The sequence below is a fragment of the Cibotium barometz genome, chromosome 11 (genome assembly GCF_041138505.1).
Source record: "Cibotium barometz isolate CiBa-2024 chromosome 11, ASM4113850v1, whole genome shotgun sequence".
Taxonomy (NCBI): domain Eukaryota; kingdom Viridiplantae; phylum Streptophyta; class Polypodiopsida; order Cyatheales; family Cibotiaceae; genus Cibotium; species Cibotium barometz.
Genome location: NC_141056.1, coordinates 49,109,129 through 49,253,307, shown reverse-complemented (window position 1 = coordinate 49,253,307; position 144,179 = coordinate 49,109,129). Strand labels below are relative to the sequence as shown.

General features: G+C 45.6%; 2 protein-coding genes across 2 annotated transcripts; one reads left to right on the top strand and one right to left on the bottom strand.

Moving 5' to 3' along the window:
* The first annotated feature begins 32,652 nt into the window (after positions 1-32,652).
* Positions 32,653-140,935, top strand: LOC147634278 (uncharacterized). The gene is made up of 14 exons (XM_086805656.1): positions 32,653-32,692; positions 32,836-32,909; positions 33,004-33,216; positions 33,310-33,587; positions 33,693-34,035; positions 63,314-63,441; positions 63,683-63,823; positions 105,516-105,602; positions 105,915-106,068; positions 106,478-106,537; positions 119,512-119,940; positions 130,564-130,859; positions 131,104-131,233; positions 140,119-140,935. The coding sequence occupies exons 1-14, from the start codon at positions 32,653-32,655 to the stop codon at positions 140,545-140,547; spliced, it is 2,802 nt and encodes a 933-aa protein (XP_086661782.1). The 3' UTR covers positions 140,548-140,935.
* Positions 94,757-96,118, bottom strand: LOC147634279 (uncharacterized). The gene is made up of 3 exons (XM_086804602.1): positions 95,445-96,118; positions 95,001-95,316; positions 94,757-94,915 (listed from the first exon to the last, which is right to left on the bottom strand). The coding sequence occupies exons 1-3, from the start codon at positions 96,116-96,118 to the stop codon at positions 94,757-94,759; spliced, it is 1,149 nt and encodes a 382-aa protein (XP_086660728.1).
* Positions 140,936-144,179: the final 3,244 nt, after the last annotated feature.

Here is a 144,179-nt window from a genome sequence, read left to right as displayed (position 1 = left end):
TCGAGGTACACAGGAGTAAGAACCTCCCTTTCTGATTTTATAATTATTCCCTCTCTAAAATAAAAGAAAGATTCTGTTTAAAAAAGGAAGACCCTTTTCCCAGAATACTTCTCAGGAGCCCACCTGTTTTAAGGATTCTGAACGATGAGTTCAGAAGTGAGAACCGGTGTTTTGGATGCCAAGGTTTTGGTCATCAGTTAAAAGACTGCCCGAATCTTGCCATGTCAAGGGCACAGGGAAGTCAAGAACCCCAAATTCAGAGACCAATTCCTTCATATCAGTCTAATCAGGGTCCATCTCGCCCAAGCCAGGGTAACCCCAGAAGAACTCCAGCTCATCCATCTGCCTCTGTCCAAAATAACCTCAGAACTCCTTTCCAGAACTGAGGCAACCAAAGAGAAAGAATTCCGCCTCAGAACAGACTGCAGCAGCCAGAGCAGTCGCAATTTCAGATGTAGTAGAAGAGGAAAAAGGACGGATCTATGCTACAATTGAAAACCAAGGATATAACCGACAATTCTCAGTCATCCATACTCCAGTAGAGTATTAGGGTAAACCAAGTAATCGAAGATATACTTTGGTCATACTGTGGCCGAGAATCCAAGAATTGGCTAAGCTATCTGCACCTAGTCAAGTTCGCCTACAATGCTTCTTATCATAGAAGTATTGGGATGAGCCCTTTTAAAGCTCTGTATGGACAAGATTGCTTAACTCCATTAACTAGGTCCGACCCATTGATTAGGGTCGAGATGTCCAAAAAAATGCTTGACGTCATGGAGCAACAGATGCAGACAATTCATAAAGTTATAAAAGCTGCCCAGGATCGACAGAAGCAGTATGCAGATAAGAAGAGGACAGTCAGAGAATTCAAAGAAGCAAATATGGTCTTCATTTAAGTACAGCCCAAAAGAAGTTCTTTATCTCTTAGAAAGTATAAGAAGTTATCCCCCAGATATTGTGGGCCATATCGGATTTCAAAGAAAGTAGGTGACTTAGCCTACGAGCTTCTTCTACCTCCTCATCTCAAAGTTCATAATGTATTTCATGTAAGCCTTCTAAAGAATTATGTGCCAAGCCCAAATCATGGAAAGACGGTAAAACTTCAGTGGCAAGATACACCGTTGGCTTCTAGGTTTAGTTCCTTCTTTTATATAAGTCGTAACTCTTACTTGTCGCTCGCAGTAATCTTACTTCCATCGATCTCCTTTCTTTCTTAAATCTCTTTTATGGCTTGGCAGCAGGACTTGGTTTTATCCATGATGATTTCTCACCTTCAAGATGCAAGCGAGTCTATGAAGAAGGATTTTATAGAACTGTATGAGCGCTCACTTTTCCCTCACTTGTTGGGAACTTCTGTAGCTCAGACCAAATGGCGGACCTATCGAGATATAACTAGGGTAACACCGTGGGGTCGGCATCACTTTCGTAACAATGTCCGCTTGGCTATGGTTATTGAAGCCTTGGGTTTGGGTCCCCGATACTATTGCGTGATGAGATCAAGGCATGGTGGGTTTTCTGAGCGGGTCTTCTTACTTGCGTGTTTTCTTCCTCACCAGAAGATATGCCTTTATCCCATTTTTGGCTTGCCTCTTAGAGGTCCTTTTATTAGGTCACCTCATACCACTGAGGTAGGTGCTGCAATAACCAGCCGAATTATTCCCATAGATGAGTTACCTTATACGTGTGCTGCTTGTGAATGCTGCTTTTGTGACCATATGATGGACATGCTTATGGAATTGTAAAAAGTTCTTCTATCTTTGTTGTATATGTTCCAAGAGTGAATAAAGTTGAAATCTTTGTTCTTGTCTTGAGTCTTGCTCTCTTTGAGACTTTTCTTGGTGGTTACTTTTAATTAAATTTTCTCTTAGTCTCATATTTGTGCATCTTGCGGAATTACCCCCAAATTGTGCATCTTGCGAAATTTTCTCTTAGTCTCATATTTGTGCATCTTGCGGAATTACTCCCAAATTGTGAGATGAGGGCATCTCGCGTTTTTCAAATGGGAGAGAATGTAAGATTCCTCCCCAGCCTCTCAAGATGTCCAGCATCTTCCCCCTGTAATCAATTCCCTCTTCAGAAATATAAAAGATCTTGTCTCTGCCTGTTTTGACAGAGAGAGAAAATATTCTAGAGAGAGAATATTTAGATTTTGAATATTTTTAGATAGAAAAATATCTCATAATATTAAAATGAATTCCCCTGAAATAAAAATTCAAAAAGAACTTTCCAATGTGCAATTGGAATTAATTGGAAATGGGTATAAAGGACCTTAGCCTAAGGGTCTAGATTTTCAGAAATTTTTGGATTATGGTCCAATTAAGGTTCCTGTGGGCCAATAGGATCAATCCATGTGTGGGGAGGAGATAAATCCAATTTGTAAAAGAAGATATCCAAAAATGAGTAAATGCTCACATAAGATGAAGAGTTGACTATGTACAAGGTTTATTAGTAAGAAACTATGAGTAATATCAAAAATATGAGATATTTTGGGTATCCAAAAATGAGTAAATGCTCACATAAGATGAAGAGTTGAATAAGGACAAGGCTAATAGTTAAAAAGGAGAGATATTTAGAAGTAAATACTCACATAAGATGAAGAGTTGAATAAGGACAAGGCTAATAGTTAAAAAGGGGAGATATTTAGAAGTAATGATGCATTTTTGACACCTCTGCATGGGGATTTCTCCCTCATGAATGAGGCGCCTACTTCACATGTGCAATTGAGTTTTAAATCTTCAAAAATTGAGATATTTCATCTCTCCTCTCTCCTACTTCAAGTCTAGTTGCAAAAAGTTAGCTCAACCTAAAAATGGTCAAAAATTGACCAAACTGCATTGGAAAATTCTAGAATCGGTTTGTTTGTTTAGGAGCTCACTTTTTCCTATAAATAGAGGCATTTCCCTTTGTTGAAACTCAATAGTGTTTTATGCACTGTTACTCTACTCCTCCCAAGCCAAGAACTGTGAATTTATTAATAATTGACTAGTTTTTGGCATTTCCCTCTTCCAAAGATTGGTGGCCACTCTTGTCCAAACAAGAGTTAAACCCTCAAACCATCAAGTCAGAGGAAAGCTATCAAAGTCATTAGTAAGTTGGTGATTCTTCTATTTTTTTAAACTTATTTTTATGGTTTTAAATGGTTTTTATGCTTTAAGTCTTCTCTAAAAATGTTATGCCTCATTACAAAAAGGCATTCCCCTCTCTTCTCTAGCAAAACCAACCATTCTCTATCCTAGGTGAATGGTTAATGATTAAAGTCAAGTTTTTATAATGTTTGTCTTAATTAAATGAAAAAATATTTACTTTAGGATAATTTTATCTTGGTGCATTTTTAATTAGTCTTAAAGACTTAAAAATTTGAAAAATGGTCAGCCATACAAAGGAGGTTATTGCAAAATTTTTAGAAATTAGTGAGATAAAATTCATCTTTCCTAAAAGAGTAATCCTTATGGTTTCTATATTCTAAAGTATCATTTTCATGCATAAAAGATGCATTTTGATTATATGCATAAAAGATAAATTATTATTTTAATATAAAAGTGTTACTTTTATCATATTTGGATTTCATGCAGAGGTATGCATAAAAGATTATTATTTTAATGTAAAAGTGTTATTTTTATCATAATTGAATTTCATGCATAGAGGTATGCATAAAAGATTATTATTTTAATATAAAAGTGTTACTTTTATCATATTTGGATTTCATGCATAGAGGTATGCAAAAAAGATTATTTTTTAATGTAAAAGTGTTATTTTTATCATAATTGAATTTCATGCATAGAGGTATGCATAAAAGATTATTATTTTAATGTAAAAGTGTTATTTTTATCATAATTGAATTTCATGCATAGAGGTATGCATAAAAGATGATTATTTTAATATAAAAGTGTTACTTTTATCATATTTGAATTTCATGCATAGAGATATACATAAAAGATTATTATTTTAATATCAAAGTGTTACTTTTATCATATTTGGATTTCATGCATAGAGGTATGCATAAAAGATTATTATTTTAATATAAAAGTGTTACTTTTATCAATTTGATTTTTATGCATAAATGGGTGCATAAAAGATATTTTTTTATACTAAAAGTGTGATTTTCATCATAATTGAATTTTATGCATAAATTAGATGCATAAGAGAAATTCTTTTATTCTAAAAGTGTAATTCTTACTAAATTGGATTTATGCATAGAAAGATGCATAAAGAAATCTATTTTTAGTTCAAAAGAGTTATTCTCATCTATTTTGATTTTATGCATAGGAAGATGCATTAAAGAATGGATTTTTAATTCAAAAGTGTCATTCTCATTTAAAATGAATTTATGCATAGGAAGATGCATAAAAGATTGATTTTAATTCAAAAGTGTCATTCTCATTTAAAATGAATTTATGCATAGGAAGATGCATAAAAGATTGATTTTAATTCAAAAGTGTCATTCTCATTTAAAATGAATTTATGCATAGGAAGATGCATAAAAGATTGATTTTTATTTCGAAAGTGTTATTCTCCTTAAAATGAAATTTATGCATAAATAGATGCGTAAAGAAATCTTATATCAAATATAAGAATTCTCTTGTATCCTATAAATAGATATAGGATGGGATAAGATGCATATGGGGAGTGATAAGATGTGATAAGATGTGTATGAGATGTGATAATATGTGTATGAGATGTGATAGGATGTGATAAGAGGTGTATGAGATGTGATAGGATGTGGTAAGATGAGTTAGGATGTGATAAGATGTGTATGGGATGAGGTAAGAAGTGTATCTGATGGGATAAGATGTATATGAGTTGTGATAGGACGAGAATGGATGTGAATGTGGATGTGGATGTATGCATGTAGATGTGGATGTATGGATGTGAATGTGAATGTAGATGTGGATGTATGCATGTAGATGTAGATGTATGGATGTGAATGAGAATGTGGTTGTGGATGTATACATGGAGATGTGGATGTATGCATGTAGATGCAGATGTATGGATGTGAATGAGAATGTGGATGTGGATGTATGCATGGAGATGTGGATGTATGCATGGAGATGTAGATGTATGGATGTGAATGTGAATGTGGATGTGGATGTATGCATGGAGATGTGGATGTGGATGTGGATGTGGATGTATGGATGTGTATGTATGAATGCGGATATGGGATTGGATGTATGATGTGGATGTACAAACATGGATGTGTATGAAGAATAATGAATGTGAATGTGTATGTGAAATAATGTATCATCGATATGAGTGAATGGATGAGAATGAGTACACATATGAATGAAATATGGAATAAGTAATGTGGACTGAGGAGGGATAATGTGGAAAGAGGAGAGTTCGATATAGAAACCGTATTTTGTGACGTGTTTGTAAATGACTGTTTTATGTCAAGAATGTTGGGGAAGCATTTTGACCATCTTGTGGATTAAGGTCATTTGGAGACCTAACTGATAAAGTTGCGACTACTGACGGAGAGTCAATGGAGGACGTCTCGCCGCAAGGTCGACCGAGGTCTTGACCAGCCTCGGTTCGATTTAAATGGTGAGCTTCCGGTACGGTGGATCAGGGACCAAGGAAGCGGCCTATGAGTGAAGCGCTAGGTCACCTGCGAAGGATCCTAGAGGGTGCTGACCATACGGTGCTCGGGCTCTGGGTCGCCGAAGATACCCACACGTGCGTCGTGGAAGATATTGGAACAAGGAGTAAGGGTTGTTTTCTGAAACCGGGCATGGATCTGGTTGATTGACCTTGCTGTTCCTCAACGGATGAGTCCATGGTTCTATTATATGGATTTGTTGATTGATCTTGCTGATCTTCAACGAGGATTCCATCTTGATTTTTATATGTGTAAATATTATTGGGTACTATGAGCTAGGAACTATTGAAAAGGCCCCTGAGTGAACAGGTGGTGAGCGTTCTGGTTTGCCAATGATGCCATAAGTACACCGATGAATGAATGATTAGAAATATGGATTCAACTAGAGATTTCGAGGGTTGTCATCAGTGACTTAATGGTTTCATTAAAGAATTGTTTTAAAGTTAGTTGATGCTGAGAAAAAGGCAATTTCATATTGGGTGTGTAAGTGGTGTGACTAGTTTTATGTTTGCATGAACTTCCAGCTAGGGGACCTGGGAACTCTTTTCCTTGGTACCCGGGACAAAACCTAACCAAATTCCTAATTGGATCCCATCACTACAGTGGTTGGGCGGTTGGCTAACCCATGGGACTGGATGGGGTTAGGCTGGACTGATGGATCCGTAAATCGATACTTAATTTCTGTTATTACAATAGATAAAGTAAATCCCGAATAGTAATTGTTCTATGGATAGGAATCAACAGCTGTGCCTCTTGATGGGGAAAAAAGCATTGATCCCAATGATTCAAGTGCAAGTTTCTTCCTTGATCCGACCGAGTATCTTTATAGGTGCAGTCGGATCAGCGTGATCAGTAATGGTCTTGACTATGTTAGAGTAAAAAGTTATCCTGGTGGAATGGCCCGTGCTTTCCGGGCAAGAGAAGTTTTTCCAAGTTTGGTTTGAAAGAATCGAGGAATTAGTCACCTTCCGGATATCCGTGGACGAGGCCCCGAGTGTGGGACCCTGCCCCACGCAAGATGTGCTACTTCCGCTGCTAGCACCCTGAATCCATTGCGCGGTGGGGACAAGGATCTCACAAAATGGGTGTACATGCAAGTGTAAATGTGTGAAAGTATATGCACGTGTAAATACAATTGTGCATATAATACAAAGTGTGTAAATATGGGTGTACATACGTGAAGGTAGGTATGCACGTGGATGTGGTGCACAATATACAAATGGGTGTACATGCATGAAGGTAGGTGTGCACATGGGTGTGGGGTGCACAATATACAAATGGGTGTACATGCATGAAGGTAGGTGTGCACATGGGTGTGGGGTGCATAATATGTAAATGGGTGTACACACATGAAGGCAGTGTGCACGAGGGTGTGGTGCACAATACGAAAATGGGTGTGTTAACCCCATTTTAGGCTTAACAAAGGACTCCCTACTACTCTCTATGAGCTATAGAATCAATGTCTCAACTCCTTGGGTTTGTTATAACCCCGATACCCCCGCTTGGAAAACCATGATTTGTATCCCCTTATGTTCTCAATATTAGTTAAGGAATGATTCAAGGGGGTCCTCTATGTAAGGAAGATTTGTGTTATTGTTCAGTTTGTACCCCACATTACTCATCGACTCCTCAATCAGAACTTGATTAGTTTGAGGGGATTTGGATGCTGGAGGTTACATTGGTAATCTGGGTCAACGTAAGGATACATGTCCTGTACACTTTCCTTTGGGTGTCAATACACTAGTAGTTGGGTTTAAGTCAACATATTTACTCTTTTGGTTAGACTTGGAGCTAGTAAAGTAAGTGGAGGTCTTGGTTGATATAGTAGAGAATTGGTAACACAAGGATAATGAGACTGATTGGTATCGTGACTTACCCACACAATGTGCGCAATAAAGTGATGGTCTCAATTTAGGACACTTAATACTCATGTGGTTTTGGTGACATATCACATGTAGTACTCATGTGGTTTTGGTAACATAGAACACACATCACTAGATCCTCGTGAGGATGCACATGTGCATACCCACGATATCTTGAGCTTTGCCAATTTTAAGTTTGGGTCCCATTTATTCAAATAATACACACTAAGCTCATCAACAAACATCTAAGTGATCGATGTTTTTGACTCGAGCACTTTAGTTGCTTAATTGATATGTTCATGATGGAATCTAACTCGGGCACTTTATTTGCTTGAGTGATTCCTTGGGGAGCTTGACTCGGGCACTTTAGTTGCTTGAGTGATTCCTTGGGGAGCTTGACTCAGGCACTTTATTTGCTTGAGTGATTCCTTGGGGAGCTTGACTCAAGAACTTTAGTTGCTTAGAGAACTATCAAGGGGGTATTTATGGCCAAATCCTTCTCAATTTTCTCCATCATATTATCATTGGCAAAGTTCCCTCTTTGAGTTGCACATCTCCTCTTCCAACCACTAGATGAAAATAGTTGCTAGATCTTACGGGAACTAGGGCCAGTTCCTACTTACCCTTCTCACTGATTTTACTCATTTTTGGTGGCTATGGTTCAATTAGTTCCTTCTGGAATATCCCGGCCTCTCCATCAATGGGACAAGGTGGTACTTGTAGTTTTCTTTTCCACACCAATGCTTGTTTTCTTTCAATGGTCCCTCTTTTTTTATTGGGCTAGTGGACTTGTGTATTCTGTTGTTGTTGCTAGACCTTTGGTGTTTGGTGCCTTAATTTTTTGTACCCTTTTAGGTATCCAAATCCTTGTGGCACCTCGGTAGTATCTTTGGCAATCCCAAAAAACAGTAATTGATCTCATCACTAGTAGTTCTCTTTCCTCACATCTCAAGTTCAATGTTTCATAATACAAGCATATACACATATTTCCCTTCAGTCTATTCAAATGTGTAATTGCACTCCATTTTGTGCCACTTGGAGAAAAAACAACCATAAAATGTAGCTCTTAAGGTTTCAAAGTTTGATCTTTCCTCAAGCTTTAATAATCTAAACCACTAGCCTACTTTGCCATCGAGAACTAGACTAAAAGCTTTGATACGCGTCAAGCCATCTAGCTTTTGGGAATGATCACAAATCTACACAAAGATCTCTAAATATTATCAAGGATACATGTCATTCTGGAACTTATGCATTGATTTTGCCACATGAGCTAGCTCAATCTAGTTAACCCTTTCCCTTGCAACCCCCTAAACCTATTTCATGTGCCAATCTTAACACATCTTCTACAAACTTGGTATGTAGCGGTAAGCTCGTGGTATGTATCTACCATCAAGCAGTTCATAGTATGGGGCCTTTGGTGCTCAAGGTGTTATCATCGGTGCTATTATGGTTCATGGAATTCCTACTTTGGGGTGTCCTTTCACAATTATCATAACTAGCAATGGAACAACAATCCCTTATCTAACCCCTTATAGTATGAATGGTGTATGGAGATGTGGATTTGTGGTTCACACCCCTTGTTGTCATGGTTTTGGTCACTCGAAGTCTCTCTTACCCCCATGGTGGTCGTTCATTTCTTGTCCCAACTTAAGGCTTAGCAAGCTACCTTGCTAAATTAAGTTGTAGCATGAGTTACCATCATCAATTTATGTATGATGGATCTGCTAACAACCTTTTCACTTTTGGGAGAAAAGAAACTTTTGAATAGTGAGAGAGTAAATGTGACTCATGAAGAGTGACGTGAGATTTTTGCTTTTACTTATGAGGACATGCACAACAAGTCAATTAAGTAATCACAAACAAGTCCATGTGAGAAGTTGATTAGGGCACAACAACTTGTCCCTCTAATTGTGCTACACCCCTCACTTATGTAAAATGCTCCTAGGGGTTGGTTGAGATGATGACAAGGCTACTACGATATTAAAAGTTTATTATTTTTTCTTTTCAAGATCATATGATAGCCATAAAAAAGTCTTACGCATTTTACGTAGCTATCTTTAGGGAAACAAACTTTATTTTATTAACAATTTGATGAGTGTGAGTGACTCCTCACCTTGTGATGACTGATAACCACAAGGATGTATACTCTCTTGTTTGATTTGTGTTAGTTATATTCTAGAGCCTTGACATGCTATGTATATATCTATTTCTCTCCATCTCTGCATAGCTATGGATACACATTCCATTCGACTTCAGTGCTTTATTCACCCTATTCTATTCCATAATCTACTAATCAAGAATCAATAAAGCGTCATTAAAGCATAATTGCCCATTAACCATTGACAAGTGATTTGTGAGTACATGACACACATTTTTTATATCTTAGTAAACTAAGTCCAACATGTGCAACTTTTTGTTAGTAAACTTGGCCACTCTAAATTGTAATTGTACTGATTTTAGTAAAATCATGTTTTGATTGGTGGATTCAAGCTTGGGCATTGAAAGCGTACAAATGTCCCCAACAACCAAGCATCGTGAGCGAAAAATGGCTCACACTTTAGATACAAGCTCTACTGGCATGTATTGGATTTCCTTTCAGCCTCTCTAGTGGAGACATAACAAAAGAATCAGTTACATGCAAAGTGTCATGACAAAAGCTGACCCAACTACCAAGAAAGGTTGGAAGCCACTCTAGTTGGTTGGAAAGCATTACTTGAAAAGAGTTTTGAGTGTAGTGCATGAACGGTTACATGGATGGATGAGAATGAAGATGCTTACACTTTCAGCCACCCAAGTACTTAATAGGTGGGGGATGTTAGGTGCCAAGTGTCCTTTTCAGATTTCAACCTAAGCTTTCCATGCTAGCAATAGAGCTACTACCATGGAGCAAAAAGTTCCATAGGTAAGATCCCCATCCCCCGTATGTTGGTGGGGCTAGGGGGAAAAAAACATGATGCTCATAATTTATCACTATAGTCTCATGCACATGGTTTGAGGGGGAAGATGATAATTTCAATGTAGTGTGTGGTTCAAAAAAATTATGAGAGTTGAGAAAGATAAACTACTCGCTACTTAAAAATGGCTTAGTGTTGCTTCTCGCCTAGACTTGTGAGACTTAGCAGACTTAGATGTAGGAAGAGAGGTAGTGGTGTCCCATGTTGATGAAGAAGGTCAGCTTTACTCAAAAGGTTGACATAACTTTTGAGATCTTCTAATCGCTTTCGACCTTTCCAATCACATTTCATAGTCTTATAAGTCTATACCAAATATAAACGACTTGGGAAAACTTAAATGACTCCTAATTGTGTGAAAATTATAGCAAGTGTTCAAAAAAAACATGGGATATTACAACTAACAAGACTTCTTAGAGCCACGACCCACCCAGCACTTGTGGGGGGTAAGCCTGCAAAAATTGTGGAGGGGAGGGAAGACATCCCACCATGTCTAGTGGGGTGAAGGAATTCGGCGTGAACTTCGCAGTGAAATTTTTTTTCCTCTAGAAAAATATTTGATTGGCCATGTTGAATGAAACCCTCGCAACACTAAACTATTGAAATTTGTAGGTATTTGTAGGGGCTCTCTATTTTCCTGCTAAAAGGTGTGACTAACTAAATTTGCAACATTTTATTGTGCTGCAATCCCTCCAGCACCTGGGCTCTTAGCACTCTCCTTTTGTGCTAGTAGGCTCCTAAAAAGTGATAGTTGGAGCTCTTCCAACCCCTGGCAAAGCCATCTAAAATGGGCCTCCAAGGTGGCGGATAGAGTCAGATTCTTTAAAGCCTTCAGGAGGTGGTGAACTTCCTCACGAGGGACTTTCTGTGCTTCAGCTCGCCTGCAACAATGCCCACCCCTTACCTTCCCATCTCCATAGCTCGTTTCCCGGCATCATTGGACCCATCCCCTTGTATTCTCTCAAGTAGACTTGGCTGCCCTTCTGTCACTCTCGCCCCCGCAGATGGCCTGTCCAGTTCCTCTGTTGATGCTAGTAAAAACCCGCTCTCCTTCATCTCTAGCGATGCAAGTTTTGCAAAACTTTCCAAGGAGCAAGCTTCAATGGAGGACCAAGACCCTTCCGGCCCTTTGCGGCGCCCTGAACTGTTCGCAGACAGACCCCCTCTACGGCGAAGCGATGACGCCCCGACTTCACAGGTCAAAATTAGGGTTTCCGACTCTCCTGCAGTCCATGACCTCTCTGGCTTCGCTGAATCCGAGAGCTCACCATCAGAGCTTGATGATGACACTGAAATTAACCCTAGCTATGCAGGCGGAGCTGGCTGTGACGACTCGCAGTCGGAATCCGAAGAGGATATTGCTGCAGAGCCGGAACCCGGCAAGGTTTTCGTGGGGAACCTACCCCTTCGCGTGCAGAAGAGTGTTATTGCTGAGTACTTCAGGCAATTTGGTCCATTGAAGGATGTCATCTTGATAAAGAGCCATTCTGATCCTGAGAAAAACAAAGGGTACTGCTTCATAATCTATGGAGGACCAGATGCAGTGGGCTCTGCATTGAAAGCTGCAGAGCTACATGGTGTTGAGTTCCATGGTAGGACTTTGACTGTGAAGCTGGATGATGGGAGAAGGCTAAGACGGAAGCTGGCCGGTAGAAAGCAATGGCTGGCAGATGGGAAGGTGAACTACCTTTCTGAATGGCATGCTGATCGCGATGAAGCTTCGCAGAGCTTCAGAAAAATGCTTGACAATAACCCCAGCAATTGGAAAATGGTTGTGGCCTCCTTCAACAAAATCGAGAAGGTGAACAAAAGTCCTTTTTGTAGAGTGAATTTCATTTTTAAAGCCTTAAAAGAATGCTATATGTTGTCAACGGTTTAGCTCAACAGGACCCACCCTACCCAAGAGGTCGGGAGTTCAAACACACATATCATGAGAGAGAGAGAGAAAAGAATGTAATATGAGCCCGTCTAGAGGCTTCTAAAGTGCAATTGGCCAAATTGCTTGTGGCCATTCCAAACGACCAGCCCATGTTGTCCCTGGTTGCACATTTCAATCATGATGTTTGGCCCGATGGTGCTACCGCTAGTGCATTTTTCAACTCTGCTATGCTCCTACCCTCCCTCCTACTGCCTGGCCAACAGTTTGCCTCTATAAACTGGACCACAGCCACCTATAAACTTTATTGGCCACAGTTGTATTGTGAACACCAGAAGCATCTACTATTACCAGCACTCAATGGCAGCAGACCCAAGCATCTCTAATCCTCATACTACATAACCCGTGAGAGAGGGCCGAAACCATCTCGAAAAAAGACATGGGAATCTCTAGTAGGGTGAGCATCTGATGAACACATAGTGCTTCTGTGTCTCCACCTCATTGGTTGTGCATACCCTGCATACTGTGCCTCTTGAGGAATGCCCTCTGCTCTACCAGACTCAATCCGTAGATGATGTGATGATACTCTCAATTGGCCAATGTTGTTGTGACGTGCGTGGGAAGATATCTAGGGCTCACAATCAATTCATTCTTGAAAACTTGCAGGAAGTGCTTTCTGCAAAACTGGATTTTGTAGGGAGCTCTGGTAGGGACATCCATGTGCGGTTCGTTGTGAAGCCATGTCAGGTCCAACTAATAAGAATTATGTGTCGTTGGGTCTTGCCTTCGAGCCACAATGTAACACTCCTATGTTGGTGCACTAGCTTGTTTGTCGTGTCCTTACTCCGTTGTCACAGTGGAATGCTCCATGGCTCTGGGGGTGAAGGTAGAGCTCTCTATGCCTAGATGGATGTTACTTATGGAGAGAAATCCTCGATCCATGAGATAACCATGAGTTTCATAAGTCCAATGCATCCCAAATGAAGGGAGCCAAGACCTTAATCCATCCCAATAAAGTGAACCATGAAAAGAATTCATCCCATTAAAGTGAGCCATAAGTCCATAAAGCTATCAAACTAAAGAATGCAAAAGATGACGATATATATACATGTAAGTTGTAACCATGTCATATATTGTAGTCCTCGAGCATCATGCTCACAATAGAGATGACCTCTAAAACCTCCATGTAAACAAGTGCACTCATATTTTTTGGTAGTCGGTAAGAGGACTGATACACGAAAGCCTCTCAGTTGGTAGCGCGGATCTGAACTCCCCTCCCCCTCCTGCGTTTTTTCTAGCTGCCCCCCTTCTCTGCCTGCGCTTCCTTCCCCCTCCCCCTCCCCCTTTGCGCATGTGGCCCCCCTTCCCCTTTCTGCCTGCACCCGCCCTCTTGCTCATCCCCCCCCTTTTTTTTCTCTTCTCTCTCTCTCTCTCTTTTTTCCCGCCCCCCCCCCCCCTCCTGTGTCTCTCCCTTCCCTTCTCCGTAGCCTCTCCTTTGACTTTTTCACCCCCTCCGTCTTCTACAGGCAGCTCTCTCAGATCTTGGGGCTTTCTCCATTTGGCAAGTCTCGGCATTTTCTGGTCTTCACCCTCAGGAGGATTCCATGGCATCCTCTTCGTTAACCCCGACCGAGACTGTTGTTACTTGCTTATACTTCTCTGAAGCGGACTTTAGCTCCTCGGTATACGACTGTATGACTGTTGCATCATTAGAGGCCTCCACTCTGGTATGCAAGATTGTCGGTAGCCACATAGCGTGCGGATAACTCAGAGATATTTTGCAGGCGAGCCTCATTGGTGGGCGTGCAAAGATCATAGACATTCATCCTCTAGGGCGTGGCTACTATCAACGTGTCCGGCCCACTGGTTGGCGTGTCACCTCTTAACAATAGGGGGTTTTGAGTACATGCCACAACATTTGGTGTACTTATTAGTGTTACTAAGAGGTGTACTTAGTAGTGCTAGCATAGGATATGCCATCCTTGGTTAGGGATTTCTCTAGCTATAGCACTAAGGAGTAATATGATTGGAACCTAGGACTTAATTGAGAACATGTTGTGTTGGTATGGTTTTTGTGATGACTTCCTAGTCTATTAAGACATAATTGAATACGAGAACTAAAGATAATTAGAGAGCGGAAAGCTGTGTGTTGTTTTCATTGAGACACAAGGTCTTGTTAAATAGGGCCTGAAGAGGTACAAATGAAGAGGCACATCCCTAATGACGAAAGGGTGTGACTCTTGAATGAATAGTTGTCTTTTGGACGTAGAGGTGTGTCCTTTAATCAATAGATGTGTCCCTTTGAAGAGACGTGTCCTTTGATTGATGATGACCCATGTGATAAGGTGTGACCCTTCACTGGTGTCCTTTCAATGATTAAGAGTAATTAAGGGTAATTAAGTCACAATCGTGACATTCCCTCCCACTTAAAATAAGATCCATGGTTATATAAGTGACTGTTGTTGGCGAAAGAACTCTTGAAGTAATTATGGGTACTGTTGTAGATCTTCATCACTTTGCCAAGTTGAATCTGAATCATCCAAGTCTTTCCATATCTTCAATCTCTGGAACATAATCTGAAATATCTGGAATGGGAGAATCTCCTTGTACAAACTTCTTGATCCATGATATGTGAAAAGTTGGATGAATCTTTCCCCATGAAAGTGGTAACTCCAACTTATAACTCAAAGGAGAATTCTTCTTAATAACGTGAAAAGGACCATAGTAATGTGGTTGCAACTTTGGAAAAACTGATTTCACTGTTTTATATCGATGAGGAGCCACGAACAAAAGAACCATGTCACCTTCTTTGAATTCATCATGTTGGCGACGTCGGTTAGTTGCTTGTTGATATTGTTCTTGAACTCGAATCATCTGATCTCGAACTTGAAGAAGAATATCTTGCATTTCTTGAACTAACTGATCTGCTAATGCCACCTTGTGTTGAAGAACAAAGTTTGATGGCACATTTGGACCATAATCGGCTTGAAAAGGACTCATTTCTATTGCTGTGTGATGAGAATTATTGTAAGCAAATTCCATCAATGGTAGATAATCTTCCCAAGATGCTAAGCGAGACTAAATATAATGTCGAAGCATCTCTTCAAGAATTTGATTAACTCTTTCAGTTTGGCCATTTGTCTGTGGATGATAGGCTGAACTGAATAATAAATTTGTGCCAAGTGACTTAAAAAGTGAAGTCCAAAAATGTCTTGTTAACTTAGGACCTCGATTTGAAATAACGGACTTTGGCAACCCATGTATCTTGAAAACGTACTAAAGAAATAATGAAGCAATATCCGGAGCTTGAGCTGTCTTCTTGCATGGTATAAAATGTGCCATCTTGCACAATCTGTTGACCATCGCCATTATCAGTGTATTACCTTTCGAAGAATGAGGTAAAGATGTAATGAAATCCATACTGATACTTTCCCAACGTTCATTTGGTACTAGAAGTAGTTGTAGAGGACCAGCTGGAGCTTGTCTACTGGCTTTTATTTTTTGATAAGAAAAACATGCTGTAACAAACTTTATAACATCTTGCTTCATTTGAGGCCAATAATAAGAAGCTGTCAGCAACTGATATGTCTTGTTGATACCAGGATGAGCTGCATAAGGAACCTCATGATGTTCCTTTACCAAGAGTTTACACATACTTGTGTTATGAGGGACACAAATGCGATCCTGATACTATAATAAGCCATGGATAAGAGAATAAGCCGCATAAATCTTCAAATCAGAATGACTAGATTGTGGAGTCGTAATCACTCGAAAAGCATTTGCAAAATCTCAATCGTCTGCATAACGATCCACAAAAGTTGCTAAAATGTCGATTTGAACTGTAGAAATCGTCATTGCTAAGGCTTGAGGCATTTGGCTAAGAGTGTTGGAAATAAGTGCACACTAGGTGTACTATTTCTCTAGTCTACATTTGTCTAGTCTCAGTTTTTGTCTTAAGTCTTGAGTGTGTGCCATGTGGCACCTCTATAATTGTCCCATAAGTCAGTCTACTCTATCTTGTACTTCTCACCTATATATTGTGGGTGTCACATCAATGAAAGTATCAATCTTGTGTCTTGTCTACACTCATCTCAAGGTATGTCTACGCTTTATGTCTTCTTCTAGTCTTGCTTTCATTTCAGTTTCAGTTTCAGCTTTGTCTCCACCCCATTTTTCATAACATGGTATCAGAGCAGTAAACCTGGCTCCCCTCATCTTTGCCCCTGTTTCCTGTGAGCGACTGCCCCTCTTCTTTCTCTTGCTGCAGTCACTTGGTTCAGAACAGGCCGCCGCCTTTGCTGTTGGCCGCCGCTTAGCTGGGTGCTGCCCCTGCTCTTGGTAGTCGACCTGCTGCTGTAGCAGCCCAACAACTATCTGCCGCCACATTTTTGGGAGCTGCCTCACGTTTTTTTTTTGGGTATCTCACCATTTCTATATGTTCGCTCCTGTCCTCTAGTATTGCACATGCAGCTCGTCATATCAGTAAGCAACCCGCCGGCCTGAACTTTCTGTCCGCCCACTTTCTTGCTGTCCACCCTGTTCAGATGCTGCTCCCGAAGATTCCGACATTGAGCAAGTTATCACTTATGCTCCCACTGCCAAGAATGACAAAGCCTATGCTATCATCTTGCTCGGTCTTGGAGACGATTACATTCATCACATCTCCGACATACAGTCTGCTTCTCGAGCATGGATCACTTTGGATACCCTTTTTGGACCCCGCTCTAAAAACTCTAAGATTGCACTTATGATCTCATTCTTTGATCTATATATGCAGGAGGGAGCTACTATAGCCTCTCATGTCAATTATTTTCGCAGTCTTATGGTTCAGCTTGCATCAGTGAAGTCCCCCATCTCCGAAGATATTGCTATTGCTGTGCTTCTCAAAAGCTTACCTGACACCTATGCTACTCTTGTCACTACCTTCAAGTATCACAATAATCCTACTCTTGAAGGTATCATCAATGCTCTCTAAGAAGAGGAAAGAACAAAACAACAAAAGGTAACTGACACTGCATTTTTAGCAAAGAAAGGAAGTTCTAAGGTAAGAAAGCCTTGCACCCATTGTGGAAAAACTAATCATATGGAGAAGGACTGCTTCAAGGCTCATCCATGCACCATTTGTGGCCGTGATAATCACCGGGAGAAGGACTGCTACTCTAAAACCTCTACATCAGCCCCTGCATCTACCTCAGCCCATGTTGCTGCAGCATCTCCATCAGCAGATCTTGCTGTTCATTCCTCACATGATGAGGAGTGGGCTTTCTGATTACTTCACCTTTCTTGTCTACCACTTTGACCACCGATGATGTAGGTCAAGGGGTTCTAGTGTCTTACTCATTATGCTTTTTGACCTCTCTCTTGTCCCTACCCAAGAGGCAGAGATTGCCCTTGAGGAGGGGATGTCTTCAAGGTCCATCTGTTTGTCTACAGTCAGGTCTACAGTCAGTCTTCTGTCTATCTAGTCTTGTCTGTGTGACATGTGAGAGCTTAGACCGTAGTAATCACAACCTTAGTCTAACTAAACTGCACTTAATGATGTTCAAGAGATAGACAAATATGTGTCAATGCAATGCAGCTATATTAGATGATGAATGCGGTTACAATGAGATCCAAATGGATCTATACTGCTGAATATGCTGATATGCTATATGAACTGCTGTCCACTATCGTTCCCTTGTCTCCTGGGAAGGAAACGCTGAAGGGATGCTTTGGAAAAGATGCTATGCTGACTTGATGATGAAACGCAGATGTACTCTTGTTACCTGGGAAGGAAACGCTGAGGAGAATGGATGTGTTTGCTGAAGATGATGGACTGTATGCTGAATGCTGATGCGTTGGCTGGATGTGCTGTTCCCAAGGCTTCCTGGAGGAGATGCGTTGGAGAACACTGGGCTGAATGCTTCTGAACTGATATGCGCTGACCTATATGCTGAGATAAGGGCTGAAAACGCATGATGAGCCAGATGATGTTGTGCTTGATTGGCTGAATGGAGAGGCGCCTATATATATATGGGTGAGGGGGCTGGTCGGCCAGCTTGGCTGCAGTCGGCCAGTACTTGAAATGCTCATAAATACCATAAATACCATAAATGGTATATAATGCCAGTCGGCTGAAGTAATCATGCTGTCGGCTGCCTCCACCATGTCCCAATGCTTGCCTAGATGACTAATGTGATACTGAATCCAACTCATACCATGTGGTACATGCTGAAAACATTCATTTAAATGCCTGAATAATGCCCGATAAATCCTGATGATGCTAATGATGCTAAAATGATGCCATGTCACTGTACACCTGAATGGTGTGCAAGTGACATTCCCCGCTGCTAAACTGTTGCTGGGTGGTATACCTGGCAACCTTCGACTCCTCTGTGATCCTTCTCCTCCGAACCACTGCCCCCTTTTGTCTTCTGCTGCCGGGACTGAGGTCGTCTGCAGGAGTGAAATCCTTTGAGCCAAGACTCCATGTACTGCGGGAACTGAACGGCAAATGCTGCTAAAACTGCCCGGAAATACCTGAGTCACCCCTGACCTGCCTCTGGAAACCTTTCACCTACCATCTCCGTCGTTCCTGAAGCTCTGAACCTCTTGAGGCGATGTTGGAGCAAACTTCTGTCTTCTGTGGAAGAGAAACCCCCTGCTGCTGCCAGTTGAAGCCCGAAACTTATGTCCTCCTTTGATGATGGATGTCATTCTTCCTTGAGAGTTCATGGGCAACATGTATGCCTTGCAGATGCAAGTCTGACTGCTAAGATGACTACTATGCAAGCCATGTGCAACCCTATATGCTGTGCAAGAATGTAGATGGATGGGTTACTGATGCATACCTAAGGGAAAATCCCTAAGGGTGGCCTGCAAGATTTTGAGAACTGGGTTTAACTGTGGGGAAGCGATTAACATGATGTCTGACTGAATGACTGATGGAATGAACATGATCTAAGGTTGGTTACCCTGTAACGCTCTGATACCAATGTGACATGTGAGAGCTTAGACCGTAGTAATCACAACCTTAGTCTAACTAAATTGCACTTAATGATGTTCAAGAGATAGACAAATATGTGTCAATGCAATGCAGCTATATTAGATGATGAATGCGGTTACAATGAGATCCAAATGGATCTATACTGCTGAATATGCTGATATGCTATATGAACTGCTGTCCACTATCTTTCCCTTGTCTCCTGGGAAGGAAACGCTGAAGGGATGCTTTGGAAAAGATGCTATGCTGACTTGATGATGAAACGCAGATGTACTCCTATTACCTGGGAAGGAAACGCTGAGGAGAATGGATGCATTTGCTGAAGATGATGGACTGTATGCTGAATGCTGATGCGTTGGCTGGATATGCTTTTCCCAAGGCTTCCTGGAGGAGATGCGTTGGAGAACACTGGGCTGAATGCTTCTGAACTGATATGCGCTGACCTATATGCTGAGATAAGGGCTGAAAACGCATGATGAGCCAGATGATGTTGTGCTTGATTGGCTGAATGGAGAGGCGCCTATATATATATGGGTGAGGGGGCTGGTCGGCCAGCTTGGCTGCAGTCGGCCAGTACTTGAAATGCTCATAAATACCATAAATACCATAAATGGTATATAATGCCAGTCGGCTGAAGTAATCATGCTGTCGGCTGCCTCCACCATGTCCCAATGCTTGCCTAGATGACTAATGTGATACTGAATCCAACTCATACCATGTGGTACATGCTGAAAACATTCATTTAAATGCCTGAATAATGCCCGATAAATCCTGATGATGCTAATGATGCTAAAATGATGCCATGTCACTGTACACCTGAATGGTGTGCACGTGACAGTCTATCTGTCTATTTGTCTATCAATCTGACTGTGTCTTGTTTTAGATCCATCTTGTCCCTATCCTTGTGGACCCATATGAGGATATCACTTGAGGAGGGGTGTCTCAAGATCTTTGTCTGTCATGTCTTCTGTCTTGTCTCTCAGTCTATAGGTCGTTATGTCTGTCTTCTAGTCTTGTCTTTCTGTCTTCCTCCTAGTGTCCACTTAAGGAGGGTGTTGGAAATAAGTGCACACTAGGTGTACTATTTCTCTAGTCTACATTTGTCTAGTCTCAGTTTTTGTCTTAAGTCTTGAGTGTGTGCCATGTGGCACCTCTATAATTGTCCCATAAGTCAGTCTACTCTATCTTGTACTTCTCACCTATACATTGTGGGTGTCACATCAATGAAAGTATCAATCTTGTGTCTTGTCTACACTCATCTCAAGGTATGTCTACGCTTTATGTCTTCTTCTAGTCTTGCTTTCATTTCAGTTTCAGTTTCAGCTTTGTCTCTACCCCATTTTTCATAACAAAGAGCATCGGCAACCACATAAGAAAGGCGAGGAACATATTCAATAGCCATATGGAAGTTTGCCAGATACTCCACTCATCTGCCTTGTCGTGCATTCATAACTGGTTGGGTGAAAATATACTTTAAGGAATGATGCCTTGAAAAATTCACTCTTTTCTGGGTTGACAAAAAGTGCACTATCGCGTAAAACCTGGAAAACTGCATGTAGATGCTTTTTGTGCTCATCGATTGAAGCACTAAATATCAGAATATCACCTGGATAAATAATCATGAACTTGTCCATAAATGGTCGAAAGATGTCATTCATGAGACTCATAAAAGTTGCAGGGGCATTGTTTAACCCGAGAGGCATGACCAAATACTCATAATGTCCATACTTCGTGCGGAAGGTAGTCTTGTGCTCATCACCTTCACACGAATACAGATCTGATGATGTCTGGACTTGAGATCAATCTTGGAAAATACTTTGGCATGAAGCAACTGATCAAATAATTCATCAATCCGAGAAAGAGGATATTTATTTTTGATGGTCAGTTTGTTGAGGGCACGATAATCAATGCAAAGTCGCATTGACTTATCTTTCTTTTTCATGAGCAAAACTGGTGCACCAAAAGGACTCTGACTAGGACGAATATGACCCTTGTCCAAGAGTTCCGTTAACTGGCATTGAATTTATTGGGATTCAGCAAAAGATACCTGATACGGAGCATGAGTTGGTGGCGAATTGCTAGGAAGTAAATCATTTGGATGATCCACAAGAGGTCGAGGAGGCAAAACTGGAGGTAGTTCCGTAGGAAACAAATCCAAATGTGGGGCAAAGAAGGGTTGAGCTAAACATGCCACTTTGGAATTTTGGTCAGGCACCGTCTCCGTTGCAGAGAAAACCATTAAGAGTGTTGAAGAGCAATCGGCCTTACGAACCCACCGCTTTGCCTGTAATGCAGACAAGGTTGGTGTGGAGGGTTGATCGCGAACACCTTGGAGATGGATGTCCATACCATCTTTGGCAAACTGTAAAGTGTGGCTACGGAAACTGATGAGAGGATCATACTGATATAGCCATTGTTGACCCAAGATCATATCGTATCGGGACAAAGGCATAACCTCAAAATCCGTCTTATCACGGTATTGTTGAATGCGAAAGGAAAGTCGAGGAGCCGTCATATTGCAATTAAAACCCGATCCATCTGCCAACTCAAACTCATAAGTGTGGGTACTGCGAGTGGTGCGTATCTTCAAGCGTTGCACCATAGCTGTGGCCACAAAATTGTGAGAACATCGGCTGTCAATTAGGATGGTAATGGGATAGCCAGAAATAGAGCCAATTAGTGTCAATACGTGAGTAGACACGGGGGTTGGAATTGGAGAGGCAGGATGTGTTTGAGCCACTGATGTAATAATGCAAGTTTGCGCATGTTGGGATATAACCATAACACGCTTGCTTTTGGAAGTTTCTGCAGACTGGACTTGAGACTTATCTTCGGAGGTGGAAGGTTCTACATTGGAGTTCTGCCGATTACTGGATCGCTTAGGGCATCGAACCATCGGTGGTTTCCGGAACAAATGGTGCAGAGATCTGTCTGTCAGAATATGGAGTGGAGATGAAGACAAAATCTGAGAACACGAGCAAGTGCACTGCAGAAAAATACAGCAATAGAGAAGGAGAGAGAGAGGCGCGTAACTCTGCTATATACACAAGAAAATCCCGAAATCTGAATACAAGCTGTGTGGGGGCAAGGGGCCATTTTATTGGCCCCTATGAACCAGTCGGCCAACATAAAGAGCAGCCGACAGCACCTGAAGGACACTCGACTTGCTACATCTCTAGAAGTCGGCCAGCAGCAGAGAAGTAGGGAGCAGTCGGCCAGTGTCAGAGCACACAGTCGTGCAGTTGGCCAGCATACAGAGGTAGCCGACATGCACAGGATAACCTCACACAGAAGAAAAAATAGGGAAACTCCTTTGACAAGACAGCCTTCGTCACTCCAATGTGCTCTACATGACCGCCGGTGAGAATGACATCATCCACATAAAGGATGATTAATGTAACCATGCCGCGTTCCCAAAAGAGATACAAGTTGGAATCTGCAACCGATCTTTGAAATCCAGTCCGGATAAAGAAGGAATCAATCTTCTGATTCCAAGCCCTGGGATAAGACCATACAAGGCCTTCCTTAACTTGTAAACCATCCCTTCTGATCCTGGAACCACAAAGCCTGGAGGCTGCTCAACGTACACCTCCTCCTGCAGGTCACCATTAAGGAACACAGATTTTACATCCATCTGATACACATGCCACCTCTGAGAAGAAGAAAGGGCAAGAACGGTCCGAATCGTGGTCATCCTCGCTGCTGTCGGTGCAAAGGTATCCTCATAGTCGATGCCTGGCCATTGAGCATAACAGAGTCTGGCTTTGTGTTTGTCCACCGACCCATCTGACGCATATTTGGTCTTAAAGACCCATTTGACACCAATGACTGACCGTTTTGACGGCCTCGGTACCAACTCCCAAGTGTTGTTCTTCTCAATGGCATCCATTTCCACTTGCATGGCTTTCCTCCAAGTATCCTATGCAAGGGCTTCCTTGACGGAAGTGGGCTCTTTGTCCCGCATGATATGAGACATCAAAGCATAGTTTACCTGTAAAGCTCCGCTGAATGACTTTTGTCACGGACTCTGTGCGATCTTCGAGGTCCGTCCTCTGTGGTCCATTCGGAGGGAAGCTCCGTGACACCTGACTTCTGAAGGGTGTGTCACCATTTGGCCACCCAAATGGTTCACTCTTGCTTTCACACTATGTACATATTGGATTGGTGTCCATGGCTTATGGAATATGCCTATGCACGTGATTGACACGTGTCATGCTGAATAGTTGGATATGATATTCCGCTGGGACTTGATGTTATCATGCCCGGAATATCTGGAGGACTTGGCTTTCCGCTGGGACTTGTGCCTTTGTGTACATGCCCGGAAACGCCTGGAGGACTTGGCTTTCCGCTGGGACTTGTGACTTTGTGTACATGCCCGGAAACGCCTGGAGGATTGGCTTTCCACTAGGTCTGGTATCGCATATACTTGCCTTGAAACGCCTGGTATTATATGGTTTCATGAACGGAAATCGCTCATGCCAATGCTGCATTGCATAGCATCTTTATGTGCTTGCCTGCAAATGAAATTGCATGCTGTTTTCATGCCTGCATGACCTATGTGTAGTTCCGGGTAAGGGGACGCCCGCCCGTGAACCGTGCGTGTGAAATTGTTTGCTGACATGGTTGTGTGGTATGTGAACAGGTGGTAAGTATTACCCAATCTAGGCTCAAATAGCCCTTAGGACTTAGCCAATATTTATAAGTGAGTGCGTTCCCACTTCATTAAAGTTTGGGCGCCCAAAAGTCACTTATAAATTATGACCGCTTCCAAGTTCACACTCACTGAAGTCCCGAGGTGGACAAGACTCAATGTCCAGGACCTGATCCTCCCCTTTTACTCATAAATGGGCATCTCCCCATGTCCTCTCACCTGATTGGACCCCAATTCACTTACTTATTAAGAGAAATTCGTGTTTTCTCTTCATGAGGATTTTTGGAGGCTGAAAACTCTGTTTTTCCACCATTTCTCTCCATTTCCAAGCTCTCCATAGCCATACCCAACTTGCTAGGGTGTTTTCCAAGCTTCCAACAGTGTTTCCAAGTGCTAATCACTCTCCTACTCACTCCCAATGACTGAAATTCAGCAAAACAGCTCTCATTTTTGCTGTAATTTCTGGTCTTTTTGCTGAAAACCCTAATTTCAACCTTCCTTTCTCAAGTTGAACCATAGGGGAAGCTTTCCCAAGGTTCCCTTCATCCTCTTGAAGACTTTTGTCGCGAAGGATTGCGGCAAATCGAAGATATCAACACTTCTAAAGCTTCCAACGCGAAGGCTTCCGCTTGCAACAACTTCTATGAAGACTGGTAAGCTAATTGGACAATGTGTTGTCATTACTTACTCAGTAGAAGGGCAGGACTCCTTGTTTAGCCGCCCTGTGTAGTATTTCTCTTGTCCTATGTGCTCTTGAAGATGTTGCTACCTTGCTTGGTAGAACATAGAGCCAATGGTAGAGAATATGGGCACTGAAGTCGGGCCGGGCATCAAGGCAGCTCCTTGGTGATCTACATCGACATACCATTGTTTTCTAAATGCTGAATTTATGCATTGGCATGGAGGATTTGGCAATGGATGCCCGTGAAGCTATGTATTGAATTTCTCCAATAGTAATACAATTTACTCAAGGGAGGGGTCGGCCGTTCCGGCTCATTGTGTGCCTCTTGTCAATTCAGCAATTTACTTCTTGTATTTGAGCAAGTGTCCTTCAAATCTTAGTGTATTTAAGTGTATTGATTAGCATTGTGTTCAACCAAGTTACATTGGTATCAGAGCATACGGTTCTCTTTCACTTCTATCGTGAGAGACGATCACCGTGAACACTAGCTATCTCTACACTTAGAACATTATGGACAGCCATACAATGAATGTTGGAGATGCTAATACAAGTGGCAGGGACAATGAAATGCATGCCTCCAATGCTTTACAGGATGAGCAAACTCATGTGGTGCACAATAGGGAACATGAATATGTGGGACAGCCGTCTCGTGGCAAAGAGAAGATGCAAGAAGAAGAGTCCATAGTCTTGAGAGCTGAACTTACTCGTATGCAGGCTCTTCTCCATGCACAACAAGAAGAATTGAATCTCTATCGCCACGAGGACCCATTGGTACATGATCGTTTGAAGGCCAAGAAAGCTGAATCTTATATGGATCATGCAATGGCAATGATTGCTCAAGAGTTGCACATGCAACCAAGGGATGCAGCACGTGCATACTTGGCTCGTACCGAGGATGCCTATGTAGAAAAGGCAACCATCCCACATGTCTTGGAATCCCCACAAGTGCCCGAACAAGAAGTTATGTCTAAGAGGATGAATCTCCATGCTATGGGAGAGGAACAATCAGTGACTTCACGCCATGCAGGAATATCTCATGTAGCCCGTGAAGGATACAATGTTTATGGCAGTGGCCAAAATGTATGTCAAATGCCATTGCCGGCTGAAAATGTACATGCACAACACATGCAACATGGGCTGCAATTTTCTGTTGGTGCAGGTATTCCGCGTATCTCTCATGCCACTCATGCCTTCGAGTGTGCTCGTGAGGGAGATGCTATGGCTGAAAATGTATCAATGCATGTTGAGGGGCCAGCCATGCCTCATGCTTACAGGGCACATGTATCTATGCCTTCTGCATCACCTTTTGGTCCAAAAATGATGCCAATTACAGGGACTGTCCCAATGGACAAACATGGGGGAAAACATGTTGAGATGCACACACATGCATCAAAGTCTCGTGACTTCAAAGACGGAGACAAATCTGTGAAGTTTGACACATATCATGGAGAATATGATGCATCAAAGGCACTTGCTTTTATTGCCCAGTTTGATATTGCTTTCAGTGATGAGGATTTCACTCAGAAATCCATGATCCGGCATGTAAGCATGTTCATGAAAGGCACTGCTGCCCATTGGTGGCTCACGGAGAAGCTCTCACCGAATCCTGTTAGATCATGGAAAGAGTTCAAGGAGAGGTTCTATGCTCAATTCTTACCTCCCAATGCATTGAATGAGATAACAATGAAGTGGGATTGGGTAAAGCAAAATGAGGGGGAATCGGTAAATGCATATGTACAAAAGTTTTGGAAAGTGCTTTTGGAGGTGTCTCCATTTATGCATGTCACCGAGGCGGAAAGGAAGAGAAGGTTTCAATCGGGATTGCAACCCGTGTACAAAGCGGGATTACAAATGTATCCTGGTCATACCTTACACCAATTAATCGCAGCCGCCACCGCCACCGAGCAATTGGAACTCAAATTGAGTCGATCCAATAAGGCTAAACCCTCATTTCAAGGCAAAGAGAGGGCTGTCCAAAACCTGCAAAATGATGGACAGCCACCTAAAAGGGACCAAAACCAAGCCAAATCAGGTCCAAAAGCTGAAAATAAGTTTGCTAACAAGCGCCCTTATAAGCCGGCAAACTTTGGTCTTAGTGCTGAGAAGAAGGAGCAATATATGCGTGAAGGCAAATGCTTTACTTGTGGCAGCATTGAGCACATGGCAAGAGCATGCCCAAATAAGAAGAACAAAGCTGAAAATGCTAATGTACCGAAGCCTAATGTGCATATGGTTCCGGATGTGCAGGGCAACACTTCACATGATAGCAAAGATAGAGTTGTATGTAAAGCTTGGGGACAGCTCAAAGATCAACCCGCTTTGTTCATGTTTGATGATTGTGCATCGGAGAATTTCATATCCACTCAGATGGCAGCTGCTTTGGGTATTGAAGTGGAGGACATGGGTCCTCAAATTGAAGCAGGGGCTGCCTTTGTTGGTAGAGAAGTGCAGGTCATGCCTATTTTTGGCAAGTTGCGCATACACATTCAAGGCTATGTGGATCATGAGGATTTTCTTGTGGCGCCTTTGAATGGCTGTGATGTATTGCTTGGAAAGCCTTGGCATACACGTATTGATCCGTGCAAGGCTTACAAGACTAACAGGATCACCTTCATGCATAAAGGCCGAGAACATGTAATTGATGCTGGTGAAGAGGGTGATACCATTCCCCTTGTATCTCATGTACAAATTAACAAAGTAATGAAAAAGAGTGTTTTTGCGTACTTGATTTTTGTACGAGATCATGTTGAGAAAAATAATGTAGATGTAAACACTCTTAGTAATGATAGGCTGAAATTTTTGCAAGAGCACAATGATTGTTTTGCTGATGAGTTACCAAATGAGTTACCACCTGTACGACCGAGATGATCATCGCATTGATCTTGTGCCGGGTAGCTCACCACCTAATAGGCCAGCCTATCGTGTAAGTGCATCCCAAAAAGAGGAGATCATGAAGCAAGTGAATGAGCTTCTTGAGAAGGGTTTGGTTCAGCCAAGCTCTTCTCCATATTGTTCACCCGTCCTCTTGGTTCAAAAGAAGGATGGATCCTTTCGTATGTGTGTGGATTATAGAGCTTTGAATAAGCTTACCATCAAGAATCGGTTTCCAATTCCACGCATAGACGACATCCTTGACAAGTTGGATGGATCGGCATGCTTTAGCCGAATTGATCTCAAGAGTGGATATCATCAAGTGCGTGTAGTGCCTGAGGATGTACACAAAACTGCTTTCAGGACAGCATTTGGGCTTTATGAGTATCTTGTTATGCCTTTTGGTCTTACAAATGCCCCGGCTACATTCAATAGAATGATGGATCGCATATTCCGTGGGTACAGGAAATTTACAGGTGTCTTCTTTGATGACATACTAGTCTTCTCGAAGACCGAAGAAGAGCATAAAGCTCATTTGGCTATTGTTTTTGAAGAGCTCCATAAGCATAAACTCTTCATAAATGCAAAGAAGAGTGAGTTCTTCTTGTCAGAGATACATTATCTTGGGCATATTGTGTCCAAAGATGGAGTGCGGATGGATCCTGCAAAGATTGATGCAATTCGGAATTGGCCCGAATTGAGTTCAGTGCATGAGATCCGTAGTTTTCTTGGATTATGCTCTTACTACCGCAGGTTCATTCGGCACTTTGCATGGATTGCTTCTCCTTTGCATGATTTGACAAAGAAGAAGGCCGTGTTCAAATGGACTAATGTAGAGAGAGATGCATTCCTCGCATTGAAAGATGCAACTACTCATGGTCCAGTGTTGATCGTTCCGGATTTGCAAAAGCCTTTTTGTGTGGAATGTGATGCATCTGGAAATTGCATAGGGGCTGTCCTTAATCAAGAGGGACATGCCGTGGCTTATGAGAGTCGTAGATTGCATGATGCAGAGCTATCTCTTGGCATTTATGAGAAAGAGCTCTTGGCTGTAATTCATGCACTTACTATATGGAAACATTACCTTCTCTGATTTCACTGTGAAGACAGATCACCAGAGTTTGAGGTATTTTCTTACTCAAACTAAGTTGTCAGAGAAGCATATGAGGATGGCCAATTTCCTCTCTATGTTTCATTTTCAGATCTTGCACACCCCAGGAAAGAAGAATGTAGTGGCCGATGCATTGTCACGAAAGCCGTATGTAGCAGCTATCTCGGTTGCCTCTCATGGGGACTTGTCTACCATGCGTAATTTGTATCATACGGATGCTGATTTTGCCACTATTTGGGCTGATTTGATGGCTGGTCATGCACATGCCTCATATGTGATCAAAGAGGGTTATCTCATGAAAGATAATTGCCTATGTGTGGTGTCTGACATGAGGCAAAAGGTTTTGGATGAGTGCCATGCTCCTCCATATGCTGGTCATAGAGGCATAATGCCTACTACGCACATGATTGAGCGGTATTTCTTTTGGCCAGGTATGCGGAAGGACATAGAGGCACATGTACGTGCATGTATCACCTGTCAAAAGGTCAAATTTGATAGGCAAAAGGCACCAGGTTTGCTTCAGCCATTGCCTATTCCCACGCAGCCATGGGAAAGTATTACAATGGATTTCATTATGGACTTGCCACGTACCCAACAGGGTAATGATGCAATTTGGACAATTGTGGACAGGTTTAGCAAGCAAGCTCATTTCTTGCCGGTCAAAAAGACCATCAAAGCTGAGCATATGGTTAAAATATATCTTGCACAAGTGTTCAAACATCATGGAATGCCGAAGTCCATTGTGGGGGATAGAGATCCCAGGACTACAAGTCTCTTTTGGCGGGCCTTATTTGATAATATGGGTACCAAATTGGACTTCTCATCAGCTTATCACCCTCAAACGGATGGGCAAAGTGAGGCTGCAAATTCAGCCGTGTTGGATCTCTTGAAATGTTATGTGGCGGATCAGAAGTCTTCTTGGGAGAAGTACTTACCGCTTGTGGAATTTGCATACAACAACACGGTGCATGCATCTACGGGAAAGGCCCCGTTTGAGATTGTTTATGGTAAGGTGGTTTTGCCACCCATCCTTCGCACAAAGGATGAGATATTTGCAGCTGATGACTATGTAAGAGACTTGGATATTGCTTTTGCTCAGGTGCGGACAGCCATTGCAAGGTCACAAGACAAGCATAAAAAGGCTGCCGACAAGCATAGAAGGCAATTGGATGTTAAAGAGAATGATTGGGTATTGCTGAAATTTGAGAAAGCAAGACTTGCAAAGAGGCCTGGCAAAGAGGGTGCATATCCTAAGCTTGCAACTAGGTACTATGGACCTTTTCAAGTGATCGAGAAGATCAATGAAGTGGCTTTCAGATTGGCATTACCTAGTCATTGGCACATACACAATGCTTTTCATGTGAGTCTCCTTCGCAAGTATGTAGGGCCGGAGCCCAGTGAAATGGTCATTGAGGATCCACCAGAAGTGGATGAGCTTGAGGAGATCTTGCAGCCAGAGCAGATTGTGTATCACAAGGAACGCAAGCTTGCTGCAGGCAAAGTTGTGAGGCGTTACCTTGTGAAGTTTAAGAACTATCTTCCCATTGATGCTAAATGGGTAGATGAAGAGTTCTTCAAAGATTGCCCGCATGTGCTTCAGACATATTTGGATGCATTTCAGTTGCGGACAACTGTTTAGAAGCGGGAGGGAATGTCACCATTTGGCCACCCAAATGGTTCACTCTTGCTTTCACACTATGTACATATTGGATTGGTGTCCATGGCTTATGGAATATGCCTATGCACGTGATTGACACGTGTCATGCTGTATAGTTGTATATGATATTCCGCTGGGACTTGATGTTATCATGCCCGGAATATCTGGAGGACTTGGCTTTCCGCTGGGACTTGTGCCTTTGTGTACATGCCCGGAAACGCCTGGAGGACTTGGCTTTCCACTGGGACTTGTGACTTTGTGTACATGCCCGGAAACGCCTGGAGGATTGGCTTTCCACTGGGTCTGGTATCGCATATACTTGCCTTGAAACGCCTGGTATTATATGGTTTCATGAACGGAAATCGCTCATGCCAATGCTGCATTGCATAGCATCTTTATGTGCTTGCCTACAAATGAAATTGCATGCTGTTTTCATGCCTGCATGACCTATGTGTAGTTCCGGGTAAGGGGACGCCCGCCCGTGAACCGTGCGTGTGAAATTGTCTGCTGACATGGTTGTGTGGCATGTGAACAGGTGGTAAGTATTACCCGATCTAGGCTCAAATAGCCCTTAGGACTTAGCCAATATTTATAAGTGAGTGCGTTCCCACTTCATTAAAGTTTGGGCGCCCAAAAGTCACTTATAAATTATGACCGCTTCCAAGTTCACACTCACTGAAGTCCCGAGGTGGACAAGACTCAATGTCCAGGACCTGATCCTCCCGTTTTACTCATAAATGGGCATCTCCCCATGTCCTCTCACCTGATTGGACCCCAATTCACTTACTTATTAAGAGAAATTCGTGTTTTCTCTTCATGAGGATTTTTGGAGGCTGAAAACTCTGTTTTTCCACCATTTCTCTCCATTTCCAAGCTCTCCATAGCCATACCCAACTTGCTAGGGTGTTTTCCAAGCTTCCAACAGTGTTTCCAAGTGCTAATCACTCTCCTACTCACTCCCAATGACTGAAATTCAGCAAAACAGCTCTCATTTTTGCTGTAATTTCTGGTCTTTTTGCTGAAAACCCTAATTTCAACCTTCCTTTCTCAAGTTGAACCATAGGGGAAGCTTTCCCAAGGTTCCCTTCATCCTCTTGAAGACTTTTGTCGCGAAGGATTGCGGCAAATTGAAGATATCAACACTTCTAAAGCTTCCAACGCGAAGGCTTCCGCTTGCAACAACTTCTATGAAGATTGGTAAGCTAATTGGACAATGTGTTGTCATTACTTACTCAGTAGAAGGGCAGGACTCCTTGTTTAGCCGCCCTGTGTAGTATTTCTCTTGTCCTATGTGCTCTTGAAGATGTTGCTACCTTGCTTGGTAGAACATAGAGCCAATGGTAGAGAATATGGGCACTGAAGTCGGGCCGGGCATCAAGGCAGCTCCTTGGTGATCTACATCGACATACCATTGTTTTCTAAATGCTGAATTTATGCATTGGCATGGAGGATTTGGCAATGGATGCCCGTGAAGCTATGTATTGAATTTCTCCAATAGTAATACAATTTACTCAAGGGAGGGGTCGGCCGTTCCGGCTCATTGTGTGCCTCTTGTCAATTCAGCAATTTACTTCTTGTATTTGAGCAAGTGTCCTTCAAATCTTAGTGTATTTAAGTGTATTGATTAGCATTGTGTTCAACCAAGTTACAGGGTGTCCACTAGCCACCTGGGTACTCGAACAGAATGCAGAGCCTCGAGCTGCTGCGGGTGCTCAACTCCAGTTGCGGGCTCAATTTCCTGAACTGAATGTGGTTGTCGAGTTGGAACAATAGATTGGGAATCATCATCAGAATCCTCTGGGTCTCCAAGAAGTGGCGGCTCATCAACAGTGGAAACCAGAACATGCTCATCAAAGACCACATCCCTGCTGACAATAATCTCATTCCTCTCTGGATCAAACAACCTGTATCCCTTGGAAAGAGAGTTATATCCCACAAATAGAAGCTTTTGGGACTTGGAGTCGAGCTTCCCCCTCTGCTTCTTCGGAATGTGTACATACGCATTGCTCCCAAACACACGGAAGTGGGAGACATCAGGTTTCCTGCCAAAGTATGCCTCAAAGGGAGTCATGCTAGGTACTGAAGTCGTCGGAGACCGGTTGAGGATATGGACAGCCGTAGCCACAGCCTCTCCCCAAAGTGGGCGAGGAAGATCACGATGCTCCAGCATCGTCCTCGCATCTCCACCACAGTCCTGTTCTTGCATTATACAACTCCATTCTCTGATGGCGAACCTGTATTGGCCAGTTCCCTCTTGATGCCATGATCTGCACAAAATCTCACGAAAGCATTTGAAGAGAATTCACCGCCTTTGTCAGTCCAGAGAGTCTTCACTTGCAATCCAGACTCTTTTGTCAAGGCCATTGCTGCCGCCGGTCCATGCGATGGATGGACGGGAGTGAGCTACGCCGACATGAGGACGAAGAAGCTCACTGAGGAGAAGAAGAGGATTGGTAGATCACTTGAGCCTATTCGTTTGGGATGGACCAAGCATGGATGTAGCATCCTCTCCGATGGATGGAGTGATCGGAAGAGGAGAAGCATCATCAGCATCCTCGTGGCTTGCCCTCTTGGCACGTATTTCCTACGGGGGCAGTGGATGCCGGGAAAGCCAGTAGAAAGACAAGTGGGAGTTTCATGTTCCAACACATCCGCCAAGCAATCATCGAGGTAAGTTATTCATTGTACATACTATAAGTCTACATGTTCATGTAACATAGTACATGTCACATAGTACTAATTACATGAGCACTTTGGGTTGTAGGTTGGCCATGCAAATGTGGTGCAAGTCATCACCGACAATGCATCCAATTGCCGTGCAATGGGTCGCATGGTGGAGGAGGAGTTCTCGACAATTGTTTGGACTCCATGCGCATCCCATTGCATTGACTTGCTCATGGAAGATATCGGCAAGTTGGCTTGGATCAAGGACATTTTGGCCCAAGCAACCACCATTGTGACCTTCTTCACTAAGAAGGTGAAACCCTTGGCCATCTTTTGTGTTCATTCGCGATTGGAGCTTGTGAAGCCCTCCAAAACAAGGTTTGCCTACATGTGGATTGTTTTGTAGAGACTACATGCCGTTCGTAGCGAGCTTCAACGCACGGTGGTGTCCCAAGAGTGGGAAGAATGGGATGATCATCTAAGCCCCGAGACTTATGCGGTGCAACGCAAGTGCTTGGATCCTTCCTTTTGGGATGAGGCACGGGCCGTCGTAGTTGCGATGACTCCATTGTACCGAGTACTTCACATGTTGGACATGGAGGGATCCCCTTTGGGCCTTCTCACACACTTCATGAGAAATGCAATTGAGGAGCTCCAAGCTTGCACGACACTTGATGCAAGAAGGTTAGTAAGTTATTTTAATTCATGTACTCTTGTGTACATAGTACTTGTAACTTGTAAGCTTGATTTTAATTTTTTCTATGTACAATGTGGCATGTGCTTTAATAGGCTTGATGAGATCAAGACCATTGTGGAGAGGAGGTGGCAATGGATGCGTAGGCCTATTCATGGTATGGCCGCATTTCTCCATCCTCTCTACAAAACAAGGGAACTCTTCTCGGATCAAGAGATCCGGTCCAATGCAGACGTCTACATGCATCGTGTGCTTGATGATAAAGCACAAATCAAGATGGACGAGGAGCTCGTTGCCTACAACAACTTGACCCGGCAATCGTACACTCGTCCTACTTCTAGAAGAAGAGAGGTGATGGTGAAGCCACTCTCATGGTGGGAGACGTATGGCTATTCCACCCCATCTCTACAAGCTTTTGCCATGAGGATCCTTGCCCAGGTGACGGTCATTTGCCATTGCCTCTTCTAATTCTTTATTCTATTTAGTTATATTATTAAAATTACATTTTTTTGTTTTCTGCTCTTAGGATTGCTCTGCGGGTGCATGCGAGAGGAATTGGAGTACATACTCCCTCGTGCACACGAAGATTAGGAACAAGCTTAGCACATCCGAGTTAGAGCGCCTCGTATATTGCCGCGCTAACTTGCGGATGGTGCGAAACCTTTAAGAGCTTCACATCCCGAAGCAAGTTGACATCTCGATTTTGTAATAATCAAAATTTGCAATTTTAATGCTTTCTATTTAGTCTCGACTCTCTTGTAACCTAGAAGTTACAACTTACAAGTTATTATTCTGTCAACTTGAATGTAGGTAAATCCCAATGACATCCAACTCACTGTAGAGAACCTTAGGAGCATTCAACCGAGGCAAGAGACACCGGAAGATGCCATCTATGCTGAGCTCCATAGAGAGCTAGAGGAGATAGATATGGGCGTCACCTGTACTCGAGGTCGTGAGCGCCTTGCTGCTAGTGGTTCTCATTCCACCACTACGAGCAGAGGAGGCATTGGTGTAGCGAGTCGAGGCTGCCAGATTAGACGGGGAGGAGCTCGACCACCCATCCAAACATATCGGCGATGGGGCTCTACTAGCTCTTCTACTTATGTTGCAGATGAGGACTTGGTCAGTATGGAGCCCTTGAGGATGTAGATGCTCGGAGCCCCGAGTATGATGATGGCAATCTCATCTCAGATGGGGATTTTCATTTAGAATCTAGTGAGGAGTCTTCTCCTAGTAGTGATGAGTCTAATGACTCGAGTGAGGCTGCTAGCGGTAGATCCGATAGTTCAGACTCTAGAGTCTGAGACTCTGAGTGAATCTTTATGATGATGATGTCATGTAATATGTATGAATCTTTTTGATGTATGATCATGAATCTTTTTGATGTATGAATCATGAATCTATTGTCTTTTGAGTGTTCAATCATTCTTAATTTTTGTAAAATTAAATGGTGATAACGTGACTCGTCTAGACTCTACCGTCTAAGGTCTTGAAAGTTGACTCTCTCTCTCTCTCTCTCTCTCTCTCTCTCTCTCAGCCCACGCTCTCTTCCTCCCTCTGCGTTTTCAGAGCCCCGCCATCCCTCCCCCGCCCCTGCATTTTCAGCCTCCCGCCATCTCTTTCTCTCTGCTCGTAGCCCCCTCCCGCCACTCTCTCTCTCTTCCGTCTCATCGCCTGTTGTGCCCAGCACACCCCGCCATCTCTCTCTTTCCGTCTCTTTGTTCGCTACTGCCGCCCACTAGCCCCTTTGCCTCGCTGCATGCTGGCGCTATGCTGGCCCGTCTGCCTGTCCGGTAGCCCCTGTGCCTCCCTTTTTCCACCCACCCTTCCTCAGGCCCCCAAGGCAGCAACATAACTCTCTCTCTCTCTCTCTCTCTCTCTCTCTCCTCCCTGCTTGTGGGAAGGGCTGCAGAGTAATCTTGAGGAATGGCCCCGAGTCTCCAAGAGAAACTCGAGGCCCTCGAGACGGCAATGAAGGCACTAATCAAGGAGAACAAGAAGACATCCGATTCCAACCTCAATGAGGTGGAGAACAAACTACACCGGCACATCATGGCCCTCGAAGCACGGGTCACGGACCTTGAACAAGAGAACACATCACTCAAGGAGGAGGTGAGTGCATTGAAAGTGGAAGTGGTAGCTGTCAAGAACATCGAGAAGGAAGAAGGGCAGATCAATGACAACACTCTCACGGCCATCAAAGAAGAGATCTCCAAGGAGATCACAAAGGACATGGAGGGAAAACTCGAAGCCAAGCAGTCAGGATGGGTTGAGGTGGTGATGAAGAACATCCGTAAAGAAGTGAGGGAGGAGACTCAAAGGGAAGAACATCAAATCATTCACACCACCATTGAGGAGGAGAAGATGAGGCATGCCCGCCGCCTCAACATTCGAGTCACAAGTATAGCCGAGACACCCAACTCCACTCCCGAGACAGATGGACAGCTTCTATGCATGAAGCTAGGCTACAGGGAAGAGGACTCTCTCCCCTTCACCAAAGCATGGAGAGCCGGGAAAGACTGAACACGCAAGCGAGCCCTCATCCTACAGTTTGCAGGAGAGACGGAGAGGGTTACCTTCATGAGGACGAGGGTCATACTACGAGGCTTAGAGGGAGCTCTTATTTTCTTGGATGATGATCTCACGAGGATGCAGCTAGAGCATAGGAGAGCTTGCATGCCACGAGTCTTACACGCGAGGAGAGAAGGCAAGAAGGCCTTCTATCGAGATGGTCGGGTCATCATTGATGGCCGGCCCATGGATTAGCGGTTTGGGGCCTATGGGACACAGACCAGGCCACTGACAGAGATACACATGGCAGTATGGAACTGTAATGGTTCACTATGGGTGCAGCCTGGACGACTGGAGCATGTTATGGGGAGGAGAGACATATTCTGACAGAGACACATTAGAGCCCAGAGAGAGGGCTACCTCGAGTAGAGGGATTCCAGTGGGAGTCAGCACATACAGGAGAACCACACGCCAGGGTACCTCAAGAGGGTCGGGGAGAGTAGCAGTTCTATTCAGACGGGAGCTACAGGGGAGACTGAGAGTGGTAGCACAGGATCCAGAGGCCAGATACATGTGGATCAGCTTACAGCTCTCACAGGACAGGGTTATATACATAGCCCTATGTTACTTTCCTCCATCAGGATCCTCCTATGTCATTACAGAGGACATGCCACAGGAGGAGGAGACAGGAGCCTCGCCATACACTTGTCTGTTAGAGGAGATTATGCATTATTCTACACTAGGGGAAGTATTTCTTACGGGTGACTTCAATGCCCACACACAGAGGAGACAATGTGAGGTGTATGACTATGATGACATAGAGATCCTCCACCTTGTGGATCCAGAGGAGATACGGGCTAGTCGGGCATCAGAGGACACTGGACCAGACAGAGGACAATATGGGGACGGCAAGGTGGTAGACTACATTATGGGGTCTTTGGAGGCATCACAGCTTGTCACCTCATTCTGCATCCCACCTCGTCCTATTGGGGCAGATCATACATACTTGGCATTTTCACTAGCCGGATCACCAGTATCACCAGTCCCCCACATATCGACGCCACACGCTACCATCTACTTCACACATGACATGGCAGACATATACACTGGCAGCGTAGAGGATGGGCTCCTACTCATGGATCCCCTGGTACCTATGGATACCATTACAGCCCGGCTGGCATCACTCCTACACACGACTGCATTACAGAGCTTCCCACATCGTGTCCACTTAGGAGAGTCTGCGAGATCTGGGACTATGCCCCAGAACAGATGGTATGATGACGAGTGCAGAGCCCTATACTCACGGCTCCGCATACAGAGAGCATTGGGAGCTATCACAGAGCAGGAGTCGAGGAGAGAGATGAGGAGACTTACTCGCCGCAAAAGGCGGGCCTTCGTAGAGATACAGGAGCTAGAGATCTTCCATTTCTTCATGAGTAGAGATAGCCCCGGCCCCCATCTCATGGCGGCACTTCAGAGAGCCTCGGACATCGACACCCATTGCAGACCCATAGACATGGCACACATATGCCGAGGGCCTATACCACGCCCCACAGCGGCCACCTATACCTCAGCCACAGGAGCCTCGACCTACCACAGCTAGCTTCTTTACCCACTTGATGGTAAAGGAAGCTATCCGCCGCCTACAACATGGACGGGCCGCCGACCATATGGGCCTACAAGGTGAGCATCTCATATATGCAGAAGATTCTTTGGCTCCTTTTCTTGCACACCTGTTTAACAGGGCACTAGCAGAGGGTTTGCCTGCGGAGCGGACGATGCACACCATTGTGCTGATCCACAAAATTGGGGATATGCTCGATCCGAGCAACTACAGGACGATTATGGCTGGCCATGTGTTGGCCAAACTCTATGGTGCAGTGTTGGAGCAAGAGCTTAGCTTATATGCTGAGCGAGCAGGTTTACGCTCATCAGGGCAGGCAGGCTTCAGGAGAGCTTTCTCTACCACTGACCATGTATTCACTTTGAGATGCATGATTGACAGGCCAGAGTGAGGAAGAGAAAGCTCTATTGCTGCTTTGTGGATTTCCGCAAGGCATTTGACACAGTACCACGAGAGAGGCTCTTTCAGCGCCTGCAGTCTCTTGGCATACCAGCGGATATGACATGGGGCATCTATGCATTATATGAGCAGGTTTTTGGGTGAGTCAGATGCCCAAGAGGTATGTCCGAGACTATTGCTAGCACCATTGGTGTGAAGCAAGGATGCCCACTTTCCCCCACGCTATTTGGGTTATACATTGATGAGGTGGCTGACTTCATTACACGGGGAGGCGGAGATGGAGTTGATCTAGCAGGTATCTCAGTACATATTATGCTTTATGCTGATGATATTGTATTAGTGTCTGAGTCTCCAGGAGGTCTACAGCAGCATCTACATGCACTCGATGATTTTTGCACACAGAGGGGTCTTACTGTGAACCTTGGGAAAACCAAGGTTATGGGGTCTTTCATACATCGAGATAGGGCAGGAGTCAGCTGACATTCACTCTCGCAGGATGCCAGGTGGAGGTGGTGACATCATACGTGTACCTAGGGGTTACCTTCCCTGCAGTAGCCACGCGCTTCACCACGGGTTCAGTAGCCAGAGCTAGATTGACACGGGGACATGCAGCATTGGCTATGCTAGAGAGACAGTGCCACCAGGCGCATTTTCAAGAGCCCCGGACGAAGGGGTGGCTATTTGACACATTAGTCACACTGGCACTGATGTATGGAGCAACGGTATGGGCGCCAGGCCTTGCTACCCATCGGTGGACACAGATAGAGAGACCACAGGCCCTAATGATGGCACGCATGATACGTAGCAAACCGTCAGTACCTCATGACATTATCCGAGCACGGATTATCATACAGAGCTTTTGAGGCATCTAGACGGCTGGCTGAGGCAGGAGACAGAGGATCATGGTATGCATAGGTCACACATTGGTTCTCACAGCATGGCCTAGACATGGATCATCTACCACCATTCCAGTATGACAGGGATGCACCACATATCCGTCTCTCTCATAGTGAGAGGAGCAGAGTATTGAGATAGGACCTATGACAGCTCTATACACGAGAGATATGGATATCGCCTACACAGCCTCTTCCACTGAAGATGCTATACTATAGAGATCACTTCATGAGTATCACTGATGATGGATTTATAGAGAGGCCTAGATACATGGAGGGCTTTTTACCACACGACTTCTGAGTAGCTATTGGTCAGCTTAGAGTCTCATCACATCGATTGGAGATCGAGACTGGCAGAGCAACACGGATCCCCCGAGAGGAGAGGGTATGCAGATTGTGCAGAGAGGAGGTGGAGAGTGAGGAGCATTATGTATGCAGATGCAGAGCATATACATCCATCAGAGAGAGATATCCCATTTTATTCAGAGAGCCACATTCCCTATGTGAGATCTTTGAGGCAGTAGACCAGCGCATACTTGGGAGATTCATTCTAGACATACAGCGTCACAGAGAGACATCATTACAGGCTCAGACAGCTCCAGAGGGGGGACGACAGACACAGATTACTACATTTTTTTAGAGATCCACCCCACTCCCAGCCCCTACATAGCAGGGAATTACTCTCCAGAGAGCAGAGACACTCAGAGCCCGTAGGAGACAGAGGGCACCTGGCTTTCGGACACCACGCCTATACTAGAGAGAGATGACAGAGATCAGAGCTCAGTTTCACAGAGAGGGTGCGGACCGACTGGCTCGCTTCAGAGCAGACCCAGGCATGTTCTTAAGGGAGCTGTGGACACCCCCTTCATTGATGTATACCATTTTATACCCCCAGTATGGTACAGGATGGAGCTAGCTAGGTTGCATATCATGATTGTATACTCCATGCATATAGCTTTGCATTCTCCTAGTAGCAGAGCTCCATCCCCTCCCCCACTCATTGTACTTATTGCACACCCAGATTCAGCTTTTTAGTTCAGTACTTTTTCATTTTGTTGGGATGACAGAGGATACCCCACACAGGTACACTGATTTGTCTCATAGGCCGAGTTCGGTCTTTTGGAAGACGTTAATAAAATCTCTCTCTCTCTCTCTCTCTCTCTTTTGGATGGAGCTAGCTAGGTTGCATATCATGATTGTATACTCCATGCATATAGCTTTGCATTCTCCTAGTAATAGAGCTCCATCCCCTGTACACCTAGATTCAGCTTTTTTTATTCAGTACTTTTCCATTTTGTTGGGATGACAGAGGATACCCCATACAGGTACTCCGATTTGTCTCATAGGCCGAGTTCGGTCTTTTGGAAGACGTTAATAAAATCTTTCTTTCTTTCTTTCTCTCTTTCTTTCTCTCTCGGCGTGAAGGTGCGCAGGCCCCCCCCCTCCTCTGTTCGTGCTGTGCGCTGGTGGCCCTACTTCTGCCTCCCAGTTTCCAGCGCACAGGCGCTCTTGCCCTGCCTCCCTAGGCTGCGCTGCTCTGTGCTCGTCAGGCTGCCCCCCTCCTTTGTTCGCGCTGCGCGCTGTTGGCCCTGCTTCTGCCTCCCAGTTTCCAGCGCACAGGCGCCCTTGCCCCGCCTCCCTTGTCAGGCTGCGCTGCTCTCTGCTCGTTAGGCTCTCCCCCCTGCTCTGTTCGCGCTGTGCCCTGCTGGCCCTGCTTCCGCCTCCCAACACACAGGCGCCTTTGCCCCGCCTCCCTTGTCAGGCTGGGCCTGTCCATACACTGTGTGTTCGCTTCTCTTTTCCTGCTCGCCCTTGGTCAGGTCCCCAAGGTAGCAACTAGGGGAAATAATGAACCTACAGGAGCTGGAGGCATACATCAAGACAGTGGAGGACAACACCAAGAAATTACTGGGTGAACAAAAGAAGGTGTTGGACAGGGTTCTGAACCAACATGAAAAACAGTTGGAAGGCCTCCACAAGGAGATACAAGGAAAGAACAACAGGATCGAAGAACTGACAGCCCAAGTGAACCACCGGGAAGAGGTGATTCAGATGTTGAAAGAGACCCAGCTGCAACAAACAGGAATGCCAGAAGCTGCCCCAATGATAGGGGAACTCGGGGCAGAAATGGAAGCCCTAAAGGCTACGGTCAAGGACCACACAGTGGAGGAAGGGGAACTGAATATTCAGGAGGGTTTAAGGACTGACTTGGAGCAGTTGAAAGCTGTGAGTGATAAGCTGCGGGAAGAATTGCAGACCACGAAGAAAGATTGGGTGCAGGTGGTGAAGACGCACAAACCCCCGCAGAGCATCATACATGAGACTCTCGAGGAGGAGAAACGCAGGAAGGATAGGGCCCTCCATGTGCGAGTAGGGGGGCTACAGGCGGGGGCTTCCCCAAAGGAGGATGCCATGACACTTTGCCAGATGCTAGGAGTGGACGGGATCGCCCCTCCCCCCCCCCCTTTGCAGACACATGGAGGGCAGGAAAGGATATGACACGAGAGCGACCCCTCATCATTAGATTCCCTGATGCCACCAGCAGAGAGGCCTTCTTAGACAGGCGGGTTGCCCTCAAGGGCACAGAGGTGTACATGGGAGATGATCTCACTCCAGCACAGGTGGCACACCGGCGTGAGAGGCGATGGTGACTGTTCATGAGGCCCGCAGAGCAGGCAAGTGGGCTATCTACAGGGATGGTAGAGTCATTATCACTGAGTGCCGTCCCAAATAGGGACGCGGGGTCTATGAGACCAAACACCTGGGGTTGGCAGTATGGAACTGCAATGGCATGCTGTGGTCGAATCCGGAGGCTTGAGCGCGATTCTCGCAGGTAGGGATGTCATTTTTTTTACAGAGACTCATTAGAGCCCTGAGAGGGCTTACCATAAATAGCCGGGTATGAGTGGGAGTCAGCTTTTCGAGGCGAGACCCGCACATCAGGAGGAGTGCGTGGCTCTGGCTTTGTGTGCGGCTACAGCTTAGCAGTGATGACAGAGTCATCCACATTGCTGTGTGTTATTTTGCACCACGCCACTCCCCTTACGCCGCACAGCATGGCCAGTCACCGTACTCACCATTATATGAGGATATCATGGAGTTCTCACAGTTGGGGGAAGTCCTCCTGCTCGGGGATTTCAACGCCAGGATGGGAAGTCAGCAGGTCCAACTACTCGATCTAGACGACCCTATCAGACTACAGGAGCTGGACATCACTGACACAGGGCTGCATCGATCATCACAGGACCGTGAGGAGGTCACAGTGACCGGGAGATATTTCTTAGAGCTGGGAGCTGCACATGGTATCGTTATCTATAACGGGATGTCCCGATGGTCCTCCCTCTGGTTGTAACTCGCGGCGGTGCCCGGGGGACTAGGGCCTTTGACACACTTGTTGATACCATCAATGCATATTAAAACATTTAAACATGGCCACAGCCTTAACACATATCCATCATCACTTTGCATAAAACATAAAAGCTGGACAAAATATCCACAAATGCTGAAAATGGACCTTGCACGTGTGACACTGCATAGAGGCCGGAATGGGCCGACCCCCCTTGCAGTATTTTAGTACCCAAGGAGAATAATATCATGTACAAGCTTTGAGGGCCTTACTCTCCCACGGGAGATGCCGGATTATCCCTATACAAATGCCATAACACAGCCCAACACGAGGCTACCAAGCCGGAACACAGGGTGTAGAAATGCCGAGCCAACAATATAATCCATATACCTCCGTGTGGGTACTGATTCTTCCCCAAAAACCACGTGACTTCAGGCAATAGAGTTGGTATAGCAAGTACAACTCTCCATTCAGCCAGTACAGCAGGTACAATGGTTGGTACAGCAGGTACAGTGGTTGGTACAATCGGTACGGTGGTTGGTGCAGTCGGTACGGTGGTTGGTATAGCAGGTACAACAAGTACAAATGCTGGTACAGCAGGTACAAGGGCTGGTACAACAAGTACAATGGCTAGAAATCATAATAATGATTAAATACCCTTGCCTTCAGTATTTCTTCGCGATGGAAGCCTCCAAAACAGTCCCCAACAGCCGGTATTCTTCATGGGCAGCCTTCAAAAGAGAGAGAAAGAGAGTAGCCATCATTAGGGCAGCCTGTAACGGTGGTAGAGGCTAGTGTGCAGCAAGAGAGCCTCCATTATTGAAGAGAGGGCTCCAATTTATAGATTTGGGCCTCCCATGAGCTAAAATGGCAAGAGAAGGCTACAATGACAAGTGGAGAGCCACACAATAGTTGGAGTGACAAGTGTGAGGCCACTTGTCTCACTTTGATCCATTTTCTGACAAGTGTGAGGCTACTTGTCTCACTTTGATCCACTTTCTTGCCACATGTTCCAATCTAAGAGATGGGTCCTTCCATAAACTTTATCTCTAAAAATATCCCAACTGGTAGACATTCTGTCATAGGCACTTTGCCAACTCTTGGGATCTGCTCAATCCAGATGTAATGACGCGAACAGAATTTCCATCGGAGTCGGGCCAAAAATAGCAACTCTCCTAAATTTTAGGAGTGTGGTCCTTTGTATTCTAGGTTAATCCCCCATTCCCAAAGCTTGTACTTCCAAATATTTAGACATCCTGGAGTCCACCAGACCCCTTTCATAGTGGGGAAATGTCCAGGCTGGTGACACCGGCGCCCTCACCTCCTGCCCTCGTTCAGGAGGTACTAGCATTGTGGACTACCTTATGGGATCTCCGGCTTTGGCACACCTTATCCCTGACTTCTCCATTCCACCACTCCCTTATGAAGCTGACCATGCCTACCTCTCTTTCACTCTTACCTGCACACCCACCCATCCCTCCACCACCTCCCCCCATCTCACATTACACTCAGGTCCTCTTTGATCACGAGCTTGACCTTGTTTACTCCAACCACATCTACCGCCAACTCCAGGATGTGGAACCTACTGTCCCCCTATTCTTCCTCAATCCAACAAACTCACCACCATACTCCACACATCCGCCACAGCTTCTTTCATATGCACGCGGCGGTCTACCGCCAAGCACCTTGCGGTTCCATGCCCTAGAATTGTTGGTATGATGATGAATGTCGGGCCACACGCTCCCGTCTTAAGCATGAGGTACGGATTGGGCCAAATCACGAAAGCGCCAGCGCAACGGATTTCTCAACAGCTCACATGACGCAAGAAACGGGAGTTCTATGCTCGGAAGAGGATGAGTTATACCGACTTTTTTTTAGGGCCGAACTACAAAGAGGCATGGAGGAAACTCCTAGAACATCGCCCTCCCACACCTATTACCTGCCCAGACACATGGCACTCTTATGCACGCTCCCTCTATCATATCCCCCATCAGCCACCCCTACCCCCACCACCAGACCCCCGCCCCACCACCTCCACCTTCTTCACAAAGGGCATGGTCCTCAAGGCCATTCGTAGACTACGCAATGGGTGAGCCCAAGATCATGAGGGACTCACTGCCGAGTACATCTCTCATGCCCATGATACCCTAGCGCCCTACTAGCCTACATGTTTAATAGAGCACTTTGTGAAGGATTTCCACCCTCTTGGTCCACCAACACCATCACCCCCATCCTCAAAGCTGGAGATCCACTTGATCCTAATAACTACAGGACGATCATGATTGATCACACATTGGCCAAGCTCTATGTACCAGTGCTAGAGGCGGAGCTCAGTTCATTTCAAAAGAGCCAGGGATGCAGAGCCTCAGGATAGGCTGGCTTTCGGAGGAGCTACTCAACCCTTGACCACATCTTCACCCTCCGTGCCATCATCGAGGAGGGTAGAGCACGACACCAGAGGATTTACTGCTGCTTTGTGGATTTCCGCAAAGCTTTTGATACTGTACCCCGAGCTTGCCTCTTACACCGTCTACAGGAGATCGGAGTCCCATCTGACATGGTTTGGAGCATCATCGCCCTCTATGAGTTCGTCACCGACGAGTGAGAGCCCCAGGAGGTACATCATAGGAGATTTCCAGCACCATTGGGGTGAAACAGGGCTGCCTCTATCACCCACTCTTTTCGGCCTCTACATTGATGAGATCTCGAGCTTCATTGATGGATTAGGCGGGGCTGGTCCCACACTGGCAGGCATATTGATCCCCATACTACTTTATACAGATGACATCGTCGTCCTCTCAGACTCAACCGAAGGGCTTCAAAGACAGTTGGGTGCCTTACATGACTTTTGCACTCAGCGGGACCTCTCTGTTAACCTTGGTAAAACCAAGGTAATGGTCTTCAATACCTCTCGCCCCGTCACATCCAGATCGAGTTTTAGATATAGAGGGGATCCTATGTAGATTGTCTTATCCTATGTCTACCTTGGTGTCACTTTCAGTGGCCCACGCTTTACCATGTTTCCCGCAGCACATGCCAAAATGACGCGGGATATGTAGCCTTGAGCTTACTTGAGCGACTGTGCTTCGAGGCACATTTCCAAGAGCCCAGGACGAAGGGCTGGCTTTTTGACACCCTTGTCACACCAGCCTTGATGTATGGAGCAGCTTTCTGGGGGCTAGATTTATCCAATGAGGATTGGCAGCGAGTTGAGAGGCCCCAAGTCATGATGTTCTCCTGTATGATCCGCAGCAAACCATCAGTCCCACACTAGATTATCCAGGCAGAGTTTGCTGCAGCTTCGATGGTAGTGGAGGCACTCTTCCAGAGAGTCACGTACCTTCATCGCATCAGTCACATGGATCCCCACATGCTTGCCCACATGGAGTCCTCCAGACAGCTAGCACTTGAGGGGCACTCTGGAGTATGGTATGCACTATACATGGTTCTGAGTATACGGGCTTTGCATGGACCGCTTACCCCTCTTAAGTACAGTTTGGACTCCCCTTTTTTCCGCTGTCTCACGAGGATACCAATCGGGTTACCCAGTCAGATCTTCTTAGCCTCTACACACATTGCACATGGATCACACCCCCGGAGCTCCCCACGAAGATGCACTTTTACAGAGACCACTTCCTCACACTCACTGAGGATGGATTCATTCAGCAGCTGGGCTACTTGAGTGTTCACATGTCGATGCCAGGCAGATTGCGTTTGGCCAGATACGGGTTTCTTCCCACCCGCCTCAGAGTGGAGACAGGTAGAGCTGAGCGCATCTTCAGAGCCGGGAAGCTCGTACGGACACCCAGAGAGGAGAGGATCTGCCGACTATGCTACACAGAGGTTGAGATGGAGGAGCATTACGTATGCCGCTGCCCAGTATACTATGAGATCTGCGGGAGGTTTCACTATCTATTTCGTGAGGATTCGGTCCACTCTCCAGGATCAATGACTTCCAGGACCAGCGTTGCCTAGGCCTCTTCCTGCTTGAGCTCCGCAGACACAGGGACACCTTCTTGAGACACAGGCCCCAGCCACCCCGCCCCCTCCCTGGGCAGCCAACCATCACCAGTTTCTTCCGGACCCAAGAGGTGGAGGACACCAACATAGTGGATCTTGTGGCCCTCCACGAGCTGCTCTGGACCTACCTCGCTCGAGAGGAGTTACCTCGGACCGAGCCTCTGCACTCCAGTGTGCCCGACGCCCTCGACCCCCCCGTCGGCCACGATCACCTCATCAGCTCCAGATCCAGGACATGCTCCAGCGCCATCGAGCTACCTTTCCACGTGTACCATACCCACCTCGTACCAAATGCCTCTGATGCCTCTAACAACCTTGTTCCATGGTGAAGGAAACTGGTGATGATGCTTGTCTACACAAGACTTGTAAAAACAACATTTAAATTTAATATTATTTGAATTTAAAATACAGAAACAAGTACCCGATAAAGATTTTAAATTTAGATCTCAGGAGAGAAGACCATCCCCTTTTAATGTACTCCTAATTGGTGCAAACAACAGGTACAGGCGAGGCAGCCAGCAGGTAAGGTAGTCGGGTACAATGCAGCGGTCACAGGTACAGTAGGCGGGTACAAATGCAACCGGCAGGTACAAAACTGCAGCACATAGGCGGATACAATATTGCTGTAAGGTACAGATCAACAAGCGGGTACTAGGCAATAGGTGGGTACTGTACTGCAGGCGGGTATACCGTACTAGGCAGCAGGCGGGTACTGTTCTGCAGCAGTCAGGCGGGTTCTAGGAGGCGCCTACTTTCCATCAGCCAGTCCCCCACTTACCATCCATGTGTGGGGAGGAAAATGTTTCCCATGCAATTTCCTAATCTAAAATATTAAGCCTTAATTAAGTTGGGCACCCACATTAAAAAAAGTGTCCAGCCAATATTTTAAATATGTGTGAACACCCAACCTTATAAACATTAAGGTTCATTAAGGTTTACATTACTTTATGGATTTTACATTTGAAAAGGCCAAAAGGGCAATACTTACCACCTGTTCACACGCCACACCAACTCGTCAGCAGACAGCACACCCACGGTACATTGGGGGGGTCCCCGTCCAGTGTACTGGCACGTCATAGCAGGCAAACACACGAAAACAAATCATGCGAAAACAAGTTTATGCATGCAAACATGAATGCATGTGCACATGTAATGGATGAAATCTCCCTTTCATGAAACTATATAAGGATTTCTTGTCGAGCATAAAACTGGCGCGGCAGAAATGGGAAGTCTTGGTTTTCCTATGGAGTGACATAGGCAAAACACAAATGCTGGCACGGGTCTTCCTATGGAGTGACAATCCCATAGACAAAGCTCAGCACAAATATGAGTCCTACCATGGAGTGACAGTCCCATGGGTAAGACGCAATCCTGGTCATACACTGGTGGCAGCAGACAGGCTCCCGTCCATATGGCACAATACTGGTCACACGGGTGGCACAAAACTGGTTCTCGTCCATGTGACACAAGATGACTGACCCTTTCACATGGGGCATTGGCTTGGCCACATGTGAACATGGTACAAATCTGGCGGCACTATGGACTGACAGTCCCATAGAAGTGGCTCCAGAAATGGAGATGGACCAAATGGTGACCCGGGGGGGGGGGGGGGGGGGGGGGGGGGGGGGGGCTAAGGTAAGGGGGGCGTCGGCAGCGACACGGAGCAAGAGGGGGGGCGCAACTCGCTACTCAAACTTAGTTGCAATGTGCTGCTTTGCACCATCCACATCCAGATATGCCACCTGTGGGGAGTCGAAACACTTATGACTATTAATGCAATTAAACACTGTATAACAACATGGACATGAATATATTTGTCACATCCTCATATGGGCACATCTTGGCATTAACATCCTTATACATTAATGTAAACATTGTTAACATCCATCATGGCATCAACATCCATTTGTGACACCACCATCATAACCATCATCTACATAGGCATAGACATGGCCTATGTCTCGGCATAGGATTTCATGGAAACACACATTGGAGCATTACATACATTTCTTCATCATAACATAGGGAATCATCATCATTGAACTATATGAGTATTGCGTATTGCATAGCCTCTTCATCCATGGCTTCATTGAAAATCATCCATTGGACATAGCATAAAATTAAGGCATAACATCCATAAGGTAAGCATAACATAAGGATGGTCAGCATCATGTTAGAGTAGAACATTGGGTCTTCATCATCATCATCTTCATCTTCATTTTCATGTTGAGCTCCATCTTGGTCTTCATGCGGCTCCATCATCATAGCCCATAAAGATTCATGGCTTACATACATAGTGTATATCATGGAATAAAGAATTTCATGGCAAAATGCATGGCTGATTGGAAAAACATTGCATTGTTCATGGCATTGGGTGACATACGTTTTCTTGATATATCATACTAATACACTCGATGAAGGTTGTATTGTGTGAAGCATATGTGTAGACGAAGACGTGTGCTATGCTGGCCATGTGAACTACCTCTGAAGGAGAAACTCTTTGCACTAAAATCGGCCATAGCCTATGCCACTTAATCCACATAACTGGAAAAGAGAGAGGTGCACAATTGACACCGCATAGAGGCCGGAATGCGTCGGAACGCCCCCCCCCCCCCCCCCCCGCCCCCCCCTTGCCTTTCCCCTTGGATTATTTTATTACCCAAGGAGAAAATAATCATGTACAAGTTTTGATGGCCTTACTCTCCCCATGGGAGATACCCGTTATTATCCATATACAAATGCCATAAACACAGCCCAACACGAGGCAACCATAAAATTCAGCCAGTACACAGGCTATAGAAATGCCAAGCCAATAATATAATCCATATACCTCCGTGTGGGTACTAATTCTTCCCCAAAAACCATAGGTCTTCATACAATAGAGGTGGTTCAGCCGGTACAGCTCTCCATTCAGCCGGTATAGCAATAACTTGGGCTGGTACAAGTAGTACAATGGCTAGTATAGCAAGTATAGTGGCTGGTACAATAGGTACAAGGGCTGGTGCAACTGGTACAGTGGCTAGTACAACAAGTACAAGGGCTGGAACAACACGTATAGTGGCTGTAATGGCAGGTACAGTGGCTGGTACAGCAGGTACAGCCCTCAAATCAGCCGGTGCAACCTCCATTCAGCTGGTATAGTACATAAATCAGCCGGTACAGGGATGGTGCAACCATCAAGAGGCTATAGAAATAGAGATACCTTTTGTTGAGGGGAGTGAAGGAGTGTAGGAACTCTCCCCATAAAGTGTTGTAGACAAGAATGCGAGTAACCATCATAGTAGAGGCTAGTCTGCAACAAGGGAGCGTCTCTTGATGAAGAGAGGGGGCTCCAATTTATAGATTTGGGCCTCCCAGGAGCTAAATGGCAGAGAAGAAGTGGAGAGCCACACAATAGCTGTAGTAACAAGTGTGAGGCCACTTGTCTCACTTTGATCCACTTTCTTGCCACATGTCTCAATCTAAGAGATGGGTTCTTCCATAATCTTTACCTTTAAAAATATCCCAACTGGTAGACCTTCTGCCAAATGTGCTTTGGCATGTCCCCCCATGTGCTCAATTCCAGACGTAATGACGTAAATGGAATTTCCATCGGAGTTGGCCAAAAATAGTAACCCTCCTAGATTTTGGGAGTGTGATCCTTTGTATTCCAAGATAATCCTCCATTCCCAAAGCTTGTACTTTCCAAATATTTAGACTTTCTAGAGACCACCAGTGTTGCATGCACGGAAGCCTTGCTATATTGTTCCACAGTCCTAAGCTTGATTAAGAACAAGATGCTGAATAAACATGATTAAGATAGTGGAGAGAGAGATTGGTGTCAGGGTTTTTCTGTATTAATATGGTACAAAAAGGTGACATGACTATTTGGACATGGTTGAGTCTTAGATCGGCTCCATAGGGGTGAACACTTGGCCTTTACATGACTACTATTGACTACTACACTTGATGGATGGATGAATGAATGATGACTTGATTGCTGACTATTCAGGGATTAAGACTGTTCATGCATAGGATTAGCCATGGCATGGGCGTGCATGTGACATCCCCTTCTGCTAAACTTGATGCTGGGGTGGACACTTTGTCAGCCTTCCTCCTTGGTCACCTGTTGGATTGACCATACTTACTGCTAGGCCTTTGGAATAGATTTGAGAGCTTAATGATGTACTGGTTCTACGTACATACCCTCAGGGAATGCTTCCTCTGGCCTCATGTCACCATTTGGTCCCTTCATCAGACTTGATCAGTGTTTCACACACTGAGCGGAACCAAGGTGTGAACGGGGATTTTCCACAGTAGAAAACTGGAGCATTAATTGGCAAAGTTTGGCCTAAAAGATGGCTATGAAGCATGAGCACCATGGGATTTTTATCAATAAAGTGACTTATAATATTTATAAGTCGGTGTGTTCACACATCATTAATGAAGGGTTGGACTTATTATTATTTTGGGCATGTATATGTGGATAGAAGGAGGCGCCTAGAGAAAGCTTGGGCTACAAGCTTGGGAAAAGCACCAAAGTTGATATTTTGGGTTGAAAACTTGGGCTTCAAGCCAAGAAAAGCACAAAGTTGTTATTTTGGGCTGAAAACTTGGGCATCAAGCCAAGAAAAGCATAAAGTTGATATTTTGGGCTGTAAACTTGGGCATCAACCTAAGAAAAGCATAAAGTTGATTATTTTGGACAAGTTCACCTATTTTGGGCAAAAAGGGAAAAGTGCTGCAAATATAGCTACTTGACAGGTAGGAGGGCTGTTTTTAGCAAGTCGACTTCCTCCATATCTCCTACAGGGCTGGCCGACTTGCTCCATACATCCTACAGGGCTGATCGACTTCTTCCACACCTTCTACAGGGCTAGCCGACTTCTTCCAGAGTAGCCACATGGTTGGTTGCTTTCTCCCAGAGCTTGATAGGGCTGGTCGACTCTTTTCTGGGGTTGTTTTGGATAAAGTTGGGACAGTTTTGCGAGCTCTATTTGGGTTGATTTGAGGCTCTTTTTTGGGGATTTTTGGCACGGAGTTCGGGGCTGTTTTTGGCTCCGTACCTAGCTGATTTATGGACTGTTTATTGTTGGAATATATCATCTTGAGAGGGTCTACTTCACCTTTTTATGCTTGTACTAGTCATTTTAAGAGACCTTGCATGGCATATTTAGCAGATATTATTTAGGCATTTTTAACAATTTTTAGGCATTGTTATGCTATTGAACAGTTGTCGGTTTGCTACAGCTGGCTGACCAGCTCTCTGGAGGGATATATAAGGGTTCTCACCCTTCCCCTTACTTTTCATCGCATTCTTGCATATCTGATGGAGGTCATTGGCTGTAGCAACAATCTCTTATGCTTGTAAGCACCTATGGGCTTCCCTCGTGCTCATTTTCAGCAATAATCAACTGTTTCCAGCCTTCTACAGTTTGTGCTTTGGGCCTACAACCTGTGATGCTCTTTCTTTCATGGTATCAGAGCCAAACGCTGATCTACAGGTAAGAAACTGTTGCGTTTTTTTTGATTGGAGCAGAGGCTTCATCATTGTGCTGCGTTTTCTGCATCTGTACTGCTGAATTGCTTTGTTTTTGCTGTTGGAGGCTGAAGCTCTCTTCTAGGTGTTGAGGACAGGGTTCTTGATAGATTTGCTTTCTCTATTTCTCTTTTTCCACCCTCCCTCCCTTTCTTCTTTCTCTCCTCTTACTGTGCACAGCTTGAGAGGAGGCTATTTGCTGTTTTTTTACAGCCCTCTTTCTTCAGAGAAGGTTTCTTGTCAGAGGACATGGCTTCAGGAGATTTCTCTAGTGCTGCTCCTTCTCCCGTTGATACTCCAGCTCCTTCATTGCCTGGATCTCTGGATCTCTTGCTCCCGCTCCCTAGGTGGTTGCTCTTTCCAATCTTTCTTCTTTATGAGTTTCTCTCATCCAAATCTATCTCCTACCCTTACCCATATACCATCCTACACTCCTCCCCAAGTCAGTGACTCCATGATGCTTATAGCAACCAACCATCATACATGGTCTTTCTACACTCAGTTATTGCTGGAAGGAGCCGGTGTGTGGATGGCTATCTCCACACCTCACGTGGTGGACCGTGCTTTGAGAAGCATATTGGATGCTCGGGCTCGTCTTATCATCATTCATTGCATGACTCCATCTATACATGCATAGTTTGTCTCTACCTGGAGTAATGCTCATCAGATGTGGACAGAGATCCAGAGGAGGTATGTGAGTTTTGACAATGAAGATTGCCAAATTGGAGTTAGATCTTGAGGAGCTTACAATCAATGAGTTAGATAACTTGATTAAGAAGATTGGAGAGTTCACCCGTATCAAGTTGTAGCTTGAGGAGTATAGGAGCACCATCAACAATCCCATCCATGAACTTTGGTAAATTGCCTGCTTCCTTTGATTCTTTTAAGGATAATATTTATTTCCGTGATCCTCTCCCTCCTTTTGAGGAAGTCGTGAGTTATCTCCACGACAAGTGCATGCTTCGCGGAAAAGGCAAGTCAGAGACTGCTTTTGTTGCCTCTAACAAGGGCAAAGGCAAAGGTGGAAAAGGGACCTCCAACAACAACAAAAACAACAAAAACAAAGGCAAATGCAAGGGTAAACAGGATTCAAAGGAGTCCAAGGACAAAAGCAATGAATGTGATTACTGTGGCAGGACAGGTCATACTGAGGCTCGTTGCTTTGCTCGTCGTGATGACTCTCGAGCAGCCAAAGCCAAGTATAAAGCCCAGGATGCTTCCAAAGCACCTGACAAGGACAACACCAAAGACAAGGGCAAGGACAAAGTTTCAAAGGAGGGATTTGTCAAAGTTGCATACATGGCAGTCACAGATTCATCTACTTCTTCACTGGATTCACTCCTCATGATCACAGCGATGACTTCTCCAAAAGAGGTCAGTGACACACCTGAAGCGGTGGAATGGTTGGTGATAGTGGTGCTTCTGCCCACATGACTAATCAAGCCCATATCTTGGAGGACTACCAGACTCTCTCTTCTTCAGTTCGTATCGGCGACAACTCTTCGCTGACAAGATTTCTGAATATCTTGTCACTATTGGCTTTCATGTAGCCAATGCAGATTTCTCGTTGTATGTGAGACATGGTGATCGAGGGGTTGTGCTTGTTGTCATCTATGTGGATGACCTGATCATTACGGGGGACCATGATGCAGAGATCTTTGATGTAAAGATCTTGCTTAGACAGAAGTTCGAGATGAAGGATCTAGGGGAGCTCAGATATTTCTTGGGCATTGAGGTGATTAGGTCACCACATGGTATTGGATTACTGCAGAGACAGTATGGCTTGGACATGTTGTCCAAGTATGGTATGACAGGCTGTAAGCCTATCTCTGTGCCATTGGATCAGAATGGCAAGTTGAGTGCAGATTCATGAGAGATTTTGGAGGATCCTACTATGTATAGGCGCATAGGAGGAAGCTTGATCTACATGACAATCACCAGGCCAAATTTGAGCTATGCTGTTGGGTTGGTGAGTCAGTTTATGCAGGTTCCTCGGAAGCTGCATTTGGATGCATTGAGACGCATACTGAGGTATGTGAGGTCTACTTTGCATTGTGGACTATTTTATGAAACTGGGACAGAGATATGTGTACATGGGTACACAGATGCTGATTGGGCTAGTAGTATCTCAGATAGAAGATCTACTAGTGGCTTCATGTTTTCTTTGGGGAGTGCTGCTGTGACTTGGAGCAGCAAGAAGCACCCTATGGTTGCTCTATCCAGTACAGAGGCCGAGTACAAAGGTGCCGCTATGGCAACATGTGAGGTAGCTTGGTTGAGAAAGCTACTTGCAGATTTGGGTCTATCAGTGTCATTCTTTGTGACAACATTAGCAGTATACAGTTGGCCAGGAACCCAGTTTTTCATGCTCGCACGAAGCATATAGAGGTCCACTACCATTTTGTTAGAAAGAAAGAAAGAAAGAAAGATTTTATTAACGTCTTCCAAAAGACCGAACTCGGCCTATGAGACAAATCGGAGTACATGTATGGGGTATCCTCTGTCATCCCAACGAAATGAAAAAGTACTGAATAAAAAAGCTGAATTTGGGTGTGTAGGGGATGGAGCTCTATTACTAGGAGAATGCAAAGCTATATGCATGGAGTATACAATCATGATATGCAACCTAGCTAGCTCCATCCTGTACCATACTGGGGGTATAAAATGGTATACATCAGTGAAGGGGGTGTCCACAGCTCCCTGAAGAACATGCCTGGGTGTGCTCTGAAGCGAGCCAGTCGCTCCTCACCCTCTCTGTGAAACTGAGCTCTGATCTCTGTCATCTCTCTCTGGTATAGGCGTGGTGTCCGAAAGCCAGGTGTCCTCTGTCTCCTGCGGGCTCTAAGTGTCTCTGCTCTCTAGAGAGAAGGTTTTGGTAGGAGAAGTTGACCTTGTTTATGTCAGCACACAGGATCATGTCGCTGACATCTTCACCAAAGCATTGGGTACAGACAAGCTCCACAGATTCAGGGCTTCGCTTGGTGTACATGAGATGGAGTTGAGCTCGAGGGGGAGTGTTGAGATATCGAGCTCATCTAGTGAGGCGGTGGACATTGATGACCCGCCTGGGGGATGGGCCTCACACTTACACCACTGGCATGGTTGGTGAGATCATGGGTGATATGCGGCCAGTGGGATGACAGGCTGTGTGACAGCCATTCTAGAGACTAGCATAGTTATAGTGCCAGCTCATTTAGTTGGGTTCACACTATAGAGAACCCTAGTATGTATTTGGTTGAGTACTTTTTCATATTATGTGTACTCTTATCTTTGTATATGGTGTGTTAAGTGTTGTGTGAAGAAGAAGAAGATTTTCAGCCTCTCACCTTGTGTATTCTCTTTTAGGGTTTTGTGAGTGTGTGTGTGCTTGCAAGAGCTCAAGCTCTCTTCTCCCCTGCATCTTTTCATTGCAGCCTGGCACATTTGGCGGGTTCGATGTAGCAAGGCCATCGAGGGCACCCACACGCCGCCAGTCGAGACTATCAGGAGCATTTGGCTCGATATCATTCATACCCTCCGTGGCTAGTGGGGGAAGTTACAGGGAGGCTCTGACTGCATGTTAAAGCAGCGGGAGGCCTTCTTGAGGTTGTGGAGTTCCAGCCTCTTTTTCACAGATAGAGGTGGTGATTCCATTTGGCACTACAGACCACCTGTGTGGTTGTTCCCCCCCCCCTCCCCCCCCCCTTCTCCTTCTTGTATGAGATAGCTCTCTCCTCATAGAGCAGCCAGCCAAAGGAGAAGCATCTCTTCCCCATGATCATCGTGTTCACGCTGTCAGCAAGGTGAGGATGTATTAGCCTCCCGAGGTTGTATCTAGCCCTTCACGGCTGGTTTTTTTAACTAATAGAAGGATCTCTTTCCCGAAAAAAAAAAGAAAAAAAGAAATGCATCTTGCTCTTGTTGAGTCTAGCTAAAAGAGACTTTCTTCTTTGTAAGCTCATGTAATGGAGAGGCAATTTTGGCAAAGTGTCTAATAAACCTCCTGTAATACAAGCATAAGCCAAGAAAACAACGAACTTGATGCACATTTTGTAGCTTTGGCCAATTCCGAATAGTGTCAACCTTGGCAGGATCCATTCTCACACTCTCTTTGGAAACAATGTGTCCCAAGTAGTGTATCTCGGAGAGAAAGAACTCACTCTTCTTGACATTTATGAAGAGTTTGTGTTTTCTCAACTCTTCAAATACTATGGCCAAGTGAGCTTTATGCTCTTGCTCGTCCTTGGAGAAAACCAAGATATCATCAAAGAATACACCTGTAAATTTTCTACGAGATCGGAAAATCCTGTCCATCATACGATTGAATGTGGCCGGGGCATTAGTAAGGCCAAATGGCATCACCAAAAACTCATACAAACCAAATGCTGTCTTGAATGCAGTCTTGTGGACATCCTGAGGCACCACACGGATTTGATGGTATCCACTCTTCAAGTCAATGCGGCTAAAACAAGCCGAACCATCAAGCTTATCCAAGATATCATCTATGCGTGGTATGGGGAATTGGTTCTTGATGGCGAGCTTGCTTAAAGCTCGATAATCCACACACATGCGGAATGATCCATCCTTTTGCACAAGAAGCACGGGAGAACAGAAGGGTGAGGACCTTGGCTGAACCAAACCCTTCTTCAAAAGCTCATTAACCTGCTTCATAACCTCTTCTTGTTGTGCGGCACCTTAGATATGCGGGTTTGTTGGGAGGAGAACTACTTGGCACAAGATCTATGCGATGATCCTCGGGCCTCTCAGGAGGTAGCTCGCTTGGCAATGCATCGACAAAACAATCTTGATATGCATTAAGAAAATTCAGCTTGTCTTGTGTTAATACATCCACATGCACATTGCTTTGGTCTACCTTATCTCGTACAAAAACCAAGTACACGGAAATAATTTTCTTTATGGCTTTATTATCCCCTTCCTTGCGTGCATCAATAACATGCATATGACCTTTGTGCATAAAGGTGATTCTATTGGTTTTGTACTCCTTGCAAGGCTCAAGCCTGTGATGCCATGGCTTGCTGAGCAACACATCACATCCATTCAATGGGGCGACCAAAAAGTGCTCATGATCCAAGTATCTCTGTATGTGGATGCGCAATTTGCCAATAAGAGGAGTAATCTGCACCTCCTTTTGCCAACAAAGGCGGCCTCTGCTTCAATTTGAGGTCCCATATCCGTAACTTCTATGCCCAGGGCAGCTGCCATTTGTGTAGAGATAAAGCTATCGGTGGCACAATCATCAAACATAAACAATACTGGTTGATCTTTGATTTGCTCCCAAGCTTTGCACACCATTCTTTCTTTGCCATCATGCTCACTAGTACCCTGCACATCTCGGACTGCATGTACATATATTATATGTATACATATGTGTGTGTGTGTGTGTGTGTTGGTGTGTGTGTATACATACATACATACATACATATATATATATACATGTATATATATATGTATATATATACATGTATATATATATGTATATATATACATGTATATATATATGTATATATATACATGTATATATATACATGTATATATGTATGTATATATACATGTATGTATATTTGTATGTATATATACATGTATGTATATATATATATATACATGTATGTATATATATATATATATATATATATATATATATATATATATATATATACATACATACATACATACATATATATACACACATGCATGCACGTGCATGTGTGTGTGTGCGTACATGTGTGCGTGCACGTGCATGTGTGTGCATGCATGCATACATATGCACACATGTATCCATACAAACACACAAACACGCGTACATGCACACTCACACTCACACATCTAGTAGAGCATAAAGAACATATGTGTGGTATGGTGTTAACATATCTAGTCTCCAAAGAATCTTCTCAATCCGGTCATATATATATATATATGTATGTATGTATGTATGTATGTATGTATGTATATACATACATACATACATACATACATACATGTATATACATACATACATACATACATACATACAATGCAGGTTGATCTTTGATTTGCTCACCTTTCACTTGAATGAGGAGCTTATGAAGTATGGTTCTTTTTAGATCACGTTCAACTTGATCATTATATTTGCAGGCCTTGATAGACGATCATTGTAATTGTAGCACCTAAATGAGGAGCTCATGAAGTATTCTTTTTTGGATCATGTTCAACTTAATCTTCACATAATATTTAGCTTGCTAAGGACACAAGAGGAGCACCAAAAGGAAGGGGTGTTGTGGGCCTCGTAGGTAGATGCAAAGCAAGCTAAAGCAAAGTTAAGCACATGATAATTAGCACACACTATCACCGGTGTTGGTAATGTTTCTTTGGGTTCATCTGCCACCTTACATGATGTTTTATATATTCCATGGATTTTCAAAAATCTATTTTTTGTATACAAAGCTTCTGAGATGGGACTTGGTGTGTACTTTGATGATGAGGTCATTGAAGTGATCGGCAGGAAGACTCTCTCGGTTGTTGCCAATGGAGTCTATGACCCTGGTCTCTACAAGATCACCAACTTTTCTTCCCAGATCCCTCGCACTCTCATTGACTCACATATTCATCAGCTTTTCTCCCCCTTGATGGCTTTGGTTTCTGAGGCAGATACTTCTCTATGGCATTCTTGCTTCGGTCATGTACCCATTACTGCCTTACAAAAGTTCCATTCTCTGTAGGTTGTCAACAGACTATCTCAGTCGGTCGCTTTCACACGTCTGCTCATCTTGCATGATCGGCAAGCATCATCGAGATGCATTTCCAGAGGAGGCCACTCATCGAGCAACCCGAAGAGTGGAGCTTATACGTGTAGATCTTGCTAGACCTATGGAGGTTGAGTCTCTTGGAGGGGCTCGATATTTTTTTCTTCTTGTGGATGATTTCACTTGCAAAGTCTGGGTACGTTTTTTGGCTCGCAAGTCATTAGTCTAGGGATACAGTTTCATTTCTCCGAACTGATAATGGTGGCGAGTTTATACCGTTTGATAACTTCCTTGCATCAAAGGGCATTTACTGATAGACCTCTATTCCTTACACTCCTTAGTAGAAAGGAGTTGTGGAATGAAAGAACCAGACCGTAAAAGAGATGGCTTGTTCTTTGTTGCATCATGCAGGTCTCCCTCCTGCTTTCTGGGGTGAGGCTATGGCTACCTTGGTTTATCTCATTAACCGCTTCAAACAGGTTCAGTCCAAGCTTTCAGAGACATTTGAGATGACTGATCTTGGCCTTCTTTATTATTTTCTTGGGTTGGAGGTTTGGCAGAAAGATGACCGTATCTTCATTTCTCAGCAGAAGTATGTGAAGAAGCTGCTCTCACTTTATGGGTTGTCAAATTGTACACCTCTCTCTTGTCCCATGGATCCCAATGCCAAGTTATCCAAGGAGGATGATACACCCTTGGTGGATTCTACAGAGTACTAGCAGATTGTTAGCTCATTGCTTTACCTTGCCAACACCTGTATAGATATCTCCTATGCTATGAGCGTTCTCGGCTAGTTTTCATTAACCGCTCGAAGGTCTCATTGGCAGGCAGCCTTGAGAGTTCTTTGTTATCTTTGAGGTACTCTAGAGATGGCATCACCTATTCCAGTGGTCTTGATTGGTTGGTTTCACAGATTCTAATTGGGCAGGCTGCATTGATACTCGGAGGTCTACATTTGGATGTTGCTTCATGCTTGGTACAGGATTGATTACTTGGAAGTCTCAAAAGCAGAGGATTGTTTTGCTTCTTCCACCGAGGCTAAGTATAAATCCTACCTTCTCTCCTCCACTGAGGCACTTTGGATTCATGAGATTCTAAAGCATTTGTGTTGTGTCGACACTTCCCCAGCTATCATCTTCTCGGATTCTCAGAGTGCTATTGCTCTAGCTCAGAATCTTGTGATATGGGGACGATCCAAGCATATTGAGGTGCATTATCATTTTGTACGTGACTAGATCGAGTTGGGACTTCTTCGGCTAGTCTACTGTTCTACCAAGGACAATGTGATTGATCTCTTTACCAAACCACTTCCGAGAGCTACTTTGGAGGTGTTACTCTAGCGTGCTGGTATTGGATTGCCCCTCTGGCGGTGAAGAGGAGGTGTTGGAATATATCATCTCCAGAGGGTCTACATCACCTTTTTATGCTTGTACTGGTCATTTCATGAGATGCTGCATTGGCATATTTAGCAGATATTATTTAGGCATTTTTAACCAATTTTTAGCATTTTATGCTATTGGACAACTGTCGGCATGCTACAGCTAGCCGACCAGCTCTCTGGAGGGATATATAAGGGTTCTCACTCTTCCCCTCACTTTTCATCTCATTCTTGCATATCTGCTGGAGGTCATTCGCTGTAGCAACAGTCTCTTATGCTTGTAAGCACCTACGGGCTTCCCTTGTGATCATTTTCAGCAATAATCAACTGTTTCCAACCTTCTACAATTTGTGCTTTGGGCCCAACCTGTGATGCTCTTTCTTTCATTTATAAGCTGATTCATGGGGCTGTTTTGAGACAGTTTTTGGATGGCTTTTGGTCCTGTGTTTATATCTTGGCACTGGATAGATATCTCGGCAAGAGTTGTGTTGCTGCATTGTTGAAAATCCGTGCTGAATGCACCCGCACCCTGGTATCTTGTAAAAACTTCTGTGTCAATAAAGAAGTTCCTACGGGGGGACGGCCGTTTTGGCTTAGTGCAGTGTATTTATATTGTATATTGTTCTTCCGCTGTGTCTTCATGCTGTGTTTGGTATTTAAAGTGTTGGTCTATTATTGTGCCGGGTCCCCTATTTGTGACACTTCGCTTGTTTTGCAGACCACTCCATCTGCTACCTTGTTACATCCTTTTTGCTGGAACTGTGCGCCTTCCTTGGGAGAATGCTTAGTGGCCTGAGCCTGAATGCTCTGATACCAATGTTGCATGCGCGAAAGCCTTGCTATACTGATCCACATCCCAAAGCCTGATTAAGAACAAGATGCTGAATAAGATGATTAAGACAGAGGAGAGAGAAGAAGAGAGAGATTGGTGTCGGGGTTTTTTTGTATTAATACGGCACAAAAAGGTGACATGACTGTCTGTACATGGTTGAGCCTTAGGTCAGCCCCATAGGGGTGGCCCCTTGGCCTTTACATGACTACTACTGACTACAACACTTGATGGATGAATGAATGATGACTTGACCGCTAACTATTCAGGGATTAAGACTGTTCATGCATAGGATTAGCCATGGCACAGGCGTGCACGTGACAACTCGACCCCTTTCATACTGGGAAATGTCTAGGTTGGTGACAATGGAGGCAAGAAGAGAATGTCCTTTGCGATGGCCCTCTCTCACAAAAGAAGAAGGTAATGGAAGAGAGAAACCTACAATCAAATCTTGTCACGTGCACCTTGCACTGGGGTCTCCAGTGACACACTGGCACGATCATCAGTGCAACTTTTTGTAGAGAAGTATCTTTTTATAGGAATATTTGTCGTATGCCGTGACCCCATTGTGAGCCCTGAGTCTAGGGACAGTCATGCACGAGCTACGTAGGTCAGTCTCCGAGCCTTAGAGGTTAGTCGAGAGTCAGTGCTCTTAACCCACTTGGAGAATTCATCAGATGATGTAGAGTCAGGCTTAGCAGTAGGTCCTCATAGGCCAGCCCATGGCTGGTGGCTCTGTCAGGGGTTTGGTCAAAGGCTATTGACAGCCCTGACCCTCTAGATGAGGCAGCCGACAGGATGCAGGGATAGCAGATCCCTGTTGGCTAGTAGCAAGGCAGCCATAGGGCTTCATTTGCAGCCTGTCTTGGGCTGTGTGCAGACAGCCAGCAGATTGGGCAGCATTAAATCCGTAGCAAACCATCAGTCCCACACCAGATTATCCAGGCAGAGTTTGCTGCAGCCCCGATGGAAGTGGATGCACTCTTCCAGACAGTCACATACCTCCATCGCATCAATCACATGGATCCCCACGGTACCTGAGGCTTGCCGTGGAGTCCTCGAGACAGCTAGCACTTGAGGGCCACTCTGGAGTATGGTATGCATTAGTTTCCATTTGGTTCTTAGTATATGGGCTCTGCATGGACCGCCTACCGCCCCTTCAATACAGTTTGGACTCCCCTTTTCTTTGGCTCTCTCACGAGATACAGGTTTCATGCCATTGCATGAGAGTGGAGACAGGTAGAGCTGAGCGCGTCTTCAAAGCCGGGAAACTCATACGGAGACCGAGAGAGGAGAAGATCTACCAATTATGCCACATAGAGGTTGAGATGGAGGAGCATTACATATGCCGCTGCCGAGTATACTATGAGATTTGCGGGAGGTTTCATTGTTTGTTTCGTGAGGGGTTTGGTCCACTCTCCAGGATCATTGACTTCCCAGACTGGCGTTGCCTAGGCCTCTTCTTGCTTGAGCTTCGCAAACACAGGGACACTTTCTTGAGAGAGCTTCTGCCCTAGCCATCTTGCCCCTTCCCTCCCCAGCCAACCATCACTAGTTTCTTCTGGACCCAAGAGGTGGAGGACACCGATACAGTGGATCTTGTGGACCCACCTAGAGCTGCTCTGAACCCACCTCGCCCGAGAGGACTTACCTCGGACCGGGCCTCCGCACTCTAGCGTGCCCGGCCCCCCCCGGCCGTCGGCCACCCACGATCCCCTCAACAGCTCCAGATCCAGGACATGCTCCACCGCCATCGAGCTACCTTTCCACGTGACATAGTTGAGGGAGACCTCTCGGCCATACTCAGTAGCCCCATGCTTGATATTTTGGAGAGTGGTATACCATCTACGGAGGGCTGATGCTACTCTCATGTTTCTATGTTCCTAGTATTCCATGATGAGTTTCCATGGACAGTTTTGTATCACCCCAGTGAGATAGCTATGCTTATGTTTTGTTTTTGTTTTATTTTCCATTCCATGATGAGATGTGCAATGGACATTATTGTATCACTTTGGTCTCATAGGCCCATTGGGTCTTTAGTAGACGCTTAATCTCTCCCTCTCTGTCTCTCTCTGTCTCTCTGTCTCTCTCTCTCTCTCTCTCTCTCGGGATTGTTCCTACGACGTTAAAAGAGCTTCTTCTTCTTCTTCTCTCTCTCTCTCTCTCTGCTGTTTTGTCCTCCCAGTTCCTACACATTAGGGTTAGCCAGCACATTGACAAATTCTCGATCACAAGTCGATTTTCATTTTTTAGCTGGATCCTTTTTCTGTGTATTTGGCTGGCATTTCTTCTTGTATATGAAGGAGCTACTCTAACCTGCTTGTTTGCTGCAATCTGGTTCCTTGAATCTTTCACTTAGTCTGGAAGGGGTGAAATCTGTGGACTCTAAACTTAAAATGCAGTGAACAAACTAATGGGTTTGAGGGTCCTTTTGAGGTTGGTCCCAAAAGTGCTAATTCTTTTGGTGTTTCTTACCCAGCCCAAGAGAAGAGATTTTTGTTTGCTTGTTGGCTATTATGCCAAACGTGGAGACAAGCACAATGCTCGTGCAACATTTGAAAGCATGCGAGGTGCAGGAATTGAGCCTAGTTCTTATGCATTTACCAGGTATGGTTCGAGTCATTTTTCCTTCTTGATATGGCATTGCATTTATGACTAGGCTATCCGACTTAGAAGTTACTGCAGGGTTACAGCTTGCAAAAGTGAGCTCTTTTAAACAATAATGTAGCACCTTTGAATATCTCCCCCCACTCTCCTCTTTTCTCTTACTCTTGTTAAACACCCTTAGCTTTCGTATTTCCTAATACTATAAGCTTTTGGGGTTGTTTTCCAAACACATTTTCTGCAGTCTCATACATGCCTATGCGGTTGCGAGGGACATGAAAGGGGCAGTCACTTGTTTCAAGGAGATGGTAGAGGAGCATATCGAACCAACAATTGCTACATACTGCATACTTATTTCAGGATTTGCAAAAGATGGCAATGCAGAGTAATCTCACTATATCAATTTTGATGCTTTAAATAACATAGGACTCTACCAATGCTAAGTTTGTATCTGTTGTTACCTGAGTTATACAAGTACTGCTGCATAAGTAATGACCGTGTCGTGTTTATAAAGGTTATAGCTTGCACTGCAAGCTCATGAGTTAGTAGGATGGGAAGTGGCAATGATTAGTAGAGAGGAACACTTTTTAAGGTGCTTTTATGTGTTTTTCACTACGTTATACAAGCAAATGGTGTGGCTCTCTAGTACTTCCATGTTTGGCTTGCAGTGAACATTTTATACGAGCCTGCAATTATATTTACACATAATTTTATTTTGGAATTCTCACAAGAAAAAGGTTCTCTCATGATCAAACTGTTATAATTAGAAAACATATCACCACCGTTTTTCAGTAAAGTAGGATTAGAAATAAGTGAGCTCTCTAGGTTTTGCCTTTGAGGCTATTGCATTGGTTTCAAGCCTCATTTTAATGTAGCAAGAGTAGGTTTGTCTGTCATGTGCAAGCCCGTGCCATGGCTAATCTCCAACATGAACAGCATAATCCCTGATTAGGATAAGCAGTTAGGCACATCATCTTCATCAGAACCATCATCATCAGTAGCATCATTAGCATCAGCATAAGCATCAATATCAGATCAGCATCATTACCATCATCATCATCATCAACATCAGCATCGTCATCATCATCAGCAGAACCATCAGCATCATCAGCAGAACCATCAGTATCAGCAGCATCAACATCATCACCATCTAGACCATAGGAGGGCTTGGCACCCTATCGGCAGAGCCAGCAGGTTGCTGTGGGCAGCCAGCAGAGATGCCCAAGCAACTGGTGGCCAGGTGCCAAAGGCATGGCAAAAGGTGTGGGCAGCATTGAAGGCATAATACCATGAATATTTGTCCATACAGCAGGTTGACAGCTCTTGTAGCTGGCCGACCAGCATCCTCAGCATAGTATATACACATGTAGTCATAGTTCAATCATTCAGGCAGTCATTCATCATTTCAACATTGTAGCTTCAGTAGAAGTCATGTAACAAGCCACAGGTCAACCCCATTAGGGCTGACAAAGAAAAACCTCACAGCAATCTCTCTCTCTCTTCTTTTGTCTCCTCTGTCTTAATCATGTGTAAATCAGCATCTTGTTCTTAATCATGCTTACGGCTGTGGATCAGTACAACAAGGCTTCCGCGCATGCAGCATTGGTATCAGAGCATTTAGGCTCAGCCCACTAAGCATAGTCCCAAGGAAGGTGCACAGTTCCAGTAGAAGAATGCAGTAGGGTAGTAGCAGGAGTGGTCTGCAAACAGGCGAAGCTAGAGGAAGCATTCCCTGAGGGTATGTATGCATAACCAATACATCATTAAGCTCTTAGATCAGTTCCAAAGGCCTAGCAACAAGCATAATCATTTCTGGCAGCTGTGTGAAGGGAAGGGATAGCAGGCTTGGGGACAGCAGTGGAACAGATGCTCAGTTCTTCAGCAAGACTTGGAAGTGGAGGTTAGAAGTGGAAGGTGTTCAGACAAAAGTATCAGTCAAAGTCAAAGTCAGAAATAGAAGTTTAAGGTTAGTAGTCCAGGGAGGAAGGATGACAGTGTCCACCCTCTCATCAAGTTTAGCCGGAGGGGATGTCACGTGCATGCCCATGCCATGGCTAATCTCCAGCATGAACATCATAATCCTTGATTAGGATAAGCAGTTAGGTACATCATCCACATCAAAACCATCATCATCAGTAGCATCATTAGCATCAGCATAAGCATCAATATCAGATCAGCATCATTACCATCATCATCATCAACATCAGCAGAACCATCAGCATCAACAGAACCATCGACATCAGCAGCATCAACATCATCACCATCGACACCATAGGAGGGCTTGGCACCATGTCGGCAGAGCCAACAGGTTGCTGTGGGCAGCCAGTAGAGATGCCCAAGCAACTGGCGGCCATGTGCGGTAAGGATAGGCAGGGTCAATGTACTACATAGACCCTGTGTGTACAATAAAGTAGGTAGCAGAAGAACCTCATGTGTCTGGGTTCATATTGAGTCGTCCTTGTACCTGGCCTCAATAACCAACCCCACCACCTGTGGGGTTGCCTCTCTATATTGCTGAAGCAAGTCCGAGAACTGGAGTTGGTTACTGGAGGGTTTGGGTCACTGGGAGCGGGGGCTTCTCCCTCTTAGGATCTATTCTCTCTCTCGGAGGACTCCCCAGGTGTGTGATGCTAGTCTGCCGTGTGTCTGCAGGGTGCTCACTCATGGGGACGTCTAGTTCTGTCTTGGTCCATGTGTCCTAGTGAATCTCTTGTTGGTTGAGTGTTAGTTGGGGCTCTATGCTCAGGGTCAAATAAATTAGTGATGGCTGTATCCCACATCTCAGGCTGCTGCCTGAATAGTCTGTCGCATCCACTATCTCATAGTAAACTGGGCATCTAAGTATGCAATGCTCCTCAGACTTGATCTCCATATAGTACCTACTAGCGTGCATACCCGTGTCTCTCGTAGGATGCCCTCCACTCTCCCTATCTCAATCCGGAGGTGGTATGATGACACCCTCAGCCAACCAATGCCAATCCTCATGGCGTGGGACGTGTGTTTGTGGAGTCAACTGGGCCTCTCAACGAAACCATCCCCAGTGATCCTCAAGAAATGCTCTCTGGAGGATAGAAGCTTTGGGAAAGGTTGACTAGGGATATCCACGCCCAGTCTGTATGAAGTCTAGTCAGATCTAGACGAATGATGCAGTTGATCTCCTGCCATGAGAGATCAAGGAAGAGGAGTCCAAGCTGTACTCAAAGGGGGGAGGCTGTCCATCCCAAAGCCATGTAACTTAAACCAACAGGTGGTGTGTGCATACCAGCAATTGCTATGACCCTCGTGTGCCAATCATGGGACGCAATCTCTATGTAGTGTGTAGAGGTGCTGAATGTATGTGAAAGCCTAGAACATGGCATCTATGACGAGAGCAGCTGATCCAAACTTAATCAAGTAATGAAGGGGTGGGATGCGGTCCATGTGGTCTCATATCCTGAGAGACAAGTGTAAGATGGGCCTAAGGGCTAGCTGTCTTGAGGATTGCAGGCAAGCCACCGGTATCTTCGGGGATCCATCTCATTGATGTGATGGAGGTATAAGATTGTCAGAAAGAGTGCATCCACTTTTTTCAGGCTATGTGACTGTCTGGAAGAGAGCTTCCACTACCATGGAGGTATGTGATTGCTTGGAAAAGTGAATCCATTACCATCGGGACGGCAATAAACTGTGTGTGGATAATCTCATGTGGGACTGATGCGGGAGAACATCATGACCTAGGGCCTCTCAACTCCCTGCAGTCCTCATCAGATAAATCTGGACCCCAGAAAGCTGGTCCATACATCAAGGCTGGTGTGACGAGGGTGTCAAAAGGCAACCCTTTGTCCTAGGCTTTTGGAAATGTGCCTGGAAGCACTGCCACTCATCAGATAAATCTGGACCCCAGAAAGCTGGTCCATACATCAAGGCTGGTGTGACGAGGGTGTCAAAAGGCAACCCTTTGTCCTAGGCTTTTGGAAATGTGCCTGGAAGCACTGCCACTCAAGTAAGCTCAAGGTTGCATATCCCCGTGTCACCCTAGCATGTGCTGCGGGCAGGAACCATGGTGAAGTGTCGGCCACTGAAAGTGACACCAAGGTTGGCATAGGATGACAATCTCCACAAGATCCCCTCTATATGTGAAGCTCAATCTGGATGTGAAGGGGTGGGAGGTATTGAAGACCATTACCTTGGTTTTAACTGTGAGGTCCCGCTGAGTACAAAAATTCAGTAAGGCATCCAAATGTATCCAAAGCCCCTCGGTTGAATTTGAAAGGAGGACGATGCCATTTGCATAGAGTAGTAGGGGGATCAGTATGCTTGCCAGCGTGGAACCGGAAGCCTGCCTATCTTGAGGCTCAACAATCTTGTCTCTTTGCAAATGAACTAAGTCTAGCACCGATCCATAGAGTTTGACCAATGTGTACTCACCTTCGGAAGCCTGCCTATCTTGAGGCTCAGCATCCTTATCTCTTTGCAAATGCAAATGAACTGAGCTCCGCCTCTAGCACCGATCCATAGAGTTTGGCCAATGTGTGGCTAATCATAATTGTCCTCTAGTTATTAGGATCAAGGATCTTGGGCTTTGAGGATGGGGGTGATGGTGTTAGTGGACCAAGAGGGTGGAAATCCTTCATATAGGGCTCTTTTGAACATGTAGACTAGTAAGGGCTCCAGGGTATCATTGGCATGTGAGATGTACTCGGCAGTGAGTCCCTTGTGATCTTGGGCCTGCCCATTACGTAGTCTATGGATGGCCTTGAGAACCGTTCCCTTTGTGAAGATGGTGGAGGTGGTGGGCCAGGGATCTTTAGGTGGGGGAAGAGGTGGCTAACGGGAGATATGAAAGAGAGACCGTGCATAGGAGTGCCATGTGTCCGGGCATGTGATAGGTGTGGAGGGGGCGATGTTCTCAGAGTTTCCTCCAAGCCCCTTTGTAGTTTGGCCCTAAGAAGAGTCTATATAATTCATCCTCTTTCTGAGCGTAGACTCTCGTTTCTTGCGTTGGGTGAGGTCCTGAGAAATCCGTTTCGCGAATGCATACCTCATTCTTAAGACCAGAGCATGTGGTTCGGCATTTGTCATAATACCAACAGTTCTTGGGCATATAACCGTAGGGTGGCTATGAGGGACTCCACGCGAGGATCACCTAATACATAGGCATAAACAAGGGAGAAACGAAATAAAAGCGGTGCAGGCAAGCTCACCATCCAACCATAGGTTTGCATCCACAAATCTCTCCCAAGCCAAGGGCTAAGGTTGCACTCCCGTGAGTCCATGCCAATCAGCCCTGACATCTCACTAGTGCCTGCCCATAGGGGCCCTCAGCAAGACTACCCGTGATCCACCATTTCCATAGTAAACCTCTTGGTCTAGGTCTAGATCACAATAAATCCATAATAACCCAAGACTCACTTATATAGTGCTTATTGCTGCTATAAATAACAGTCCAATCATAAATAGCCAATAATAATAGTCTAGTCATAAATAAGAGTCCAGTCATAAATAGCCAATAACCTTGGATTTATTAAGTACGAACCTTAGCCACTTGAATTTGCCTACTTTTCCTAATCCCAGGACTCCGTAACCCTGTTGGTGGATTAGTCCCTAACCCCAAGGGTCAGTGCTCACTGCTAGGTACATAACATTCCTCCCCACTTAGGACATTTCCACTGTTGGTCTAGGTTCAGACCACAATGAATCGATAATAACCCAAGACTCACTTATATAGTGCTTATTGCTGCTATGAATAACATTCTAGTCATAAATAGCCAATAACCTTGGATTTATTAAATCTGAATCTTAGTCACCTGAATTCACTTGCTTTTCCTATTCCTAAGGCTATCCTAACCTTGCTGGGTTAGTCCCTAAACCCAAGGTACATAACATTCCTCCCCACTTAGGACATTTCCACTCTTGGAAATAAATGAAGGAGAATCCAACTATCTGCATCAAGTGTCTCCGAAATCAAGTTTATGCTTGTCTATCAAATCCACATAGCTACGTATCCAAGAACTAGCTCAACTGAAGCTGTTGTTCCTCTAACAATGACTGTGGGAACAAGACAAAAAATCAAAACCTTTTCAGGTCCTTGAAGAACATAAACCATCCTTCAATCTTCCAACTCGTAATGGAATTGGAAACCTGAAATCATCGAGACAATTGTCTCATCCTGTCTACCGTAGGGTAACTACCCCCCTTAAGGTTAGGACATAGCAAGTTTAGAAAATATAGATACACCTAGAAACTCTACATGCTATAGATCCTAGCGTTCCATACCACTAGGATACACACCATAAAAAATTTCTTTGAGACTTTTAAAGCCGAGTCAGGGTGATCACTGCTTTCCGGAGTCAGCAAGTCTCACTACTGGATCTGGACGACCCTATCAGACTACAGGAGCTGGACATCACTGACACATGGCTGCAGAGATCATCATAGGACTGTGAGGTCACGTTGTATAGGGGATATTTCTTAGAGCTGGGAGCTGCATATGGTCTCGTTATCTATCTTAGCATCGTCCGGAAGGACGAGAATGCACGGTATCTTTGGGTGCGGCTACAGCTTAGCAGTGACAGAGTCATCCACATTGCTTTGTGTTATTTTGCACCATGCCACTCCCCTAACACCACACAGCATGGTCAATCACCATACTTACCATTATATGGGGATATTATGGAGTTCTCACAGCTGGGGAAAGTCCTCCTACTTGGGGATTTCAACGCCAGGACGGTGAGTCAGCAAGTCTCACTACTGGATCTAGACAACCCTATCAGACTATAGGAGCTGGACATCACTGACACATGGCTGCAGAGATCATCATAGGACTGTGAGGAGGTCGTTGTATGGGGGATATTTCTTAGAGCTGGGAGCTGCATATGGTCTCGTTATCTATCTTGATGGCCCTCCTCTGACGCCCCCACCTCCTTCCCTCACTCAGGAGGTACTAGCACTGTGGACTACGTTATGGGATCTCCGGCTTTGGCACACCTCCTCCCAGACTTCTCCATCCGGCCACCCCCCTTTGAAGCTGACCATGCCTATCTCTCTTTCACTCTTACCTGCACACCACCCGTCCCTCCGCCACCACCCCCCATCTCACATTACACTCAGGTCCTTTTTGATCACGACCTTGACCTTGTTTACTCCAACCACATCTACCGCCAACTCTAGGATGTGGAACCTACTGTCCCCCTATCCACCCTCACATCACAGCTCACCACCATACTCCACACACACGCCACCACTTCTTTCATCTGTATGCGGTGGTCTACCGCCAAGCCACCTTGCGGTTCCATGTCCCAAAACTGTTGGTATGATGACGAATGCTGGGCCACACGCTTCCGCCTTAAGCATCAGGTACGGATTGGGCAAATCACGAAGCGCCAAGTGCAACGGATTTCTCAACGGCTCACCTAACACAAGAATCGAGAGTTCTATGCTCAGAAAAAGGATGAGTTATACCGACTTTTCTTAGGGTCGAACTGCAAAGAGGCTTGGAGGAAACTCCGAGAACGTTGCCCTCCCACACCTATCACCTGCCTGGACATATGGCACTCCTATGCACGCTCCCTCTTATCATATCCCCATCAGCCTCCCCTACCCCCACCACTAGATCCCCATCCCACCACCTCCACCTTCTTCACAAAGGGCATGGTCCTAAAGGTCATTAGTAGACTACGCAATGGGCGAGCTCAGGATCATCACAGACTCACTGCTGAGTACATCTCGAATGCGGATGATACCCTGGCGCCCCTACTAGCCTACATGTTCAATAGAGCCCTTTGTGAAGGATTTCCACCCTCTTGGTCCACCAACACCATCACCCCCATCCTGAGAGCCCGAGATCCACTTGGTCCTAATAATTACAGGACGATCATGATTGGCCACACATTGGCCAAACTCTATGGTATGGATCAATGCTACATGCGGAGCTCAGTTCATTTGCAGAGAGCCAGGGATGTAGAGCCTTAGGACAGGCTGGCTTTCGAAGGAGCTACCCTACCCTTGACCACATCTTCACCCTCCGTGCCATCATCGAGGAGGGTAGAGCACGACATCAGAGGATTTACTGTTGCTTTGTGGATTTCCGCAAAGCTTTTGATATTGTACCCCGAGCCAGCCTCCTACACCGTCTGCAGGAGATAGGAGTCCCATCTGACATGGTTTGGAGCATCCTCCTCCTCTATGAGTTCGTCACTGGACGAGTGAGAGCCTCAGGAGGTACATCACAGGAGATTTCCAGCATTATTGGGGTGAAACAGGGCTGCCCTCTATCACCCACTCTTTCGGCCTCTACATTGATGAGATCTCGAGCTTCATTGACGGATTAGGCGGGGCTGGTCCCACACTGGTAGGCATATTGGTCCCCATACTACTTTATGTAGATGACATCGTCCTCCTCTCAGACGAAGACGAGGGGCTTCAGAGAGTGTTGGATGCCTTAAAGGACTTTTGCGCTCAGCGGGACCTCTCTGTTAACCTTGGTAAAACCAAGGTAATGGTCTTCAATACCTCTCCCCCTTCACATCCAGATTGAGCTTCACATATAGAGGGGATCTTGTGGAGATTGTCTCATCCTAAGTCTACCTTGGTGTCACATTCAGTGGCCCACGCTTCACCATGCTTCCCGCAGCACATGCTAGAGTGACACGGGGATATGTAGCCTTGAGCTTACTTGAACGGCAGTACTTCCAGGCACATTTCCAGGAGCCCAGGACGAAGGGCTGCTGGCTTTTTGACACCCTAGTCACACCAGCCTTGATGTATGGAGCAACCTTTTGGGGGCTAGATTTATCCGATGAGGATTGGCAACGAGTTGAGATGTTCTGCCATATGATCCGCAACAAACCATGAGTCCCACACCAGATTATCTGGGCAGAGTTTGCTGAAGCCCTGATGGAAGTGGATGCACTCCTCCAGACAGTAACATACCTCCATCGCATCAGTCACATGGATCCCCACATGTACTCGAGGCTTGCCCTGGAGTCCTCAAGACAGCTAGCACTTGAGGGCCACTTTGGAGTATGGTATGCACTAGTTTCCACTTGGTTCTTAGTATATGGGATCCGCATGGACCACTTACTCCCCCTTCAGTATAGATTGGACTCCCCTTTTCTCTGGCTCTCTCATCACGAGGATACCAACCGGGTTATCCGGTTGGATCTTCTCAGCCTCTACACCCATTGCACATGGATCACACCTCCTGAGCTCCCCACCACGAAGATGCACTTCTACAGAGATCACTTCCTCACACTCACTAAGGATGGATTCATCCAGCTGCCTGGCTACTTGAGTGTTCACATGTCCCATGCCATGCGGATTGCGATTGGCGAGATACCGGTTTCATCCCACCGCCTCAGAGTGGAGACAGGTAGAGCTAAGCGCAACTTCAGAGCAGGGAAGCTCATACGGAGACCCAGAGAGGAGAGGATTTGTTGATTATGCCACACAGAGGTCGAGACGAAGGAGCATTACATATGCTGCTGCCCAATATACTATGAGATCCGCGTGAGGTTTCATTGTCTATTTCGTGAGGGATTTGGTCCACTCTCCAGGATCATTGACTTCCAGGACCAGCGTTGCCTAGGCCTCTTCCTGCTTGCGCTCCGCAGACACAGGGACACCTTCTTGAGAGAGCTTTGGCCCCAGGCACCCCGCCCCCTCCCTCACCAGCCAACTATCTCCAGTTTCTTCCGAACCCAGGAGGTGCAGGACACCGATATAGTGGATCTTGTGGACGGTCCTCGAGCTGCTCCGGACCTACCTCGCTTGAGAGGAGTTACCTCGGACTGAGCCTCCACACTCTAGCGTGCTCGACGCCCCCGGCCCCATCAGCCAATATCACCTCATGAGCTCCAGATCTAGGACATGCTCCACTGCCATCGAGCTACCTTTCCACGTGACATAGTTGAGGGAGACCTCTTGGCCATACTCATTAATTCCATGCTTGATATTTTAGAGAGTGGTATACCATCTACTCGGAGCTGATTTTGCTCTCATGTTTCTATGTTCTTAGTGTTCCATGATGAGTTTCCATGGATAGTTTTGTATCACCCCAGTGAGATAGCTACGTTTATGTTTTCTTTGTGTTTTATTTTCCATTCCATGATGAGATATGCCATGGACATTATCGTATCACTTTGGTCTCATAGGCCCATTGGGTCTTTAGTAGATCTTAATATATCTTTCTTTCTTTCTTTCTTCCTTTCTCTCACATCAGATGCAACTTCTACAAAAAGCTTGGACACAGAGGAGTGATGATTCAGAAAGATGGCCAAAAAGCAAGGGAAAATGCATGCAAACTTGGTAGCAAAAGATGAAGAAGTCCATGAAGCAGAAGCATCAGAACATGTAGCTATTGTCGTGGATAATGTTTCAAAAGAGAAAGATTATGATTGGGCTTTTAAAAAGCCAATATGTGTGGGTCATGTCTTCTTTGCTAGGGTGGGCTCCCAACATTGATTGTAATAAATGTTGTGCATGCGAGTCTTTCCTTCTATGCGTGTAATAATCCTTGAATGTTATAAAAGGCTTCATTATTCTGCATATCCTGTTTAGTTCAAGGGAGGGTTGCCATGATAGATTGATATAGGTTGTCATTTGTGGTCAAGCTCTTATATTAGGCCCAACATGAGAGTCTAGGTGTTGGTGCCATTTTATCTTCATTAAGTACATGGTGCAGTCTAGAGTCCAAACCACAATGACTATTGTGTTGGCCCAGGCGGGTTGCTACAGACAGATAGTTAGGATTGGCATAGTACATAGTCACACTGAGTGAAGCAAGTACACAGCACACAAAAGATGGTGATAGATACAAGGCTTGACATTGCATTGTGGAAAGCTTCAAACTTCTCTCGAGGCAACACCTTCGTGAACAGATCTGCAACATTGTCCTGTGTAGAGAGGTAGATAATGTGATCTCCCCTGCATGTATCCTCTCCCTGACATAATGATAATGAATCTTCATATGCTTGGTACGTGCATGAAACTCTAGATTTCGTGCCACGGCTATAGCACTCTGACTGTCAGTGAGTATGCTAGTGGGTATCTGTTGACACTCACGAATATCAGCTATCAATCTCCTCAGCCATACACAATCTACTGTGGCTGTAAAGGCTACCTTGTACTCAGCCTCACAAGTAGAAGTGGCAACAACGGGTTGCTTTTTGCTCAACCATGATATGCATGAATGCGCGAAAAAGAAACAACTCCCACCGGTGGATTGCCGTGTATCATAGTCACCAGCCCAAGCATGTAACTGCAAGCTGCCTCCCCCGGGATATACCAAAGCAAGATCCAAGGTGCCTTGAAGATAGCGGAAGATTTGCTTCACTGCTTGCCAACGCTTTGAACCGGGGCTGTGTATAAATTTTCTACACTGGGAAGCCCCAAACTGAATATCCGGGCATGTATTGCATAAGTCTATGAGGCAGCCCATTATTTGGGTATAAACACTCGTATCAAAAGGCTCTCCAACATAATACATGATCAATTTGAGCCCTGGCTCCATTGGAGTAGAGATGGGCTTACAATCTTGAAACCCAAACTTGTGCAACAGCTTTTGAATGTACTTTGATTGCTGTACATAAATCCCAACATCTGTCTACGCAAATTGTATGCCCAAATAATAATGCAACAATCCCAAATCTGTCATCTCAAATGAGGTTTGCAATGCAGCTTTGAAGGCTGAAATTTTCTCCTTATCATTCTCAGTTAGCAACATGTCATCCACATATAGAATGAGCATAATAAAAGTGCCATGATTCTCTTTCACATAGAGGGTGCTCTCTGTTGGACTATTGCGAAAGTTGTGGCTGGTCAAATAAGTATGTATCTTTTGATACCAAGCTTGGGGAGTTTGTTTGAGACCATAAAGTGCTTTTTGAAGCTTGCATGCTTTGCTTTCATGACCATGATCTAAAAACCAATGGGCTGATTTAAATAAACTTCTTCTTGCAAGTTCCCATTGGGAAAAGCTAATTTAATCTCCAATGATGCACTTTCCATCCATGGGGGGCAGCCAATGCAACAACACATCTAATTGTGGCACGCATCATTCTTAGCCTTGTGTGAAGGCTGTCCCAAATCAGTCTTTGGTTGAAAATTGATTCTGGCTTTCCCTTTGCCCTTGCCTTGGGCCCCATCACTGCTACGCATGACGGAAGATTTATTCTTCCAATCCTGCTGCTCCTGTAGCAACAAACCAACCAGCTCTTCAAACAAGATGGGTTCCGAGTTTCTCCGCATAGAAAGAAAGAAAATGATATACTAACGTCAACGAAAGGCTAGACTGGCTTATGAGACAAATCTGTATACAACAAGTCCATGTCCTGAGTATCATGGAAAGAAAAACTAAAATGAAAAGCTAATCCTAGTCATATGGAGCTCACTATACAGGCACTATCTAGCATGCTATAGATGTATAATCATGATAAGTGGTATACTACTAATTCCACCCAGTGGAGATGGTGGGGTGTAGCACATCATCCATGGGGCATGGGGCGAGGAGGACTCTCATATCTGCCGTGCCTTGGTATAGCCTGTGGACTCTCTCCTCCATAGCTCTGCGGTATCGTGCCTGGATCTGGGCAGATTGGGCCCGATGGAGTGGAAATTAAGGTAAGTCTTTGGCAATGATGATAGTGTCCTGGAGACCAACTCCTTTTCAGGAATGACCTCATCAATGTTAAGCAAACGCTCCCAAAGATCTTGGATCTTTGTAAGATGATCAGCCATGCTGTCCCCATCTTCCATGGACACATTTTCCATTTCCCTTTTAAGAAAGGCAACTCTGGCATCATGCTTAGCCTGATACATGGTCTCCAATACATTCCAAGCTCGCTGTGAGGTCCTGCAAGACCTGATATGCGGTATAATTGATTGCTTTACTGACAAAGCAATCAAAGCCATAGCCTGGGCATCACGAGTATCCCATCTCTTTTGGTTGTGTCAGGGAGGAGTTGGTGCTGCAGCTTGCTGTGAGCACCACAACCAGGTGTGTTAAGTGCTATGTTTGTAGGGCGTACATCTTCACTTGATACATAACCCCATAAACCTCTGGCCACAAGAAGGTTTCGGAGCATGAAACTCTTTAGAGAGTAATTACTACCATCCACTTTGTCCTCTTGGGACAAAACATCAGTTGTATTCCCAGCCATAATGCTGAAATCTCTTTGCTAAGAGATATCCATTTTATCACTTCACATTTTAAGAGATAAGAGAGAGAGAGAGAGAGAGAGAGAGAGAGATTTCTACACCTTATTGGGTCCCAAATTACCCACTGAAGAGCCTCCTCCTATTGCTAGGAGTATTTGCTTTATTACTTTGAAGAAATGAAATGATATATTAACGTCTTCAAAAGGCCAAAATGACCTATGAGACCAAAAAGGTTACAACAATTGGTGGATCTGATACAATGTTTGTGTAAGAAAAGCTAAAAACAACTAACTGAAACTGAAATAACTATGAGGAAAAGTACGGTACTAGGAGCTCCTAATGGATAACATCTGGGAGGAAAACTCCAGCAACAAAGGTAAGCATCATACACATCACTATCCAAAGAAGTCTCTCATCGGTCGATGGCGGATATCCTCAATGTCCTCCATGGTGAGTACTCTGACTGGGCTGACTGTACACTACTGTAGAAGCACCAATGATCACCAATCTCGATGGCAATGCACTCTTCCAAGGGGCTGTAGGAAGGCTGCAAACTATGGCCGAGAAAGGGGCTGAATTGGGACTGTTCTAGGTTGTGATAATGGAAGGGAAATGACTGAATATGCTGTGTTTACCTTCCCCTGGGAGGATAGAGAAAACGATGATGTATGATTTCTGAATTTCTGCTGTGGGGCTCAGAAACACTGATGGACTGGAGCGCTTTCCCTATGTTGATGATGATGCGTTTTGCTGAAGGCTGAATGCTTGTATGCTTCAAAACGATGTTGCTTGATGTGCTGAATGCTGAGATGCGATGATGAGATGCAACGATGAGATGCAACGCTTACCATTTATATGGGCATATGGTGCTGGTCGGCTGAGCTGGCCGACTGAAGCTACACGACTTGTTAATGCTGAAGGATGTATCCTATTATTCAAAATTGTGGTAATAATGATGATAACGCTGAATAAAATGCTAAGAAGCTGGCCGACTTGATATTGAGTGCTGCCAACTGCATGATAATAATGGATAAATGGTCTAAGTCTTATTCAAGGCTTATGCAATGGTTCACATGCACATGAGATGAATGCTATGCAAATGGAGACCATGAACCGATGCAAACCCTAAGGCTTCTACTGACTTCTACATGCATGAATGATTCTCTTCAAGTGGGTTAAGGGACTTGATTGACTGACTGACTCTCTATGGCTGAGGAAAGACCTACGTAGCTTGTGCCTGACATATCCTGGACTAGGGCTTACAATGGGGCCACGACATATGACAATATCATATCCTAAAGGGTCCTACTGCTGGACAATGATGCTCTGTGCTGAGCCATCTTGTCACCATGCACTATAGTGCAGAGTGCATGTGACAAGAGATGATCACAAGATGTGTATTAAGTTTGCTTATGTATAGGCACGGAGGCAGTTACATGATGTGTATCTAGCTTGCCGTGGGTCAGTCTCGTGGCACCGGGATGCCTTAAACTATTGGCTTCGACACCGTGCATGTGCAATTGTATTCTAACACATGCTCTACCTTCTCTACATGCTGATTTTTCTGATTTTCAACCCCTCCACTCACCAAACTAAGGTTTTTAGACCTCCTCTTTCCATCTACATGCTTGTTTGAAGCAAGGCCTTATCTTTGTGGTTGCTATGGTCGGTGTGTACTTGATCTAAGTGTGTTTGTGAATGGCTGCTATGCCGTGTTGTGTATGTACTTGGTCAACATAGTGTGTAAGTGTATGTCTGTGTGTGAGCCTCCTCTCATGAGTGAGGTAGTGTGTTTGTGTGTGAACCACCTCTTAGAGGGATTATAATAATATCTAGATATTTATTTGTGTTTGATATAAGCAGTGATGTCACTGAGGCAACCTTGTATCACCTATAAAGGTGCATGTACTTTATTGAAGAAAAATATATCTCTAGTCACATCATTACGTGTACCTAGGGGTTACCTTCTCTGGAGCAGCCACGCGCTTCACCATGGGTTTAGCAGCCAGAGCCAGATTGACACGGGGATATGCAGCATTGGCTATGCTAGAGAGACAGTGCCACTAGGCGCATTTTCAGGAACCCTGGACGAAAGGGTGGCTATTTGACACATTAGTCACACCGGCACTGATGTATGGAGCAGCGGTATGGGCGCCAGGACTTGCTACCCATTGGTGGACACAGATAGAGAGACCACAGGCCCTCATGATGGCATGCATGATACGCAGCAAACCGTCAGTACCTCATGACATTATCCGAGCAGAGTTTGTTGCGATGGTAGAGGCCATATTCCAGACTATATGCCTGCTAGACAGATTCAGACAGATGCCACAGGACAGATTGTCATACAGAGCTTTTGAGGCATCTAGACAGCTGGCTGAGGCAGGAGACAGAGGATCATGGTATGCACAGGTCACACATTGGTTCTCATAGCATGGCCTAGACATGGATCAGCTACCACCATTCCAGTATGACAGGGATGCACCACATATCCGTCTCTCTCATAGTGAGAGGAACAGAGTATTGAGACAGGACCTATGGTAGCTCTATACACGAGAGACATGGCTATCACCTACACAGCCTCTTCCACCGAAGATGCTATACTACAGAGATCACTTCATGAGTATCACTTATGATGGATTTATAGAGAGGCCTAGATACATGGAGGGCTTTTTACCACACGGCTCCCGAGTAGCTATTGGTTAGCTTAGAGTCTCATCACATCGATTGGAGATCGAGATTGGCAGAGCAGCACGGATCCCCCGAGAGGAGAGGGTATGCAGATTGTGCAGAGAGGAGGTGGAGAGTGAGGAGCATTATGTATGCAGATGCAGAGCATATACAGCCATCAGAGAGAGATATCCCATTTTATTCAGAGAGCCACATTCCCTGCGCCAGATCTTTGAGGCAGCAAACCAGCGCATACTAGGGAGATTCATTCTAGACATACAACGTCACAGAGAGACATCATTATAGGCTTAGACAGCTCCAGAGGGGGGACGACAGACACAGATTACTACATTTTTTCAGAGATCCACCCCTCCCAGCCCCTACACAGCAGGGAATTACTCTCCAGAGAGCAGAGACACTCAGAGCCCGCAGGAGACAGAGGACACCTGGCTTTCGGACACCACGCCTATACCAGAGAGAGATGACAGAGATCAGAGCTCAGTTTCACAGAGAGGGTGCGGAGCGACTGGCTCGCTTCAGAGCAGACCCAGGCATGTTCTTCAGGGAGCTGTGGACACCCCCTTCATTGATGTATACCATTCTATACCCCCAGTATGGTACAGGATGGAGCTAGCTAGGTTGCATATCATTATTGTATACTCCATGCATATAGCTTTGCATTCTCCTAGTAGTAGAGCTCCATCACCTCCCCCACTCATTGTTCTTATTGCACACCCAGATTCAGCTTTTTTAGTTCAGTACTTTTTCATTTTGTTGGGATGCCAGAGGATACCCCACACAGGTACACTGGTTTGTCTCATAGGCCGAGTTCGGTCTTTTGCAGCAGCCACACGCTTTACCATGGGTTCAGCAGCCAGAGCTAGATTGACACGGGGATATGCAGCATTGGCTATGCTAGAGAGACAGTGCCACCAGGCGCATTTTCAGGAGCCCCGGACGAAGGGGTGGCTATTTGACACATTAGTCACACCGGCATTGATGTATGGAGCAGCAGTATGGGCACCAGGCCTTGCTACTCATTGGTGGACACAGATAGAGAGACCACAGGCCCTCATGATGGCACGCATGATACGCAGCAAACCGTCAGTACCTCATGACATTATCCGAGCAGAGTTTGCTGCGCCTCCTATGATGGTAGAGGCCATATTTCAGACTATATGCCTGCTAGACAGATTCAGAGAGATGCCACAGGACAGATTATCATACAGAGCTTTTCAGGCATCTAGACAGTTGGCTGAGGCAGGAGACAGAGGATCATGGTATGCACAGGTCACACATTGGTTCTCACAGCATGGCCTAGACATGGATCATCTACCACCATTCCAGTATGACAGGGATGCACCACATATCCGTCTCTCTCATAGTGAGAGGAACAGAGTATTGAGACAGGATCTATGGCAGCTCTATACACGAGAGACATGGATATCGCCTACACAGCCTCTTCCACCGAAGATGCTATACTACAGAGATCACTTCATGAGTATCACTGATGATGGATTTATAGAGAGGCCTAGATACATGGAGGGCTTTTTACCACACGGCTCCCGAGTGGCTATTGGTCAGCTCTGAGTTTCATCACACCGATTGGAGATTGAGACTGGCAGAGCAGCACGGATCCCCCGAGAGGAGAGGGTATGCAGATTGTGCAGAGAGGAGGTGGAGAGTGAGGAGCATTATGTATGCAGATGCAGAGCATATACAGCCATCAGAGAGAGATATTCCATTTTATTCAGAGAGCCACATTCCCTACGCCAGATCTTTGAGACAGCAGACCAGCGCATACTGGGGAGATACATTCTAGACATACAGCGCCACAGAGAGACATTATTACAGGCTCAGACAGCTCCAGAGGGGGGGCGACAGACACAGATTACTACATTTTTTCAGAGATCCATCCCCCTCCCATCCCCTGCACGGCGGGGAATTACTCTCCAGAGAGCAGAGACACTTAGAGCCCGCAGGAGACAGAGGACACCTGGCTTTCGGACACCACGCCTATACCAGAGAGAGATGACAGAGATCAGAGCTCAGTTTCACAGAGAGGGTGCGGAGCGACTGGCTCGCTTCAGAGCACACCCAGGCATGTTCTTCAGGGAGCTGTGGACACCCCCTTCACTGATGTATACCATTTTATACCCCCAGTATGGTACAGGATGGAGCTAGCTAGGTTGCATATCATGATTGTATACTCCATGCATATAGCTTTGCATTCTCCTAGTAATAGAGCTCCATCCCCTGCACACCCAGATTCAGCTTTTTTATTCAGTACTTTTTCATTTTGTTGGGATGACAGAGGATACCCCATACAGGTACTCCGATTTGTCTCATAGGCCGAGTTCGGTCTTTTGGAAGACGTTAATAAAATCTTTCTTTCTTTCTTTCTTTCTCTCAGCTTTTTTTTCTCTCTTACCCTCTTTCCTTCACTGTTAGCTATTTAGACTCCATAGCCATGTATCTCTTTAAGCCTCCATAGTTGCAGCTACTGTTTAGCTCCACCACCATGAAATTCAACATGGTATTAGAGCCAGAGCCAGTGCCTACTAATCTCAATGCTGCCGCCTTACTGCCATCAGATTAGTGGGTTCAGTAATGTCTACCAACTGCAGCTCTGTTTTCAGTCAGCGCTGGCCACTTGTGTTCTCAACGCTGACCTCCCACACGACCTGTGAGCTGCTTGCCGCCCGGTGTTGTCCACTGTACATTGGCTGCAACTGTTTGCATTGCCACCTTAGTTCTGCCCGCCTGACTGTACACAGAGGTGCCTCGAACTGCGTTGCCCATGAGCGCTTAAGCCGCCTTAACATGCTTGACACTCAAAATCAGCCTAGCACATGAATGAACATAAAAAAAGAGGGGGCGAGCCTCCACAACAAAAATCAACCACCGGACATAAGATACAGTAAAATTTGGGGCTTTTCAAGAATCTACCATCTCAAGTGCTCCTGCAGAAAATCAGGAAGTAAAATTTGGGGCTTTTTAATTTTTATGCAAATCCTACTTAAAGCATTAATCACAAATCACTGGAGATTTTCCAAAATTTAGAGCATATATCAAGCATTGGAGTGTTGCTATAGCCTCATATAGCATCAAACCCTATTTTTTTCCGAGGGATGAGATGAAATTTTTTCTTTATGTAATGAGTCAACCTCTCAGCCACCAAATGAGTGGGCCAAGTTGGTATCAAGGGGCGGTGATGATAAATGTGGTGCTACAGAGCACAAATGTGTGTTTTCCTTGTGTGTCAAATTTCCGTGTTTTTTTTTTCTATGTCAAGGTATGTGTTTGTGTTCTGTATGTTAGACCAAGTTGTGTTTTGTGTTCTAGATCAAGTGTTATCATGGTTGTAACTACCTCTGGTCACCTTATGATGTAGGTCTTGCTGGTTGTATGTGATCTGTTTGGTCCTTCTTCCTGGTTGTTAGCTCTACCCAAGGTGCACCATTGCAGGCATGCGAACATGACTACGGGTCCTGATTTATTCTTGCAATTGCAGGAGAGATGGCTGTTGAGGGGATTTTGTTGGGAGCACGGCCTTATCTTTGTGGTTGTTATGGTCGGTGTGTACTTGATCTAAGTGTGTGTATAAATGGCTGCTAAGCTGTGTTGTGTGTGTACTTGGTCAACATAGTGTGTAAGTGTATATCTGTGTGTGAACACACTCTTATGAGTGAGGTAGTGTGTTTGCATGTGAACCGGTTATAATAATATCTAGATATTTGTGTGTGTTTTTGATGTAAGGAGTGATGTCAGTGAGGCGACCTTGTATCACCTATGAAGGTGCATGTACTTCATTGAAGAAAAACCTGTTTATAGTCACATCATTGAGTTGTGTACCTCTCTCTCTTAGAGCTTTGTTCTCTCTCTAACCCTTGCTCCTTCACCGTTTTACACTTCATAGCCATTGTTGTAATAATTCTTTCTATTTGTTATGATCCTTAGTGCTAGGCTTCATTATGGCTAAGTTTGCCCTACATCTCTGGAGCTCTAACAGAAACTCAGTATAAAGACTATTGTATGAATGTATGCTTTTATGTGTCTGTGTGTGCGTGGTGTGTGTGTGTGTGTGGGAGCATATATTGAAACCAAGTTCTACACCCACTATTGGGCAGTGATGATGTTAGTGGGGATGTCATAGTATCTAGTCCATACTATGCATGATGGAGTTGATGGTTTATTGTCTTGTGGATGACTAGCATGAGGTTATAAATTGCACTTTCTTATAAGGTGAATTTGGGCATGTTCTTGGATTCATCTAGGTATATGTTTATGCTATATTAGCGGACATGGAAATTTCACATTGTGAAGTTTTCGTCCAAGTTGCAGCCAATTGATATCGTGTTAATTCTTTTTTTTTCCCCGAGAAAAGATCCTTTCATTAGTTATATAAAAACGCCCGTAGGGCTACAAAAGATCCTCTCCTGCTCACAAGAAAAACAGAGCAGAGAACAAAGCAAGGCAGCCAGGGAGACTCTCCCTAGGTGCTGAAAAGTACAAGTATCAGTACAAAGAACTGAGGGGCTATATCATACAATAGGAGGGGGGAAAAACCAAACAGGTGGCTTGTAGTGCCAACGGGGGGATCCCGCGTGTAGGGTATAGAAGGGGCCGCTGCGCCAGGTGGTGTGAAAGGCCTGGCGCCGCAAGATTGCCTCATCCGAGTTGCCGGATGCGGTCATACTGTCCTCGCAGGGTGTGGATCAACTCCTGCCAAATCCCCCGAACAGTCTCTGCTGGTGGCTCCAGTCTCTCCTCAAAGGCCCTGAAACATCGGGCCCTCCAGGTGAACCAGATGGTGAGGTTGCTGAGGAGCTCCCATCGTAGATCCCTCTCCTGTGTCCAGCTGGCGGACGAAAAATCCGGTGAAGGAACAAGGCGAGGCTGGCCTGGCTGTCCTGCTCCGTCTCATAGCCCATAGCAGGCCCTGACGAAGTCGACCAAGCAGCGGCACCCCACGTATACATACCCTCTAGAGAGAGGGGGGCCAGAATACGCAGCATCCGCAGCCAAATCTGCTGCGCCTGAGGGCAGTCCCATAGGCAATGTCTCTGCGTCTCCATAGGGTGGCTGCATCGGACGTAGGCCGCCGGAAGACCGCTGTAGACAAGCCAGGTGCCAACTGCTGAGTCCCTGTGGGCGACCAGCCACTGGAAAGTCGAGATCCTGCGGGCCTGTCGACTAGCCCAGAGCCGGGCCCAAAAATCCTCCAGGAACTCTTGTGAGAGTCCCTGTAGCTGCTAGTGCCCCGCTGCAGCTGGAGAGACCATCCTCCTCGCCGTCAAAATATGCCGCCCCAACCGAACAGTATACTGGAAAAAGGTGATCTCTGTGGCCTCAAGGGATGCATAAGGATCATGCCACTTGTACTCACCAGGGTCCCACTGGAGCCGGGCCAAGGGGCGTGCTGCATATGCCCATATGCGCCAATCCGGGAGCACATCTGCTGGGTTAGGGTCAATATGCCACTTCCGAGAAGCGGCGGCCACTACCCGTATCCTCTGAAAGGTGCACTCTGCAACCAAAGGCGACTCCACCTCCACTCTCTGAAGTCTGCCCTCATCCTGAATCTCATAGTAGAGGCATCTGCCATCCTCAGTGCAAGCTCTGACAGCAATCAGGATCTCCAACTGTGTAAAGGCTCCCATCCACCGTGGGGCCACTAGCTCGAGAGGCGTGAACCACTCCTCTGTGAGTGCCTCCTGAATGTCATCCCTCATAATCAACCCCCCTTTGAAGTGACTCAGCCTCTCCACGTGGATCTCCTCTGGGAGACTGCAGAAGGCCTGCCAGTCTCCAAAGCTACGTGCTCGGCTTGCTGCCAAAGGTCCCCAGGCTAGACGAGGTCGAGAACCCAGCATATGACCGTGCTCTGTGCGAACCGTTGGGCTCCAGATGACGGCTGTCTGGCCCGCTCCTCAACACAAGAATGAGGTCTCTGAGAGAGCCCCGGTCTCAGCAGCTCCCAAGCTCTCAGGATGCTCAAGGCAAATCTGTCCTCCCATCCTCTACTGAGGCCTGTCCTCCTCATCTCTATGAAGATCCATCGAATCTCTGGTGCCCAAGTTCCTTTGCTTGGGGAGCCCGAGCTTGCAGCCGCTGCAAAAGAAGCTCTTTCCAAGGCTCAGCGCCTAGAAGCAACCCCCGAACAATAAGCTTCCCTAATAAGGCTCTACCCTGATCGACTGGATCTATAATGCCCAAGCCTCCGTGGGCCAGCGGAAGTGTAATAACTGCCCAAGCAACCTTTGCCCGGGCTGGCTGATCGTCCCGCCCAGACCAAAGAAAGTTCCTGATCAGCCTCTGTACCTGGCTGATGCAAGAGCTCGAGAAGATCCAGCAAGACGTAATGTACCACATGGTCGCTAAAAGCACCTGATTTGCCACCACCACCCTCCCAGCCAAGGATAGCTGAGCTGTACTCCAATACAAAAGCTTCTTCCGAATGCTCAGAAGAAGCGGGGCAATCTGCTGCTCAGGTGACAAATCTAGTCCAATCTGGCATCCCAAATATCGCACTGATGTGCCAGGAGGGATCCATCTAAAATCGGGGTCTGGGCTCCATGCCGGAGTGGGAGCGCTACTGATCCAAAAGGCCACTGTCTTGCGCCAATTGATCAATGCTCCCGAAGCTGCACTAAAAACCTGGAGCGACTGCTCTGCGCGAAGAAGATTGGCCTCCTGGCCATGCAAAAATAAGCCCGTGTCGTCAGCAAACTCAGCATCTAGCAGGTCCTCCCCCCGGACTGGGAGCTGGAGTCCTCTCAAACCAACCTCCTCTACCGTCAAATACATGCTCATAGCCTCAGCAAAGAAGAGAAAAAGAAACGGGGTGAGAGGACACCCTTGACGGACTGATCTGGTCAGCTCAAAACTCGGCCCCCGTCCTCCTGCAATCAACACCTAGCTACGAGCTCTGGAATACAGAGCCGCCACCCCTCTAATCCAACCTGGCTCAAAGCCCAGGCGAAGCATAGTGCCCTCTAAGAAACCCCAATCGACTCTATCGTATGCCTTCTCAAAATCGAGAAGCATCACGACCAAGTCCTCACCAAGAAATCTAGCTCGGGCCGTCGCCTCCCAGAAGGTGAAAATGTTGTCAAGGATACTACGCTCCTCGACGAATCCTGTCTGGGTAGCATGAATCAACTCTCCCACGAAGGGCTGGATCCTCAAACTCAAGGCCTTTGCTAAGACCTTGTAGACAGTATTGAGGATCGTAATAGGTCTCCAATGCCGAATATCATCTGATACTTCCTCCCCCTTGGGGATAAGAAAGATCAAGCCCTCTGAAAAGCTCTGTGGCATCACCCCAGTGTCCAAAACATACTGAAAGCCCCTGCGGAGGCCTCTGTGCTGTCCCGTTTTGTGGAGGATCACAAGGAGCAGAGAGCTCCCTCTTGATGCCTTTAGCATCACAAAAGTCCTGAAACTGTTTGGACATATACTCTCCACCATTGTCGGAACGCAAAGCCTTCAGTGTTTTGCCAGTTTGATTCTCAACATGAGCAACAAACTTCTCAAACACTTAGAATGTATCACTCTTCAAACGAAGAGGATAAACCCACACCTTGCGTGTGGCATCATCAATAAAGGACACACAATATTTTGCCCCTCCCAAAGAAAGGTGAGGCATCTCACATACATCTGTATGCACAAGCTTTAACTGAGCATCTTTCTGTCCAAGAGCTTTCTTGTGCGGGCACTGGAGTTGCCTGCCATATATGCAATGCTCACAAAACTGAAAACTTGAGAACTTTAGAGAAGTCAAGTAACCAAAACAAGACAATTGCTCCATTTCTTTGACACTCATGTGTCCCAACCTATGCCACAGAGATTTCCGGCAGCTCGGTTGCATTTACATTAGCATGGTGACAAACACCAGCATGCATGAAGTAAAGAGTGTCCACCTTAGAGCCTCTGGCAACAACCAGTGAGCCCTTACTAATCTTCCACTTTCCACGACCAAATGTGGTAATATACCAGCATCATCAAACTGTCCAGTAGAAAACAGGTTCTTCTTGATCTCAGGCACATGCCTGACATCATGGAGCATAAGCTGTGAGCCATCTGAAAACACAAGCCTCACATCACCTTTGCCAAGAATCTGGCATGCATGGTTGTCACCCAAATAAACTACTCCTTCATTGCCAGCAGTATACCTGACAAACAAGTCTCTGCAACCTGTGACATGAAAGGAGGCACCTGAATCAATGATCCATGAGTACATACCATGACCATCTCCTGCATGGAGTGAATGGGCATCAAGTGAAGACGTGAATAGGACTTCATCCTCACTGTCACCTGCATGTGACACATTGACTTCTTCAATCTTGACTCCACTTTTGCCCTTTGGCTTTGCATCTTTGGCTTCATCTTTGTCTTTGTCTTTTCCTTTGCCCTTTTCCTTTTGATCATTCTTCCATTTGTAGCATTGCTTTTTGAAATGTCCCTTCTTGCCACAATAATGGCATTCCAAGTCCTTTTTGGAGCGGGACTTGCTCCTTCCCCGTTCTTGGCTTTTACCCCTTTGCTGGGATCTCCCACGTGCATTCATTGCATTGGACTTTCTAACAGAGTTGTTCTTCCTGTTCATCTCCTCTTGAAGGAGAGCACCCTCCACACTACATATGACAGCATAGCATTTGAATTGCTAGTGGCTGTCCTGAATGTGTCCCAACTCTCTGGCAAAGTGCATAAGAGAAAGGTGGCTTTGAACTCATCGTCCATTGCCAACTTTTGATTGATGACCTGGCTGACAACACCATTAAACTCATTTAGATGGGCTGTCATAGACGCCCCTTCCTTCATTTGAACTTTGAAGACCTATGAGTTTCTTCAACCAATACACTTTGCTTGAGGCACTTTGCTGGGCATACAAGTCCTGCAATCTTTGCCACATTCCCCAAGCTGTCTTCTCTTCACGTATGCTGAAAAGTAAAGTGTCTGACACAGACAGCATGATGGTGAATCTTGCTAGCTCATCCATATCTTCCCATTCTTCAGCAGTAAGAGAAGCGGGCATTACACCCCTTTCTTTGATGGGCTTGTGCTGCTTCTTTTGGAGCAACACATTATAGCACTGGGTTTGCCAAATGTCATAATTATGTGAGCCTTCAAGCTTTTTGATGTGAAGCAATGAAGAGCTCTCACCTATGGTTGCCATAGCAATATGCAACCTTTGACACAGTCAATGCCTGACTCCCTGCAAGATGTGCAAACACTGCACCAAAGCACACAAAGTGCTCAGAGTTGTTCTCCCAAATTTTATCTCCCACTGCGGAAGCACGAATGCAACTCTCCTCCCACTGAATGTGATAAAATCACCAAAATCTGGTTGCTGCAGATTTATGACAGCCATAGTAACCTGGACCGGCAGAAACGGTCGGTTCGGACCGGGTTGGAAACGGAGTTTCCGAGTTTCCGCGAGGTCGGAAACGGCAAGAAACGGAGTTTCTTTTGAATTTATTTTAGACATGTAAAAAACATGCATAGAGACATCCTATTAAGTAAACTTATGTCAAGAGATGCAAAAAACATGCATAGAGACCTCAAACAAGACACATCAAAGACTCAAGTGGACATTAGAATCATAACACTTAACAGAATGTAGATAATGGACATGTATGATGTCGCGGCAAATTCATGTGAACCATAAAAAACTAAAGGCTGAAGGCCGAAGCATACATAGCAAGCTGCAAATTGTGATCATAATACATCATACATATCAGCAATGATCATCAAACTTGGGAGTCAGAGGTTCAAAAACTACAAAATAACCGACATGCCGGCTGTCCATAATCCCTAAGGATAAGAAAAACTAAACCTCACTGCAAGAAGATGAGTCCTCTCCAGTAGCCTCCTCTCTAGCAGCACTAGTACTAGCTGCAGCCGGCCTCCCTCTCCTACGACGACCACCACGTGTGTCGTGAACTGGTGTTGTGGCCTCCTCGTAAAGCAAAGTGTAAAGATCTCGGTCCTCTTGTAGAATTGTGGGAATATCCCGCACCTTCTCAATGTCAATCTTGTCGACATTCACTTGCATTGGCTCAGGACCCATAGCTGCCCGCTCAAGAAGCTTCAAGTTACAATTGCAGAAAACAAGACGCTCAAGTTGGGCTGTAGTCATGGGTCCTGCAATATTGCAGAAACTCCTGGGATGTAAACTCACCCCCTCCAAGTGCACAGTTTGTCTGAACAAGGTGAATGGAGTCCAGCTTATCGGTTTTGGAGCATCATCACCCTCTATGGGTCACACTGGTAAACGACGTTGACCTCGCCTGCGAGCTCCGCTTCTCCCCCCCCCCCCCCCCCCCGCTGCTTCTCGCCATCGCGCCCCCCTCTCCCCCCCGCCAGTCCACCGCTTTCTCCGCCGTCCCCTCCCCCGCCTCCTTCATTGCGCCCCTCTTCGCCATCTCTCCCCCGCCTTCTGCCTAGCGTCCTCTCCCGCCTTCGCTCCCCTGCCTCCCTCCTCGTTTCCGCCTTCTTTCCGCCCGCCTTCTCTTCCCTCGCCTCCTTCCACGCTGCCTTCCCCGCCATCCCCCCCGCTGCTTGCTTCCTTCCCCCGTCATCTTTTCCTCCGCCTCTCTATCCCCTTCGCCTCCTTCTACCCCGCCTCTCTTCTCTCCCCCGCCACACCTCCCCCCTCCGCCTTCTCTCTCCTCCCTTTCGTCTCGCCCCTCCGCCCACCGCTAACTCCTCCCCGCCTCAGCTTCCCCCCCCCCCCCCCCCCCCCCCCCCCCCGCCCCGCCCCCGCTATCCTGTAGCCCTCCGCCTCTCTTTTTTCCTCGCAGGGCTGTGTCCCTCCCGTTGGTGACCCCGGTTTCTGGCCTTTTCCCTCTGGAGGACTGCATGGAAGCCGCTCCGACTAACCCTGCCGATTCCGGTCTCCGTCTGGAGTTCACAGCTGAAGATCTTCAGTTGTTTGTTTCCACAGTTTCCGCTCTTGAGGCCTCCTCCTTGGTCTGCAAGATAGTGGGTAGCCGTCCGATGCGGAGAGAGCTTCGCGACCTTCTGCAAGGCAGCCTTGTTGGCGTGCCCGCTAAGATCGTCAGCGTAGATTTTTTGGGACGTGGCTACTACCAGGTGGATTTCGAGTCCCCACAGGCAGCTCAGATGGTGCTGGCTCGGAGCCCCATTGCCCTCCGCTCATCCCGGGCGTTCCTGGCGCGATGGACTCATGGTTTCGACCCCGCTTCTGACCCGCTAGCAGGCACGACAGGTTTCCCCGTCACTATCTGCTTTCCTGGACTCCGTAGGGAGTACTTGCCCCTCTTGTCATCCATTGGCAAGGCGTTTGGGCAGGTGGTGGAGACGCCTCAGACAGCGGCTTCAGTGATTGCTCGAGCAGCGGGACTCCCGGCCATTCGGGTTGTGGTTCCGTCACCGGAGTCCCTCCCGAAGACGATCCTTCTCCCTTGTCTTTCTGGAGGACATATGATACAGCGCGTGGAGTATTCGGGCCTCCCCGGCCAGTGCTACGCATGTCGGGAGATGGGCCATCTCGCACGCGCCTGTCCCCGCAAGGGGGCTCATCCTTCACGCTATGCCGCCTCTGGACCCCCTGCAGGAGACCCGAGGGGTGGCCATCCACCTCAGAGACCGGACATTCCTGGCTCGCCACAGCAGGCGCCATCATCTGACGAGCAGGCCCCGGCGGAGGATGCCGCGCAGTCCCAGGAGGCTGGCGGGTGGCAGGAGGTTCGCCGGCGGAAACGCCCGGCCCGCAGGGTTCGTCGCAGACGCCAGCAGCAGGCAGCACAGGTTGGCGGACAGGCGACTCCACGAGAGGAGAGCAGGGCCAGAGCGTCCGGATTCCAGATTGTCTCATAGAGGAGCCCGAGATTGCGATCAGAGTTGAGCAGGTCTGGCAGGAGCTACAGTTCAGGAGAGGATCGGCAGCCAGCGATCTTGCCAGTGGCTTGCAGGAGATCAGCCAGATGCTTAGACAGGCTGCCTTGGACCGGCTGGAGACCTTCAGAGAGCAGGAGAGGAGCCTACGGAGGAGTCTAGCGTCCCTCCAGAGACTCCAGGAGAGGGATCCTACGAGCCCTTGGATCTCAGAGCAGATGGAGTCAGCTCGCACTGAGATCAGATCCATCGAGGAGAGGAGGGTGGAGTTCCGATTCCATGCTCGGGCTTCTTTTTGGACTCAGGCTGGAGACAGAGTGACTCGAGATTTCTTTGAGGCGACAGGGCCTCGCTTCAGACGAGAGGGTCTCAGGCGTCTTCGGCAGGCTGATGGCCAGGTTGTGGTGGATCCCCCCAGGGTTCGGGCTATAGCCACAGATTTTTACAGGGATCTTCTCTCTGCTGAGCCAGCAGATGACAGGGTGAGAGAGGCTCGGGAGGCAGTCTGGAGCTTCACGAGACCGGTTGTGCCGGCCCATTTGCAGCACTCCCTTCTCTCCCCCTTCTCGGATACGGAACTGGAGGAGGCTCTTCAGGCATTACCTCAGGGCAAATGCCCAGGAGAGGACGGTCTTTCGGTGGCTTTCTTCCAGAGGTACTGGGGCCTCTTACATAGGGGCTTCAGATTGGCATTCCAGGAGATTATGGAGTCAGGAGTCATGCCGGACAGCATGGCAGAGGGGTTGATCCACTTGATCCCCAAAGAGGGAGGAGACAGACTGGAGATTAGACAGTGGAGACCGATCACCTTGCTAGGCACGGCCTACAAGGTCCTAGCTAAGGCGATCAGCAGGCGGCTTCAGCCTCACCTTCCGGACATCATCCACTCCACGCAGACAGGCTTCATCCAGGATAGGAGCATTCTGGATAACATTTTCTCTTTCTGGGAGGCTACGGTTCTGGCTAGATTTCGACAGGAGGATCTGGCAGTGCTCCTTCTCGACTTCGAGAAGGCATATGATCGGGTGGACTGGGCCTTCTTGGAAGGCACTATGGAGAGGATGGGCTTCCCCCCTCAGTGGATCCGTGGAGTCTCTGCACTCTACACATCGGCTCATAGCCAGGTGCTGATACAGGGCGTGCGCGGAGAGAGGTTCCAGCTCTCGCGCTCGGTGCGGCAGGGGTGCCCCTTGGCGCCCTTTCTTTTTCTTTTTGTGGCGGAGGCCATGAGCACTTTTTTGACGGCACAGGATACAGGTTTGCGGGGCCTCCAGCTTCCCATCCGCACCTCGGAGGAGCTCCTAGACTCGGAGTTTGCGGATGACACTGCTGTCTATCTTCAGGGAGGTGAGGAGAACCTCCGCTGCTTCGCCTTAGCCATGGACAGGTTTTGCAGAGCTTCGGGCGCCTTGATCAACTGGCACAAGTCGTGTGGGTTGTGGGTCAGCTCTATGCCCCCCCGACTTGGAGGCCAATTGACGGTTTTCAGTGGCTGCCCCCCGGCACTACAGTGCGTTATTTGGGATGCTATGTGGGCATTGACATATCTCCGGAGCAGCAAATAGCCCCCCTTCTTCTGAGCATTCGGAAGAAGCTTCTGTATTGGAGTACCGCTCGTTTATCTCTGGCTGGCCGAGTAGTTGTGGCCAACCAGGTTCTGCTTGCTACTATGTGGTACATCACTTCTTGCTGGGCCTTCTCTCGGGCGTGCATTGGCCAGGTGCAGAGGCTCATCAGGAACTTTCTTTGGTCCGGTGGGGACGGGCGGCCCACCAGGGCCAAGGTGGCATGGGCGGTGATCACTCAGCCGAGGGAGAGAGGCGGCCTGGGCATTGTTGATCCTATTTGCCAAAGCCGAGCATTGCTTGGCAAGTTGGTAGTTCGTGGCCTCCTGCCAGGCGCTGAGCCGTGGAAGGAGTTTCTTGTTTCCAGGATGCTCAGCCGCACCCCTTCTCTTAGCGGCCCCTGGACCCCCAGCATCAGGTGGATCTTTACAGAGCAGCGATCCAGAGGAGTGGGCCTTGGCTTCGAGGAGCGTTTTGCAGCTAGCCTTCTGAGGGCCTGGGCGCATCTGAGGCCGTCACTCTTCCAGACTCCCCCGGGCACCGATGAGGAGCGCCTGAGGCAGCCTTTGATCTGGAACCCCTTGATTCGTCTCCCCAGTGGCCATATGGTTGGATCGCGGTCTCACGTGTCGTGGGGCCCGCTGAGCTCTGGCCCAGCCCAGTCCCTAGACGACTGGATAGGTTTTCAGCAGCTGCCTCTAGAGGCTCAGGAGAGGAGACTCAGTGGGATGAGGGGCAGAGAGTTGATGAGACAGGACATTGAGGCGGCCATCCCCCGGGAGTGGCGGACCCCAGTACAAGACCCTCCACCTCCACAGTGGATGGGTGTCTTCACTCGGCATGAGATCCTTCTAGCGGTCTGCAGCACAGCGGAGAGAGTCGCCCCACTCACTTGCGAGGTGGGAGAGGGTGGCCAGCTTCAGAGGACACGACTAGATTTGGATGGGCTCCAGGGATGTATTCTTCAGAGGGTGCGGGTGGTCGGCTTTCATCAGAGACAGTGGCATGTAGACCCCTCACCGGCCTCGATAGGGGAGGACCCGTTCTTGGAGATTATGGGCTTGGGACAGCAGGCCTCTTATTCGCCTTCAGTGGGATCCAGGTGAGTGGTTTTGGCGAGATCCCTACTTGGCCCCTACCAGCCCAGGCATCCCCTTTTTTCAGTACACAGCGAGGCTGGGGCGGAGGATTCAGAGACACAGGATAGCGAGCACCCCGGCAGCGGCCGAGCATTGGCGGCGACAAGGGCTCTCCCCTGCCTTCTTAGGGACTTCTGGCAGCGCCTTTGGGCCAGCTTCCGGCCCCGGAAGGTGACGCTTTTTCTCTGGCTCACAGCGCATAGAGGACTGGCTGTGGGGGCTTGGCTAGCTTTCGGTAGTCACCCAGCGTCCTGCCCTCGGTGCGGCCATGCACAGGAGTCGCAGCGGCACTGCTTATGGGATTGCCCATAGGCACAGCAGGTTTGGCAGCGCGCTCTCAGGATGGTTTTTGCAGGCTCACCAGGTGAGATGCTGGTGACGTGGGGTGCGGTGGCTTGGGCCACGGACAGCGGCCCGGCCCTTGGATATGAGGACGTCCCTGGTAGTGCGACCATCCAGGTCTCTGACAGGGCGATGGCGGTGGTTCCGACGCCAGACTTCTCTTCGGCAGCCCCTCAGGAGGGGGTCGGGCACAGATGGGAGTTGATCAGCAGCATGACGGCTTGGCACATTTGGAGAGCCTGATGCAGGGAGGCCATTGACCGCCAGGCGACTCCACCGGCGGAGGTCATACAGGCCCTCTGGGTGGACATCATTCACACCTTGAGAGGTCACTGGGGGAAACTCCAGGGCGACTCGGATCGCATGAGAGGGCGCCGCAAGGCTTTCCTCCGCACTTGGCAGCCTGGCCCTTTCCTCACCGCGAGGGGCGAGGATGTCACTTGGCACTACAGGCCTCCAGTTTGGCTTTTCTCACCTCCCACATGTACTACTAGGTAGCCCCCCCCCAGAGAGCAGCCAGCCACGGGGGTGGAGCTCAGGAGTTCACTGTGTTTTTTATCCCTCCTTGCGAGATGAGCTTTGTAGCCTTATGGCGTTTTCTCATTAACTAATAGAAGGATTTTTTTTCCGGAAAAAAAAAAAAAGTTGGGCTGTAGTCAACTTGTTCCTCCTCTTCGTATGGTAGAGCGCCCATGTGCTCCAATTCCTCTCACAAGTTCCAGAGCTGCAATCTTGTGAGAGGACTCGAATGGCAAGACGTCTCTGTTCAAAGAGCAGATTTAGGATTAGTACATTATACAAATAAGGTGTCGCCGTTAAAGCTTAAGCGGAGGGGCTTCTTACTCACCAACGTAGGCACACCATGTCCATATTTCTCCCACCATGAGACCGGCTGAAGCTGCGTTTCTCGAAGTTTTGCAGTAGGTCTTGTGAAGTAGCCAGTGTTGTTGCGGAAAGCAAGGAGATCATCCTCTAAGCATCGCAACATCTGCAAATTGCCACCACACCATTTCTCCACATAGGTTTGGAAGTCATCGTTTAGCTCCTCACACTCAAGCTGATCCTCGCTACGCCATAGAGGATGCAACACATGAGCCACAGCATGGATTGGTCTATGAAACCAAACCCAACGGTTTTGCCAAATCTGCTTGATCTCCGCGATTCTACAAGTTACAAGTAACAAACAAAACCAAAGAAAGACTTTAAAGTTATAACTTAGAAAAGAGCCAAGACAAAAAGGCAATTTGGCAAAGGCTCATGAGCCATGAGTCATGAGCGAAGAAGTACGTACCTCTCTACAGATAGGTAGGCATTGTTGTCTAGTGCCTTCCCGATCCTATCCATGTACTCATAAATGAGGCCTAGTGTACTCCCCTCCATGTCCGTGATGCGCAAGACCGTGTAGATGAGATTTAAGGTCTTCACTAATGCCTCTGCCTCTTCCCACCATGCTTCATTGAGGATCTTGCGTCTAAAATCCACAAACTTTGGGGTCATACTCTTACCCGACTGGATCCATGCATCACAACTAATAGTGCGAATCAGATTTGGCCGCACACAAAGAAGCCGCTCAAGCACTATGAACATGTATGCAAACCTCGTAGTGGATGGCTTGAGAAGCTCCAAGGTACTATTAGCCCTGTACATGCTCAAAACCTTTGGTCTTTGTGTCACAAATTTGACAATGCTCCTCGCGGTGGCAAAGATTTCGCTGACCCAAAAAATTCTCCCCAAATCCTCAATCAATAAATCAAGACTATGGGAGGCACAAGGGGTCCACACAATTGTTGGGAATGCATCCTCCAACATACTCCCCATGGAGACACAATTGCTTCCATTATCCGTAATAACCTGCACAACATTTTGTGGGCCAATCTCCTCAATCACCTTCTTGATGTGTGTCCAAATAAAGCGACCTGTAACGGTGAGACCCGCAGCCGATGCATCAATGGCCTTGTAAAACATGGTGCCTTTGCAAGAGGAGATAAGCACATTATACACATTCCTCTTGCGTACATCTGACCATCCATCACATAAGATAGTGCAGCCATATTTCTTCCATGTTTCTTTCAAAAACTCAAGCTAGCCTTCTACGTTGAGTTTCTCCTTCTTTAATTCTCGTGTGCGGATTGTCTCAGCCGAGGGACCCTCCCACTCACAGCCAATGGGGCTAACGGCCCGCATGGTCTTCTTCCATTGTATGGTGCGAGCCACATTGAAAGAGATAGCACACCGTATAAACAAGCGCGTGACCTCCCTTGTTGCCTCCTTCATGGCTTGCTTTTGCAAGCCTGCTGTAATGCTTGCTCTTTGCAATGAACCCTTTGCAGGCACTTCCACACTAGGTAAAGGTGTCCTCTTTGCACTAGGGCCCTCACCCACACTCGAAGATACATCTGTCTGGCTCTCAACTCTAGTCCTCTTTGAAGAGGCCACTTGGCTCGAGGATGCTTCACCTGTTGCATGTGCTGCCATATGTTGCTCACCAACATCCAAACCAAGGCGTTGCTTTCTCCAACCCTCAAGTGATGCCAATACATCGGGCGGCACATTTTGACATAAAGCGACATCTCTGCCTGGGACATGCCCCAAATGGTCTTTTACCCGGGTCACTGAACCTGTTTTTTCATATCCACAAAAATTACATTTCCACTTGCGGGAACCCCCACCTCCGACATATCCATCCCCTTTTGTTGCATACTGCCAATAGGGATCTGTAGGCATAGTGAGACTTGAAGTTGAAAGCACTTACCCTCGAGAACACTTGCCCTTGAAGGCTTGGAAGTTGGGCTTGAGCCTTGGCCCTTGGAGCCTTGAAGAATGGGCTGCCCGGCAGCCACCTTTGAGATTGGAGAGCAGGCTGCCTGCAGAGTACAGGCCTTGGGGCCTTGTGGGGGGCACTGGGGGCAAAGGCTTGAGCCTAGGGCCTTGGCCTTGAGCCTTGGCCCTTTGTGGTGATAGGCGCAAGGTTCGAAGAAGCGCAGCGCCGCAGGAAAGGAGAGCGAAATGGAAAAAACACACGCCCCCCCCCCCCCCCCCGTTAAACCTGAAAAAAAATAATGCACGGAAACGGCGTTTCCGCCGGCTTGCCGTTTCCGGAAACGCCCGAACCGTTTCCAGGGGGCGGAAACGCCGTTTCGTGCTACTATGATGACAGCACCTTAAATGTGCTCTGTTCCCCTTCCAAAATACTGCACAACAGAACTGAGTGCTCACCAATGATGTACCAAATCTGTACCGGCAAGTACAGCAGCTGAAAATGAGCCTTTTCCTCACTCAAATCAATGTACAGCCTTGCCAAAACTTGTACAAAGTTGTACCAAATTTGTACCAGCAAGTACAGTAGCAATAAATGCTCTCCTGGCTGTCCAAATGAGTGAAAATCAGACCTTGACAGTCCCCACCACTGCATACAACAGTCCCGGACAGAAATTGAGCAAAAGCCCCTTGACTGCAAGTGGATTTCTGAGGGTTCAAGGCATAAAAGTCTTCCCTGCTGCTTTGCCAAGCTCAACACGCACAAAATCTTGAAAAGCCCCTTGATTCAAGATCAATTTCTGATCATGAATGGTACATTAATGCACATGAAGGCATCCAGAGTCTTCACAATGCTTCCCCCTGGCCACATATACATCCAATACATAAAAGCCCCTTGATTTACTGGAAAATTGAGTGCTTGACAGGCATCAACACATTGCCCAAAGCATCAAATGCCAGTGCCTGCATGCAAAACAACCTAATTGGCACAAAAGCCCTTTGATTTGCACTCAAATTTCTTGCAATTTAGCCCCGAATGTGAGATTGCTCACATCATACAGCATTTATGAATGCCCAATGGCACAATTACACCAAAAGCCCCAAATGTTAACACCCAATTTCCTGCAAATTGACGCGGAATGTGACCAATGTCACCTAATTGTTGCCAATTGTGCTCAAATCTGAGCCATTAGGACCTGTACCTGCTCAATTGATGATAATGGGGACATGTAAATCCCAAAATTGAAGCAAATACCTCTAAGAATTTCTGATTTCTGTTGCAGAAAAGGAGGGGGCGTCGTATTTGCCGACTCGTGTGCTGATGCTGTTGCTGTGCAGGTACGGATGCTGCTGATTGTCAGGCATGTGAAGTTGGCGTAGATAGGTGGGCAAGAACTGGTGCAGGTTGGCGTAGACAGGCAGTGCTGATTGGGGGGGGGGGGGCTGGCTATGAGCTGGCAGGTAGTGGCGAATCAGACCCACACACGGCAACACTCGTGGGCGGGGTATCCTGGCGATGGACGAGTCCAACGCTACTTGTGGCAAGAGACGTGCATCTATTGGACTTGACAACACAAAGGCGGATGAGGAGGAGTTGCGCTATCAAGGTCGGCGACGATGGAACGGAGCCTCTCCTGCACGGCGCCCGACTCCTCCAGCTGCGCGTGAAACTCCTTACGCGTACTCGTGAGGCGCCGCTGCCCTTCCTCCTCGCTCGCCAGCTTCTTGCTGCCGCCCGCTACCACGTGTTTTGCTCACGCTGCCCAAAGTCCAGCGCTGTCTTCAATGCTCACACGCACAAGCTGTCGAACTTCAGCCATGCCTGCTTGGACACACACTTGCAAGCTACCTGCCTGCGTTTCACCTGTAGCATCTCCAATGCTGGCGTTGACCTTGCGCTGGTTTGCCCTATTCTGCACACAGCAGCGATACACACATGTGCCTTAGCACCTACACAAGCTTCTGCCCAATAGCTCCTGCCCACATTGCAGCTTACGGTGACCTTGGCTCTGATACCAGTTGAAGGGAGAGAGTTAGGGTTTCATGTGGGAGACATACACAGAGAAGAAGGGGGAGAGAGAAATGAAATGATATATTAACGTCTTCAAAAGGCCAAAATGACCTATGAGACCAAAAAGGTTACAACAATTAGTGGATCTGATACAATGTCTGTGTAAGGAAAGCTAAAAACAACTAAACAACTAACTGAAACTGAAACAACTATGAGGAAAAATACGGTACTAGGAGCTCCTGATGGATAACATCTGGGAGGAAAACTCCAGCAACAAAGGTAAGCATCATACACATCACTATCCAAAGATGTCTCTCATCGGTCGATGGCGGATATCCTCAATGTCCTCCATGGTGAGTACTCTGACTGGACGTCAACTCACAGTATATAAGTGTGTGACTCCCCTATCACACATGTATATTTGCTCTAGTACACATAGTGCACTTAGGACATTAAAAGTACCAAGTGTACTATGTACTGTAAAACACATGGGGTTGTTTGGGAGCTGCTGAGACCGGGGCTCTCTCAGCGGCCTCCTTCTTGTGTTGAGGAGCGGGCCAGGCAGCCGCTCATCTGGAGCCCAGCGGTTCGTACAGAGCAGGGTCATATGCTGGGTTCTCGGCCTCGTCTAGCCTGGGGACCTTTAGCGGCAGGCTGAGCTCGTAGTTTTGGAGACTGGCAGGCTTTCTGCAGTCTACCAGAGGAGACCCAGGTGGAGAGGCTGAGTCACTTCAGAGGGGGGTTGATTATGAGGGATGATATTCAGGAGGCACTTACAGAGGAGTGGTTCACACCTCTCGAGCCAGTGGCCCCACGGTGGATGGGAGCCTTTACACAGTTGGAGATCCTGATTGCTGTCAGAGCTAGCACTGAGGATGGCAGATGCCTCTATTTTGAGATTCAGGATGAGGGCAGACTCCAGAGAGTGGAGGTGGAGTCGCCTTTGGTTGCAGAGTGCACCTTTCAGAGGATTCGGGTAGTGGCTGCCGCTTCTCGGAAGTGGCATATTGACCCCGACCCTGCTGATGTGCTCCCGGATTGGTGCATATGGGCATATGCAGCGCGCCCCTTGGCCCGGCTACAGTGGGACCCCGGGGAGTACGAGTGGCATGATCCTTATGCATCCCTTGAGGCCACAGAGATCACCTTTTTCCAGTATACTGTTCGGCTGGGACGGCATATTTTGACGGCGAGGAGGACGGTTTCTCCAGCGGCAGCGGGGCATTGGCGATTGCAGGGACTATCACAGGAGTTCCTGGAGGATTTCTGGGCTCGGCTCTGGGCTAGTCGACAGGCCCGCAGGATCTCGGCTTTTCAGTGGCTGGTCGCCCACAGGGGCTCAGCAGTTGGCACTTGGCTTGTTTACAGCGGTCTTCCGGCGGCCTGCGTCCGATGCGACCACCCTATGGAGACACAGAGACATTGCCTTTGGGACTGCCCTCAGGCACAGCAGATTTGGCTGCGGATGCTGCGTATTCTGGCCCCCCTCTCTCCAGAGGTATGTTTACGCGGGGTGCCGCTGCCTGGTCGACTTCGTCAGGGCCTGCTATGGGCTATGAGATGGAGCAGGGCAGTCAGGCCATCAGATTTATTAGGGGCCAGCCTCGCCTGGTTCCGGCAACCGGATTTCTCGTCCGCCAGCTGGACACAGGAGAGGGATTTACGATGGGAGCTCCTCAGCAGCCTCACCATCTGGTTCACCTGGAGGGCCCGGTGCTTTACGGCCTTTGAGGGGAGATTAGAGCTACCAGCAGAGACTGTTCGGGGGATTTGGCAGGAGTTGATCCCACACCCTGCGAGGACAGTACGACCGCATCCGGGGAGACTCGGATGAGGCGATCTTACGGCGCCAGGCCTTTCACACCCACTTGGCGCTGCGGCCCGTTCTCCACCCTACACCACGGGATCCCCCCGTTGGCACTACAGGCCACCTGTTTGGCTCTTCCCCCCCTATTGTATGATTTAGCCGCTCAGTTCTTTAGACTGATGCTTGTATTTTGCAGCACCTAGGGAGAGTCTCCCGGGCTGCCATGATGATTCACTGCTCTTCTCTCTCTTAGGAGCAGGAGAGATCTTTTGTAGCCCTACGGGCGTTTTTTACATAACTAATGAAAGGATCTTTTTCTCGGAAAAAAAAAAAAACACATGGGCTTGTACACACACCAAGGGTGGGCATAATGCCTTTACCCCAACAACAGGCTGCTGCTCCCTGAAGGCGCTGAAGCGAAGCAAGGCTGCGTCTCAGCTGATGCTCCCGCTCGCGAGTCTCTCCCAGTCGTGTCAAAGCTGCAGCGTGCAGAAAAGAGCTAAGGCTCGATGAGTCCCTAGGCACACTGGCCTGCTGCATCCCGGTCAGAGCACTAACTATCATGCCAGATCCTCTCAATGTCCTCAGCGAGACTAGGATCTGTAAGTACCCTCTCTGGGATCCTCGGACTGCAAGCTGGGCTCCCGTGTCTCTCCTCAAGTGTCAAAATAACTGGCGTATGGTCTGAAAATGAGTGCCAGCGAGAATGCCAAACGGAGCCCCCTCGCTCCCCTAACCAGTCGCCCACATAAAAGCGATCAATCCGTGATAGATTAGTCCCTCCCTGCCGGCGATCCGACCGAGAGAAAACTAAGACTGTCCTGAGAGCAGGAGAAGGCCCCATGCTGGCATGCATCAGTGGATCCTTAGTGACATGCAAAATCGCTCCAAGCTGCAAGCTCCGTGCCGTGCACTGAAACATGACTGCCTCCCACCCTATCGGCCGGGTCCTCAAGCATGTTGAAGTCTCCCCCGACACACCAATGTGCGGCCTCTGGCAATGCATCCGTACCTGGGTCCAGAACTCTGCTCTGGCACTAGCATGGTTGGGCGGCATAGACGTTGAGCACGCCCAAGAGCTCATCATGCATCCTCAGAATGACATACTGTGCTCTACCAGGCACAATGATCCCTCGATCCACAATGGCCTGCCGCCATACATCTGCAATGACCATGCATACTCCTCCCTGTCCACCCAAAGGGCCAAACCTGCAGACCAAAAGATGTCCCATCTACCAGGCATCACCGAAACAATATCTCCGGATCCTGCTCTCACCCAAGTGGTGCTCCTGCATTCCATCAAAATATCAATACTGCCACCAACCCAGGCATCTCTGAAGCTCCTGCCTTAAGCACCACGATAGCGTATATAATGTGGCTCCGCCAAGGCCTTGTACATTCCATGAGATGATCCTCATGGATGACCTGCTGAGGTGGATGCTGTCTCAGCCGTACGGCGGGCCTTCGCAAGCGGCTTGGATGGAGATAGTCCCCATCCGAGCGGCTACGAATCTGCCCACCCGGTGTGCTGCAAGAATCACGGATCAGGCGCCAGTGGCTGTGTCCCATGGCGACTGCCTCCCGCCTCAGACAGAGCAACCTCGTGTATGCCTACATATCCAGGGTCGCGTGCTAAGTCTGCACTATGCGAACGACCAAATGACGAATCCCTGAGGCATCCACACTCCCGAGATCCAAGAAAAATGAGCCAACTCCCATAGTCGGCCTATCACATCTGTCACCTCCAGATCGCTCACATGGTGAGAAAATTCAAACTGCCTGAGTCTTCAAAGTGCTAAGAAGCGAGCTCCAGAGTCCCACTCCCGGTCGCATGGGCCACAGAGAGGGGAACGAGAAGGCCACCGCTGAATCAAGTGCCTCCTCCCCGCGGGCCGGAGGTATCACTACATGAACTCTGATGGGTGCTGGCTCATGGGGGACCCTCTGCTCCAAAAGCCGTGTGAAGGAGTAATCAAAAGCCTCCGAGCGCTGTCTAGTGCCGAGGCGACTCAGCCGACTACGGATAGATGATATCCGTGAAGCCCGAATCGGCATGGTAAGTCTCCTCTGCGGTGCTCAGAGCCCTCCGGACTGTAGGTGAACGCCAGGGGACTGCCAGGGCCTCCCGGGGAGCTGGAGGGCGGGGCGGGGGGGGGGGGGGAGGAGGGGGGGCGAGGGGGGTGGAGAAGGAGCCGCTACCGAAACCGGAGCGGGGACGGGAGGACGCGAAGGTGGAAGCGAGGCGGTAGGGGGGGTGAAGGAGGGGGTGCTGGCATCTCCTGGTCCTCAGTCGTCGCAGGGGTCTCCTCCTGGAAGGGAGCAAAGCTGTTCCTCACGGGAACCCAGTGATGCTGAGACTGTGGCTACTGCTGCATCGGTCTCTGGGCGTGCTGCTGTGGCTGTCTCCCTCGACGGCACCCCTGTCCAGGCTGCCACTCCGAGGTATCTGTGGCCTGAGCAGGTGTCCCGGAGGCTGCCTGCCGAGCCGCATCTGTGGGCGGGCCATCAGGGGCCTGCTGCTGCGGTGAAGGTCGGGGTCTCCTGCGAGGGCAGGCCTTGGCCAGATGGCCGACCTGCCTGGAAATAAAGCACTGGTTCGGGAGCCCCGAGAACTCCACTCTTCTGTATATCCATCCCCCCCCTATCCTAGGTAGCTGAATGACCTTCGGAAGGGAGGAGATGTCAGAAACCAAAACTCTGACCGAAGGTAGCCCAGCTGCTCTGGCCACCACTGAAGTTGTTGTGGGGCCAGTCTCTAGCACCGAACCCACCAATGCTTCTAGCCTAGAAAGAGCGGAAGGTACTCACGGCGGAGTCTAGGGAAGCAAACTGTAACATGGAAAAGGCGCTCCTCCTGCTCGGCCGCTGCTGGGTCAAAGCCCATGATGCCAAGGTATGAAGAATGCCCGAGCACCCCTGATGTCAAGGGGACTCATGGCTAGGACCTTGGCCACGCTCTGGCTGTCTCGAACTCGATCTGGTAGTGTCCACGGCTGAGTAGCTGAACGTCCAGGATCTTGCCCACATCTGCAAGAAGGCGGGCCTGGAGAAGATCCCGGATCTTCCCCTCTGCTGGGGCGAGTGCCGACTATACGGCAGATGGTGGAATGTGCCTGGAGGCATTCCACCTCTGCGGCGAGGCTCGCTTCCTCTTCTGGTGAAAGAGAAAGCCTGATGGGGGTATCCTTAGAGGCGGGCGAGGGGGCTGCGGGAGAGTCCCTTTGAGGTGGGGTGGGAGGAGCCTCCATCAGTGTCTGAAGCTATGTCGAAGGCGGAGCGAATGCGAAGAGTCCTGCAAGAACCGAGCTGCACACAAAGGACGGAGGGGGAAGGCGGAAGGCAAAAGAAAACCCCAGGGGACGGAAAAATCAGAAAAAAGAAGGAAAAAGGGGGGGTAAGGTGGCGAAGACAAAAAAGGCCCCTAGGGGGGAGGCGGAAGCAGCGCGAAAAGGGGGGGCGGGGGGGAAGATAGGCGACGGCGGCGAAAGGGGGGCGGGGCGCTAAAGAAGGACGGGAGGGCGCGAAGGAGAGGAGCAGGAGCAGGGGACGGCGGGCGCTACAGCGCTGGGGCACGCAGGACAGTCAGGCGGGGGAGGGGGGCAAACGCGAGGGCAGGCGGGGAGGGGGAGCAAACGCGAGGGCGGGAATGGGGGGAGGGCGTGCAGTCAGCGCGAGGCGGGGGGGGGAGCGTGAGCTTCAGCGAGCCGTTGCCAGTCTCTCTCAGTTGATATCGTGTTAATTCTTTCTATCTTTAGTAGTGCATATGCCCTTTCAACTACCTTTTTGTTGTAATAAATTCTTTCTATGTGCTAGGCTTCATTATGGCTGAGTGTGCCATTCATCTCCGGAGCTTTGACAAAAACTCAGTACATAGACCTTTGTATGAATGCATGCTTTTATGTGTGTGTGTGTGCGTGTGCGTGGGGTGTGTGTGTGTGTGTGGGAGCATATATTGATACCAAGTTCTACACCCACTATTGGGCAGTGATGATGTTAGTGGGGATGTCATAGTATCTAGTCCATACTATGCATGATGGGAGTTGACGGTTTATTGTCTTGTGGATGACTACCATGAGGTTATAACTTGCACTTTCTTATAAGGTGAATTGGGGCATGTTCTTGAATTCATCTAGGTATATGTTTATGCTGTATCAGCGGACATGCAAATTTCACTACATTTCGTAAGCGTTTCGCAGCTGTGAAATGTGTTTCATATGTGCCCAAGCCCTATGCACTTGATGGTGCAACTTGCATCTATGATGTATCATTGTTGTATGATATTTGCATCATGATTTTAGCATGTTTTTATAGCTTTCTATGAGTTGCTTATTAGGGCAACTTAAATTTAATTGTATATACATGATATTTAGGGGTCAGAATCCTAGCCCCCCCCCCCCCCCCCCCCCCCCCCCCCTTCTTTCGTGTGAAACGTTTGCAAAAGGTATGAAACGTTTTTGAAACGCCTGACTACTATGTATTGAGAGAGAGTGTTGGTTTGTTTGTCTAGACTTTAAAGTTATTCTCATTAATGGTTATTTAATCACAAGATTAGGGCTCATTAATCCACTGCATTACAGAAGGGGTTTCATTTTTAGTTTTTGTAAGGGAGAAAGAGAGGTGCTCTTCAGGTCCTAGCAAAGAAGGAAATTGAGCAAGCATGACTAATTATTTCTAGTTTTAGAGCTAAGGTATTTGTGTTTGTTATGAAGTTGGAGAGTAACTTTTGAAACTATGCAATTTGTTTGAAGTGGTAAACTGAATTTTCCCTTCACTTTTGTTTTTGGAAGATCTGCAGACCATTGGTTTCAAGAGCTGAAGCAAAAGGGAATCCGCTTGAATGGAATCGCCTTCAACTCCATAATTCACGCTCATTGGTAAGTGATAGGAAGACTGTGTGGATGTGGTGAATTAAGATTGCCTACTTTTGCTTTATATGAAGGCATATGGAATTCAAGTCAATAGGATATTGCTTTCTGAAATTGTTGTGGCTTCTGTGACATGGGTGTCCTGCTGATTTTATATTTTCAAGGACATGCCCATCTTTTGGTAAAGTAAGGAATGTTTTTCCATATCTAGAGGGGCTTTACTTTTTAAGGAAACATTTTTGGAATTTGTTTGGACTAAATGCTTTTCAAGGCTTGCTGTGTAACACATGAAGAAGTGGTTTTTGATTGAATTTTTATCAGCAAAGTGGGCAACATGAAGAAAGCTGAAGCCTTGCTGGCTCAAATGGAGAATGAGGGGATCGAGTTGAGAGTGGAAACGTTTGAGACAATGCTTGATGGATATGCTAGCATCCTTGACGAGTCTAAATGCCTGCATTTCTTTGAAAAACTGAAGGTAAAGGCTTTCATTCGCATAAGTTGCTCAACGACTTCTTGTGGAACTTGTGGATTGTCAAGAAATGTAGCAAAGAACTTTTGGTTTTACAGTCATCACTTCTACTCAATAAAAGATGTCTCACCCACCCATCCTGTCATGTGCAGGGGATTTCTCCCCCTGTCCCCTCCTGTCCAGTCCCTGCTCATCCAATGGGCGGGGGAGGTGTGTGTAAAGCTGCTTAATATTTTGGAGCTTTATTTTTGTTTAAGGATGTACCATATCAAAAGACTAGCATCACGGCATTGTAGTTACAGAGGTGTAGCAAAACTTTAGAGATTGATTGCCTCTCTTTTTTGGGGTCTTTGTCTATTTACGAATGTGTATTCGGCTCATTCTTATATTTTTTTTTTGGCCTTATTCGAACCAGGAAGCTGGATTAAAGCCAACTATGTATGGCTTTGGGTCTTTGATCAATTTGTACACTAAGGTATGCCTTATTGTAATTACTATTAGTCTCTCACAATTTGTTTGGCAGTTGAGACTAATAAGATTTGGTTTCTTTGATTCTTTGTGAGATGTAAGACAAGGTAGACGTGACTTGGTTTGAGATTTTTTGTTGGACCTGTTTTTTCAATTAAAAAGAATCTGGAAAACCTGTATGGTTTTAATTCCAACTTGCTTGAATTTCACTTTTCAATGAAACAACATCACTTGTGGCCATGGCTGAGGGTAAAAGGTAGAGTTAAATTAGAATTGAAAGCAGGGTGAACTTGTAATGTGTCTACATAAAGAAGCTAATCTTGAATGAGAGGAACACGGAGAAATAAAAATATTGGGCTCCTCATCTGTTGAAGTGACAGTCATAGTCAGAAGAAACGTCTTGTCTGTTTTGTTGTTTTGAAAAAGTTTTTCTTTTGATTAATCCTGAAAGTACTCCTCATCCATCCACTTAGCATCCATTGCTGAGTAATTCAGAAGGTATCTAGCGTACTAACTTGCCTCCTGGAACTTTCTGCTCCTTATGAAAAACAATTTGCTCTGGCTGCAATACCTCCTCAAGCTCATCCACTTCTGGTGGATCTTCCACAATGGGCTTTCAGGAGGCACCCCACATAAGGCCTCAACAACTCAGAAGCATTGTGAATTTTCCAATGGTTGGGTATAATAATCCTGAAAGCCACATCATTGATCTTCTGGAAGATCTGAAAAGGTCCATAGTACCCAATCACTCTCTTTGAAAATCCACCTTTTGCCTATGTTTGTTTGCAGTCTTCTTATGCTTAGCCTGAGATCTCTCTTCAGAGCAGACCCAGGCATGTTCTTGAGGGAGCTGTGGACACCCCCTTCATTGATGTATACCATTTTATACCCCCAGTATGGTATATGATGGAGCTAGCTAGGTTGCATATCATGATTGTATACTCCATGCATATAGCTTTGCATTCTCCTAGTAGTAGAGCTCCATCCCCTCCCCCACTCATTGTACTTATTGCACACCCAGATTCCGCTTTTTAGTTCAGTACTTTTTCATTTTGTTGGGATGACAAAGGATACCCCACACAGGTACACTGATTTGTCTCATAGGCCGAGTTCGGTCTTTTGGAAGACGTTAATAAAATCTTTCTTTCTGTCTTTCTTTCTTTCTTTCTATGCTATCCGAACTTGTGCAAAAGCAATTTCCAAGTCCTTGACATATTGATCTAGTGCAAGGATCGCATCCTTAGTTCTCAAAATAGGTGAAAGTACCACCTTGCCATAAATAACCTCAAAGGGCGCTTTTTCTGTAGAACTATGCACTGTATAGCTCTATGCAAACTCAATCAAAGGCAAATACTTTTCCAAGATGCTTTCTGCTCAGAAACATAACACTTGAGTAAAGCAAGTACTCTTAGGTTAGCAATTTCACTTTGTCCATCCGTCTGTGGATGATAAGCTGAAGAAATATTCAGCTTCGTTCTCATGTTATCAAATAAAGCCCTCCAAAAGAGACTCATGGTCTTGGGATCTGTGTTCCCCACAATCAATTTGGGCATACCATGATAGTTGAACACTTGTGTCAAGAATAATCTAGCCATATGCTCTGGCTTTATGTTCTTCTTCACGGGAATAAAATGTGCTGCTTGCTAAATTTGTCAACCACAGTTCAAATAGCATCATTCCCAAAAGCAGACTTTGGTAAATCCATGATAAAATCCATGGCAATGCTTTTCCAAGGCTCATTAGGAATTGGTAAAGGATGAAGCAATCCAGGTGGTTTTTGCCTATCAAACTTAACTTTTTGACAAACCAAACATTTCCTTACATAATCCTCAATTGCAAAGCTATGGCCAAAAGAAATATCGCTCCAAAGCCTGTGTAGTAGGCAAGGTACCTCTATGTCATGTATGAGGAGGAGCATGTGATTCTTCCGTAACCTTTTGTCGAAGATCTTTGACTACACATGCGATTCTGCATATACAAATATCCGTCTTGAATTGAATAACAACAGTACCCTCTTGGAAATCAGTCCATATCCGCTCAAAATCTTCATCCAAAGAATATATCTCTAGCATTGTAGATAGATTCTGATAATAGGCTGTAGTAATAGCACTAACTTTGGGCCTTGTGGACAAGGCATCTTCCACAACATTCTGCATACCCAGAGTATGTAAAATCTGAAAAATGAAACATGGACAAGAAATTTGCGCATCTCATGGTGCTTATCTGAAAACTTTGTCTGAACTTTGTCTGAGTGTGAAAATACCCGAGACTCTGATGGTCTATGTTGACCCTAAATTCAGCCCCTAGAAGATAATGCTTCAAAATGGTCAAGGCATGAATCACAACCAATAACTCCTCCTCATAAACCTGCAAATGAAGGTTTGCACACTACAAATGACGGCTCTCAAAAGCCACTGCATGTCCCTCTTGATTGAGGACAGTCCCTATGCAATCCCCATATGCATCACATTCCACTACAAAAGGCTTATGTAAATTTGGTACAGTGTGAACTATCATAATAGCATCCTTTAATTTATGAAAGGCATCCTTCTCAAGTTGAGTCCATGTGAACAGTATCTTCTTCTTCGTAAGATCATGAAGTGGAGAATCAAGAGAAGCAAAGTGTCGTATGAATCTTCTGTAATAAGAACAGAGCCCAAGAAAACTCCTTACCTCATGAGGTCCACTCGGGCCAATCCTTGATGACTTGGATCTTCAGTGGATGCATGCACACACCATCTTTTGAAACAATATGCCCCAAATAGTGAATTTCTGTTAAGAAGAATTCACTTTTCTTACCATTAACGTAAAGCTTGTGCTTCGGAAGTTCTCCAAACACAATAGCCAAGTGCTCCATGTGCTTGGCCTCGTTCCTGGAAAATACAATAATATCATCAAAGAAAGTTCTAGTGAATTTCCAATGTGGTTTGAAAATCCTGTCCCGACCATGAATAAATATTGGCCTCAAGGCACAAGCACCTGGCACCTGTACAGGCCATGAATCTAGGGCCCAGGCTCCCAGCATATAGTGTCTGTACAGACCACAGATTCCAAAAATAGTCTTGTCATGCCTTTGGCCTCCAAGTGGCATATGCTACCACAAGATCCATACACATGTCCAAGATTAACATAAGAAGCTCCACAAAATTAGGGATTGGTGACGCTCTAGCTTCTTCCCTGAGCCATCCTTGAGTGTCTTTTTCTACTTTATGAAACCCTGTAGGTGGTTGTCCTCCCTTTTCTGTTCATGGACAGCCTTGAGATTTGCTTTATAGGTGCTGAATTCTTGTTTTTGGTGGAGTGCCTTTGACATGCAATTCTTCGGAAACTGGAGCTGAACTAATGAACTCTTGTAAAGTGCGGTTCGGATACAGCTTCAAACTCTTCTGAATAATCCTTTGTAATCCCGATTCAAACTTCTACATCTCCTCTTCTTCGGATATCTTCATGAAAGGTGTGACTTTCAACAAAATTCTCCAAAACTTAGCAACATAGGATGAGACACTCTCATCCTCACTTTGGGACAGCCAATCCCACTCTTTGTGCACCTCTTTTGCAAAATCTGGAGGCAAAAATTGTTCAAAGAATTGTGCTTTAAAGTCCTTCCAAGAAAGCGTTGACGTACCATCTAGAAGTTTGGACATCCACCAATCACTAGCCGTATCCTTCAAGTGCATTCCCAACATGTTTGAGCTTAGATTTCTTAGAAAAGTCTTCAGTGCAAAAAGCAATCACAAATTGTCGAATAAAAGCAAGTGCTTTTGCATTATCCATCTTTCCATGAAAGTTTTCAAACTTTACATCTTATCTCCTGATTTGAATTCTCTTGGCTTCTTCCTTTGAGGAAAACTCACCCGAACCTTACTCTGAGAAATAATAGATCATCCATGGTTCTCTTACCATGATCTCGAGAAACACTCAAATATCTATGATAGCCATCGTGGCGACAAGTATGCGAAGTAACTTCCTAAGACTCTCCTGCACCCACACGTGTACCTACATAAGAAACTTTCCTTGTATGAGTATCATGTGTTACTTCCTTCTTTTTTTCACGAGAAAAAGATCCTTCTATTAGTTACAAAAAAATAGCCACAAAGGGCTATACACAAACGCGTCGGCTGGCCGCTCTATGAGGAGAAAGCTATCTCATGGGGGGGGGGGGGGGGGGGGGGCAGGCAACCACACCTGTGGTTTGTAATGCCAAGTAGGGTCACCACCTCTATTAATGAGAAACGGGCCAAGCTCCGCCAAAACCTCAAGAAAGCTTCCCGCCGCTTCCACATGCTGTCGGATCCACCTTGCAACTTCCCCCACTGGCCGTGGAGGGTATGGAAGATATCGAGCCAAATGCTCCTGATAGACTTTGTTGGCGGAGAGTGGGTGCCCTCAATGGCTTCGCTGCATCGAGCCCGCCATGTATGCCAGGCTGCAATGTTGCTGCAAATCTCCCATCTCTGGCATTAACCTAGTCGCTAGTGGTCTGTAGGTGGGGCAGTGACTGGTACTGCTGAAATGCAGTGGTGAGAGACTTGAAGAGCTAGCTCTCCACCATCCTCTCTGTAAGCCCTGACCACCCTAGCCTTTGTGGCCCAAGTGATGGTGCCCCATGTGATGATGGCCCTGTCCATAGTGAAGATGTGGAGAATCCGCCGCCAAACCTGCTGTGCCTTCGAGCAATCCAAAGACAATGTCGCTGAGACTCCAAGGGGTGGCTACAGCTCAGGCAAGCAGTTGGCTGACCTCCAACTGCCAACCAAGTGCCGACCGCCAAGCTTCCGTGTGCCAACAACCAAAGAAAGAGGGTGATCTCTCTAGGCCAAAAACTGTCCCAGAGCCTCTTCCAAAAACCTAAGAGGAAACGCTGTGAGAGGCCCTGTGCTGCTTGCTAGTGAGCTGCTGCTGCTAGGGTGCCATCAACCTCTGGTATCTGGATCCTGCGGCCTAGCCGCATTGTGTATACAAAGAAAGGGCATCTAGAGTCTCCTCCCGATTAGCAGGGTCATGCCAAGTCCACTCCCTCGGGTCCCACTAAAGGCACGTGAGAGGTCGGCACTCCCATATTCGTAGTTGCCAGAATCTCTCCCTAGTCATCTTGGCCGGTGTTGGGTCTATGTGTCACTCCCGTGCCTGAAATGCAATCACCCTCACTGAAATCCTCTAAGGGGAGCTCGAATCTCTCTAACCTGCCATCATGTGATCCAATAGAAAAGATGAGCAGACCACTACCCTCATCCGCAGGATGGACAACCACAAGAATATCATGCCTGGTAAACACGCTGAGCCATACGGGGGAAGTCGGGTCTGGGATAGGAGTCAACCACTACTACGAAATAGCGGAGTCGATGTCAATGCTGAGCCTGTCTCTATCCCGGATCCCTCTCACTTCTCTCTCCTGCACCTCTTGGGGTAACTGCCTATGTGCGATCCAGTCTCCAAGGGACCTGGCAGGTCTTGTGCTCAATGCTCCCCATGATACATGAGGCCGGGCCCCCAACATGTGGCCACTAGGTAAACGAATCAGGGGGTTATCAAAGGCTGCCGAAGCCGCTCCTTTGAGGCTACTGGAGCAATCTATGCTACTGGAGCAATCTATCTAAGGGACGGCCTGAGGTGATCCCAAGCTCAAAGTAAACTGGCTGCAAATCTGTCTCAAAAGCTGGACTAAAACCGCGGGCCCCCATCTCTAAGATCCATCTGGTACTTTGCGGCCAAGGGTCCCCTACACTCGGGCTGCGGGCTGAAATCTGGGCCAAGAGGAAGTCCTTCCAAGGCTAACCACCGAGAAGGAGACCTCTAACAATTAGCTTGCCCAGCAGAGGATGATGCCAAGCCCCCCTCTACGTCGTGGCTAAATAATTACCCTCCTTGCCACCTTGGCCCAGGCAAGCCTCCCGTCTGCCGGCCCATAAGAAGTTCTGGATCAGCCGCTGTACTTGGCCAATACATGCTTGAGAGAAGCCCAACATGAAGTGATATACCACATGGTGGCAACAAGAACCTCATTTGCCACCACCACTCTACCTGCTAAGGAGAGCCTCACGGAACTCCGTATAAAAGCTTCTTCCGAGTACTCAGAAGAAGAGGGGTAGGTTGCTGCACAAGAGAGATATTAATGCCCAAGTACGCAAAAACGCTCCTTTCCACTACTTTCTTAATTTGTACATGAGATACAAGTCCTTCCGCATACCTGGCCAAAAGAAATAGCGCTCAGTTATGTGCGTAGTAGGCATTATGCCTCTATGACCAGCATATGGAGGAGCATGGCACTCATTCAAAAACTTTTGCTCATGTCAGGCACCATACATAGACAATTATCTTTCATGAGATAACCCTCTTTGATCACACATGAGGCATGTGCATGACTAGCCATCAAATCAGTCCAAATAGTGACAAAATCAGCATTTGTATGATACAAATCACACATGGTAGACAAGTCTCCATGAGAGGCAACCGAGATAGCTGCTACATACAGCTTTTGTGACAATGCATCTGCCACTACATTCTTCTTTCTTGGGGTGTGCAAGATCAACGAGGGAGGGAACGAGACTCAAAAAATACTTTTTTTGAAAGTTTTTCTACTCTACACTTACTCTACTTTGGAAGTACATCAAAATGAGCACAAATTTACACTAAAATTATAAGCTTTTGAGTCATATTAACAAAATATGCCGATCAAAGAGTGAAGTTGTTGACGGTTGATTGTATTAATAATTAAGTAGATACAAAATGAGTCGTGACTCAAGAGTGAGGACTAAGACTATGGACTCTTCTTCTTGAATTTTCTCTTTGCCACACAGGATGGCTGTCCCACATGTTCTTCTTTCCTAATGTGCACCACATGAGTTTGCTCATCTTGTAAAGCATTGGAAGCATGCATTTCTTTGTTCCTGCCTCTTGTGTTAGCATCTCCAACATTCAGTGTATGGCTGTCCATAGTGTTCTAAGTGTAGAGATAGCTAGTGTTCGTGGTGATCATCTTTCACGATAGAAGTGAAAGAGAACCGTATGCTTTGATACCAATGTAACTTGGTTGAACCCAATGCTAATTAATACACTTAAATACACCAAGATTTAATGGACAACATGCTCAATACAAAAAGTAATTTGTTGAATTGACAAGAGAGGCACAATGAGCGGGAACGGCCGGCCCCTTCCTTAAATAAAGTTTATTGATCTTGGAAGAATCAAGTACATAGTGTCATGGGCATTTCTGACCAAATTTTCATACCAATGCATATGAATACAGTATTGCAAACAATGTGATTGTCAGTGTAGACTTGCAACTCACACTACCCTCTCAAGTGCCAATGTTCCCTACGGTCTGCTCTGTATTGTTCCACCAACACATGGTAGCAACAACCTGCAAGAGAGCACGTAGGAGAAGAGAACACTACACAAGGTATGTGAAAATGGAGTCCTGCTCTTCCCTCTTGCTACTTGCTTCCATATTTTAGCATCAAAGCTTACCAATTGCAAGTAGAGTCGATGATAGCGGAAGTCTCTGCGATGTAAGCGTTTGGAGTGTTGAAATCTTCAATCTGTTGCGATCCTTCGCGACAAAAGTCTTCAAGAAGATGAAGGGAACCTTGGGAAAGCTTCCCTTGTGGTTCAACTTGAGAAAGGAAAGCTGAAATTAGGGTTTTCAACAAAAAAGACAAGAGATTATAGCAAAAATAAGAGCTGTTTTGCTGAATTTCAGTTGTTGGGAGTGTGTGAGAGAGTGAACACTACCTGGAAACACTCTTGGAATCTTGGAAAACACACTAGCAAGCTTGGATATGGAGTTGGGAAGGAGAAAGTGCAGAAAATACAGCCAAAGAGGCATCATGAAGGGTGCACCTACCTCTAGAGAGAGAGGGAAGAGAGATATGGTGAGTTGTCCACTCTAGGTGTCAAGTAGAGAGGACAAGTGCCTTGTGGTGCAAGCTAGAATGCACACATGGTTTGTTGCTCCCTTTGTACAAAGGGGATAAGGTCTGGGCGGTGGGCATTGGGTTTTGTCCAGCTCAGACATCAGTGTGTGCGAACACAAGGCTGGTCATAACTTATAAGTGAGTTTTGGTTACCCAAAACTCAATGAAGTGTTTAGACACTCACTTATAAATTAATGCTAATTCCTAAGGCTAGTTTTATGACCAATACTTACTACCTTTCACATGCCACATAACCATCTCAGTAGACAGTTCACACGCAGGGTTCACGGATGGGCGTCCCCTTCCTTGGAACTACACTTTGGTCAAGCAAGCATGAAAACAACATGCAACTTCAATTGCATGCAAGCACATAAAGATGCTATGCAATGCAGCATTGGTACGGACAATCTCCGTTCATGAGACTATACCAAAATAGACGTGCTCTAGGCAAGTACACAAGGTACCAAACCCAATGGAACACCAATCGTCCAAGCATTTCCGGGCATGTACACAGGCACAAGTCCCAGCAAAAAGCCAAGTCCACAGTATCACATGAGTGGTGTCGATCCTCGGCATATGCAACTGCCATGGACGCCAGTCCAATGCACATACATAATAAGAAAGCATGGGTGGATCAATTGGCTGGCCAAATGGTGACATCTTCTTCAAGTAATTCACCAGACTAGGGCTTCAGATCGTCCTTTATTAGAGTGATGGCACCCCCAGTTCCCCCCACCATTGGCAGGCTTAGGGAATCCCCACCACCTACCTAGAGGATTTATGGCAGCACCTCTGGCGTGTTCCGCCCCCGCAAGGTTTCATACTTCTTATAGTTGCTGGCTCATTGGGCCTTGTGATGTGCACCTTGCTGCGCCCTGTGGGGACACTTGGAGATCTTGGTAGGGGACTCAGAGCGCATGTAGAGACAATGGGCTGCTTTCTTCTGCGCGTAGAGCACCAGTCCCTTCTTCACCAAAAAGGAGGGCTGAGTTATGTGGCATTACATACCATTTCTTGTTCATCTCTTATCCAATCTGTGTGTTTTCCTCACTGCTTTATACCCAGAGCAGTCTCGAGTATTCATGACAGTTCCTAGCAACAATAGAGAAGTCTTCAATTGTTTGGACCTGTAGACACAAGTCCCTGCTGATCTGACCACAGGTTTTGTGCCCCCCCCAGCCCCCCCCCCCCCCCCCCCCCCCCCCCCCTCTTCTTCTTCCCCCTTTGATGTATTCTTTCTTTGAGAGTGGCTAGCCATGGAGGGAGCTCCCCCTTCATTTTTTCTGTTTTCTTAGTATTGTAGTCAGTGTGTTGTATCACGCCTCTTGACAGACTTTCTTCTAACTGATAGAAGAATCTATTCTTGGGAAGAAGAAGTTGTGTTATAGGAAAGCACTCCTAGTTCGCTTGAGGTGTGCAAAGCTTGAGAGACATAGGCTTACAAGCTTTTGGAAGAGAACATTAATGGTCAAAATAGCTGAAACTTTCTGCCTTGAGAGAAATGGGCCTCTTGGGAAGCATTTTGTCCATTTTAAAATGTTCTACAGCTATTGAACAGGTTTTCACATGACTGGTTATGATAGAAGGCCAGACAAAAGAACACCAGATTAAATCCTACAGACAACCTTCATTTAAAGTCCAAATAGCTTTCTTAACCAAGCAGCTTATCAAAGGCCAGCTGCTATAGACATACATGAGTGATGGAGGTTATCCCCGAAGGTCAGTTTGATGTACTTTGCACAGCAGAAAGAGCTGTTCTGTTTACTGGTAGATGCCTTTCGATATTTTTGATCTCTGACTATGCTAAGTGTAAGCATAATTGCAATCATGCTGATCATATTTCAAACATTTGGAATCATAACAAGTTAAAAAACTTTTGAAATTTCCGGGCCTGCCAATCATTCTTTGATTATCATGTCTACCATTTTAATGCATGTAGAACTCCTTCCTTGAATAAAATGTGGTTCCCAAACATGTTAAGAAGAGAGCACTAGCCAGCATTGTTTCTTGATCAATTATTCCCTATTCCCAATGCTGTACATTTAATATGGTTAAACATTTCAACCCTTCAAAAACATACCATAGAAGAGCATATAACATATAAGAGTATCATATGAACCTTTTTTTCAAACTTCCGCAAATTTTGGATCAGAAATCATACAAATATGTTTACAACTATGAGTGTAAGTGCATCTGTTTTCTTAAAAACAAGGTAAAAACACAAAAATTTACGCTGTCCAACGAGAAGGTTATCATGTGATTATGATTGGGATCAAGGGCAAGATAGAAGAACACCAGATTGAGTCCTGTATACAATGTTTATCAAAGTCCAATAACTTTCTTATGGAGCTTCTTATCAAAGGCTATTGACATGCATTACTGAAGGAGGTTATCCAGTAAGGTCAGTTTGATGTGATTTGCACAACAGGGCTCGAGTAAAAGAGCTGCTCTCTTACTGGAGGGTGCCTTTAGGTATTTTAAATCTCTGACTATGCTAAGTGTAAGTGCATCTATTTTCTCAAAAACTAGGGTAAAAACACAAAGGTTTAGCCAATGGGTGTGTAGCCTAGTGGTGTGGGATTGTGATCTGGGTTTGTGACTGGGAAGGGGGAGGTTTCAAGTTCAAATCTTGCAGCAGGCTCCTCCGTGCATTCGGGCCGTTTGCGGCCATAATTGTATCGCCTCGGGCTGGAGACCAAGCCGCCTTCCGGTGGGCACTCAAATTGCTAGTACAGAAGGATCTTCTATAAGGGAAAAGGCGTGCCCACACTAGCCTCCATTTATTTACATGGCAGAGGCCCTGAACATTGTACGTAATGCATTTGAGCGGTATATACATATGTACGAACTGCAAGAAAGTCCCACCACTCAACTCTCAACCTGCATGGCTGCACTAGGCTGGGCCATGATTGACTGCTCATCAACATTAGCAAGCTCCGGAAGGTCCAAAGTAGGGGCATCAGAAGAAACATGAGTATCTGATAATGGATGCAATGAATCAGCTCCTCGAACCACTGCTGACCAAAGTCACCCCACCCCAAATCCATCATCAGGCATAGACTCTGAGGAAGTAGGAGTTTCAGTCCAATTCCTGTTGACCACTGGCTTGGCTTTAAGTGGTTTCTTTGGAGTTGCCAATCCAACGAAGCAGTAGCCTTAATTGCACCATTCCCCTTGTCCCAATTCTTGATTGGCGAGGTAGACACTTTAGCTTTCCCTTTCTCAGTTGCTGTGGGTGGCAAGGGACCCGAGGGACGAGACTTAGGTCCAGGAGAGGGCCCGGAAAGAAGAGGGTGTACCGGCTCGATTGGAGGCTTTAACGAAACTTGGGGACAATCAGATTGCATGTGACCAAACTTTCCACACTCAAAGCAAGAGCCTGCAAAATTTCCCCATTTGAGTTCAAAAAAGGCCTCCTGATAGGACATACCAGGCATATCAATATGAAATGCCACATGGGGAGGAGTGGGTTTATCTGTGTCCCATGGCACACAAAAACGATTGACATTGCCATCTGAACGAGGTGGACACACAACTTTCCCCAGTGCTTCGGCTAAGAACGGTAATGTAGGTTTGCAATACAAAGGCAAGTCCAACACCTCCACCCAAACTGGGCATTTGTGCTTTTTGATAATCCTTGGTTGGCATCCAAGGAAAAACATGCACCAATTGGCGACCATAAAACAAGGGAGATTTCTCCAAAAGCATTTGCTTATACTGTGGCTCAATAAAAATACCCTCATAAAAACCACGGGCAGCTTTGTATCAGCCTGCAACAAAGCATCCTTTAAGCAAAGACTTAATCCATTGTGCAACATCTCTTGCATCAGGCATGTGGCCTCGAAAGAACAACACAACCGCTTTCTATGCCAAACTCATTACTGGAGCATACAAGACCTATCCCGGGATAGAAACACGAAAAGCTGGCTTTGGCTCATCCCAAGCTTGCTGAATTTCAGAAAACCCTTCTTGCAAGGTGTCAGCAAAAGGCTGTAATTCCGGATTCACGCAGTGAGCAGGTGGATCATCAACCAAAACTTGGCGACGCTTAAGGTCGCCTCTTTGAAAAGTCTTCACAGGCTCCATAATAAATCCCTGACCAGCACACACACACACACACACACACACACACACACACACACACACTGCTGTACACAGGCTGGCTACACAGACCGTCTCTCTCTCTCACACACACACACACTTACACACTCAGAAGGGGATGTACAGAGAAGAGAAAGGAAAGGCAAAAATCAAAGGGTTTGCAAGAAGTAGACGTCCAGGACAGAAGTCACTGGTCTGAAGAAGAAGACGTGTAGGTCGCAAGAAGCAAGTCACAAGACATGCAGGTCTCAGGTGCAGGCGAACATAGTCAAGCAGGTCGCAAGCGAGCAGATGAGCAGATGAGCAGGTCGCAGGCGAGCAGTGTCGAGCAGGTCGCAGGTGAGCAGTGTCGAGCAGGTCGCAGGCAAGCAGAGACGAGCAGGCCACACACACACACACTCTTCACACACAAAGGTTTACTTGTCGACCAGCATTGAGGCATTACTGGAGAGCCTTTTTTATCTTTTTGTGCTGTCATGGAGCAGTACGAGGAAACACATACAAGTGACACCCAGCCTTGAATAATGGAAAGAAATCGTTTGCTACTGCAAGAGCAGTACATGGGGGCAGATCCTACGTCACATGGGAACATTGATGAGGATGTTTCACTGTGTTTCCCAGCTATTTTTTAAACTAGTTTCACGTATAGACATATTTGTTGCGATGACAAGTGTAGTAGCTAAGGGAAGATCCTACAGGACAGTGGACATGGGAGTATTGGCTAGGATGTTTCATGTGTTCCCCAGCTCTTCTTTCACAAGTGTCACATACTATTGAAGCAAGATGTAGGTGACAACAAATTAGGATATGGCTTATGATCTGATGGCTGTGTATCTGGTGTGAAATAAGTCTTAATTGCCCAAGGCTTAAGCTGATACTTTGCTCAGCATTACCATAAGAGTACTTTATTTGTGGTTTTTATTTTATCGCTATATGTTGACTCTAAACCTTTTACCACTATATGTAGGCTGGTAAGATGACCAAGGCATTGGAAGTTGTAAGAATGATGGAGGCTTCTGGAGTACCACAAAACAAGTTAACGTATACAATGGTAATAAATGGATACGTGCGGAAAGATGACTGTGCGAATGCATTCACAGTGTTTGAGGACATGGTAAAGGCACGGTTGAAGCCGGATGCAATAACATACAATGTTCTCATCAATGCCTTCTGCAAGAGCAAGCAGATTGATCGTGCGATTGGCCTTCTCAGTAGGATGCAAAAAGAGGGTGTGAAACCTACGCCTGAAAGCTTTACCATCATTATGGATGCTTTTGTGAAGACTGGTGACTTGAAGATGGCATTGAAGATGCTGGATGATATGAAAAAGGGAGGATGCCCACCTAGCAGAGTGACATACAATGTGTTAATCAATGGACTTGTGCAAGAGGGTCAGGTATGTGAATCTCCCAATTCAAAATCTTTATTCAAAGATGGCTGAATCTTCTCAAGTGCAGCTCTTCTATTTTGGCTTCGTCAAATTGGTTGTTTTTTTTTTGAATTCTGTGTCAAATTGAAACTGCTATATTTTTGGTGATTTGATAGCAAAAGTTTGTTTGTTTGTTTTTTTTTGGGGGGGGGTTTTTTGTGTGCTCTTAATGTACATAAAAGTAACATTCTGCCTACACGGTTAACATTCTTTTAATGCACCACTTTGTTGCAAGATTTTGACACTTGTTTTAAGGTATACGTTCGTCACAAGATCATATGCAGTGCATGACCAAATTCTGGATGCTAGGGGAAATAGCATCATATAGTCCAAGAGGTAAATTCTGGATCCCAGGTGCAATACCATCATCCAGTCCAAGATACAGACACTAGATTTAGGCACAATGCCATCATATGCTCCGGTTCCCAACCCTTCTCCTCCATGGGGCAAGGCGACGTATGCTCTTACCTTTTGGACCATAGGCTTTGCCACTATGAGGTGCAGAACCTCCTCATGATGAGCTAAATAAAACAGATCTACCCAAGTGTTTCTAGACCTTCTCCACGGGCAAGGCTGTCTATCCTCTTACCTCTTGGACTGCAGGCCCTACCATGAGGGCCAGAACCTCCTCACAATGAACTATACAAAATGGTTCCACCCAAGAATCTCTGGTAATAGTCACGATATACACTTACTACCTAGATTTAACAAGGCCACGAGTCCTCGGTTTGTTCATTTTTAAAAAAAAACACTCCACAGACTGCAGGCCCTACCACCATGAGGGCCAGAACCTCCTCACGATGAACCATACAAATGGTTCCACCCAAGAATCTCTGGTAATGGTCATGATATACACTTACTACCTAGATCCAACATGGCCATGAGTCCTTGGTTTGTTCATTAAATCTCCAGAGTGACATACAAGCATATTCATAACTAGTGGCAAAATCATAGTTATAGGTATTTCGGCCACTCAATTTTGATAGTGAGAATATCCATACAAGCTAACTTTGGCTTGTAGTTTTCTTGAAACAACTCAAGAAAACATTCAAGCTATCTTTGTCTTGCAGGCAAATTGTTTTCCTCAAACAACTCAAGAAAACATATAATACTCTTCTTATACAAATATGCAAGGGTTAGGTTTCCAAAAACACGGAACTCAAAAAGGTAACAAGCACAACTTTTTTTAGCTCAGAGTGAACAAGTACAACTTTTTTAACTCAAGAAGGTAACAAGTACAACTTTTTTTTAGCTCATGTCATCCTACCAACCATGGTCGATCAAACCAAAATTGCACGGCTTCTATTTGTGGATAATCTCCCATTCCCAAAGCTTGTACATCATAAACTGTGGTGCATCCTGATGTCCTCCATAGCCTGTCCATTTTTGATAATGGGGAAATGACCAAAATGGTGATAGTGGCCTCATTTTCCAATTTGACCTGATTTACTTGAAAGGTTATCCATCCTAGTCACCTCCACGAGTAGCCTACCCATGTGGTCCATCACCTTATCTACCTCAGCTCAACCATAACATCATTTGAATAATTCACTCTTTTCTCGTTAAATGATTGTTTGATATATAAATATTTGAAAATACAAAGCTGTATTTTAAACATTTGACATATGTATCTATCAAATGCACACTGTTTACATCAAAGAGAAGAAAATCTAGCTGTTACATATGGATTTGGATGCAGAAAGAGTCGCAAGAGTTTTAAATCGTGTTCCAATTCAGAAATCAAATACATGTTGGAGGTGGCCTGAAACTTGCAAATCTTCTTGTGTGTCCCCACACAATCCCATGAAAACCAAAATCACAAACCCTCTCTTTCCTTCCATATAACATCTTTCTATTCCATCCTCCTACCAATGTAAACAACATTTCTCATCCCACCCTCGCCATGCCATTCTTTAATGATTCCTTATCACTTCTAGATCCTACCTGTATATATTATCTCCCCCTCCATTTCATCATACTTAACTTCCATATCTTGTTTTGGGTACTTAAGCCTCAACAAAGCTGCAAGAGAGATGAATTTCTGAAGGTCAGCAAGGCCTTCTCCCTAGGATAATATCCTTCAAGCTTAGCAATCATAGGTGAAAGCCTAGGTTGGTTGCTAAAGGCTTTGTTGAGATGCCAAACACAAGGGATCACCTTCAAAAATAGGGAAGTACCTTGTCATGTGCATGCCCTAATTGGGATGTTCATGGACATATCTATCTATTGTAGCTGCCTAAAAGGCAGGTTCAGAGGTTGAGTTTAAGCTGATGGACTGGCGTCCTTGGACCAGTGGTGTGTGGACAAATGGTGATGCATTGTATCTAGTCGTGGATAGTTGGCATAGTTGGTTGACTAGTAGCCAACCCTTGCAGCCAACCAGCGCTCAGTCAACTACAAGGGCATGTCGAGGGTCATATCCAGCATAGTGCTTGAGACTTCAGCAGAAAATGTGCTTCCAGGGTGAGTAGTGCCTTTTCCTTGAGTGTTTCTCAAAGGAGGACAATAAATACATCAAGTATGTCATGCACAGTATGAATATGAGCTTATGATCTGTGATTCATTGTGTATAATCATGTTTTGGCAATATCCAGTAGTGTAGGGTTTCATCTCTCTTTCCTGTTGTATGCTTGCTAAGTTTGATTAGGATTGGTCTCTCTCATAGCTAGCGTTAAATCTATTTAGAGCTTCCCTAGTCATGTTACAGTATACAATATCATCCTGTGTGTGTTGTGGTCGTGTACCATTTGGTGTACCAACAAATGCTACACCAACACAAGGAGGACTGGTCTGAGCCCTTCATTTTCTACACAGTAACGTTGACCTAACAATTTGATTGTAGCATTCTTTTGATCATATCTGGAATACAAAATTTTGCACGAAATAGGAGTAAACACAATGCTTTTGAATATAACTTATTCTTGCAAGGTGAAAACATGGAAGCGTTTCTATAGTGGTTGTGTCTTCCCTGTAGATCTGTTCTTGAATGTCTTCTTTGTAGCTTGCTGATGATGTCTCTCCTGACATTGTGGACGCCTGGGTAGTTTTCCTGACAGCAGTTTTACCATCCACGGAATGCTCTCACTTTAGGGTAGCCAAGTTGGGTTACAACCTGCAGCTCTGATACCAATGTAGCATGCAATAGGTTGATCGTCGTAACACGCAACAGAGCCTTCTTTATACCCGTGAGTCTATGCAATTCCACTTTGAGAGAGAAAGAAGATCGTAGTCGGCACAGTATTGGGTCCCAATTTACCCATTGAAGGCCCCCCCTACAAGCAGGAGTATTTGCTTATATTTATTTGGAGAACTTTTACAATGAATATGAATGACGATTGAGGACTGCCAAACACAAGGATGAAGTAGACCGAATGCAAGCTGATCCAGATGCTGTTCAAGCTCCTGTTTGCCTCAGTCTGGTTTATTGCCTCGTGTTGGTGTTTTTCACGCGATAGCATTGGTCTGCCACGGAGATTAGTCTGCAATATCCGTTGGTCAGGCTTGGACGGCAGAGTTGACACACATGCCAGAGTCGCATGGGACACTATCATTTGCCCCAAGCATGAAGGAGGGCTGAATATTATAGATCCAGATGTTGAGTGCAAAGACATGCTTTGTAAGTTAGTGGTCAGATGGTTTTTCCCAAGCAATGAGCCCTTGGAGGAAGTCCTTTCTTTATCAGATCTCTAGATGTACCCCCCATGTTGCTACGCTTTATTTTCATAGAGGCAGTCTACAAAGCATCCTCTTCCCCTGATTTGTCAAGTGTTACCAGAGCCTGGAGCAGGATGAGACCTTTCTTGAGGCAGAGGCTTCCGAGTTCAGAGGAAGAGGCAGACATACAGCCCCTCATGTGGGATGATCTTAGTAGAGGTGACCTTGGTCATCCCCTCGATGTTTCAGGCTACATGCCGTGGTGGTGGTGAGGCTACGAGAGATGCACATTGACAGTTGGATTGTGAAAGATTTTTAAAAGTCTTCCTATGGATCAAAGAGAGGCCTCCACTCAGCATCTCAGGAGGATTGAACAGATTGATGCAACTATCCCTCACGAGTGGCTGACTGGTGAATGGGAGAGAGAATTAGGGTTAGAGTTCATGTGTGGGAGACATACAAAGAGAAGCAAGAGAGAGAGAGAGTTGTGGGGTAAGTCAACTCATCAAGATGAGTGTGTGACTCCCCTATCACACATGTATATTGCACTAGTACACATAGTGCACTTAGTATATTAAAAGTACTAAGTGTACTATGTACTATAACTTATGGGGTTGTACACACTATAAGGGTGGGCATAATGCCTTTACCCCAACAACCTCCCACTTAAAGGCAAAGTGCCCTTAAATGAAGGAAAAGAAAAAATCAGCATGTACATGATAATATACAAGGCCATATCAAGGCTGAAACTGGCCTCATCCAATGCCCATCAAGTGTTTGCAATGAGCAAACCGCCCCGGAGGCAAACTCTTTGTCAACAGATCAGCCGGGTTGTCATCCGTATGAATCTTAACAAGCTGAATTTGCTTGTTCTCTATCACCTCTCTGATGAAGTGATACTTCACATCCACATGCTTCGTCTTTGCATGAAAGACAAGGTTCTTTGCCAACTGGATGGCACTCTGACTGTCACAATGCAACAATGGAATATCCCCTGTATAGCCCAAATCAACCACTAACCGAGATAGCCATAATGCCTCCTTGCAAGCCTCTGTGGCTGCAATATACTTAGCCTCTGTAGTAGATAAGGCTGTGCACTTCTGCATCCTGGATATCCATGACACAGCACCTCCTGTGAATGTAAATGCATAACCGGTAGTAGACTTCCGGTTATCTGGATGACCGGCATAATCCGAATCCGTGTAACCATGCACTAATGCATCCTGTTTGCCAAAACAAATGCACATATCCTGTGTGCCCTTCAGGTATCTCATGACACCTTTCACTGCTTCCCAATGCTTTTTGCCAGGGTTGGCCATGTATCTAGAAACCACTCCCACTGCAAATGCAATGTCCGGCCTAGTAGCAACCATGGCATACATGAGCCTGCCACAAGCTGAAGCATACGGAATCTTGGCCATATCAGCCCTGTCTCTATCTGACTGTGGGCTGTCCATAGCACTGAGTTTCACATATGGAGGCAAAGGAGTACTAGTGTTCTTCCCCCCGTCTATATTGAACCTCTGCAAGACTTTGCCAATGTATTCCTTCTGAGACAAATACAACACATGCTGATTTCTGTCCCGAAGTATCCGCATACCCAAGATGTGATTTGCATCACCCAAATCCTTCATATCAAAGGTTTGATGCAGCCTCTTCTTCAAGGCATCCATCTCTTTACGAGATTTCCCGGCAATCAACATATCATCAACATACAAGATGAGGATCAATAGACTGCCATCCAAAGCTTTCTTGGTGTATAAGCAGTGATCTATGTCACTTCTCCTGAATTTCTGAGATTTCATGAATGTATCAAATTTATGATACCATTCCCTTGGTGCCTGTTTGAGCCCATAAAGACTCTTTTTCAGCTTGCATACAAGCTTGCATACAAGCTTCTCCTTTCCATTTACTGCATAACCCTCTGGCTGTTGCATATATATCTCCTCATGGAGATCACCGTGAAGAAAAGCAGTCTTCACATCCATCTGAATCAAGTCCAGATCATCATATGCAACCAAAGCTAACACAGCTCTAAGTGTGGTCATTTTGACCACTGGAGAGAAGATCTCATCAAAGTCCACACCATATTCCTGCTTGAAGCCCTTAGCCACTAACCTGGCTTTGTATCTTGGCTTTGCATCTGGTGCAACTTTGAGCCTGTAAACCCATTTGCATGGCAAAACCTTCTTGCCTGTAGGCAAATGCACCAACTTCCATGTTCCATTTTTGTGCAGAGAATCCATCTCTGACTTCATGGCACGCTCCCAAAGAGCCTTGTCTGCCCTCTGTAAAGCCTCCTTATAACATGAGGGCTCCCGACAGTCAGTGAGCATCAAGTAGTCAACCCCTGGAACAAACCTATCAGGGGCTCTGGAGGGTCTTGTGGACCTCCGTACCCAATGACCATCATTTGCAGGTTGCTGTCTAGCCTGCATATCACCTATTGGTGGCTCCTGTTCCATGCCATAAGGCTGAAAAATCATGCCCGGTATCTCCTCTAACTGTGGTATATCCATAGGGATATCTTTTGCCATCTCTGGCTGTCCATTTGGACCATTTTCAGCACCATTTAAGGGCTGGTTTTGCTGCTGTAATGGCTGATTTACAGCCCTTTGTTGTTGTCCATGATGTCCATCATCATCAAAGAGGACTCTGCTAGGCTCCTGTTGCCTTGCAGGCTCCTTGTACATGCATGTTTCATCAAAAATGACATCATTGCTGCGTATAATCTTTCTATTCACGGGATCCCAAAGTCTATACCCCATTTCACCTCTGTCACCATATCCTAGGAATATGCATTTGTGAGACTTAGGATCAAGTTTGGTGCGCATTTCCCTGCGTATGTGCACGTACGCAACGCAACCAAACACTCTCAAGTGCTTGTATGACGGAGGCTTCTCTGTCCATACTTCCTCTGGCACTTTCCCACCAAGCCTTGTGTTAGGTGACCTGTTTATAAGGTGAACGGCTGTCATAACAGCTTCAGCCCAAAAACCATGAGGTAATGCAGCATGTGACAACATAGAACGGACCTTCTCCTGTATGGTCCTGTTCATCCTCTCTGCTGTCCCGTTTTGTGGAGGATCATAAGGAGTAGAGAGCTCCCTCTTGATGCCTTTAGCATCACAAAAGTCCTGAAACTGTTTGAACATATACTCTCCACCATTGTCGGAACGCAAAGCCTTCAGTGTTTTGCCAGTTTGATTCTCAACATGAGCAACAAACTTCTGAAACACTGAGAATGTATCACTCTTCAAACGAAGAGGATAAACCCACACCTTACGTGTGGCATCATCAATAAAAGACAAAATATTTTTCCCCTCCCAAAGAAAGCTGAGGCATCTCACATACATCTGTATGCACAAGCTCTAATTGAGCATCTTTCTGTCCAAGAGCTTTCTTGTGGGGGCACTGTAGTTGCCTGCCATATATACAATGCTCACAAAACTGAAAACTTGAAAACTTTAGAGAAGGCAAGTAACCCAAACGAGACAATTGCTCCATTCCTTTGACACTCATGTGTCCCAACCGGCTATGCCACATAGAGATTTCCGGCAGCTCGGTTGCATTTACATTAGCATGGTGACAAACACCTGCATGCATGAAATAAAGAGTGTCCACCTTCTTCAGCAGTAAGAGAAGCGGGCATTGCACCCCTTTCTTTGATAGGCTTGTGCTGCTTCTTCTGGAGCAACACATTGTAGCATTGGGTTTGCCATATGTCATAATTATGTGAGCCTTCAAGCTTCTTGATGTGAAGCAATGAAGAGCTCTCACCTGTGGTTGCCATAGCAATATGCAACCTGTCAATGCCCGATTCCCTGCAAAATGTGCAAACACTACACCAAAAAGCACACAAAGTGCTCACAGTTGTTCTCCCAAGCTTTATCTCCCACTGCGGAAGCACAAATGCAACTTTTCTCCCACTGTATGTGATAAAATCACCAAAATCTGGTTGCTGCAGATTTAGGACAGCACCTTAAATGTGCTCTGTTCCCCTTCCAAAGTACTGTACAGCAGTACTAAGTGCTCACCAATGATGTACCAAACCTGTACCGGCAAGTACAGCAGCTGAAATTGAACCTTTTCCTCACTCAAATTAGTGTACAGCCATGCCAAAACTTGCACAAAGCTGTGCCAAATCTGTACCAGCAGGTACAGTAGCAATAAATGCTCTCCTGGCTGTCCAAATGAGCGAAAATCAGACTTTTACAGTCCCGAATACTGCATACAACAGTCCCGAACAGAAATTGGGCAAAAGCCCCTTGACTGCAAGCTGATTTCTGAGGATTCAAGGCATAAAAGTCTTGCCTGCTGCTTTGCCAAGCTCAACAAGCATATGATCTTGAAAAGCCCCTTGATTTAAGATCAATTGCTGATCATACATGGTACATTGACGCACATGAAGGCATTTAGAGTCTTCGCGAGGCTTCCCCCTGGCCACATATACATTCAATACATGAAAGCCCCTTGATTTACAGGCACATTGAGTGCTTGACAGGCATCAACACGTTGCCCAAAGCATCAAATGCGAGTGCCTACATGCAAATCAACCCAATCGGCACAAAAGCCCCTTGATTTGCACTGCAGTTTGCTGCATTTTTGCCCGAATGTGCGATTTCTCACATCATACAGCATGTATGAATGCTTAATTGCACAATTACATCAAAAACCCCAAATTTCGACATCCAATTTCCTGCAAATTGATCCTGATTGTGACCAATGTCACCCAATTTTGTGGATTTTGCTCAAAAATTGAGCAATTTGGCACCTGACCTGCTCAATTGATGATTGTACCTGCTCAATTGCAAATTGGACATGCAAATTCCAAAAAAAAATTGAAGCAAATACCTCAGGTAATTTTTTGATTTTTTGTTTTTGTTGCAGGAAAAGGAGGTGATGATGCTGCTGCTGTTCTTAGTGTCGATTTGCGCTGCCCGTTGAGCAATGAAGAAGCGATGTTACCAGGCCGGTACTACTGTGGAGGCGAGACTGTTTTTGCCATAGGACAAGGGGCAGGTGCATGCCATATCTGCGCTGGATACAAGAGAAGCTGAGGCGAGTTGGTCGGCGACGATGGAGGGCAGCAGTTGAATGCTCGTGGGTGACAGGAACTCCTCTACGCCCGGCAGCCAGCCGTCTAACGCCCAATTGCGTTGCTGCCTGCAACTCCCTCTAGGCGCTGACGCGTGGCGATGACTTTTGTGCTGGCCGCATTGGAGGTGTGTGAAGCGACCCAAGCACTTGTCCCTGCCGCCCGTCAGGCTCCAATGTTCTATGCTGTAAATCGTCGAAGAGAGAGAAGCTTCTTTCTATGAGGAGAAAGTCTTCCGAGCTCTGATACCAGTTGAATGGGAGAGAGAATTAGGGTTAGAGTTCATGTGTGGGAGACATACACAGAGAAGCAAGGGAGAGAGAGAGAGAGAGTTGTGGGGATAAGTCAACTCATCAAGATGAATGTGTGACTCCCTTATCACACATGTATATTGCACTAGTACACATAGTGCACTTAGTACATTAAAAGTACTAAGTGTACTATGTACTATAACTTATGGGCTTGTACACACTATAAGGGTGGGCATAATGCCTTTACCCCAACAACTGGCACATTCCATGATGAGTATCACCCCAGATGACTGGGTGCTTTCTCTAGGACAGGTGTACCGCTACAAGTACTAGCCGTGCCCGACCAGGATGAGGAGGGAGACTGTATTCTACACTATTCTTGGCAGGATGGAGATTGATGAGATGCGTTAGTTTATTTGAGACGTTGTCAACTGTCAGTAGTGGGTCGCTCAGGGAAGCATTGGTCTATTGACCCCCTCGAATTTATGACTCAAGGACCTTGGTGCCTTTGGCTGTATGGTGGATGCCCCATCAAATTTCTTCATTGGGATCCTGATGTATGGGAGTGGATTGATGTAGCCAACCCTTTGAATTCTTTACTTGCACTGTACAGAATGCTATGTTGTTGCTAGTTGGACAGATTCAGAGGATTCCTACCCTCAGGCCACACTGGGAAAGCTTTGGAATTACTCCGTTGATTCAGAAGAGATTTTGGCACTGACATTGGCACTCTTATAGGAGAATCTAGATATCCCATTCCTTGTGGTTGTTTTTGCATGGCAGACTTCATATTAATCAGTGGAGAGCTATCTTCGGTGCGGACTCATCATGCACTAGATATTTGATAGCTTCGGAGACTATGCATCATCATATTTGGGCTACAAAGTCGCTTAGAGGATCTGGAACTGCTCAGCTTATGGCCAGATTGAGGAGAGGCACTATCTACATTACTTGGTGCTCTATTTCCTGGCTTGCTGCGTGGGGCTCTATTGCCTGGCTTGCTCAGTGTAGACCACATATTTTCTTCCACCTTGACCTCATTTACTTGCAAGCTTATCCTTCCTAGTCACCTCTACAAGCGACCTACCCATGTGGCCCATGACATCATTTGGAATCGTTCATCCATTTACAATCACCACACAGGTCTATCATTAGAACATTCAACCTTTAAGACACATGCAATTTGGCATTGCCATCCAATCTAATTTTCAACCGACTGTGCCTAAGGTTGGCCACTAGCTTGAATAAACTAGAAGGATTGAATTGGGGTGTCAAAGTTGCTTGGAATCAGGGATATCATGAGGCCATAAATGGGCAATATCTTGAGCAGGGGGACTGAATCATGTAAGTTCAATTGAGAAATAGATTTTTCATCTGGTTCTAGATTAATCCAGCTGTTGTTAAACGTTTTGTTATTGATTCAATTTATTCAATAAAACTATTTGCTCTTTTGATTTTGATTGAGTAAATGCAGTGTTTTCTTTTTATTTTTCTCTAAAGAAAATGCTGTTTTAAATTCCATACAGTAAACCTTTTGAAATAATCTTGTTTTACTCTATATAATTACATTAATGTACATTCTTTCAGGTAGACAAGGGTGCCGCCATTATTGATCAAATGGTGTTGGCTGGCATTCCTCCAGACGAACGAACATATACAACTATCATGGAAGGTTATGCACATGCAGGGGAGGTTGGAACTGCATTTGAATACTTCAAAAAGTTAAAACAAGATGGTCTGAAGGTTGATGTCCTCACCTATGGAGCATTGCTCAAAGGTTGTTGCAAAGCTGGGCGGATGCAAAGTGCATTGGCTGTTACAAGGGAGATGGCTTCTGCCGGGTTGACCAGGAATGCCTACATCTATAATATCTTGTTGGATGGGTAAAAACATGGGCACCAGCTTTCTTCAATAAAAATACTGGAAAGCATACAAATTTACATGCATGGAAATACTTATGTGTGCGCGTGGATGTTTGGATGTATACATGTACATATAAGGACGACTATTTTGTGCATGTCATCATTACAGGGTTTTCATGAAAGAAATGACTTTTCTTTGCTTTTGTCTTCACCTTTTTGGTGGCCTAATTTAACCTTTATTGTTTTTATTGTTTGTGGAACTCAGCTGGGCTCAAAGAGGTGATATGTGGGAAGCAGGTGACGTAATGCAGCAGATGCAAAAAGAAGGCATTTCACCAGATATCCGCACTTATACAACATTCATAAACGCTTGTTGTAATGCTGGAAATATGGAGGTAGTGGCACTTATAATACTCCTTTTCTTTGCTTGTATATGGACCACGTGCTTATTGAACCTTGGAGGTGATGCAAAAGATATGTTTTTTTTTTTGTTTTGTTTTGTTAAAAGAAAGCAGATCTGAAGTATCAGAGTGCTGTCTTAACCCTGAGCTGACGATTCCACAATTGCTTAGTGTTTGTTTCGGTAAGCTTAGTCTGCAGTTAGTGTCCAAGTGTATCATGCCTTCTGTTCATACCGTGGTTTCTAGATCAGCAGGACAAAAATCATACATCTTAAGCATGACAGCAGCTGCACCATGCCCTCTAGATCCCCCAGTACTGAAGGCACAGAGAGCATCTTTGGAACAAGGGGGATTGTGCCTCTCTTGTTAGCATTCCCACCATGAAGTTGCTAATTGCTATCAATAAATGGCTGCATATTCTCTCTTGTTAGCATCTGCCAATTGTTATCTCTCAATGGCTGTATAGATCTTCTTTTTCCATTATTTGCATCTTGTGAGTTGAAAGGCAAGACTTGGTTAAAATAAAGTCAGAGCTGAGACCTGATGGGATTGTAGCATTAAGTAGCTCTCTAATGCACAAATTTACTCTTGCTTTGTTTTAAACAATGCTGTAGTCATATAATGCGAGAGCTTTGTGGTGTTTGGCAAACGCTTCCTCGTCAATGTCTGTTTTCAAGCATTTTACCTAGATCTGGGGTTGCAGTGTAGGGCCTAGGCACTTAATGCTTTCAAGGTGGTGTCGCATACGTGAACCAAAATGAAGAGCAAAAGCGATGAGAACACTCACACTTCCACCAAGCTCTAGTTTACACTTTTTGAAGGCAACTCAACAACTATTGTAGCTTAAGGAAAAGCTTTGCACAATTCTGTTTTCACACTTGCACATAGACACATTTGACCACAATTGGTATCAGAGCCTAGGGAACGCGCAAATTTTTCTTTTGTGGCACCTATGTGCGTTGATACTTCTACAAGGTAGAGTCCCTAGGTTCATGAGTGCACAAGGTTGGGTTTGGGGAAGGGTTTATTAGGTTCTTTCATTGATCCGTGGTCCCTAGCTATCATGGATTCATAACAACTTGCAGCTATGGTGGCCCACATGGCAGAGCAGCTTGCAGTCCTATTCAACCACCTTGACAGGATGGACATGTCACCCTGGTCATCGGCTGCTCCAGATTTGGTGTCGGGTTAGGCTCATCATTCACAGCAGGCTGATGACTTCGAGCTTTACGTGGAGCAACTAACTCTCATTGTACTGCTGGTAGATCTACCAGATGAGCATTGCTCATAAATTGGGTGAGAAGGAAGTGTTCCTCGAAAGGATTTCAAGAGATGAATATGGAAAGAGTTGTGGATATTCCAATTAGATGGCAACTCTAGTCTATAGGCCACATCGTTAATCTTTTCAATAATTTTAAATGGTCCATAGTATCTAGGTGCAAGTTTAACTGTAGGGAATTTTTCCACTCTCTTCAATCATCTCTTCTCAATTCTCAAAAGTACATAATCACCTTCTTGGAATGAAAAATCTTTACGCTTCCTATTTGCTTGAAATGTATACTTCTCTTGAGCTCTTGCAATACAATCACGCACTTCAGATAAAATGCGATCAAAGTCTCGAGTATATTGGTCAGCAACTTCAATCTTATGGGAGAGTCTAGTAGCCGGAAGAGGCAAAGCTCTACCATAGATAATCTCAAATGGTGCTCGACCAGTAGTAGAATGAGGAGTATTATTATAAGCAAATTGGAGTAGATGTATGTACTTATCCCATGAACTAGGTTACTGGGAAACATAGGCTCTAAGCATATCCAAGATAGTGCTATTCGTGACTTCGGTCTGTCCATTTGATTCAGGATGAAAAGCCGTAGAAAAATCTAACTTAGTGCCTAAGTTTGAGAAAAGAGCAATCCAAAAGTGACTACAAAATTTGGAATCTCTATCAGAAACTATCACTTTGGGTAGACCATGATGAACAAAGATTTGCTTGACAAATATGGTCGCAGCTTGCTGAGAAGTCAGTGTCTTTTTACATGGAATGAAATAGGCTTGCTTACTAAACCTGTCCACTATTGTCCAAATCATGTCATGATGACTGGAAGTAGTAGGAAAGCCTGTAATGAAGTCCATAGATACTTGTTCCCATGGTCTGTCTAGAATGGGTAAAGGCATAAGCAATCCCAAAGCTTTGCCTTTGTAGCTTTTAATTGCTTGACAAATGTTACACTTAGCTACAAATTTTGCTACATCATTTTTCAAATGAGGCCAAAAGAATTCTCGAGAAACTACTTGAAGTGTTGCGGAAACTCCTCTATGTCCCATGAATGGTGGTTGGTGCATCTCTTCCAAGACAAGTTGTCTATAGGGTTGAGTAACACATAATCTTTTCTCAAAGAAAAGATAGCCATCATTATGAGAATGATTTCCTTGAGGTGTCCAATTGTTTTCACGCAATTTGATCCATATCTCAGAGAAATCTGGATCTACTTCATAAGTTTCTTTCATAAGTACAAATGGTTCACTTTCAATAGCGGAAATGTTGTTGATATGTGGTCTTCTACTTAAAGCATCGGCAACAACATTTTCCTTTCCAGGTTGATATTGAATCATGGGTTGGAAACTTTGTATGAAAGATGCCCATTTAATGTGCCTATCTGAAATAAGAGGTTGCGAAAGCAAATGCCTAATACTTTGTTGATCAGTCTTGATAAGGAATTCTGAACCCATTAGGTAATGCTTCCAAATCTTCAAGGCATGCACAACTGCTGCTAATTCCTTGTCATATGTACTATAATTTGTTTCAGCAGGTTTTAGCTTTCGACTTTCATAGGCAATAGGATGGTTGTCTTGCATAAGCACAGCACCAAAACCTTTGCCACTAGCACCAGTTACTACCTCAAAGAATGGTCTTTGAAAGTCAGGTAGTGTAAGAACTAGTGCATGAGTTAATGCATCCTTGAGTACTAGAAAAGATTTATCTTGACTTTCGGTCCAACGGAAAAATGTAGTTTTCTTGAGAAGTTTCGTCAAAGGATGTGCAATATAAGCGAAATTCTTGACAAACTTCCTATAGTAACTACATAGACCTAGAAAAGATCTAAGGTCATGAATGTCTCGAGGTGTAGGCCAAGAGGCTATACACTCAATCTTCTTAGGATCCACACGGATTCCTTCAGCTGACACTATATGGCCTAAGTATTCAATCTCTTTTTGAAAGAAAGAACTCTTTTCAGGATTGACATACAATTCATTTTCTCTGAAAAGGTTAAACACTTGCTCCAAGTGTTGCTAATGCTCTTGACGATTCTCGCTGAAAACAAGAATATCATCAAAGAACACTACAACAAAGCTTTGAAACTTTAGGAAAATGCGATTCATCATACGACTGAATGTAGCTGGAGCATTGGTCAAACCAAATGGCATAACCAAAAACTCATAATGGCCAGTCTGGGTTCTAAAGCAGTCTTGAATATGTCTGACTCAGTCATGCGTACTTGATGATAACCAAACTTTAAGTCAATCTTGCTAAAGACCTTTGAACCTCTAAGCTTATCAAGTAAGTCATCTACCCTAGGGATAGGGTATCTGTTCTTGACAGTGATTTTATTCAATGCTCGGTAGTCAACACACATTCGGAAAGTTCCATTCTTCTTCTTAACAAGAAGGACTGGAGCTCCAAAGGGTGAACTACTAGGTCTAATAAGGCCTCTTTCTAACAAATCCTCGATTTGTTTTTGGATTTCTTTTTGCTGTAAATTGTTGACTCTATAAGGAGCTTTACAAGGTGGAGAGTTGTCTGGCAATAAGTCAATACTATGGTCTTCAGGCCTAGACTTAGGTAATCCTGGAGGTAAATCTTCCATAAAATAATCCCTGAATTTGGAGATATAAGGATCAAGTTTTGGACTTTTGGATGTGTTAAACTCAGCGCTAAACTGGTTAACCCAAACCATATAAGTCTTCTCTCTTTTCCTAAGAGCTCGCTTTGCTTGAGTATGACTCAATAAAGGGCTCGTCTCTTCTTTGACTAGACATTGGAGGAAAATATTTTCATTGTCCTTCCTTACAGAAATGCTATGTGTATCATAGTCTATAATAGGGTTGTGCATATGTCTCCAAGGCATACCCAATATTACATCTACGCCTTGTAAAGGTGCAACTAAGAAATCCCTTTTTTCTGTTAAGGAATTGATGCTTAAAGTTAAGGAATTGATGCTTATAAGTTAAACCTTTCACCTCTTGCATGCAATTATACTTGGTTCCAGTAAATGCAGCTTTAACTCTATAATGTGTAGGTAAAGGTTGAATGTTTAAAGCTCTAATTGCCTTTTCAGAAATAAAGTCATGAGTGCTACTATCGTCATGTAAAACAATAACTTCATGCTCATTAATTTTTCCTTTTATTTTGAGTAGCGAATGAGCTTGAGGCTTACCTTCTGCTTCTGAATAGTCGGGGTCAGAATTACCCTCTTTTGGTCCTTCTCATTGACTTTCTCCACAACCTGTACCTGTAGTAATGTATTCCAAAACTTCTCCACATACTGAGACATGCTTTCTTTTTCAAGTTGATGCAATGTATCCCATTGATGCCTAGCTTTAGATTTAAATTGTGAAGGTAAGAAATGCTTTTTCACTAGCCTTTGAAACCTTTTCCATGAAGCCGGTTTGTCACGTCCTTGCTTGATTACGCTCCACCATAAAGCTGCGCTATCCACCATGTGATTAGCCACACATTTGATCTTGTCTTTCTCGGAAAATTTCTCCCCCGAAAAGTAGTCATCCAATTGACTAAGCCATGCCAAAAGGACTCGAGCATCTTTTTTGCCATCATAATTCTGAAACGAAAAAGCTTTACGACTGATTTTAGAATCTTTCCGTGAGTTTTATGCTTGAAGTGTAGTATTGACAGCTCTTTGGATGATGTTGTCTTCGTCATCATAAGATGGCAAAGAGTCACGCTTACGCCTTCGACTCGTGAGCTGTCGCTCCAATTCAATTCGCATCTCTCTCTCTTCTACAATTTGTTATTGTAGAGATTGGAGTTGCTCTTGAATTGAAGGTAAAATAGAAAAATTTGCCATAGTGCTCATGCAAACAATGTAAATAAGTAAAATTGATATTATTTAATGAATGTAAATAAAGCAAATGATTGTACTTATCTCAATTCTCCCGTAATTCGATTTGTGTTGAAACTGAACAAAGACTTTGGCTGGCATTTATTTGGCCTTTTTAAGCCTCTTTGAGCCCTGAAAAATCAATTTTCTGCACCCAAAAATCTGAAAATTGCAATTCTTTGGAATTTTCCTTGAAATAGGAAAATAGGTAGTGTGAAAGCTCCAAAAGTTGATGTGACATGCATTGGGCTTGGGAAAAGTCGAATTGGGTTAAGATGAGGATTTGGCTTAATTGAGATTAAGTAAATTAGCTTAATTGATTTTTGTCTTCTTCTTCTCACGTTTTTTCGCCCGTGAGGCTGCAAATCAGCGCATCGCTTTTTGCTTGGTTTTATTCATTTTTTCATGGCTAAAGCTTACACAGCATGCAGTCCGTCCATTATAGGTTGCTTCTACCTTGAACCTTTGCAAAAACTGAGCAAATCACATGAGGTTTTTGGCTATGGAGAATCCATCTATACGGTTGGATTTGAAATTCATGAAGCTTTGAGCAAAACCACTTTTTGATGAAGAAGAATGGTTTTGGGAAGAGGTAAGTGGCTTTGAGAAGTAGAGCTAGTTTGAGAATTTGAATTTTTGGTTAAAGACCACAAACCCTTCTTTTGCCCACCGGTTAAAAGCTTGCAACTTTCTTGAGAGTTGTGTTGATGAAGACCTTTCCCACCTTTCCATAAATCTCCTAGTCCAAGCTCTGATACCACTGAAAACGGAATCGTTCTCTAGGATAGTTTGTGAAACACTTGAGAAATTCAACACATAAATTCAACCATGAAAACACATGCTTTGCAGGTTTCAACAAAAATCAAATAATTTGAACAAAAGCATAGCAAACATAATACTTAGCTCCAAGACAAACATGCTGGGTGCAATCTTCCCCCCCCCCCCTTGTGCGTGGCCTTTCCCACACAAGAGTATTTTTATTAGCTTTCCACCAAAAATAGGCCATAGCCCCCAAAAATATACAAAGTGTGCTTTTAGAGAGCACGACACTCTTCCACAACAAAAATAGAGTGTCCCAAAAATTGGGGCTAGGGTAAAGCCTTTAGGCTTTAATAAATTCAACATTGTAAATGTATTTTTTCCAATGTATCAAAATGGAAAAATCATTTACTAAGGTTACAAGCTACGCTCGTAAAAATAAGTATGATGCGCATAAGAAACATTCTCCTCAACATTATTCATCAATCCTCGTAATCTTCATCACGTGAAAATATAAGCCCAATTAATAATTAAATTAATTTCACAAATATTAAACAGGCACAAACCATCACCAACTCATGACTACCAGGTGTAAGTACCCCAGGAATCACCCTGCCATACAAACCTAACTGAAATAATCATAGACGGTCCCAAGCATACGTCATATACCGCACATATTAATATTTATAGTGGTGTCACCCACGATATTAACCTAGCCGGCATGACGCACGAGTAACCTAGGCGTCCCCAAATTACTCAAGAGGGAAAAATAATATTCTTAAAAAGGACTTAAAATATATTCTCATGACAGCAAGTTGATCATCAGAGGCCTTCTACTTGGTGGTGAGTCCTAGAAGGCCTTTCTGATTGACCGGATCTCTGCTTGGAGTCTGAACCCCCTCACTTGGCAGCCCTTGGACTCCTTGTGTACGATGGATCTTCATGGAGGCCCGATCCTGAGGCTTGAGCATCGCCTTTGAGGACAGATTTGCAACCAGTTTGATGAGAGCTTGGGATCGCCTCAAGTCAGCTCTCTAGCAGCTCCCTTTGGCCTTGGACGAGGAGAGACTCTGCCAGTTGCTGATTTTGAACTGCCTCTTCAAGATGCCCAACGGTCACCTTCTGGGCACTTGTTCTCATGTAGGATGGGGCTCCCATAGTTTTGGCCTAGCCCAGTCTCTTGGCGAGTGGACTAGCTTCAGGTGGCTTCCTCGGGAGGCTTAGGACAAATGCCTCACTGGAGATCAAAGGTAGAGAGCAAATAGTCCTCGCCATCGACCCAGCCATACCCCGCAACTGGCACACCCCTTCCAGGGCCCCTCCCCCCCTCAGTGGTGGCTGGGATTGTTTTTTCTATGGCGACGTCATTAGGGAGCAGTGCTCTTTGTGGGGACCAGATGCAAATGATGTTCCAAGGTTTTATGCTTCTCATGAAGCAACAGGGAGGTCAATTGCGTGAGCAAAAAGCCATGATCAAGGCCTTGGAGAAGCGACTACCTCTTCGAGATTAACACTGCTTTTTATCTCCAAACAGATAGGCGGATATAGAGCATCACCATGACCATGCTCACGATGTTTTACCTTACTTACAGAAGGACTACTTGCAGTTAGTGAAAAACGCTCTTAATGACTGGATTCATGTATCCACCAAACGAGTTGTCCTTGTAGTCCCCCAGTAATCTATCTAATTAATGATCATGGTAGGAGAGTGCACGTGACACTCAGGGGTTGACCTTCTTGTTCATCATATTGCTGGATACAGAAGTAGATTAGTAGTTTTAAAAGGCTCAAGGCAAACAAGTATGGAAGCTGACAAGTAGAGAATGATGCAGATTAAAGAAGGTGAACGTGTAAGTTGCAAACTAGCTGATGGAGTTCTTCAAAAGATACTAGTTTTAGAGCTTTTTTGCATTACTTTGAGAGGAAAACTGAGTGATTGTGGTACATGAGTTCAAAGGGTCCCTTCTATTGTTACAAATTTCTGAGGAAGCTACGCAGCTGATTTCAGATACAGTTTTATTGAGTGAGAATGGCACATTTTAACTTCATGATGTTTGCAGTGTGCACATCAACTGTTTGTTGTTGATGACGTCAAGCAGGGTACTTTCCCAGCCTCTGCTAGAGATAGTGTTGAATAAACAGCTGTGTGGCTGGACAATGCCAAAAGGTATTGAATAAACAGGGGTGGTGGCTGGACAATCCCAAAAGTAGTGCTGTTCTGACTCTTTCAGGAGAAGCTTCTCCAAAGGCATTTCCAAAACTTACGTCCTAGTCACAACCCATGGTTGTGCTCGTGGGAGGTCTCACTAATTGAGCAAGCTGGAGTCAAACATCCCAAAACTGTGTCGTGTAGGCTAAAGAAGGGGTATCCATGGTGAGTGGGTGGCATAAAGAGGTTTTGTTAATAGCACTCTCGTGGGTCCCTTTGCAGGCTACTTTGTGATTGATTTTCCCATATCTAGAAGGGTCTGTGATTATTGTGCTGGGTGATGGTTCTGTATGCCAACTGCATCCTTGGAATTTGACCAACCTTAACTCTCTGTACCAGAGTACAGAAGATCCTCTTTTGTGGCCACTTAGAGGGAACAGCCCCCTTATGCCTTACCAAAGCCAAAGTGAGTAATTTGTCTGAGAGACAGTTTGCCTGTAGGGATATTAGTAGAAAGATCACCAACCACTGAGGTGGGGTGGGCAAGGGACTGGTGACAAGTTCATTAGAGGGGAGTATAGACAAGAAAACATCATTCATACATATACGTGTACAAAGGTGGCAAGTTCATTAGAGGGGAGTATAGACAAGAAAACATCATTCATACATATATGCGTACAAAGTAGACAAGCAAGTGGCGATCCATATTACTTCATATATAATTTTGATTGGGTTAAAAGGGCACTTCTGAGTTTTTCAAGGTCGTTTTTCAAGGTCACATTTTATATATTAACATGTGGAAAAGAAAAAGGTTGTGTTCGAAAACTTTAAATCTGTGCCTTTATATGTTGATGCAGAAAGCAACGGATACTATGCACGAGATGGTGAAGGAAGGGGTGGAACCCAATATTTTAACTTACACTACACTCGTAAAAGGCTGGGCCTCGGCATCGTTTCCTGAAAAGGCTTTTGCGAGTTTCGAACAGATGAAGGCAGCTGGACTAAAGCCGGACTACGCAGTCTACCATTGTTTATTGAACTCTTTGCTTTCAAGAGCTTCAGTTGCCCGGGACACTGCTATATCGAGCATTCTATGCGTGTGCGAAGAAATGGGTGCCCAAGGCTTTTGTGTAGATTTTGATACTGCTGTAAGGTGGGAGAAGTATCTTAACAGGGCAGAACACCACCCAGGTGAGTTGACGAAGGCTGTGGAAAGTGTATTCCCTCCAGCTTGGAATGGAAAATCCAAAAAGAAGATGGAAAGGTCTCTCCAGGTTGCCCAGTAAAATGCAGAACTAGCGTAAGGTGAACGTCATCTGTGGACAGATTTCATGCCAACATTCATGAGCGGTTCTTGTCCTTGATGCACTTGGACAACTACAATGCTTACGTCATTTACATCAAAAGGTCACACACATATCAGAGACTCGCAGACATTCTATTGTTGATGACATGGAAACTGGTTCATACATCTTGTACGGTTGTATCAGTTAATGTATATACACTTTATCTTGATGAAATACTGTTACAAGAGCATCCATGTAACACGATCGTAGAATCCTATGTCATTTGAGAGTGGCCACAGCTGCATGTGACTGTTCCAGCCAATTTCATTTGTTGTCATCATTAAGTTATCTTTGTATTAAAGTTTTGTCAGCAAGATGCTGGCTACAAGTGCAGAAGCGGGTTTAGGTACTAACCTTGTAAATGAGGTATTTGCTGAAGGCTGATGGCTACTTTGTTTGAGAAGCACATGCAGAGACATGGTTAATTGCAATGCTTTATTGCAAGCAAGATGGTGCTCAAACTCTGAGCCATATATTGCATGCTCATGCTCTTTTTCAATCATCCTTTTGAGCATTTTTTCAGACTAGTAGGATTGGCACGACTAGTGAAATCTTCCAGCATCCTAAGATGTAATGTTTGTAGCATGTGACAAAGGTTTACGATTTCGTATCAAGCACTTCATGTTACTTTTTTGATGCTCCAGTTTCTGTTACCCATGATGTAATACATAAATGCCCTCTTCAACTGCCTACCAAACGTTATCAAAGCATGCTTGCGTGTTGAAGTTTTTCCTTCATCAATACTATCTTGTTTCTTTTCCTCTCTTTTTTTGGAAGTTTCTGCTTAATATGAGGCCATGTGTTTGATGCTGCTTCAAAGACTTCTAAAATGCCCACAAAAAATGGCAACAGCACGTTTGTGAGTGACTACTTAAAAGAGTGCTAAGACTCCCACCTGTCCATTGCCAGTTAGAAGGTTCTTCATTGTAAGCTCCTTTTGAGTTGTGCTGTGTGCGCCTCTGGAATGTCTGTGTAAGTCAGTTCAAAGCTTTTCCAAGGGTATGTCTGGACATCATTCCACATAGGGGCATAGGTCATCTTCATTTAAAATTCAAAATTCAAAATTGTGCATAATCATCATCCAACCAACCACCACATACACGTAGCTTACAAGAAAACTTACTTGAGGCATCACAAAGGTGCTGAGCTATGCAAGCAGATCGTGGTAGGCAATTAGACCGCATCCACCCTAGCACCTAGCACTACGACACAAGGCCTGTTGATCATAATTGCTATATCCTCATGTAATGGTATGGCTTATACTATGTGAAGTACTCAAGATGGTGGTGTATAGTTGATCAAGGTATTTGGGTTGTCTGCAGTCATGCAAAATCACATACACGTGGGACCCTTGTCCTTATAGAGAAATTTCTGATTTTGTGACTCTTGTTGGTTGAGGTCATCTAAAGGCACTTGAACTTGGATTGGCACTCTCACTCTAGATGTTTGTTTGGGGAGCCAGTATTTTTCTTTAGGCCATGAACCATTGTAGGGTGGTGTCTTGCTTTCTTCAAGTCCATAATGGAATTGTTGTGTGAATAATTGTGTAGAGGCCTTTAAATGGAAATGCCAAAGCACATCAGCTACATAGTAAACTCATCATTTTCTAAATGCATGTAATATTTTTACTGCGTGAAAGTTGCACCAATGCATTCAAATGGTTTCTGCTAGTTGCAGTTGATCCACTGCCATCGGAAGTACAACAACAAGCTTCCTATTTTAGTCACAACAATGAAGAAAACTAGTTACACAAACAAGAGCAAATGAGCAAGAAATGGTTGTCATTGAACACAAGAATGCCTTGCATTACAAATGAGAGCTAGAGTATGGAAGTTTAACGATTGCCTCGCTTTTGTAGGGTTTCCAGAAGGCAATGAAAGCCTTAGAGATAGTGAAGGGCCAAGCAGCTTTCCTTCTTGCCTCATGATCTATGACCCTTGACATAGCAACCAAATGATTACAATGAAAGACATAAGAACGAGGCAAAAAAAAAGACAAAAGGACTAGGGATATTACTCGTCCATGGAAGTGTTGGACCGGGAATTCACCTTCTGTGAAAGGCCTTCTCATACTTGCTCTCTAGTCAATTGTTTTCTTGGCTAAGTAGCAAGACTAGCTAACCCATTACATGACAAGCAAACATTAGAGCCAATGCTTTTAGCATGATTGGCCAATTGGATATAGGATAAGGATACATGTGAATCATCTTCCACATGATGGGACGACTATTACAAGGCATGAGAACACAAGGTACACACATGAACTGACAGAATACAAGCCATGCCTAATTTTCATGGAAATATACATGAGAATATATGATAAGATACATAAGAAAAGATACAATTGAACTCGTGATGAAGGCTCAAATATCGTGGAGAAACCAAGCATTGCACATGCGGGAGAAACTTTGACCCAGTGTAGAGTAGAGTGTGACAATTGATGGATGAGCACAGGTCCAATTCAGAGGAACATGTGTCTCTTGCAATACCTTCTTCGAGCACACCACAACTTAGTTGCAGCAACACCTTCAATACACTATTGGGCTCATGATTTCCTAAGATTTTATGTTGATGTAGATCCTTCTTGTTAGATCCACACAAAACAAAGGAGCTCATGAGAGGGTAAGGGTATGCATAGACTAATGTGGCCTTTTTAGCCTTTTTACTATCCTTGGCACTACATCTACTGCATGCTCATAGAAGATGGCCTATAAGGTGGGCAACATACGAGTTATATAGAGAGACATAAGTTAGCAAATCATGCCAATCATGCCACTTGTGTTAATGGTACAGATTGTTGAGGTTGCCTCATAAGTTATAGCCTAGTCGTAGTGGGTTCAAATTTACCCTAGTCTAGTGGTAGTGGGTTCGAATTTAACCCTAATCCAACAACAATGAGAAATGTGTCTTCTTCTAAAAGTTCCAAGGAATGCAACTTTTTGACACTAGGAACAACTCCCCCTTCGACCCCCAGTGTTATCCCGATGATAATTAGAACTAAAGGAGTTTACGAATGTCACTAGAAACCTTGACCTCCTAAAGGGAAATGATATGAATTAAATGAGAATAATCAAAACCCATTGTTTAAAACACATGGGATGAGAAGGATCTACAATCTTCTTTTTTTTTTTTTTACCACTGTCTAATTAATCACTCAAGGTATGGTACAAGCATCACTACCCATAAGAAAGGACAAGCTAAAAATAGTGGAAAAACACATCTAATTGCCTAGTAGTGATCTCCCCCAAGGCATAAGAGTCTTAGAGAGATTCATGCCAAGAGCAGCTGATGTGGCCTCCCACCCTAGTGATCTCGTTCACCCATAGGCTGTTGATCTTGGCTGAGCTCACCCAAGCTAAATTAGAGGATCTGAGTCACGGTTGGTTAGGCCATAGACTCGCCACTTTCATGACGAGTGTAAACTTCCTCGCTACCCTCATCAATCTTATCAGGTAACCTTGGTTCCAATCCTTTTTGTTAGTCTTAATACATATTATTTGAGATAATAATTGTACAAAGACATCATTGCATTATTTTTTGAAACCATCTTAACCTTTTAGCATTCTTACAGTT

Coding starts and splice junctions, on each gene's coding strand:
- LOC147634278 (XM_086805656.1), top strand. CDS start 32,653: ATGAGGACGAAGAAGCTCACTGAGGAGAAGAAGAGGATTG. Junction 32,693..32,835: donor TGAGGAGAAGAAGAGGATTG/GTAGATCACTTG, acceptor CTACGGGGGCAG/TGGATGCCGGGAAAGCCAGT. Junction 34,036..63,313: donor CCATGAGGATCCTTGCCCAG/GTGACGGTCATT, acceptor TTTCTTACCCAG/CCCAAGAGAAGAGATTTTTG.
- LOC147634279 (XM_086804602.1), bottom strand. CDS start 96,118: ATGTTTTACAAGGCCATTGATGCATCGGCTGCGGGTCTCACCGTTACA. Junction 95,317..95,444: donor GCCTACCTATCTGTAGAGAG/GTACGTACTTCT, acceptor TGTAACTTGTAG/AATCGCGGAGATCAAGCAGA. Junction 94,916..95,000: donor GACATGGTGTGCCTACGTTG/GTGAGTAAGAAG, acceptor CTCTTTGAACAG/AGACGTCTTGCCATTCGAGT.